This window comes from Pseudomyrmex gracilis, unplaced genomic scaffold (genome assembly GCF_002006095.1).
Source record: "Pseudomyrmex gracilis isolate BER0280 unplaced genomic scaffold, ASM200609v1 scaffold_16, whole genome shotgun sequence".
NCBI lineage: Eukaryota > Metazoa > Arthropoda > Insecta > Hymenoptera > Formicidae > Pseudomyrmex > Pseudomyrmex gracilis.
This window is the reverse complement of record NW_018020600.1, coordinates 765,308-909,486: the sequence shown is the minus strand read 5'-3', so window position 1 is coordinate 909,486 and position 144,179 is coordinate 765,308. Positions and strand designations below refer to the sequence as shown.

General features: G+C 41.2%; 1 protein-coding gene across 5 annotated transcripts; it reads right to left on the bottom strand.

Moving 5' to 3' along the window:
• Positions 1–31,688: 31,688 nt before the first annotated feature.
• LOC109864023 (hemicentin-2-like) lies at positions 31,689–120,767 on the bottom strand. Of its 5 annotated transcripts, none has more exons than XM_020444813.1 (13): positions 119,172–120,767; positions 118,640–119,092; positions 64,641–64,770; positions 61,259–61,470; positions 60,379–60,696; positions 53,889–54,040; positions 50,469–50,744; positions 49,967–50,126; positions 46,884–47,215; positions 45,650–46,016; positions 36,107–36,355; positions 34,156–34,436; positions 31,689–33,301 (listed from the first exon to the last, which is right to left on the bottom strand). In XM_020444813.1, exons 2-13 carry the CDS (start codon positions 118,767–118,769, stop codon positions 33,158–33,160), a joined length of 2,751 nt encoding a protein of 916 aa, XP_020300402.1. In that variant the 5' UTR covers positions 118,770–119,092; positions 119,172–120,767; the 3' UTR covers positions 31,689–33,157. The 5 variants fall into 5 exon arrangements, with proteins under 5 accessions (XP_020300402.1, XP_020300405.1, XP_020300404.1 ...); XM_020444816.1 differs by having other exon boundaries at positions 118,640–119,380; positions 119,496–120,767; XM_020444815.1 differs by having other exon boundaries at positions 118,640–119,814; positions 120,308–120,767.
• Between the last annotated feature and the right edge of the window lie 23,412 nt (positions 120,768–144,179).

Below are 144,179 nucleotides of genomic sequence, written 5' to 3'. Positions count from 1 at the left end.
TGTGGGAAAACAATTTTGCGCATCACGCTTGTAGTCTCGACAGAGCAAGATAGATTTTGCGATTATTACATTGTCGAATTTAGAAATACAATATATAGAACTATACGACGAGAGAGAGAGAGAGAGAGAGAGAGAGAGAGAGAAAGAGAGAGAAGATGGTTTCATCGGTATAGAATCGTGATTTTCGAGGCTTTTGAAGAACGATAGGTCGATTACATAAATTCAGAATTAAAATCCTGTACGCACAGGAAACATTACAGTGCTTAACTACCTCGTTAAAATAAGAGATTAAATGTTAAATGGCATTCATTGCGGCCACGTTCACTGCGACGCCGTCCTATTCATAAACCGACCGTTTATTCCAGTGGCTTTTCTCGTTGTACCTATTCATTTCTGTTATTTCCACCGCGCGAGTTCACGTTAGCTTTATTTAAATTTCAAACATCTCGATGCAATTTCTAACGAAGAAGAAGATGATGAAGAAGAAGCTCGATCGTGTCTGCGCAAATCTTATTAAACCGTCGACGTAAATTGCAGTATCTTGAAATATGAAAAAAATTGAATAAAAGTACAATTATAATTGCGAGAAAGAAATGCGTTGACACACGTTTCACTGTGCACTTTGCACCTCAAAAGAGACGGTATAATTATGGTAAATATTGCAGTATTTGATTCGCCGAGTTTGATCTTATCACAGAAACCGTCGAGCTTTTGACAGCTTGCTCGTTGATCAATTTAGCACAGCTTCGTTCTCCAAAATCCTGAAAAGCGACTAGATGAGGGCGGTTTGAATCTCGATAACAAACGAGTCGCGATTTGCATTATGTCCCTTTCCTCTTTACCCATTTTCTCTCAATCAGTATCACCCACCTCTCTTCTTTGAGGCTTATTTGATCAGTCTCGCGACAAGACGTTTCGTGTTTTTTTATCGATAGGGGCTCCTGAAGCTTCTTTCAAATTTAAATGAGGCTGACGTGCCGCACAAATTGTCGAGGCGTGAAACAAAGTTAGAGCAAAACAAAAAACCACGTAACGTGCGAACGTTACATCTTTCTTCTTTGCTTCTTCCACGAAGAATCGAATTAATTATATTAATCTTATTTCATTATTCGATTTATTGTACAATTTGTGACCGACGCAACATTTTCCTGTTGCAAACCCAAAATACTTAGTTGCTTCTGATATTATCCTGTTTCACACACAAATAAAGCTGCGTGTATCGCGTGTGTTTCGCCACCGCAGATTTTGACCACGTATGTATTCCCGTTGAACGAGCAAATGCACGCTTACATGAGTATGCGGTAAACATTACACGCTACCGCAGCGAAGATTATCCGAATGGAGATCCTGCGACTCGTGTGTACGTATTTCACATGTGGCGTTAGAAAGGTTTCGACTATATGTCCATTTCATCACATCGCACTGGAAGTACAGCGGTTTTGGTCGCGAACGCGCTCTCACCGGGGAGGACGGCGGGTACACTAATACCAAGTAATACTCTTACGGCTTTTAACGTATTAAAACTTTTATTTACGTCCAATACCATTTGCAGTATTCATGTTTCAAAGTAAAAATTTTAGTTTAACATGTCTGAGCAGATCTGCGGTTTACTTTTTTTTTGTACCACACCTACGTGTGTGTACACGCACGCGAATGATGCATTTAGTTAAATATATTAACACACAGTTTTTGAGCGTATTAATATATTTTTCATTTTTGCGACCATTTCATTTCCACGCTTTAATCATTTATAGTTTAGTCCCATTGAAACTAACCGTACGCCATTACTATTCACGCAAGTTCAAAGTAGACGATGCTTACATGGCGGCTCCATTTCAGCACTTTCCACGTTACCCTCGTCCAAGTTCAAGCGCCTTCGTTTGATCGCGTGGATACCGAAAGGCGCTCGTGGTGCCCGATTCGCGGCGCTCTCTCACATATACAAGCGCGGATAACAATCGGCGCGTTTGCAGGCGCCGTTAATATCGTCCGCAATCTTGCAGAGGTCGAAACACAGTGCGCGAACTTTCCGTAACAATTAACGAACTACGTCGCTTTCTCCATTCCGCCGAGGTATACTCATTGCGCGCGCGGAGTCCAAGCTTCTCGCGTATATTCGTGAGCTGTGACACTTAAATACGTGTCACCGTCCGACCCAACGCGGTGTCGACCGGTCGCCGGCAACTCGGTGTAAACTATTTCGCGGCGACTGAATAGCTCGGAGCTCGGGCTAACGATGCTTTAGCCAACCACCTCCGTCGTCCCTGCTTGGGTTCGCGTCCAAACCAGCTCCTTGGAGACTTACGTGTTTATTAACCCCCGCCTCGAGAGCTGCCTTTGCGCACTGCGAGATCATCGCGGTCTCTGCGAGATTTTAACTCGGTATTTCCTCCTATCTTCCAATTACTGTCACGCGTGCGAGATATTTCAAGGAGGAATTTGATAGAGACGAGACAAATGCCGTCCGCATCATTGAAGTTGCATATATTTTACGTGTATAATTGATAAATAATAATGAAAGTACACACATGTATCTGCTACATGTGTTAAATTTTATCTACGTAATTGCCCGGCGATAGTTATGGGTGAAGTCCTTCGTTAGTTGCAAATCCGCGAGCAATTCCTTGACAACACGTGCGGCCATTTTTCTCTGTCGCATTAAAGAAACGGCTAGCTGATGTAAGTGCGCAAATGCAAATTCCACATGCATGAAATGAATAATTATGTTTAGCGCCGCCACTGACCCGATTGTATTCACAGTCGCTGGCTGCACGCTAAATGCATTGGACTTTAATGCACCGACTCTTTTCACGTTGCACACTCGGCGCACACAGATTTTATTTATGCCGAGCTTCTCTTCACAATGCTCCAGCAGAAAAAATATATTTAAGGATTTTCAACAAAGACGCTGCGGTATTCTATTAATGAGTTTCGTTGCGCGCGTGTCATTTGTTTTATTTTACGATAATACCCGCAATTTTTTACAACCGTACTAAAACACCGGCAGAGTGTTTTGCGTTGTTAAATAAATATGCCAATTTACATATATATCGCATAAATATTCTGAATCGTAAAAACTCTGGAAAGCGATGGAAAGCTCTTTATAACCGAAACTAAAATAATTCCCAAAGAAAGAAACTTTATCTGTGACACTTGCAGACGTTTCGATATCTCTTCCTCATGTTAATTTTAGTTTCATGCATAAAGCGTTCGTCTGGTGGCGCGAGTGGTTGGTCGCGGGACGATTAATAGAAATTTCTTGAATTTTATTCTCGCCCGACCTCGCGCACCTCGTAAACCGACAATCTCACGGAGGGCTGGCTCTACCACCGTCTTTTCCCTATTTCTTTCAGCATCTCTTTATGGCCACCATCCTCCACCGTTTTCTCTTCACCCCGCGCTCCCTCTTCCTCGCTCGGCTTCACTCGGACGTTCGCCAATGTAAGTGCAGCAAAAATTCTTGCGCGCGAGTATCGCAAAACCCGCGCCATTAATTTTAAATCCAAGTAAGTCACCTCTGCCGGGGACAGTGACTAATGACTCATATAACCGGGTGCGCGGGCGGCACAGCCAGACGGTCCGGTCTCGTCGTCTCTTTAGCCACGAAGAAGCGCCGAGGGGACCGATCTTCGCTGAGAGGCGTCGAGGGTGTGCTTCGTGATTCATAGAGTCTAACTTTTCTCGCGCCCTCGAGGTTTGAAGAGTTCGTGCGGTGTCTTGGGTGACTGATTATTATCTCGTCACTCGCGCGTCGGAGGGGCGCGATGTTAGCGCGTGCTTGCAGACACGGCAGCAAAGCTGATGCGTCGCGACGCTAATTACGGAATCCTGTCAGAGGATTTTAATTGTTTCCTCCGTCGTAGAGCGCGACGCTGGTATAAAACATTAATCACGCTCTGTTCTACTTCGACGAGCAATATTTTCAGTCGCATTTCGCTCGTAAACTGTGCAATTTTTATCGCAAAATCCAAGTTCTTTCCGAAAACAATTTTTAACGATTATAACGTTCTTAAGTCGCACTAAAAGCGACTTAATGCGGCGGAGAGTTAAAACTACTTAAGCAAAATATGCCGGCGCTTAGAACACTAACGTTCATTTTTATTAGCATCGCGGCTTGATTAAGAAACCGCGTATAATTACGGCGTGCTGACATTATATGTAAACTAGGCGGCGCCGTATCTGAAGAAGAGAGTAGTCGCAGCCGCGTTATTGTCGTATCTCAAGCGGAGAAAACCTCGCGGAAAATCCGCGCCGGATCATAAATATGCCGAGATGAACAATTCGCTGCAACTTTGTATTTAATCGTCCGGCCAGTCTGCCCTGCGAGCCCGATCCTTCATAACCCGCGGAGTACTAACTCCGGGGAACAACGGAGGAAACTCCGATAAGTCGTACGAACTACGTAATCCGCACTCGAGTTTCCTGAAGTCCCCGGCAACGTCCCGGGGTTTCCAGCCGCTTTGCGAACTTATCCATCGAACGATTTGTCGGTATTATCGAATTTGCATGAATCTATCGGTACTCCGAGACTTTCACATTCGAATTCGAGGAAAAGCTCATACGGCGCCGATGCGTAATGCTCTCGACGTCAAGAACACACCCGGCGAATACGTAAGCCAAGAGCAACATAAGGGCATCATTTGCATAGAAAATGTTGCATAAGTAGAGACGACGGTTTTTATCGTTTCTGGATACTATTCCGATTTTTAGCTCGAATTTTGAGTATACACTCGTATTCCAGCTGACATGTCACACACACACACACACACACATACATGTTTTGTATTTTTATCACTATCTTCAATTTTTTTTGCACGCGTGTCTCTTTTTTTATGTGTAAGTTTTTCTTAAGTAAATCTTTACGTCAGAGTTTGTGAAAAAACAAAAAGAGCGCGAAAAGCGAATTAAAATTCTAGTCACCGCTTGAAAACTCGCTTGTCAAGCGCGCTCTCTCTCTCTCTCTCTCTCTCGCTTTTGCTTTTCACATTCCCGAGTACTTTGACTTCGTTTTGTCAAGGTATCTTCGTTTACAAAGATACCTTGACAAAACGAAGATCAGAAAAATCTCTTGTAAAAGATTTTGCCGACGTTTTATACTCACCAGTTACGCTTACGTATTTACGAAGAAACTTATAAGCGGAGCATTTTTCTCCGCACCTAGAGAAATCTCGTTCGAGTTTTTTTTTTTAGCATTCTTTTATCTCTTTACATTCAAGCAATGACACACAATTTGCTCTTAATCGAACGATAAAAATTTTATCTAAAATTAGACGCAAGATTAATTATTTTATTCTGTTGTATATTTACAATATGTGTTGTCTATTTAATTTTTGACTTACAATCGTCAAATGTAAATCACGTGTATTATATCAGCGACTCAACAACGTGTAAGGAAACAAATCCGCGTTATGAAATTTTAATCTACATAGTATCAAAAACCATATATATTTTTTTTATACAATGTAAACACGCATGGGACTTGCAGAGCGAATGCATGCTTTAATAGTAATTAGTCGAAGAACACGCAACTTCCTCAACATGAAACAACCGGGACTTGACTTATTGTGTAAGAAAAAAAAAACAAAAAAAAACCAGCAAATTAGTGAACACTCAAGTATGTGAACTTATTCGCAAGTAGTCGAGCAATTCTGCACAGGAACAGAAATAGAGAAGCATGCGATTGGAAGACATGCCGCCGACCGTTTCGTTATTGCTTGTCCATAGCGCGATGGGACAATTATGAAGTGGTATGTATGTACTTGGAAGGGTCTGAATATTCAACGAAACACGCTATTAGCTTCCTCTCATAGTGAGGCTTGACGTAGCGAGTTAGGTTGCCGACAAGTCACTTCACGCACACAGGCTATTCATCATACTGGTGTAATGAAAGCTAATTTATTGGTGGACTTTGGAGAGTCTTACCTAAGAGATATTGTCGAAGGTGCTAAGTGCGTGATAAAATTTTAAAACCAGATCTGGTGTTTGCGTCACACGTAAGTACTATTTTATTATCAGATACAATATTTGCAGATTAAAAAAAATAAAAAAATAAAAAAATAATGACTCAGGCGCCAAATTTGTAGAATTGTCTGTTGGTAATCGAACTTTCTATAGAAATCTCGTTGCGAGCAATAAATAAACTCACTAAAAAATAAAAAGAATCTCACAGGACAAAGACAAACGCAATGAGCTTTGTGTGGTCATCCTCGCGTATTACCGATGGTTACATTCAAACGGATACGATCGATATACGTGTGAACTCGTAGCTCATTCGAGCGTTCACAAAGAACGGCGCGTGAACAAACAAGACGGATTGCACAGCCGGCGCGTTACGAGACGAAAGATTAACTCACCGAGAAATTAAACGGCACTAAAACGTGTACGCGCCGTTAATAAAACCGAGAGTTATGAGCTGAATCCTCCATGGACGCTGCTCTCTTTCTCTTTCTCTCTCATCGACATGTATTTCCAAACTCTCTCCTCGACATGCAACATTTCGGTAACGAGATATGTATTGAGAGAAACGTATTTTCGTCCGACGAATATAAACGATAAACGCGAAATTCGCAGTTGTGCGAATCTCTAGTGTATACGTATATTACACGAGGGCGTTGCGTCGGTGTGTGCCGCTCTGCGGCCGTTCGGTATGATAACGTCGAAATAAAAGTTCGCGGAGCGCCCGGATAACGCGGTGGTCGGCGAGAGAAGGGCGAAGATAGCTCTCGCGGACGAGTCTGGTGACCGCGACGGGGAAGCGCGACGAGCGACGTTGGCACGAACACCATTCCGCGAGAACCGCAGTTAAAAGCACAAGCCATAAATCAGAGTGCGCGAAGGAGACAAGGAACGGAGAGAAACAGATGTAGACCGCAAATGGCTGGACGTATAGCCGCGCATAAGGGTTAGCGAACGATGTAGGAACGTGACTCGGGGGTGGGAGAGAAACGGCGCGGATGCAGTAGAGAAGGGTGGCGCAGGGAAAATACATGGAGAATGATACGGACGGGTGCCATAAACTGGGCCGGGTCAGGTCGACGCCTCTCCGCGCCGCGTGGAATTAATTAAAATGCATATAAAATGGACCCGACACGAGATGACCCTCGTTTGGCACTCGCCGCTCCGCCAAATTGAAGCGAATCTTATCCCCTTGCCGTCTCTCTCCGCGTTCTTTCATACTACGTCTACGTTCTTTATTTTGCCGCCTGTTTTTTTATGGTTTTGTTAAATCTTATCTTGCATATTTCTTTCTCTCTCTCTCTCTCTCTCTCGAACGATAATGTTCGTCGATATTGCCGTCACGTCGCCTCGAGCATAACAGATTTCTTCGATTCGCACGGGATGCGCTTACACTTGCGCACTCTCGAGCGAGAGGAGATATTCGTAACTTTGTTCGTTAGGAAACATCCACTCCAAATGGAAGCACGTTTTACTGCCTTACTCTCGAAGCTGAGACTATTTGAGTTTATCGTGGCGCCGCGAAACGAAATGTTAAGCCACCGAAAGTTCCGTAACGAATTTCCGTGCTTACACGTTACAAGACGATTTCGGAATGGATCGCTATCGCGTTAGTTCGAAAACTCGTTCGGGAGTTAACAGACGCAATACGTAGTGAAAGTGAAAGATACTTGTGATGTTCGCAGATAAGATGGCGAACCATCACAAGTATGTTATTTGGTTAAAAATTTTGACATACATTTGATTTTTTTATCACATATAATTACACTTGCAAAAAACATTTTAAAAAATTGAGAAATTCGATATTCTACTGACGGTATAAAATTTTTGCTTTTTCGTACGTACTTCTTGTCACGATGTGCAAATTATACACTGACAATGCGTGTCGAAACTATGAGGGTTTTCGCGCTAACGGCAGATGATCCCAACTGAGTTCAAAGGCCTACCCGCGCGCGGTACGGTCGACTGCGTACCTCGAGAAATTCCGAGAGTTCCGCGAGACCTCTCTCGCTCGTTTGCCTTAATATCAATGGAATCGAGCGCCCTTTTGAAACGCGTCCTCAGGCTAGCGGGTAATAAAAGATAATAAATTGATGAAGAGAGTGGCAATTGCGTTTCTACTGCGCTTTGGTACACGTACTGATATCACCGCTCGCGCGTGGTAGTTATTTATTGAACAGCAATGAAAATCAACTTGATTTATTTAGAAGAAAGAAACAGGGCATTTTCATTGGTTACGAAAACAGGAAAAAAATTATATACATTCTGCGAGATACATTCTTCATGTTTCGTGTTCTTTGAAAAAAGAAACAAAAATGCATTCTTCATCAATGATTTATGTATTTATACGGTTATAGATTCAATCACAAATTTCCGCGCATCGAAAATTACCCGAATGCGTCTCCTGTTTTCCATTGCGAGATAATTTACGTTTGTCTAAGCTCGTCCGTATTTACGTTCGCCCGGCGGCATCACGGCGAGCTCTCTGGATTCTTCTCACGAATGCGAACTTGTATATCGACGATCGCTCTCTCTCTCTTTCTCTCTTTCTCTCTTCTGTTTCGATAAAGCGTTATAATTCATCGTTTGTTCTCCGCGACGCGCATGCAGCCAACACGTCCCCATATGGCGGTCGTGAAAGTGCACTCAGCACCACGGATCCTCATGCATAATCATATATTTACAGTTGCGGGGATAATTTTCCCCGCCTCCGACGTTTCCGCGATTCCATCCGCCCTCTCCCGTCCATCGTTATCTCCAACCCCTTCGCGCACGCAATGTATACGTGGACATATCCGCGCACACATGCTGCTGTCGTCGTCGGCGTGCTGCTTTAATTAAATATTTGCATACAGGTGCACATGAATGCACACAGCCGTGCGCGAAGACGTATACAATAACATTATATACGGGCGCATATATATCTAAGGTCGCCGCGCGCTTTCATCGCGCTCTTCCAGATGCGAGAGAGAGAGAGAGAGGAGATCTTGAGAGATTAACCGCAAAGTCGCGCATTTCTGCATTTCTCGTACTCGCGCGCGTCGCAATTGCGGCGCTTGGACCCACGTGTGTGTGCGTGTGTGTGTGTGTTCTCTCGTATCTGATCTCATACAACAGATATACGTCGCGGAAAGAACATTGCTGCATCATATGTGTAATCGTTGCGAAAGAACTGATAATCACTTAAGTATAATTTTAATATACTAGCACAACACAGGCGCGCGCTACGCGCACGCTATTGTTATTTTTATTTAATGTATTGTCAGTGAACACAACCTGTCACCACGATAACAGATAGTATATACGTCTTATAAACCATATATAATACACATATGAGAAATGTCAGAAATAACGCATAAAAATCAAACTCAAAAAATAGTGAGAGAGAGAAGTGGAAAAACAACACGTGACTAAAGTCAGGTGACAAGGGAAAGAAAGTAAAAAAGAGAATATTATATATATTATATGTAATATTCTATATCTATATATAATACACGCACATACGCATACATGTATATATATATATATATATACCGTACTCACGTGACAAAGTCAGTAACACCGCCGCGGTCGCGCGGCCGAGGTCAGTGACTCCACCGCAGTCGCGCGACCGAGGTCAGTGACTCCACCGCAGTCGCGCGACCGAGGTCATTGACCCCCCCCCCACCAAGGCCGCGCGGCCGAGGTCAGTGCCCCGTCAAGGCCGCGCGGCCGAGGTCAATGCCCTGTCAAGGCCGCGCGGCCGAGGTCAATGCCCCGTCAAGGCCGCGCGGCCGAGGTCAATGCCCCGCCAAGGCCGCGCGGCCGAGGTCAGTGACCCCGCCAAAGTCGCGCGGCGGAGGTCAGTGACATTACTCTGTAGTATATATATAATACATATAATACAATATAAAGTATAATATTATAAATATATAATAAATTATATGTATAATATGTATTATTTAATGTTATATATAATATAAATTACAGTCACGTTATTTTCACGTGTTGGTTTTCTACTCTTTCCTGTCACGACTTTAGTTACGTTTTTAATTTTCTCTACATATACAACGAACTGTCTCAAAATCGCTTTTCATTATTTACTCTCTCGATCTTACAATTCGATTCGACTCGATCAACCAACCAACCAATCGGCAACGCGGAAAAGAGGCAACAATAGGTGCGATATATTCAACTCCAAACGCGCACTTCACAAATGCCTGTTTTAATATAGAATATGTTAATATGTTTTGATAATTTTTTTAAGTTTCTCTCTTCCGACGAATATCGTGTTTGTTTATTTTATTACTTTCTTTATTGGTTTTGATTATCTCAATTTTAATTCACGCGACCGCTAAGCGAAGCTGCAATTTGTGCGAGACTTATTTTTGATTAAATGCATGCGAAATATGTACGCGATATTATACCCCGCGTCTTTTTATATATTGCAAAAAAAGACGCGTACACTTCTCTCGCGATGCGTTCTTACTTCGCGTGCGTTGGCTGTATTACCGGCGGCTATTATACTTCATCATTCTCGTCCCGTTCTATACTACCAACGATCAGACTCATCGGAAGTCATGGTGGTTTATTCACTTCTTTTTTCTGCCTCTCCCGCGCTCCTCTTCGTGCAAGTACGGCAGTATCAGTAGCGCGGAAAGCTATCAGCGCGTTATTACCGTCAAGCATATAATCCCTTCGGAATTTACATGAGTAACCAATTTTCGTGCATCAGGCTTTTCCTAGTTTATTAGCAACCTCCGCTTCGATATATATATATATATCTATACACATATTGTGTTCGCTTTTAATCAATGACGCGAGATCGATATACGCACAGAAAAACTCAAAGTTATATCGTTATCTACCCTATATTGCTTTTTTACTAAATTTTTAAATATATAACATAGTGAGATATAAATTATTCTTGCAATTGCCTTTTACGAAATTTACAATATTCATTTTATTTATTCGTCCGCATAAATAATGTACGTCCAGAAGCGTGTTCAATAATAAAGGTATCGAGTGATATGAGAAGTTTTTGTTCTCTCATTCTATTTTCAGTACGTAGACGAAACGAGAAAATGAATAATAAAATTACAATATATATATATATATATATATAGAGAGAGAGAGAGAGAGAGAGAAAGAGAGAGAGAAAGTTATTTATTTGGTTTTATTTACATTTCTCCATATTTTCCGCTTACACAGTTATTCGGAAGATATGTTGTTTCTCGCGCAAGTCTCCAGGGTAGCATCATTTCCATCGACCTACAGTTCCACGAACGTTGAATTAAGCGAACCGCCGCTACGCGTGGCTTACTACCGAATGCGCCACTTGCAGATGCACATTTATTCGCTCTGTCCTCCGTGCTGGAGCATCGCGGACGTATTTCACGAGAATTGCGTGCGCAGCTCATTCACACCGAGTTATTGCCGGATGCGCTTTAATTGAGCCAGTTAGGGGACGCCCCCGTCTTCCGCTTAAGTAATTCGTATATATTTATCAACGATTAAGCCATCAGAACGTTGCGCGCTAACTCGTCAAGTGACTTGCTTCTCGGAACGCGCAATACGATATAGGTAATCGCTTCCCTGAGTTTCTTTTCGTGCTGTGTAACCCCTTTGAAGATAAAACCTATTCAGCTGCGGCGCGCTGGATATCAATATCTACATATTACCCCGCTTCCGAGTGCCCTCAAAAATGAATTTACGATACAGCTGCCACACGCTCGCGAAAATTTATCCTAGCGTATTTTCTTCTTCCGCGTATCATTTTCGGAAAAACTTAGATAACCCCGTCGGTCACTGTTGTTGTAATATTTCAATACACGTTAGCGTGTGTCATCGAAAGTCATTGGAAAATATCTGCTCGGTGCGGACTTATGGTTAGACGCTGCTCGAAAAGCGAACTCAACACTTTCCCTCATTGAGGCGCATGAAACTTCTTGATCGTAATCTTGAATTGTTGGGCGAGAAATGACATGCACGCCTTGTGATTAAACTCATGAGACGCCCGGGAATCAAGATCTTACAACACAGACGAGATATGTCGTTAATATTATTTTACAACATGCGCACGCGTGACAAACTTTTTAACGATGTCCAGATTTCCGTATGCTAACGCCTGTCGTGCCCGTTTGTGGCGAACGGTCGCGGTATCGTGATAATAATTCAAGTACGGAAATTTCTACGTAACTTACGGAATTTACACTCAGATTATAAACAATTAAACTTGAAAACGTACATACACTCTGCAACGATTGATTTTGAATAGATTTTTACATGCGAAAAAGTTTTCACAAAGTCTCCTGTTTTTTTTTTTTTTGCAACTACGCGACGTGATTTGTACAAATGTGTGTAAACTTACGATATTTATTGTAACTAGAAACGATAGCTTTGCAGAATATATATATATATATATATATATATATATATACATATACTGCAGAATATATCTATATCTGCTGTCAAAGTTATTATGATCACTTTGCCGGCGCGCATAAACTTACATTTGCGCGATGCTGGAACTACAGTTCGCAAGTTCGAACTCGTATCTCTATCGAGAACGCGATGGATGATAGGTATGGCGATGGGGTTGAAAAGAGCCGTGACGGAGTTTTGCGTGGCAACCGTTTATCCATTATTCAACAGGAGAATGTTTGACCACAAGTGAACGAAGTAGTTTCTGCCATTATCAATAGCTTCGCTCGACCATCAGAGAACGCACGCGTTCTCATTGATGTCTCGAACTTGTTAGAATTATTTCCCACGCTCTACGTATGCGTATTTTCGCGTCAAATAACAAAGTTTCGTGTATTTTGCTGAATTTGTAACAACAAAGATTAATGTACAAATAAAATTGCGCAAAGATCGCGGAAAAATAAATAAATATCTCGAGATTATTTTGCGCGTGTGCAAAAAGTTGATAAAAAAAAAAAAAAATATTTACCCGCGATGCGACTTACTACGTACCTAATTACGGAGTAGCGGACATATTGTGCGCTAGTAATTCACATATTATTGTCTACTACGGTCCGCGTGCGTCATTACACTAGTCATTATTCATGCGCAGGAAAATAAAGATACATCGATGCCGTTAGCGTGGCGTGTATAAATTTTGCATGACTCTAGCGTTCGCCGCGCAGTTTCGTTCGCGATATTTATGTTAAGACCGGCCGGGAAATGTATAAAGAGTGATCGTACAGCGCGGCCATTTGTCCTTCGTTCTCACCGAATGGCATTGGTAATTAGTTTATCACTCACGAGTCAGAATCCGCCGGACGATAAATATCAGCATAACGCACATCGTTGCATTGCAAAGAGAAAGGCATCGTCGCGATGACGAGATAAAAAAAAAAAAAAAAAAAAAAAAAAAAAAAAAAACAGACGCTTGCGTTATTTACTCATCTAATTCCGCGCCGTGTAATCGCACGTTCGTTCGAGCATTTTTCATTCACTTGTAAACCGCGAAGATAGCGTATACGAAATTTATGACATAATAAATCGTAGGACGAATTCGAAGTTTTCCGCGGACGGGCGCGGTCGGTGAATTATCGACTTTCCGGCTTGACGAAAATTCTAAGAGAATTCGCCTACATCCGTCCGGAATGGATAGAGACGGGGCAGGTTTGGGACGCGGAAGGAAGAGAAAGGAGAGAGAGAAAGATCTCTTTAATCCCGTCGAGAGCGACGTAAAAAGGGACGAGCGGGATAGAACTAGGCCGGGATCCTCGGGATTCCTCCGGGAACAAGAATCGCCACGGACGTTGCGCTCCTGATGCGAAGCGCCGCTTATGCATGCGGCATAAACTAAAAGTACGGGTGTCACCGGTGATATACCGTCGGTAGACGGTGGACCAGAGGGCGGTTTATTGTCCATTTGCATTCCTCGTTCCACGTACTCGTGCCGTCTCTCTCGAATTTTAGCCCGCTTTTCCACTCTGTCTTCTCGTGTGTGCGTCGAGAGACAACCTTCTCTTCTATCTCTCTTTACTTTTCCGCCGTTATCCGTCCCAACCTTTTCGGCTTTCTTGCATATGGTTTTCCCTCATTTAGCTCGCTCTTTTGTTGTAAATTGTCTATCAAGAAAACATCGCGTAATTATGTTCACCCTCTTTTGTTCGACCGTAAATTACATGTGAAAAGAATTGACGTAATTTACATGTTTATGAATATCGCGTAGCGCTCGTGATTAAGTCGCGCTCTAACTCACTTCTAACGGGACGTCATAAAAAAAACTACCGCTGCCGTAATGGTGATAATTAACGGTAGGTGCCGATGACGGCGAGTTAATCGTCCATATTGCGATTTTATCTCCATTTTATGACCTCAATGGTGAGCTGGCCAGAACGCGCCTTCGTGTTTTTCGCGCGGCAAATATATTTTTATCGCTGCGCGCTGACCGTCGCTATTAATCCGTACTCGGTCAAAAAAAAAAAACAAAAAAAAAAAAACAAACAAACAAACAAAAAAAATGCGCGCGGCGAAGTTCAAAACTAAAATTTGTGGAACTATCCGTTAATGATAAATCACAAAAGGATAATAGGTTCTTAAATATAAAAGCGACAGCCATTTAATAATCGTTATTATCCTCATCAAGCACAAGACAATTAAATCAGCTAGTTCAGAGATAGTTCAGTCACAGATGCGCAATAGCGCGAGACAAATTTTAAAGAAATAACTATCCATTGTTGTTTTAAAGCGCACATTGATATCTTCATATAGATCCGTTGTCTCATAACATTTTTGTCGAAAATGTGACAAAACCAGAACAATTTAAGAACAAATTAATATTGCAACAGAATTTAAGAAATTTGCTGACAGTTTTCTCAAATAGCTGTGGTACGATTTTGTCTGTGGTTTTCAAATACAAACAAACAATTCTTCACACAACAGACGAGACTGATATGAAAGATTAGCGACGTTGTAGACGAGCTAGATGTAGTTAGATGCACATTGCAGCGATAAGATCTCAAGTAATTGTAAGTGAGATTGAACGCGTTTCTCAGACGTCAAGGGACCAATTATGCTTGACAAGAATCAGTGAAAGAATAACAAATTTATTATTTCTGGAAATACAACGCGCGTCTGCGCCGTCTTAAACAATTATCGTCGATTTCGTCGTAGGCGCTTTATCATATCAAATTGTCGTTTTAATTCGCAACCGCGATTCTAATTCTTCGCACCATATATGAGGAAATATATTGCCTTCTTTTACTTTTTCCAAAGCGGAAGAAGAGAAAGGAAGCAAAAGAATTATAGTCAAAATTTTTGTACCTGGAAACAATCTTGATACGTTATTCGAATTTGTACCGGCGTGTAAGCTGGAAACCAGCGAACGTATTTTACTTCGATTTATGTCACACGCAGGTGCAGAATAAAATACAAAGTTGTGCACTGTTTTATATTTTTGTTGTTTTGTTACATTGATAAAACAAGTTTCCACGAAGATAGCGATATCTTATTGTTAAACAAATACACACTGGCAAATTGCATCAAAAAATATCCGATGTATGTTATTGTAACTTGCATCTGATATGAAGACGATGCTTTTTTTATTTTTGTTTTTTAACACGCGGTTTGTAAGCGATGAGAAGAGATGAGATCGTGTTATTTCGCTGATTCGCGATAATGTGATACTTTTATTCTTCTCTTCTATCGCGCCAATCATCAACTTCGTGACGAGGACAGACGTATTATGCCAAAACGGCTTTCATTTTGGCGGTGTTCTTTTCGCGTGAGCTACGACTTCTCTCCCTTTTACATAAAACATTTTAGAATAGGTCTCTCGTGTCTGTCACCCTTATCTGCCTGCTATTTTTACCGAAGTGCTTGTATCGCGTGTGCGACGTCGAGTGCCTATTCTTTGCCCTCCTCTCTCTTTCTCTCTCTATCCTCAAATAAGGCATTCCCGATAGATATATATGAGATTAACAATCAAGTAATATTTAAATATTCCGACTCCGCGAAATATTTTCACAATAATTCGGAAACTCGTCTCTCGATGAGAGAAAGGAAACATATACACAGTCGATCTTACGAAAAAAAAAATTGTAGCGAATCTTTTTCTCTCATCGACCGAACGGAAGACCAACAAAAGTGACTGAGAGAAAAAAACAGAGAGCAGAAGGACAATTTCGGAATGGGACAGTGGACAGAATAGACACGGAAGGTCGAGGAAAAGAGGAAGGAACGGACGAAACGGTCTCTTGACCCTTTTCCGAGGGTGGCCGAGTGGAAGTAGGGTCGATAAATCTCGGTAGAGGGGGTAATCCCCGACGAAGGCTCGTCGGCTTGATAATCGCGGATGTTGCTCCTGACGATAAGGGAGGTTCTCGCGTGCGCTGCACGGTTTAGTGTCGCCGTAATTCAGGATGAGAGCGTGCTGCGTGTCGACGAGGATTGTCGTGAATGTTCCGGAAAAATGGGCTCCCACCGTCGGTGTGTCCGCGTCGGTCCATCATCGCTAGAAGCTTCGACCCGAAATCGCCAACGCTGGGATGTTTTTTTGTTTTACTCGTACGAGATGAGAAAGAAAAAACACGCTCATGCACTGCGTGTAGTCCTAGTCTGTACATTAATTAAAGTTTGTCGCTTTTTAGAAAACCCATACACAGAATTATATTTTGTGAGTAGATCTCTGGATTAAAACTCGCGCAGGCGGTTGAATGCGTCAGGTCATTGAAATCGACGTCGCTTCTAGTATTTGTCAAAACTTCATTCGGCTCACAGCGCAACGTTATGAACTTTACGTACCAAAAGCTGGACGGAGAAGTAGCGCGCGAGAGATGAGATTGAGAAACGGTTCTCTGGGTAGTTTGCGACAGGTCTTAATGTGCAGCAACGTGGTGGTTCCACGAAGATGGCTTCTCGGTCGCATTGTATCGCTCCGGAGAAACTTGACTTAAGGATTTGCTTTGTGCTCAGGCAGCATGAAACGCGAAATCTGTCATATATAATTTTGAGCAACAGAGAACGGAGGACAATTCGTAAAGGAGTCAGAGAAGTAGCTTATTTTTGTTCAAGAATACTCGCTTTTTGTCATCAAACTTGCGAGTTTGATAAACCCGAGGATCGAAATTAGCACTTAGAGAAAGATCGTTTCCTTAAATTGTCCAAATACGTCGAGTTTTATGTGTCAAACTGCGCTGTCTTTAACATTGTAGAAAAGTCTGAAAATACTGTCTGCTGTGAGAACGATTTCAGGCATTTGACGCGTTCTAAACTGAGAGATATTTTTGAAGACTCGTCAGAGAATGCGATAAATAAAATCAATTATTTAGCGAGCCATATTTCGCCACACTTCAATTTAATTCGCGCACGCTTTCTTCGACACACATTGTGCAAAACATCGGAAGAAATCACGAAGAAAGACGCTTTTCGCAACGCGCGTACGTGCGAGCTTTCTTGGTGAAGAACATCGCGAATTGACCGTATTTTTCTCGATAATCAGATCGACAGATCGTCTGGCGGCTTCCGCGCGAGCTGAAAGTACCTATTGAAGAGTGAAGGGTCGGGAAATTGATGAAAAGTCGGATTTCGCGTAAGCACTTCCCGCTAAGCGGATAGCCCGGTTGTTTCTCTTCCGGCCACCTTCGCATTTTCGCATTTGCCTCGCGCGAACTCCGGATTAAATTATTATGTATACTCAGAGCCTTACCGAGGGGGACACACATTGCACCGGCTAAGCTTCCAATTACGCTGTTGAATGTGAACGTGTTGTATGCACGCTCGCGCGTGTGCGATGATCGCAGCATTCGGCAGCTGGCGTCGATTCGAGTCTATACTTATATATATATATGTGTGTGAGAAGAAGAGAGCGTCCGCGCGAATGTAGAACCGAGATAGAGTAAATTGGAGGATGGTAATCGGACTCCTACAGTTTTCCCTAATTCAGGAATCTCTTTTGTGTTATATGTTTCTCGTCCATCCACCGGCTCTCGTCCGGCATACAAAGTAATGGACGACTCTCAAGTTTCGACGGGCCTGCATTTCGTAAACTGCGAGCAACAGCTCTCACATTTTCTTCCTTCGGAATATTCCACCGCCTGTTATTACTCACTTTTACGTTTCTCTTTGTGTTTCTCATTTTCGTTAACATTTCGCGCACACAAACCGCGACCCTCATTAGATTCATTTACGCCGTCTGATGCGAGCAAACCGAGCCTAAATTAATAAATACTGATGTAACAACGCAACTGTTGTAGTTGAAGCATTGCGAGCTTGTTTGTTTTGCACAACTCACTCTTTTTTATTGATCAGTAATAAATTTTAACTTTCAAATTTGTTTCTACTTTTTCAGACAGTCACAATTAGTGTATTTCTTCTATTAAAAAGAAAAAACTCAATCGTCACGTAAGTATATTGATTTTATGACCGCAATGTTCATTTAAGTGTGACGACGCTACAGTTGTATAGCCGGTGGCAAATCGCAAAGTGTTAACGGGCCAAAAGTAACAAGCTGTGCGATCGCGCGTAAAAAAATATTACGCAGCACAGGAGATTTAATTAAAATAATATTTATTGCTGCATGAAATAATCTGCGGAAAATTTTATTGAAACATTTTGCTTCAGATATATAATATAATACACATATACGACGTGTGTAAAATATAAAAAAACTCTATCGATATTTTTTAAATCACCGTATCGTGTGTTGCGGTGTGATTACGCGTTTGAAAAACGTAGTGGTTTTGCATTGTGATGTTGCACGTGATTTTTATTTGGAATATTTAGTTCAATGGTAGTGCAACATATGTGGTATGATGGAAAAATTATTCATACAATATCCGATTTATGTGTGATCCGATTTATGCGTTATAAAAGCTTAATTATGAGCGTTTATCAGAAATATCGCATTCTCCATTTTCTAGCAAGAAAAAAAAATGCGTTTTACATCGTTATTACGTTTTGCTTAATGCACAAGCGCGGTATTATCGCAAAAAAAGGACGGGAAATATTTTTTAGTCGGACCGCAGACATAGGAAGGCAATATTGTAATTTTTATATGGTGAAGCAATGCGTATGTCGCTGTACCGTCGTTAATTTTGCTTTTTGTTTGCGCCGAAGCGCGCGGGAAAAACGTTCTGCGTAAATCTTCGTATAAAGTTGAAACGCGTGATAATTCTTGATAACATCGGCCACGTACATCGCTCGATACACGTAACAGGGTTTCGATTCGGCGTCACGGGTGTTCGGAAAGCCCTATAATGGCTCATAGGCCACCTATAACTTAGCTTCAGTCGAGGTTAATCGTTGTAATACCCCGATTCAATACCTGACCAAGACGACAAGGGCTCAATCCATGTAATTAATTGCAAACTGCACTTTACAACGGTAGAAGAAATCGCGCGTCTCTCTCGAGATATGCTACTTAGTTCGTTATATACTAAAAAAAAGTAGCGGTAAAAGTTTACACTAATTTAGCTTATAAATCAGTATGATTTAATAAAAATGTAAAATGCAGTATGTATATTTATTTATAATAAATGTTATTTATAATAAATATACATACATTTATAATAAATATACATAAATAGTTTCAAATATAGCTCAGTAAAACAAATCGAAAGAAACCCAATGAGTAAACCCCTTAAGTCCAAGGTGGTGTTAGGGTGAATAAATAATTTACGTATAATGTATATTGGACGTTTCGATTATAGTATATCTTTGATCATCTTCAGCAACTGTGTACAAAAATTGTTTACAGAATAGTAGAAATCATCCGTTAAAACAGAAAGATACAAAAAATAATAATAAATAAATGAGAACGCACCTAAATTGACAAGACAAGCCCAGAGACCGTCAAGGTGAGTCCAATACCACCTTGGACTTAAGGCTCATTGGGTTTACTTTCTTTTTGATATTTATTTATGTTACATTATAATTTTTTGTTAAACTCAAAATTCATTGTTTTTTACAAAATGGAAATACAAATTTTGTGTCAAAAGAGAATTTATTTTCTCAAAGTAACATTGCATAAATATTTCGCATTTTTTTTATGATCACATATTTCAGCCGCGCACGTGTGAATAAAATGTTAAACATATACAAAACAAGTGTGTCACATAGATATCTGACTAACAGATAAGTTACATCGCGCCATAGAAACTTTGAGTTACTGTCTGGCCAAATAATGACTGATACTACTTTTGTAAGATGTAACTATATGAAAGTTTTCTTACTGCGCGTTGCACAATATGTAATTCACAGCGGATGTGAGTAATATCTCGTCTGGGCTTGTTCAGAGATCGCGCTTTTTATCAAAGGAAGAAGTTCGCCGCACAGTTAGTGCTCGCGTAAAAATAAAGTATGAAGGTGATAATTTTTTGGCAAACGCGGAAAGATAAGCTGTTGTATTCGTCCAAAAACTGTATCGGGAAAAAATTTTTCCGGAAAATGTTGCCTGAGCTGGTTCCCCATCAGTATTTCATACGCATTCCCGCGCGGTCGGCTGAAGTAAAAGCGGCGTACTTTTTAGAAATATGGTTCTCGCGATTTAAATCCAGATCGCTACACAAGAAAGACCGGATGTGAGCGCTCGTTTGTTTGCTTCGAGCTGCGAAAGTGTTTCCCGCAGACATTCATCCACGAAAATGCATCATACCGCGCGGCATTCGAGGATTAATCTCTGAAAAATATCATCCGCTACGTCAATCTACGATATATATATGTATATATACGTGAGCGCGAAAAAGAGTCATTTCAAAACTTCGTAGCCCAATACCGTGTGAAAGCGTTTTTGAAATGTTTGCGGGTATAACTCTTTAAATATCTCCATGAATACGTATGTTAACACGGCTTTCCTCGCTATGTTTGCTTTTTCTTTTCACACACACAGACATTACGAGAAGATGACAAATTCAATGCGAAGGAACGAATTGGAATTTTGCACAAAATCGTGGAAGAGAGGAAGGTATGAAAACCATTATTCCACGCGAGCTCTCATTCTTTTTCTGTCTTTCTTTCTTTTTCGAGCTTGCATAACAAATTTCGGAAAAAAGGAATTATCGCGTGCCTTGCCTTTTCTGTGTGTTCTCATGCTTCTTAGACTCTGATTTTGAAGACGATAAGAAGCGATCGATGCCGCATAGTTACCCTACACGTATTTTCTCGGCAATCATTCTCTCCATCAATAAAACCGACATTCTTTCTTTCCTAAAAATAAGAGAAAATGTAGCACAGCGTACGTATTATCGAATAATTTCCATCGTACGTATTATCGAATAATTTCCATCGTCTCTCGGTTCGATCTTTCAATCACGTTTCCACTTTTAGTTGTTCTTAAAAAAATGATAATAATAATACACACGTACGTATCGTGTCGCGTCGCGTGAATAAGAAATTTATGTTTTTTTCTGTTGTCTGATAGCTCACGTTTCTCACGGGCTAATTCGATCACCGATAGACGAGCAAGCCGTCCCACTTTATAGTAGCGCAAAGAGGAGAGGAAAAAAGCAAGAGGGAGAGAGAGAAAGACGAGAGTCCAATTACTTTTCACAGTAACGTTAGCCTTCCTTTTCCTTTACACGCTCTACTCAACTTCCGTGGCGTTACTCTTTTTTTTGTCGTCCTTTTTTTTGTTCCAATTCTCGTTCCTTTTTTCTCAATTTCACTTGTGCTTTCTATATCCGCGTTATCTCTCTCGCGCAGAGAATGAAAGTCGCCTTCATCGCGACGTAGAAGTAACGCGAGCGAAACCGCGTCGCGGAGTGAGTAAACTTGTACAGTAAGCTTAGTAATTAATGTAAGTAATCCTCGAAGCGACGTGCTATCTGACCGCGATGTCATTCACATTCCGATGATTCGGCACATCTAACTGTACGCGTGTGTGCGTTACGTTACTCTAATAAATTAAATAGACGACTCGGAAGTGTATTTGCAGTTGGTGAGAATTGTTAACACACAACGCCAAAAGCAATATGAGGTAATTAAATCATGATATGCCATGTAATAACGCATGAAAATAAAACTGGAAAAATAAAGAAAAAAATGATTAGAAAAATACAGCGTAACTAAAGTCACGTGACTTTAAAACCGTGACTAAAATAAAGTCACGTGACAAGAAAAAGAGAAAAAATAACACGTGACGGCGGATACTTTATTCCGCGGTAATATCTTTTTATTTTGATCCCAAACACGTGCGCGCTTGTCATTTGCATTTACATTTCTGTTTTCACACTGTGTTTGATTGCGAACGAGTGATATCGTACGTTTGCACAAATACCAGTAAATATCTCATTAGGTTATCAGCGGGACGTCCAAACTTTTAACATCCGCGCCAGTGCGATCTTTTGTCTGATAGCGTTTGGTCATTTATAAAGGGGTTAGCCACTGTGTGCGCGCAAGGACTGACCGTCCTTTATTACTCCCCCGGTATTACATGTGTAATATATTTTGTGACAAAACGCACGCCCGGACCACTTTCATCTTGTCAGTTTCGCGAATTAATCTAAAAAGTATCGTGTTTTTCGTATATTTTAGGAAAACAAAAATCACATTGTGCTGCAATACGTTATTTTGAGATAATACCTCGATTACGGATTCAAGGTTTCGATATACAAGATATCTCGAAGTTTAAAAATGGTCTTTTACGACGTTTCAACAATGTCGAAAATACAGGTGCCGAAATTCTTGCGTGTCAGACATACAAGTCACGTTTTCAAGGACGTGCTTAAGAATACGAATAAAAATGCAAAACGTAAAAACTACGTGTGTTAAATATAGATTAGAAGAGTGCGCAATAGGCTGTAATCAAAACACCATTAATCGTGAATCGCCTGACGTATTATGCAGACGATGTCGAAATGAAGACATTCGCTTCTTTAGAGAGAGAGCAATAATAGTAGCGCTAGTAACGCTCGACTACGGTCCGAATGAATGGTTGCTCGTACGGCTGCGCGCCGAGTTGTGCGATTACAATTTTGCGAAAAGTAGCCTTATCTATAGGGCAGTTAGATTCCCGTTATCTATACTTCCGACTCTCACTTTACATTCACATAACTCTGATCGCGTGCACAATGCAATGTGTTGGCATTAAATAATTCTTAAGATCTCAACAAAAATCTGAGACCGTGAAAAATTCAGCTTGCAAATAGCATTTGGTCGTTTGAAAATACGAAAAAAAAATTCACACGAGTAAATTGCGAGAAGAGAAAGAATTGGCGATAAAACAGTAAAAGTATGCAAAAAGACGTTCGCAAAGTGTGATAAAAAAAAAAAGAAAAAAAATTCTGTATTGTGTGATTTGTCGGATAAAAAAAAACTCTGACGGTGACACTAAAACATGACGATGTAAAAACGCTATAGTTATATGTTGAAACGTGTCCGATAATAATCTCGCCGTCTCTCCGCAAAGCGACGAGATTCGAAGTGCGTTCGTATAAATGGCAATATCGATCATTGATTAATAATGTCATTACCGAAGACCTCGGTGGGAATCGAGACGGGCAGGTCTCGATTTAAGTGACTCTCGAGTTTTCCGCGCTATTTCGTTCCACCCGTAGGAAGTCCCTCCGTCTGATAACAATAGACATCCCCTTGTCGTTTATAGGGTTTCGATCGCACCTAAAATTCAAGGCTGGCTTCCTCCTCGCGCCCGACGCAGATAAACGCATTAGGACATCTAGATAACCGGCGACGTTCGAGTCAAGCTCCCACCATGTCAAGCTACCGGATTTCACTTTTTTCCTATTTGCGACAATTTGATTGAAACGCTGACGCGATGTTTACGACGTCGCGTGATATGTTGTGTGAGCGTGTTTTTTTTGTTTTTTGTTTTTTTTTTGTTTTTTTTTTATCCTATCGGATTTGAAAAATGAAATAAAACCCCGGATTCTGGATATCTCCCGCCATATCGCACGGTTTCCACTAACCGATTTAGATATTACCTTTGTCGGAAATTTATGCGTTTCATACGTATGTATCTGCCATTGCGGCGATATATCGCCGCGTCTCGTCATCGTGCGAGCCGTTAAATCGAAGTCACGACAGTTCCTCTCAAAACCCCCGATTTAAACGTGATTTATTCGGCATTATCGCCGCTGTCGTAACAGTTTAGAACTACTATTCCGTCGTTTTTGCTTCGACGTGCGGAAACTGTCTGCGGACAAAAAAACTATCTTAAAAATCGGTATTAAATCGAAGAACTCGGCTAATAAAATAGCGATAAAATCCCTCATGCCTCGCGATTGATCGCGCTGCTAGAGTGACTATTTCGGACGATGGACGGCCTTCCCCGTCTATCTTCGACATTCGTCGCTTCGCTCGTGTGCGCTTCCGGCGCGCCTTCGTCTTCCAGCCTTTCTTCGCTCTCTTTCTTCTCGCGTATAAGACGACAGTTGGACCGAAACTAAAACTAACTGTAACGTTCTCCCCTTCGTTCGTAACTGTGTAACTGCATTGCAGCGCGCCACTTGTATAAATTAACTCGAATCTCAAGAAGTAAGTGCCCGGGGAGCAAAGCGCTAGTTGACTTGCTAATGCTATTTACTACCTCGTGCTCGCAGTGACGTAACAACACGCCGTGCTCTTGGAAAATTGTTCTTCGAAAGACGAGACACGCTCGCGTTCGAGGCGTTCTAATTCCGACGTCCGCGCGTGTCGTCACCGTCGCGTTTTCCCGTTCGCGATCTTTCCCCACGTTCACGTGTGTGTCGGTACGGCGCGCGACTTCGTTTTACCCGCTTCGTTGCGAGAATTAATGCATCGTTATGTCTCCGAGACGAGAAGAAACGAGAACAAGCGCGCTCTGCGCGCAAGCGTTACAAATTTACTCGGATAACATCTCTTCCAACTTTTCCTTTGTGCCTGTTTCTCTTTTATCCGCGAGTGATCTCCACGTGGACTGGCGCGTGGCGTGATCATCTCTTTTTATTCGTCGCGATCGGGATTTTATTGCAACGCCGAAGAAAAGGAGGGGTTATTAAAATTTATGCCCGCGCCCGATTATGTCTCTCTTCTCGCGACAACAATGTCGACGGGCAATAAAATCTCTCCGACATCCCTTCGGCAAGTACACTTTCGTACTTCGTCTTTCCCCCGTGCCCACCTCGGCGTCTATCGGGCATCACTTCAACTTTGCTCGCGATGAGAGCTTCGAAAGTTCGTATCGCTTTCTACTCTCTCTCTTTTATGCCTCGTCACACGAAAGTTCGTTGAATTTTCGCGAGACTTCTCCGTCTCATTCTTGCTCCGACGCGATTCTTTTTTATTTATTTTTTTCTTTTTACTTTTTTTCCTCTCTTTTTTCCGTGGATTTCCGTCGCTACGCGAAGGAGGCGGAGCGCGCTGCACCTCCGATGTTCACGGCGTTACCATTCGACGGGAAAGGTCGACGCGCATTTCCTCGCATTTAAATGACCCGGGGATATAAATATGCAATGGCGCGCCAGAGATTTTATGCGGTTCGCACCGGCGTCGCGGTTGTTTTCGATCCAATTTTCAAGATTGATTCGACGCAATTTTGTCGCCGATTCTCGCGCATAACACGGTCGATCTCTCTCGTTCTCTCTTTCTCTCTCTCTCTCTCTCTCTTTCCGCGGAATAATTATTTATTGCTGACTGATACGTGGCAAACGTGTCGACGACAAATGAGTTTGTGAAACTCTAGATCAGGAGGTGTGTGAACGCAAGGGCTTTACTTTGGCTTAAACCACTTTCTGGATGGTTGCTCGAACATATTCAACCCCATGATGAGATACGTCGGCTGCAGCGTAATCAAGCAACAACGTGCCTCTCGCGCCAAGCATTTCAGCGCAATCCGTTATAGCGGGTATAAATTATTTAACTCAATGCATACAAATTACTTCGATGTAGCCTCTTTAATCACCTGTGGTTTGCTGGAAGCCAACGTCGAAGCGTTATCCTCACGCTAACGAACTTCGCGATCAAGCTCTAAATATTATACAAACGATTCTCAGTAAGAATCGGCCGCGAACTGTCGACGCGAACGACGTGAATCGACAACGCGTTCGCGATGTTACTTCCTCGAATCCAACACGCATTTCGAGAAGACACGTCGCCCGCGATCTATAATACGTTCAGACACGCAAATCGACGCGGATATAATCAGTAGTCGCGCATTAGTAAGCGCGGCTGTACATATCGCGAGTCTTTACTTTTCCATCTTTCAAGGGAAACAAAAATAGAATAGTCGGAACTGGCATAAATTCGCCTAAGTCTTCGCTAATAGTGGAACATTTACACGGAACTGCAGCGTGACACAGTGAACCGTTTACACCGAGCATCGCGTCTCGGACGCATCGTACAAAGGTCTGCGATAGATTCAATTTCAAGGGCGATCATCAGTCCTGTCACGTAATTTGCCAAAAGTGGGAAAAAGACGCTCTTGTTGTAATCGGTAAGAAAATATATCGATTGCAACGGACGATTAACGGGATGGTACAATACGTGACTTGTTTGCTCAATCCGCATCTTGTGTCAAAAGTCGTACGCAGGACACGTATTATCAGAAAGAGCGAATCAGCAACGGGGCATCAGTATCGAAATTGATCAAACGAATGAGCTTCGGCTCTTGAATCGTCAAGAGTCTGTCTCTTGATAATTTTTTTTTGGAAATGTTTGTAAAGTGTTCAAGTGTAATGCGTTATCAAACAAAATAAATAAATTCAGAATATCGTGTGTTACATATTTACACGATACATATTGCAGAACTCTGTGATACGAGTTAGAAACTGTCATAAAAAAGAAATTCCGAAGCAACACAGCTTCGAGACTTCGTCTCGCCCCTATGTGTCTTTCATCTTGGTTCGCACGTGGACCAAGTGAAAATGAAATTCGAACTCATGTACATAGATATATCTACGTAAAACTTCCTCACTCAATGATCCCCAAAATTATCTCGTGAAGCGCCAATAAAACTTTACCAATTCCCCGGTATTGCGTAAAATAGGAGAGGATCTGTTCCTCTCTTAACAGCGACGTACTTGCTTACGCCCGTGCTCGAAGAACTTCACAAATTGTCAGCTTTAGATCCCGAGAAATCATCGTCATCCGCGCTTGAGAGCGAGAAGAAAGGGAGCCCCCGAAGTATTCGGAGACAGCCAAAGTTCTACACTTTGACGTTACCGGAGAAATTTATCCCCGCCTCATTTACCATCTCGTCACGACGTGGCGTAGCACTTGACAAAATGTAAATCCGTATCGAGCGCGAGCGGCGACGGGCTTGCTTAAAGGTATAGAGAGCTTTCTCTCTCTCTCTCTCTCTCTCTACGTGTGTACGCGCTCTACATGTACATGGCGGATTACGGTCGCGAAACGACGTTCGCCTCGTCCGTTGTTACCGCAGATTGCTACGATGCGAATGACAGTGCTTAACTTTTCGTTCGCGCAGAAACTTCAATCTAAACTTTCCTTACCGACGTCGTGCCAACGATAGTCCGGGCTTCTTTTGCCACCTAAACTCGTCCCCTGCTCTCCCGCGGTTTGGCTTGCATTTTTGTCGCCTGGGATTTTCCAACGTTAGTCTTTCCGGATGATTCCTCCAGCGTTCCCGACAGTTTACCATAACTTCGATCATGGCTTCCGTTCATCCCAGGACGCAAGAGGTGAGGACGGAAGAAAAAAAGAGATCATCAACTGCTCGAGTGTCGGTACTACATTTAGGATGAGTTCGAGATAAACGATAGCGTTGAGATGAATCGTAAAAAGTGATTGCTCGTAAAAACCAAGATCTCGTGCTAAAAACGACGTTCAATCGCTATTCGTGTATTGTGGAAAAAAATATCTTATCTTTAAATAATAATTTCGTCGAGAAATACAAGTTCGCATTTCGAACTGACATGTTCTTCGGTGTGCACAGCGTTGATTCTGAACGCAGATATAGCGGTTTGAAATCCGGGTCACGGGATTATATCCCTTAAATCCTAGTCAGGCTGACTGCCAAGAATACTAGAAGAAATTTATTGCTTTGAGAATCAAGGCGGCAATAACGTTTCGCAAAATCAAAGTTATGTTTCTCAATATATATATATTACACATAGTGGTATTTGTTTATATATGTGCGCTTCAAGTATTAAAGTATACAACTAACTGAACATAATCACGAATTGCTTGTGAATTCCAATGTGATTCCAATAAATCCAACAAATCAATCGCGTTCTCATTTTTCATACTTAGCTTGTTAACCAATCACATTGGTACACGAAATTTGATAACATTTGAAGTACGTTTTTTAAAAGTTGTGGAGTAACAAAAAAAAAGGCTGAAGATGATCAAAATGCAATTTTCGCGCAATGTATTCGCGAGAATCGATATAACAACCCCTTTTGAAACATTTACGATGGTATTATGGAAACCGTTCGGCAAATATCCGTTCGCATGTCACTTTACTGTTGCGATCGGTCTATAATTATTTACGTGACGCTCGGGAAATCGAACTCTGACTGACGATTGGCTTCGTTAATGATTGCGGCACGCTTAGATAATCGACGATCGATGAATAATGTAAGCAACCTATAGCTTCGTGCTTTCTGCACTTAGGTCACGGTTTAACTATAACGTGCAGAGAAGAAATATACGTGCGCTTCAATTTTAATCTCTACCATTGTGCTAGTTTTTTAATAAACAGAGATCTTCAATTTAATACTGCACACATTAATGTTATTAAAGTTATAAAAAAAGTTGTTAAAAAAATTTAATATTATTTAATTAAAGTTTTTCTAAAGAGGAGAGAGTCAGCTCTCTCAAATTGAAACCGAACGTGGCGATTGATAAGTGTCCAAAACGACGAATACATAGCGATGGTGGTATCACATTGCTGTTGTCGTTGAAAAATTTTATCCTTCGGAAAAACAAATGTCAAACGCGTAATTTCGGATTTTTATCAATCGTCCTGAGTATGCGCACAAAAATAAACAATCTCGGGCGTGTTGAATGTATTTAATGATCTCATCTTACATCACACGCGCACGAATCTCTTTGCTAATATTTGCATTCTTGCTGCATGTTTCTTCTGATCTCTGGTTTTTGATATTAAATCTCGCTTTGTCGTCTATTGCGGAGTCAACAGAGAATTGCGCTCACGCTCGTTAGCGCGCGTTAACACAAAGCCAATGTTGCGCTACGTTAAGTTCCAAACGTAATTTTGTCGCACTCGTTGAGTGTACGTCATTAGCTTGACGAATAGTGCCACCAACGACAAAGCTAAGTGTATGACAGCAGAGAATTACCGCGTGTTCTCAAAGCAACGTCTCTCTCTCTCTCTTTCTCTTTCTTTCTCTTGTGTTTCATTACGTGGTGACGCTCGTTTTATTCTCGCAAATTAGTCAGTCGCGATTGTTACTCGATATACTCCTCGTTTTTGGAATTTTTTTGTCTCGTATTGCTTGTATTCAAATACACAAGCGGTTGTAAAGATTGTTTTACACCTTTCTCCAATTAACAAGTAAAGAGAAAAGTATTGCTCGCAAAAAGCATAATCGAAGATTACGACCGTTTTATTTGGATCGATAGAGGACATAATATCCCGTTTTAGCTGGATGTAATAAACGTAACTACAGGTCTCGTTCCGTAATGCCACGATCATAGCACGTGAACTCTCTCATGAATTATTAGACAACTATACACTTCTTTCGATATTCAGTGTTTCGAATCGTTTTATATCACTGCACGGAGTGATATGCGAAGAAACTTGTCGCGTTTCCATACTACTGGAAAAGCTACTTTTCCTTCTTCGTGAACAACGAGGAGTCGTTATTTTCGGCGATCGGGCGGCAGAGTCGATAAGGTCCGCGTTTGCAGTCTCCCCGAAACCAGTTAAGTTTTTCCAAAGCGATCAGCAAAATGATACCGTTTTAAACATACGCCTGCGAAAAGTACACGGGGAAGATGCTGCTCTTTTTGGACAAACCAATCCCTTCGGAGTGGTGATCCCGGCAATTTCGGGGTCAATATGGAAAGTGGAATCCCTGAGTTTTCGCGCACAAAGTCTGTTCTTCCCGTTCTGCGATCTTTTTTATGTTTGTGATATCTAATTTACATATTTATACACCATGAATATATACAGGATGTCTGAACAATTTTGACACGGTGTGGAGATAGATTGAGTCAATCTGAAAACATTTACCATTTTGCAAAATTCGCACTATCTACGATCTATCCACACACTTTGGCTTTGTCAAAATTTTTCAGACACATCCTATGTCTTCCACTCACAACAAAGAAGCACATTTTTAAAACTCGTCTTCACACCTTCTTCATTGTTATTCAAAGCCGATATCGGCTGCTCCTGAATTCTTTTCCGGATTGGGGCAAACAACCAGCCAACTTGATGATCCCCTATTAGTGAAATCCTCGAACTTTTGCATACCTATCTTTTTCCTATTTTAAGTCGATGAAAATCTTCGGCAGTGAGAGAATGAAGTCGACCAGGTAACTGTGGCGGAATCGTTTCGTCGGATTATCCGTGCCGGACTCACCGCCGGAAATGATTTCCGCGGCTAATTGAGCGTGCTCGACTGCCTCGCGGCTCGATTACTTCCCAAACTTACCGTGTCGCGGAGCGACACGTTTTCCTCGCGCAAGAACGGCGAACAATTTACCACCGACGATCTCCAATGAAAATTCTCGGGAGTCCTGACGTCTCACCTCCGCGATGGATGACGAACACGTTACGAAGCAGAAGCGTCCGATTATAAATGAGCGAATTATACTTTCTGTCCGCGAGTTGCAAGATTTATTTATCCGCTTCATCTTGATGGATTGTCGCATTAATGAGGAAATTAGTATTTTATATGATATCAATGAGCAAGATAAACGCTTTGTGTGTGTGTGTGTGTAAAAAAATAACATTAAACCAATAATTTTCTCTCGCGTCACGATGTGACGAGGTCGTTGATTACGATTCAATCAGAGCAGCAGTTGACTGGATATGACGAGGCACGATGTGCGATTATTGACCGTTCCATCTGCACGTATTGTGATATCATTCGATTATGACGCTTGGGTAAATCGTAATTATGTCTCGCAATTCGCAGCTGGAATGGGTGACAGTCTGACGGAGGAGTATAGCTGCGACAGCGTTAAGGGAGCGGAGTAGGTCGTCTTAACAGCCCTGGAGACACGCGGATGGCACATAGAATAATAGGTTACTCCCCGGCAACCTGGGTTAGTCTCTGTTAGCAAGACCGAGAATGCACAATGTATGCAAACACTGTAGAGCTCGTCCCCGTATTCCCATCCCCTTCTCCTGCGTCTCTTCCTCACGAAATGCTCGAATTACTGTTCTTCGTCCAATAGGATGCTCGGCTGGCTGTCACGGGCGCTTTTGCAGCTCTCTTCGAAGCTAATGGAGAGGCGCGACGATCTGTTTTCCTTAAAGCACTTTAGCCATCTCGCTGCGCGTTTATCTCGAGGAAATGGCGCGATATGTCTCGCCTCGTGGCAATTTTCTTTTTGCGAAATGTATATATTGCCGTTTCTGCTCCTCATCGTAATGTCGACGCGTTTCGGCATACCGATTAAACGTTTGCATTTTCCATTATTAAATGCTCCCGTTTTCTGCAATTACTCGCGTTTGCCAAAGTACACTTACCTGCCCGATGTGCCGGAGAGAAAGAGAAAGAGACAGAGAGATGCTTACTTCGGATACTTACCTTCAAGATAAAAATGCAAATAAAGCAAAATTGCATTTCATGGTACGATCACATACTCTCTCTCCCTCTTAAAGTGGTATCAAGTGGCTCGTAAAAATAAATACTCGTCGCGGAGAGGAGAAAAAAGCAGCATTTTTTATACACAACGTAATATATAAAATACAACGTGATGAAATAAGTAAAGTTATACTTGATGTAATTGAATGACAGATAAAAATTGATAGATATGCATCGGATCTGTTACGTTAACGTTTGAGTATAATTTCTTTCAACGTTCGAAATAGAGAGAAGCGCAACACAAACAGGGGGGGAATAAATTCGTTGCACGTACCATGGGAATTTCCGCATCTCCCCGCACGTTGTTTTGATCTTAATGGAGAGGAGAGCATGAAGGGGTCAAATGGAACGAACAAGCTGAGCTCGTTTGTGTAAAACAGATGAGACGTATTCCCTTTATTTCGTATGCCATCGAGGTTTATCTTTACGCGAACGGACATTTCTCGGCTTAACATGTAACGGATGAAATTCGAACAGTAGTGGCTATAACTCTAAGGTCCAGGCTCGTGTCTATTTACAATAGATCTTTGTACAAAAACTAGTTTTATATATAAACAGGTAAAATCCACGTGTGTGTGTCCGCGTCAGAGTGATCGAGAACGAAGACGTCCGCTTTCTGGGGAGAGGATTTTCTCGAGTTTCGGCGAAGTCTTTCGAACGAATACATTTTTTTCTCTCTCCGGATTGTTATAAAAAATTTTGCGTACGAAAAACATGAGCAGTTATGAGCTTCGAATACGATCGTGTTGTAGTTAGTTATTTCGAGGACAAGGCTGGAGGATGAGCTCTAAATACTCTTTTTTTTAACCGTGTCACGTTACAAAAACCCCAAGGACGAAAGTGTGGATTGTAGATTGTAAAAGTTCCAAAAGAATTATTATGTGAAGACCATATAAAAAGACGTCGTTTTGTGCGCGATTGTTGAAAAGTACCAGAAGTATGAATAAAGTATAAAGCGCCGTTGTGTTGTAAAATGTTCTTTCAGCTCTCTCTCTCTGACCCAGCCTCATCTTCCATCGTCTCTGTTTCTTTTTCTCGCTTGTTATTGATATCAACTACTTAGGGATTAAAATCTCTCTTTGTACGATATTATTCGCTTATAATCTCAGTACGGCAGTAAAGAAATATTTTTGGACATGTACGAGTATCATATCCCTCTAATTCTCGCTAATATCGTTTGCTTCGTCTCGCCGGCGAAATTATGTATGAAAATGTAGTCATTCCTGGCGGTATATTCGGCGGTAATTTCGCGGAGAGATTGCGTTTTCCGTCTATACGGAGCTCAAGATATCGCCAGGTTCTCGACGGTTTTGTACAAGTAAAAGGTAGAGTGTGTTTCACGCGCGGAATGACTCGAAACTCGCGCGGGAAGATATCAAACTATAGGAAGATACCAACGTTAGACCTCGCGCACGTTTTGCGTCTCGGAAATCTCCATGTGACGCTGCTCTGCGCTCGCAACTCGTCACATTTACACGTGTAAATATAATCGCCGGCGGCGTCTTAGAAGAAGCTCACGGGGCTGATTCCCGCAGGGAGTCCCCTCGAACTTATATACAGCTCTCTTGTATCCGATTCGAGCGTGTCACCACTTCCGGTTGATGGAATTTGCCTTGCGCGGAGACCGACGATGAAACGGGCCTCTGTGGCATCGACGAGAATCCTTTGCCTGTCCTCTGAAGACTATAAAATACCTGAAATCAAATACGACGTACCACATTTACAAAATTGTTATTAATATTGTTTATCTGTATCTTTTTTTTTTATTAAGAATTTTAATATCTCTGTGCAATATTTTATTTTAATGTACAATTTGTATGTTAGTTTTTCCGGTGATAATATTTTACTCTTTCTTGAACAGAAAGCAACAATTCAAAGTAATATTGAACAATAAAATTTATACAATAAAATTATTAAAAACGTCGCGCATTGTATTATAATTAGAATACATCGAATTTGTCTTTCTTCTTTCTTTTTTTCTTTTTCTAGAAACAGCTTTTTGTATTTCTTTTCTAACTATGCTAGAAATTATTCAAGTACTTAAATATAAAGCTTCATTGACGAAGAGCGGGATACGAGACGTGTTACGTACATTGGGACTGGCCTCGTCAAATTATCGAGAAAACTTCGACGTAATTAAACTTACGAAAGCGCAGATAACTCAAGGTTCTGCTAAACCGGAAAAGTTAAAGTGGGGGACTGCCGCATATTGAAGCAACCGATTTCTCCTCCCTTGACTAACTTCCCATCTCGTTTTGCTCGAAGTTTCTAATATTTAAAACAACTTCTCTCTCTCTCTCTCTCTATCTGATTTAGCTCTACGAAAGTCAGAAGAACGTATTTAAATCTTAAATCTCGATGAAAATCAAATTGTTCGGCAAAAACTAAGTCATAAAATATTGTGGAGTGTAATGCTCTTTAAAAAATTCTTAAGTCACTAATTTCTGTCTTGTTAAAAAAAAATCAACATTTCAAAACGAGATTTAACCATAACTGTGTATGTAATGCGCACAAAAGTGCGATAATAAATATTTTAATGATTATTTACATTGTGGTAGTTGCGTTGATTATAGGCGTCCATCGCCATCTGTTTGAAATCAGCCATTGTGGGCGGATTGTTGTAAGTACTTTGCTGAGATACATGATTTTGCGAGTAATTTATGGTAGGCGTTGGCAGGCAGTTAGTCAGCATTGGATCCGAGGGCAGATCCAGACCGTGCTGTACGATTGGCCTCTTCTCCGGCGAGACGTCTTCATCGGTGGCGCGATCTTTCTTTCTTCGTTGTGGTGTTGTCTTGTAGACGGGGGTGTACGTTAGGGGTCTTCTTTCTGCGAACAGATTTAAGGAAGCCATGCAACGTCGCGACTAAGCCGCTTAGTCGATTAAATCAAGAAAGGGACGTCTATTTTATAAATAGCAGGTACATATGTCTCAAGTCGCAGAAATATATGTCGCAAGCGCGAGACAATCGTGAGTCAATATCTCACATTGACCGACTCTATATCTCAAAATCACATAGAGAAAAAAAAAACGATCTTTCGTTTCGCGAGATTTGATGGACATCTCATCTCATCGATGACCAAATCTCCGAGGTCTCTACGCAAAATCTCTCGATTTTTAAGCATCTCTCCATCCGACTTTTATTTCCCGACATTGTCATTATTCGCGCTGCTCCGCTCGCCGACGCAGTTCGCGTATTAATATCGCAAATGGAAATGTATTTTTACGGAAAAAAAGTAACATCGCACTGGAATGAATTTAAATGAGAAGTTTGTTCCACAGAACTTGCGTGATATAAGTTAAAACTAACAGTACGCATGCTTGTTATTATACTCTTGAAAATGGTATTGGATGAGAATTTTATTACGTATGCAAAAAAAAAAACCAGTGTTTATGCTCACGGCTTTAAAATATATACGATGTGCTCGTTCAAAAATATAATTTTCCACGACACACACGTCTGTTCGCGAGAAACACAGTTTTACGTGTGGCTTAATTCGTAATTTCGAAATGGTCATTATACTGAAAAAACTCAAATTCGTGGAATTATTATTACGTTAGTGGTTACAGCAAAAATTTTATGCATAGGAAAAACTAGTAATTTAGAAAATAAATATTATCACAAATATTAGTAGACACACAGACCCGTCAAGATGAAGACATGCAAGTTTGATTGCGAATTGTACATTTTATATATATAAATATGTATATATATATATATATATATATATATCTCATTAATAAGTTTATCAAATTTGCAAATTTGCGCGTACATAAATGTGCGTGTATAAAGTCTAATTATAACGAAATATGTCAAATTTCAGACACATAAATATTAAAAAACTGATAGTGTACGGTATGTACCTAAACACGTCTAAAGACTCTCAACTTAAAAGTGGGCAACGACAAAGATAAACTCGATTTACTATTAATCACTATCGCTATTGTTCACGTCCCTACATTATTTATTGGTTTTCTTTGGAAGTTTGTGCGAAAACCATCGCAACAGTCAATATTTCCTCGAAATTCTTCACGGCTTAATTTATTATTTAACGACTTTGCAACCGTGATAACTTTTCAGAAAGACACACACTCGCGCGCACAATTGCAAAACTTATAGTTGTTCGATGTTCAAACCTGCGCGATCTATTTATATATATGTACAACCCTATATTTATCTCGCGCCGCGCACTTTGAAACGGAAAAAGCGACGAGCGCAATGCGAATATATTATCTTATAATTAAAATTTTCGTAAAAATTTTATGAAATTTTTTCACATTCGATATTTTCATATCTCTCGAAAAAAGTTGGAGGATTATTTTTTTTTATCGCTCTTGGCGATATACTAGATTAAAGTGGCAGCAGCAGCAGCATGCCAAGATAATGCATATGCAACGGCTCGGCTCTGATTGCCGTCGACAGAAAAACCAACAGCCAATAATAGATCAGCGCAGAAGGCGCCATTCGTGCGACGATTGGAATGCTCGACGAACTTACCGTACTCGTTGGGTATGATGTCCGGATCGATGTCATCGACCGCCTGCTTGGTCTGAGGGTGCACCGGGGTGGTTGCACCTGCATTAGGCGGTTCGCATACGATAGGAGCGTGCTTTGGACTTCCGGGTCGGCCGGTGGAGTGCTTCCGGTAGAGCGCCGCCACGATTCCAGCTACGATCAGAGCCACAAGGGTCGCAATTGCTGCCAAGCCCAGCAACAACGGATTCAGCATCGATGCGTTGGTGTTGCCTGCCACGACAGTCAATGCAAAATGCTCGATCAACTGGAACTTCTATCGATCTACTTGCCTCTCCGCGCGCGCGTTCTGTAGCGTGACATAGTTTATACCTTCCTCCCCTTTTCTCCTCTTTTACCCTATATTCTGGCTAACGTTAAGTTCACAACTTGTATACTTGCCAAGGCTCTCTTGATAATCTAGGTATCGACGAGAGAGAAAAAAGAGGAAAAGAAAACTCGCGCGACGAAAGGTTTGAGAGCAACGCGATTGCTCTTTCTGTATTTTCCAATTATTTCCGGATTGCGCGGCACACGTTGATTGGCTGCAAATCCGTGAACAGAATCCGGAGATTACAATGTTTCGTATGTGTGCCAGCGCTATGCGGGAAATGATTTTTCTAGGCGTATACCTGTTTTGCGTTCCGCCTTTTCCTTTGTCTCGGTAAACGAAGGTACCGAGAAAGGGAGCGATTCAATGTTTCCCTATTATCGACGCGTGACATCGCTCCGCACAAAGAGTACGTACAGCGGTAGATCGAAAAGGGATCATTGAACGGCCGTGGCGCTGCCTTGATATATATCGCCGGGCGCTACTCTGAAAGTGCTTGATTGCAAGAGCTAAACCCCCTTTGTGGTAATGCCGCTCGCGCACAGAACTGGGCGCGCGATCGTTAGAGCTCGAACAGTACAGAGATAAAACAAAAACAAAAAAAATAAATATTGCTACTGTGGTCTAACGCGATAGTTTGTTATGCCAACAGGCTCCATTTTGCGTTTGTTTTGTCGACTAAGACAGCTCGATTAAAATACAATATTTCTCTCCACTCTTCTTTCACCCGACTGCAATCTCATCGGGTCGCATCTGCAGAATATTACGATAGCGTTACGGTATCACAGTAGGTATCGTGCGCTTTGACTGTAGAGCATCTAGTTTGGCGACTGTGCACGAGCTTTATCGGTTTTTTTACCAGTCACTTCGAACATGTTTCCTCTTTCGATGAATCGCGATTACATTTGTCTCGTGTTTCACTTTATGTTCGTCGACATTATTCTTAGCGATAAAATGAAGTGATAATCGCGCGATTTCGTTGTCACAGATTCAATTTTGAATCGATTCGCATGACCGTTCTGTTCAGATGAGATAACGCAGATAGTAGACAATACAAGATATGATATATTCCCCTACGTGCGTCGATTTCTCCCTTCCTCCCTCTTTTTGTCACGGTAATCCCGCTGACTATCGAGGGAACAAGCGTCATCAATATCAGGCGCTTCTCTGGCTTTAATAAGCACGACAATAATTGACAAAGGTATGTCTGTTGTGGAATATTATTGAAGTTCAACCCTTCCATATAAATATATACTCTTTTGTCGCGCAATACGCCGCGCATCTACGACACCTACGCCCTGCGTATGTACACATGTATTTTGCGTGTACACATGTATATACGTACACGTAGGATATTTCTCCATTTCTCTTCGTTCATGTACGCGCGTATGACGCCGCGGAGTATCTCGCCGCAAGAAGGATATAATTAACGCGTACTTTGTCGCCCCATATACACTGCGTCCCATGAAACCACCCCCGTATAAGGATGTTCCCGCTAGTCCATCATCCCCCCTAGGCTGTTATCACGAGCCAGCTCGCGCGTCGCACTTACGTACACACCTATAAACTTGCTTGTGCACGTGCAAACGTCGGAAGTTGTGTTCTGTTACGTCTGTATCTTCTCTGCTTTATCATCGCGACCGTTTCACTTGAGCTTCTTCAAGACACACATTTGAAAGCTGACATTTCGAACGAGTTTTCTCTCATTTATAGAAAATGAAGAGATAACTTATTGAGTCATTAAGCGTGAAACTTAACAAATATAAATATAGTTGTCAAATTTACACATTTATCGAGTTACCGAAATGAACGGATCACAAATAAAAAAAAACTTCTCTAAGCAAAGACGCGATAACATCATTATTTTATCTCGTATGACAATAGTCGTTTTAATAACGGCGAACGTTACAAGTTTTGCTGCCGCATTATTCGCAGCAACTGAAGCTCACAGACGAGCGGTAATTTCTGAAACGACAAGCTTGCAAACCCGGCTAAAAACACGAAAAGACGGTGGCAATGCGCCTTTTAAAGCTCGTTTAGCGCTGGAAAACCGACCACGGCTCATTCAAGGATCTCAAAGAAATGAAACGGTGTAAACGAGATTGCTCCTAGGCTGCTGCGCCTTTGAGATAGTTTATTGTTTGCCGTCGCAGTTAAAAAGAGCGGCATAAATACTTGCTCCTTCTCAACGCGATTATCTCAATATCGTGAGTAATATTCGTGTAGGCAATCGTCGAGTTTGAACAACTTTTTATAGATTTAAATTATTTTTCTCAAACGCTGACGACTGACATCTCGCGTGTGTATTCACACACACATTATATTCAAGACATCGTACAATCACTCCGCGGATTCTTATTGTTCTTAATTGTTTATTAGAATATAAACAATTTGCGCTCTGCGCAAACAATCTCGGCAACCTTGTGATATATCGGCCAAAAAAACATTTCGTAAACTGCGAGCGAATAAATTCTCGACGCGAGTCCATTATGCAAATTGTATTGAGCAGAGATGCATTCAAGAAAGACCGCTTTTCAAAAGAAAGAAAAAAATGTTTAAAACGCGTAGCGCGCAATAAATACACGAAATTTCACTCCGTCTGAATAACGGCCAAAGTTTGTTTAATAAAAAAAATAGGTGAAGTGTGCATTGCCACACGAGTGGTATCGATGTGGTAACATCTGGAGCACGTTTCTGCTCGGGATAATACGCGACAACGCACATCGAAATCTCTCAGATAGCTTAACGGGAACGTCATTGAGTTGTTGATCAAAATAAACCGCGGATGAGACACGCGGAAACTTGTAGAATCTCGTGTGAAAGAAAAGAGCGGCAAAACGAAGCGGCCTGTCACGTTTAATCCCAGCGTGTTGCTCTCCTTAGATCGTTCACCGTCGGCATCGTTGAAAATTTTAAAACAGCCGTAAATCCGCTGTTATCCGCAGTCCTGCAGCAGACAGAGATAGTAGAAATTCCCTGCTTGACGGGTACCCAAGGAGCATTCGTGATACTCGTTAAAGTTTGATTAGACTTTGATTGCCGGCGGAAAGCGGACCAATTTAAACTCCGCCTCGCGGATTGCGAGAGCAAAAAAAAAATAGAAAAAGAAAGAGAGAGAGAGAGAGAGAGAGGAGGCGAAGAGAAAAGAGAAGGATAGGAAGAAGGAAGAAGAGGAACAGATAGCAAAAGCAGAATGACATCCGGTAACCAGATGAATGCGGACATTACGTCTCAGCTGCGCTGCGTTTCCTTCATATAATAGAAGAATTTAGTCGAGAATCAAGAGCTGTCTTTCGCTCGTACAACCAACCCGCGCAGACAGTGTGTTTACACCGGGATATGTCCCCGGCACCGGGAGTAATTAAACTTTTTCCAGTGTGAAATTGCAACAGGACCGCGCCGGGACACAGTTGCCCGATCGCAACGGAAAATTGTAAAAGTAGGTATAATTGCAAGGACGGTGGAGAAATGGCAACGCGTAGCGTCGTTTAATTTGCATCCCCTGTGCGTTCGCACAAATTATGACGGACTACGACTGCAGTTTCGTGCGTGTGAATAAAAGAGTTCGGCGGTACTGAATATTCTAAAGAAAAGAAAAACGAAAAACGGTCGTCAATTAACGACCGAAGCGAGAAATACACGGCGAGAATCTTTGTGGAAAATATTTGCTCACTCTTTCGTGGTAGAAACCTCAATGCAATTATTATAATGACTCGTGACACGCTTGAGGGATAAAAGGGAGAGGGAGTGCGCGCGCGTGCGTCTCTCCCGCGTGCGCGCGCGCAATTGTTTGCCTTAAACAGGATTTTAATGCACTCAAGCCGCTCTTTTGCCGCGCGTCGTGTTGACTATGCACTTTGTCTTATCTGCGTAAATAAGGCAGGAGCTAACTCGACGACGCGAAGAACACGCCAAGGAGGAATTCTTTGAGCCACTTGAGCGTTGTTGTATGCGGAGTCCGCGTTAAGCAACGGTGCTACTACCAACGCTGCCATTCAAAAAAATCTGTCAGCGAACTGCCGGAGAAAGCAAACTCTCGTGCAGCGTTTTCAATTCAGGTACATTATTAGCTGACATCCGACGCTCTCCGAGGAACTGTCTTGTTGGTAAAGGGCAATGACTCTCCACTTAAGATTCTTGCCCGTACATTACAAGCAGTTTGAAGTAGACAATTTTTCAACTATCGTTAAAATCCCGATCTAATGTGTAAGAACGATCGTGTATATACGAGGAACTTGAAACAACTCGTAAATTTGCGCGCGCGCGCATTATCTTGTTACTCAATTTCTCTTATTTCATTATCAAGCTTAACAAAATCGCAAGCAATTCTGTTACAGTGTTAAGTGTCTGTTGCGTTAAAATGAAAAATTGCATTTACGCTTACTGTCAAATTTCAAACACCGCGGCGGTTACGAAGATACCTTCTCCCCGGTAGCGTAGTGAAATATTACCCTACCAGCAACTCGCTGTATAAGCATCGAGGTATTTCGGTCTCGCGCTGCAGCGCGGAAGAGAGAATTAATATTGACGTTCCCGTTTACTCTGTCGACGAATCTTGCGCGAAGATGTACGGCCTGTTGCGCGGGGTTTCACGAAAACAATGTCAATCTTAGCGCCATAAATCGGCTCACTTGAATCCCAAGCGCCGACATAGCCACTTTATTTGCTCACTTCCTGCTCATCGCGTCTATCCGGTAAATAGTAAAAACCACGTGGATAGAGACAAGCGAGCTCCTGGGAAAATCAGTCCGCTTCCGGCGAGGCAATACTCGCACGACGTGTACAGAGTTTAAAGCCGGGATTTCACGGGGGAAGTTCTTTGCGAGTGGCCGAGCAGAGAAACGCGAGCGCGCGCTGCCTTCGACGAGGGTAAAGTAATTCGTCCCAAATCGAGGCAATCCCGCGGAAACCCGAAACCAATTTCGAAAGAATTGCATTCTGAAACCGTCCACGTGGCAGCCCCGAGGCCAAACAAGCGCGCGTGAGAATGTCGAAAACTCTCGGAAGACCTTGAGACTCTCTTCGGCCAATCGATCCCCGAGAAAAATCGTTGCGAAATATTCGCTCAATTTTTCTTTTCTTCAACAGGAGGGCACGTTATTTCTTTTCCCGGATAATTAAGTCCGATTTCTTTTTTCTAGATAACGAATATAAACCTTTACAACTTCATCAATATCAATGTGTAATATCCCACATAAATTTCTATCGTGATGCTTGCCGCGTGCTCAATACGAAACTTTTAAGATTAATTCCCGTAATCCGTTTCGCGCTAGTTATGCGACTTATACCGTATATACGGAAGTTTCCAACAAGAATATGCGAGTCGCCCGTAGCAACCGAGTCGCCCGTACTTTCTCGTTTTACGTGACTATCCTCGATATCTCGTTTCTGTTTCCCGCTTTTCCTTTCCGCCCTTTTTCTCCGCTTCTTTTTTCGTACGATATGATGTTAGTGCGCAAGTTTGAGAAAATAAGCGATACGAGAAAACTTCTTTTTCCATTTTTTATTTGATAGAATCGGCGGTCGTGTGCAACAGACCTGAGATGCAACTTTTATCTTACGTAAGTAGAAAAGAATATTCCATTTATTTAATTTTCCCACTAGTGGATCAGCAACGATGCTCGTTCAATGAACGATTACGAGAGGAGAAGCAACAGAGAGCGAGGGAGAAAGAGAGGTTGCTACAATTTTCTTCCTACTTGTCTCAGCCACGCCGACTCGTCTCGTACCTCGCTTTTATCCCTCGTGTTCGTTTTCTTGCACTACCGCAGCGTGCCACGCCGAGTTACCGTTTTTCTCGCTTCCGCGGCTGCCGAGAGGAACTTCTCGACTTGAATCATATCTTCTTCCTCGGCATGTCGGTATCGTTACCGAGACTAGCGTTTCGTTCGTTCGCGGCCAGTTCTTGTTCCTCGCAGGAGATACTGGTAAGGTACACACAAAAACATTTCAGCGGGAGATCTCTTCGCGCAAACCACAACGATTTGTTGGAACGAAGGAAAAGGGAGAAGTTTGTTTCAGAATGTGATAAGTGAGAAGCAGTGTAAGATTCGCCTCGTTTCTCGGAAACATCTCCGTGTATATCGAACACAACCGTGTGTGTGTGTGTGTGTGTGTGTGTGTGTGTGTTCTTTCTGCTTCATCTATTTAATAATCGATCAACGATACAATATCATCATACACTTCTTCGAGATGTTCTACGTTTACATTCGCGTATATATTTCGATAAAGAATTTTACATATATTTTTGAATAAAAATTTAGATAAAAATAAATGTAAAATTCTTTATCAAAATATATACGCGAAAATAAATATACAAAAACGTTTGAGAAGATATTGTATCTTCACTTATATGGTTGAACACGATCGATTGTTACGAAAGATTACGCAGAATATTGATGCGAGGGATCGGAATAAGCACAGGAACATTAAAACCGCAACGCAAAGGACGAGAGTACCTTCTGTCGCTAACGGATCCCTGCGGCTCTTTGTAGGACAATACTAGAGTCGGGGACAATACAAAGAGCCCGCAAATTGGCTTCGATGGTTCGTAGACAGGCCGCCATTCGGGCAAATCAGCGCCGCGAGGTTACGGTCGTCAAATCAATATTTGCACCTCGCCACCCTCGCACACAGAGAGCCAGTGTGCAAAGTCAGGCGTGTCGGAATTAGCGAAGAAGGAAGGAAGGAGGCGGAGGGTGAGGAGAGTCGGACCCTCGACGGTAAAGACCGAGGGTGCAAGTACATCAGAAAGAGAAAGAGGGGAAGAGAGAGAGAGAGAAAGAGAGAAAGAGAGAGAGAGAGAGAGAGAGAGAGAGAGTTAGGGTTGGACTACAGTGGTTGGTGGCGTTGGAAATCGGTGGTAAACTGAATTAACCTCGTGTTGACCCGCGACCGTATGTTACCAATGACTTTCTATTACGTTGCCGGAGTCGTGCCGATGGAGTCTGTTATAATCGAGCATCGTCCCTGAGATAGAAAAGAAATGATCGAAATGTCGTCAGTCGGGATGCTCGTGTAAACATTATATTCTCTTGATCGTTCGCAGGTATTGGCCTCGCGAAAGATTTGTCGCTCGGATTTGTTGGCTCGACCGAGCAGTATTTGCGGGAACAAGAAGCAACCTGAGCGGCAACCATTTTCCTTCACGTACCAAGAGCGAAATGGAAGTTAGTTTCCGATCGCGTTGCAGCTAAATTTCTGAGCACGCCAACCTTCCAGTTGCAATTTTTCGTATGTAACGCAGTCTGTAGCGCATCGATCAAGCCGGCAATTACGTTCTCGCGTTTTGGCTTTTTCGTGTCGACGAACGACAGCACGAACAGACGCTCGGACGATAAGTTCTTTTGAGTTTTGGATGCCTTTCAAGTTTGCAACGCGGTTTAACGCCACCAATATTACGAGAAAATATAGCAGCATCAAGAAAACGTTTGCTGTTACGTAAACGCAGAGAAAGACTATTGACAACGCGAATAAGTATTTTCTCTGATAAATGTGCTTATCAGACCTTCAACCTGTTCCTTTCTCCTTCTGTCAATCGTGAGATGTATAAACTCAATCGACTCGAATTCAATTTGATGCAGAAAATAATGCGGAACATAACGTCCTAGAGACCATTAAGTTGTTACTGACACAAAAGTGTATCTTCTGCATCTTTGTAAAACTAACTTCTTTCCATTTCTGTCATGTTTTAAATTTCTTTTCAAAAAATTTAAAGGAGAAAAAGTCGACGATTCAACTCTCTTCGATACTATCAACCGCACCGTTACGGAATGTTTGTTATTTTCCCGTGGAATCGCATGGAGAGTTGCAGAAAGCCTCTGAAACTGTCACGTAGCGTATATCGAAGCGGGTATAGGTGTTCGTTGATTGAGAGTAATCTGTTTTGTTAATTGCAAGGTCCGCAGAGTCCGATACCTGCGGTTGCGTTGCGCTGCGTTCAGCATTACAAGCTCTGCTACCTACCGGCGAATACTCGGCCTCTACCGCTATCCACCGATAGCGGACCACTTCAACCCTCCTTCTGCCCCCCCCCTTTCCTTCACCCTACGTACGGCTCACAACCTCGCCGACCGCAGTGTGAGGCTCGTCGTGGAGAACGGCGAGGAGACTACAGGCGGTTAACCAACTAATTGCAATACCGACGCGTTCGCTCGCGGTATTTGTGAAATTGCGATCATATCCGCCTTCCTTGCGACGCCTATCAGCGTATAATAGACGCTATCCGTGCGCGTAACCGCGCGCTCTCTAATGGATTGTCAAAAGTGAAATTCAGCGTTTTTTTCCGGCCGGACCGCGTCATTTTTCAGAGAGCACGTCCGGTCTCCGCGCTCGGTTTTCAACGGGGACGACACGATGAGAAAGAAAATGTAGCGCGGCTATTATTGTTGCAACGATCGGCGATTGACGCGTAAATATAGAAAGTCGAGCAAGGAAAACCGGCTCGACCGCTCGCCCGACGAGCAACACAATGCGATCAATCGGTTTTGTTTTTTTTTTTTTTTTTTTTTNTTCTCTCGCTGTGTGTGAGTGTTAGCGAAAGATCTACTGGTTCACGTAAAAAGTAAATATCTTTGTAAAGTGCGAAGTCGTATCCATTCCGTGCGATGTGGAAGCGGGACTATTAACGAGTAGTAAGTTCTCTCCGCGGCGCAAAGAATAACGCGACTGTACTTTCTGCATAGCAGAAGAAATTTAAATATATAACGAAAAGGAGAGATATCATAAAAGAATTTCATTATCATTAAATTACTGGGTTTCTTCTTCAACCAACTTCGCAAGTCATTCAAGTTACATGTTTCATGATTCGTTTATGACTTTGTTCGAAGATTTTACCCCAAAAATCATATTTGTTCCGTCTCTTCCTTCCTTACGTACACGCAATATAAGAATAATCATGCTAACGAGAAAACTTTTCATAATTTCCCAAAAACGGGAGCGACGCAAAAGAAATATATTCACAGGATTTCATAATTTGAAAGTTTTGCGATTATTCTTAGTGGGAAAGTACTGAATCATATCTGTCTCCACAACATTTCGTGCGATTGTAATATTTAATTGCGAAATCAGAATATATTTTGTTAGCGACCGAGAATATAAATGATAATCGTAAAATTTTGTTTTGCCACAAAGATAAATAGACAAATAAATTTTTGACACACAAAAAACATCTTCGAAAGAGCTGAATCTACACTCACCGGTTGTATACATAGCGACGCCTTTTAGGGTTACCGGTTCGAGGATGGCAGGTTCGCTCCTCCCCTTCGCATTAATTGCGTAGAGAAAAAGTCGATAACTCCTTCCCGTCGTTAGTCCTGCGACCTCGAAGGTAGGTCCGTTGGGACTTGCCGGCACGCTTTTATTTAACAGAATCGGACCTCCGTCCTCGTCGGCCACGACCTCGAGCAGATAACTGTATATCGGAAGACCTCCGTCGTAACCCTCGAGGCATCGGACTACCAGCCCTGTTCCCGACTTCGTACCGAGCTCCTCCACGTCCAGAGGCGCCGACATTTCCGTGGCGCTGCAATTGTGAAGAGCATACGGACGGCCCGCGGCTATAACCTGAAACAAGCGAGTCGGAAATAAAGCGTATTTGCATCAAGCGAACAACACGTCTGTTATTATATTACTAACAAAGCCAAGTTTTTACAATTCTCTCTACTCGTGAAATAAAAAAAGCTCAAAGCGGCCGGCTGATTTCTTAATGCACTTCTCTCTAAATGCTGTTGCATAATAGTCCGCGTAATTTAAGGATGTAATTCAAAAAGATGTAATATGTACATCTTCCTGTATCGCGCAGTCTTCCTTCGCGCAATAGATGAAAAGAACGATCGATCTTACCCCGTAGCGACGACAAACGACTTCGCACACGTTCGAGAACTTTCACATGCACATCAAATACCAATAGAGTTTGTATCGTCAGAAAGCAGCTCCGCGTTCTTTGTAGGTATCGTCGATCGATCAAAATGAAAATTTATGGGGTACATAGTGATGCCGGAGTGTACAATGTGTATAAAATTTATGAAGGAAATAGCTAGTAACATGTACGTGATGTAAATACAGGAATTTTTTAGACCTGCACTACGAATGGTTCAGCTACAAATACTTTCAGATCAAATGGATCGCTACAAGCAAGAACGTAGCTAAGAACAGTGATTGAAGTAATAATCATTCAAGAAAACGTGTTTTAATATCGTCACATAAAAAATAAATATATTACGAGAAAATAAAATTATAATTAAAAACAGAGTTGAAACTTTCAATAAAACCTTTTAGTATAATTATATATATTTTTTTTCAAGAAGAGTAAAAACACACTTATTCGACACGCGCGTCAATCTGAGAGCACGAAATTCTGAATCGCACGTCGAAAGCCACGCGTGTGGTTGAGAGCAAAGAGGCGAAAAGGTACAGGTGAAAAGTACTTGCCTGAAAGAGGCAGGGCGTTCGTTGCTTGCCAACCTGGTTGCTCGCCCAGCACGCCACCGTGCCGTAATCCATTTCCGTAGCCGGTGTGTAGTCGAGATTGGGGCCGCGAAACTGTTGGTACTCTTTCAGAGTGTCCGAGGCGGACGGTGTGCCAGACGCCGATACGTGGGAATAACGAGACTGCACGTCGACGAGCTCGCCGGAATTATTGAACGTCCAGTGGTAAGTCACTGGCGCCGGATGGCTCTCCACGGAACAGGCTAACAACACAGTTTCCTGCTTCAAAGCGCCGACCACCACCTCACTCTTGCCCTCCTTACACACCGGTGCATCTGCAAACAAAGTCGTCGCACTTTGTCGACGGTTGGCTTTTCTGCGAACAACGATAGACTAGAGCGAAGTTTGAAGTACGGGAGAGATGATTTATGAGAACCGCCCGTCAAGATTAATGTATAACAAAGTGTGTATGCAGTCTGCGTTCTTCCGCACCGAGAATTTTCATTGTCCTGATGATAAGCGTAAGAGCGTGATTCTGATTAATTTCTTTTCCAGCGTCGCGTCGCGCGCGCTCCCGCGCTTCTCTCCGCGCGTGTACACGCACATAGAACCGTAAATCAATCACACCAGCATTCTGTTCTTGTCCGTAAAATAATACTAACGGCGATTTAAATGGATATTCGACGTGTGCGGTTATTCGTGTTCCTATGCTGCGATATATCGCGCGCGCGCCGCTTCATATCCCGGCGAGATCCGCGGGTGTCAAACGGAAGAAGAAGCAGCTAGACAGCGCTCAGCCCGCCGCACGGTCGATCGATAGTCTAATAGGAAATTCCCTTGACATCGGTATTTGCGATAGGCCATGACACGCGGAAGTCCCGCACGGGACTGAGTGATGATTTACGACCGAAGCTGGGAATCACGGTTGGAGAGACTGTCTGGTTGCAATTTGATACAGTCGCTCTCTCTCTCTCTCTCCTCTCTCTGTGGTACTAAATTAATTGCTAAGATGAGAAGTTCGGGAGATGCTGCCGTAGAGCAGCGTTACTGTATATCGACGTATCAGCGAGGCTGCAAGTACATCTGTTTACTAAAGGAAGATACCCTGTGCGGGAGAGACGTCATGGCTCGATCTCGAAGTTTGTGAATAAGAGATACGTAGTATAGTAGAGAAAGAGACAGAGAGAGAGAGAGAGAGAGAGAAATCAGATTGATCTCCTTTATGTTTAATACGATATATCCTGAAGCAAAAATTGCTTTGCAAAATGCTAAGAGATGCTTTTTTAATATACAGACATGTCTTTCAGTATATACGCGAGTTTTATTTTTATTCAAACACTTCATCAAAACAGTCTCTCTTATTTGATTCATCTTTTTATTCAGAAAAATTATTTTTTCACAAAACTTCACTATTTTATTGAAATTTCCGATTTAAAAAAGAAAGAAAGAGAGAGAGAGATAAAGGTTAAATGTGACGAAAGATAACATTATATTTCTGCGCTGGTGTGTGTGTGTGTTGGAAAGTACAGCTTGAATAATTTCGCAATTTCTCTAGAATAACCAGACAAATTGTTGGGCCGACGTTTGTTCCGCTTTATAAAACATTCAACGATCTCTTCTTTTTTCTCTGTTCTAATAAAATAAATTAGATTTTTCATAATAAATGTTCGGAATTCGAATTGTATCACAGGATATCTATTTGTGACTTCTATTACATGTTGTTTACCTATTCATTCAATAGCCGACGATCAATGCTCGATCTATTAATTTTTTCAATCAAAATGTTTCACTGTTCTCTAAGCTTTAACACACACACACATACAGAAAATTGTAGATGTAAAAGAAAAAAACAGATAAATTTTTGTGTAGTTGTGTGGGGATTGATAATTAACGACAAGATTGTAAACGTAGAGAATGTACGAACTAGAATTTGTGATTCCTACTTGATTCAAAGTTACCAAGAGAGAGAGAGAGATTTAAATATGCTCTAATTCACGTGTAGAACAATGGATGTTAACAAACTTCTAAATTTGTGAATCAAATGTGCGTTGACCAGGAAGCTTCCCGTACTTATACGATTTGCATTGCAAACAGTTAAAGTTATTTGTAGTTGTGGAGCAGAAAATCCATAGATCTTGTAGCACATCTCATTACTTTCTACACTTAGTGTATATACATGTATATATACAGAAAAAATACAAAATATATATACATACTACGTGCAAACTATTTTTTCAATACTTTTTTCAGTACTCTCAGAAGAACGTTAAAATAACTTTTATTTTGAACTATATATATAGATGAAAAAAGTATACACAAATAAAATGCATAAAACAAAATGTTTTTCTTGCTGCATCATGTCGTAAAAATATTGCTAGACGCGATATTACACAGAAACGCATATTGTGACGCGACTGTCACAATTGTTCTGGATCTCGCGCGAACGTTGGAAATTGACATCATCGGAATGCGTCGAAGAGAAGGGGATTTAAAATATGAGGATGGATTTGCGATCCTCCATCGGTTACGTGCGCTCTATCGTATGTCTGTTACGGCCTAGCTTAGCACATTGCCACAGCCTGCGTTCACCCACACATGAATATTCAGCTTATGCTTTACATATACTGAATATGCATCGCAGTCCTTCCTTCCCTCTTAGGTCATTTACAAGATGCAGATATGCCGGGCTAGGCACCAGGGCCACCGACCATTCTAATAGAATAACCCGCGTTTCCGTGTTTCTCACAGAAAACTATACAGCCTATTCTCATCCCTCCTTCTGCTCCTCGCCTTCGCCAACCTATTTTCTCACCACAACGAGAGGGAAGGGATTCGTTTCTCATGCGTTCGACAAACCATAGGCGCTCGCCTCTGCCGTGTGCACACGGAGTTGCTTACCATCGATTAAGTAATTATCGAGGGATTGTGAGCCCCGCGCGAGACCGAAATTGGGGAACTGACGCCGTTGTGAAGGACATACGCTCAAATGCCATTACAACGTTATTGTTTACCCGGGCCAATTTCTGATCGGTATAATTTAGTTATTAATTATTAACAAAGACTTGTTAATTGCGCTTTCGACTTACACATTATCTGAAGAGACACCGGATTACTGGCGGTCTTTCCTTCGCTGTTCGCCGCGAGACAGGTGTAATCGCCGGCGGAATAACGAGTCAAACCTTGCAGCACCAATGAAAAATCGCTGAAAATCACCCCGGCCGTCGAATTGTTCTTCAGCTCTTTACCCTGAAAACACACAACGCAAAAAAAAAAATCGACGTTGACGATTGAGAAAATCCGTAATGAGAATTTTATTCCTTTATTACAATGTGATATGAAAAAACGTGAGAACGTTCACGCATTATAAACCATAATATAAATGCAAACTATAATAATAATAAAAAAATGTGCACGTGGAATTGTGCGCACGCAAGTTATCTAATGAGTAACTAATTAAATTTGCATAAACCGGAGAGAGAACAAATGCAACGACGCCGCGGCTGTAGCACGGCGGAACGCAAATATGCCGTGAAATGTTTCTTCGGATATCGTGATGGGACACGCGAGTACCCAGATTATCGCACTTACATCCTTGAACCAGGCGAGCTTGTACACCTTCGGATTTGCCTGCACTATGCACTCGAAATACACGTCATCGCCCTCTTTGATGTCATTCGGATTCAGCGTCTCGCCCATCCTCAGGTTGACCACCGGCTGGTATTGTACGTCGAGCCGCCACTTATCCTCCAACGCACTGTCGAGTATGGCAGGATTTTCCGCGCGGCATGTCAAATATTTACCGTCGTCCTCTATAGTTGGCACAAAGCTGAGGATACTCAGGCTCTGATTGTTCTCGAGCGGATACTGTAATTAAACATGCGCATTTCGTGCGGAATTAATCGGGTTCCCCGAAAGTTTTGCGATATTCGGACGGCCGAGAGCGCAGACGCCGCGGCCTACTAATCAAATCAACCTAAATCAGCACATTGATACGCTTCCCGTATCTTATCTTTGCTGGACACGTGACTTGAATTTCTCTCTCATTTCTCAGTGTCGCAAAAACATCATTTCCGTTCATTTTTTTTGTTTTTTTTTGTTTCTTACGTAGAACGTCACGCGTTTGTTGCTAATATTAATTTAACATCGTTGGAAGTTGTTAGATCGAAGTGATGCCGAAATAAAAGAGCGCGAGGGATTAACAGTTTTTCAAGATTTATGATGCTTAGAGCAACGGCGCAAAATGGAGGTCGAAGCGGGAGCGGGTCACATCGCTGACGCTTCCTCTCTCCATCATGGTCCGCGTTCCTCCCGCGCGTTTTCACGATGTCATTTTAATGATAGTGCCATCGGGCATATATATCGGAAAAGCCACGTATCAGTATCGCGAATACGATGAATGGAAGTAATGGTTCGTCAGGATGAATGTGACATTGCTGTCTCTCGCTCTCTTACACACTTTCACCTATCATTGCACCTGTCTACCCTCTCTCTTTCTCTCTCTCTCTCTCTCTCTTCCCACCCCTTCTCTACTTTGCTACCTCTCTCTCGTATTTTTTTGCAAGCTCCACCACGTTGCACTTTCAGTGCACCTCAGTGCGACGCGCGATCGAATTTTCCGATAAAACCCTCCGGACAGTCCGACACACCGGCATCGATACATCGCGCGGAATAGATCGTAGTGACGTTACGGTCATAGTGTTCGCATGCGTCGACCGAATGTTGCAGACGTGGTATTTTGAAACCCCCGTTTTCTGGGATAAAATCCACCGTATGGATGTGACGGAAAAACGTTTTACTTAATCGGTTTCGCGTGTCTACGCGAATAAAGTTAAAGCGCGCGTAATTTCCGCGCGCGCGACGGTGTTTAGATTATTTTCTCACACCAGTGCGAAAACTACGAATCCGATTCTAGAATACACAAAAAAACGCGAAAACACGAGAGGTAGATATACAGCTGATGTCTCTCAATATCAAACAAAAGAAGAATTTGAACTCGAAAAACAAACGCTTTTCTCATTCGCGTTTTGATTATATCACACGAATAATGTTTTGTCATATAATTTGTGTAGCGTTTTCGAACGGGAATATATTGAAATTTTTATGATGTACGAACGTGTTTACTCGTGTAATAAACGTGAAAAAATTCATAATACAACTTTTCGCGAAATATCCCGATTATTCCGGTCATCGTGTATGCGGTAATGGCCGTCGCGAGTGCTTCACACATTTTCGCTCACGGATGATCATGGAATAATAGCGCAGTAAAAATGTATAAAATAAGCATAAAACAGAAATAGCTGTTCTGTTGTAGAAATTGTGAAAATGTTCAATATTTTTATAAGCAATAAAGCTTGTTGTCCCCAATGCTTGTTTGTACCTGAAATTAGTGATTTACGCGTTATAATAAAAATGACTAATGCAGCAATAACGCAAATACAAATATTTCAAATTGCGAGATGGTAACTATGAAACATATTGTGTAACAGATTGTTTCAAGATATTATTTTATCTATAACGTTGCGCTTCTCCATAGAAATATACAGTGAATTTGTTGTTAATTGTTTCACTTTTGTTTTACGCCAACCTAATTATATTATTATGTAGCAGCTGTAACATAGTTTGCGCGTTGCTTTAATATATATGCTGCAATTATCTCGAATATCATAATATTATGAAAACGCGCGCGTGTATTGTATAGATACGAGATCATTTAATAATTACAAAGGGTATCGTTGAATGTTTCGTGTTCGACAACTATTCTATTGTGTATTACTTTGATACAACAATGTAACGCAGCTATTTCCAGAAAGAAGCGATTTCAATAAATGTGGAATCGATTTTTATGTGCAAATTGCGGAGCACAAGGATGAAACGACTTCGCGAAGTGGCTATGATGAAGTTGTATCGCGAAAAGAAAGAAGAATACTTACATTCAGTCGGAAACGTTTTAAAAATTTAACGTTTTCAAGTAAAACATTTCGTGCCACAGGCCGCGTGGGAAAGAAGCGTCTACGTCGAAAATAGGAAAAGAAAGTTAAGCCTTGAAAGTTTATCATCGCGTTTATCCACTGAATCGCTGTGGCGAAGTTCTGTACTCCCTCTGTCACTGCGACAGAGAAGAAGGAAAATGTCGGGAATCGAGGCGCGACGGGACGAACGAGAAGTCGGCCGCAAGAAAAACGAAATAACTGCTGCGTCGTCCTAACTTCTCGACGAAAATCGTCGTAAACTACGGGAAGTTGCGGGACGTCGAATTTCACGAATTTCCCTCCGAATTGTGCGCCGCACTTTGAGCGATGATTCTCGCGCTAAATCGTTTTCACCAAGACTCGACGACACGAAAGCTCACGTTCGACCGATGTAAAAAATTAATGACCGATGAGGCGTCCCGATAAAAACACGCGGTGCAACTTTATCAAACTAGGACACTCGGGGGAGACGAGTCGTGGATCAACTGCGCTTTTTTCTTCACATGCAAGCGCAATTTTGCCGGTTATTCCCATCGAAGATCGGACGGATCATCGCAGTGTTGACCGAGCTAAAATCCATCTCGCGACAAAACCAATACGTAATACTGAGAAAACCGACGGAGGAAAATTTTGCGCCACAATGGTATAATCTTGCTTTCTGAAATGAAACGAGTTCTCGTTCAGAAATGTTCTACGGACTGAAATGAGAGAGAAAGAGATTCAATGGAAAGTCTAGTAGTCGAATTTACTCACCCTCAATTTTACTTGCGTCATTTTATAACAAGAGCATTATAAATTTGCTTTCGTCGCCGGGAAGTTACGAACCGAAAGCGCCGACGTTTAACATCTTCAAATAAAAGACAAGAGAGAAGAACTTTTTACTAAGGAGGCTAAAGTGTTTGCTTTCCACCGCATTTAAATGACATAGCTTTCCTCTTTAGAACGACATCTATTTTCGTTTCACAGTACAGTGCAATTTCATCGCTTATCTGAACTCGTGCAATATACGCATGCATATATAGACGTATAGCTGACTTACGTTCTGAGCCATCTTCTTGATCTGCTTGTTTGCCTTCCACCACGTGATCACTGCCTCGGGCCGCGAACCGCTCGTACGACATTCTACGTTGTAATTTTTGTCGGCCGAAACTCGCGTTTCCTTCGTTAAGATCTGAACCATCACTGGTTTTACTGCAACAACAAAAAATGGCAAAGATTCTTTCTGAAATTGCGATAAACTACGAAACGCACGCAAAGAATGTATTAAATGACGCGCGTATACATATCGCTCGCTCGTGTGATTTGGTAATATTTTCAAAAATATATCTCAAAGTGATATCTACGTTTACAAAACAAAAACAAACAACAAGAAAGAAACAGTTATTGTTACTATAAGCAATCTTGCTTTTACTTCGAAAATTTTGTCCTTACAGATACAACATAAAAGTTGCGTGGTGTATTTATAATTTCTTTCTTCCTTTATCTTTGTATTATTTAAAAAAAAATACACGTTGCAAGAATAAACAAAGTTGTATCATTAAGCGTCGTCTGTGCGCATAGCTGAGTTTCTGCGACGACGGGACCTTGATTTAATCAACTTTATGCGGATCGCTACCGTTTCGAAGTTGTTCCCTAGCGAGCGAAAACAACGCTCCATTACTACAAACGGTAGGACCGTGTTTTACATTAGAAAGAAAATCCAGAAAAAAATTAAACAATCGAAAAAAATTCACAGAATAACCATGAAAATGTATAACTCGGAGTGTCTAATTCCAGGGTAGATACGAAACGTAAAATTATTTCGAAATTCCGGAGAAAGAGAACTGCGAACTACAAGAGGAATTAAAGAACGACGTGGCTCTCTCTCTCTCTCTCTCTATCTCTATCTCTCTCTCTCTCTCTCTCTCTCTTTCTCTCTATGCGAAAGCACTCGCAAAAGTCGAGGTTAAAACCCTGCTCTTGGCACGACATAGCGATAAATTTCAATTATTTAATTCTCAAATCCGCAAGAGAGTCGTGCCGGTTCCCGGAGTTCGCGGAGGCCGAATGTGGACGACTACTGTCTGTACACGATTTCCAAAAAGTTAAGCATACTATCAGAGGCGGTAAAATAAAAAACAAAACGCGATAATAAAACAAGTCGAAACGATTAAAAAACAGAACACGCAAAAAGTGATCTAAAAAGATTTATTATTACTTTGAACACAATTTATTCTGAAGGTTCCTTTTTTATTGTTACTCCGAAAATCAAGCATTATCATGTAGATCACTTTTTGATATGTAAGTCTATTCTTGACCTTAATATCAGAATTGAAACGAATATCGCAAAGAAAATCAAATTAATTCTACAAGTGAGAATATATATTTTCGTTTTCCGTGCGAGAAAGTCGACATTTGTCAGTTTACATTTGTCTCTCAATGTGTTCGCGCGTTGCCGCTCGTAAACTTCCGCTTGTATCGAAGAATTTGATATCCATATCGATCGCAAGCAATCAACGTAATCCCAGGCTATTCGTAACATCACGCTGATGTCGTCCTCGTAAATTTCAGCGCACGCTTATGCGCTGCCACGACCAGCCGGCCACTCGTACAACCCCTAATTGCCATTAGTTGGTAGCCACTTCTCTGAAATTGATTCCTCCGTTTCGCTCTGTGCTCTCTTCCCGACACACACGTGCGCACGCACGCACACACACACACGTCTGGGAACGAAGTTTGATAATCGTCGCTATATTATTTGCGCTTGTGAAAATTTTCATTCAGTCAAATAATCAACTTTTGCGTTTGCTCATCCGCCAATCGAGAGGATCTATTTGGTCGTGGCTTTAATGCCACGAGCGATAATGCGATCCGCCGTGAAAGCCGCTTTGTTGCGCACGCGATGAAGAATCGGCATTATCCGCTTCAAATAGACGCTTCTCTTATTGGCGACGTCTCGAGAGAGATTAGGTTTTAATTAAAACATGTTGGGTGCGATTACGTTCCAGAAAGAAAGAAAGAGAAAGAGAGAGAGACAGCAGGCAGCTCTCAGTTGTGCGCGCGAGGTGGATCTGAAATACGTATGAAGACCCGAGATAGCAAAGTGGCGCGAGTTGTATCGACGGGAGCATCAATTTGATACCGGGCATCGCGTGTACGTCGATCGTGATCGCGCCTTACGTTTCCCGAGGAACGAACAGAAAGGATTGTATCTATTTTCGACGTTCAATTAGAACAAAAGCACGCAAAGCCGGCGGTGCTATTGCCCGGCGAAATAGCTTGATTCCCGCGCAACGATATATAACTGTGAAATCGAGCCTTCGAACATTGCGATTCTTTCGTCATTCGTAATTTAGCGATCGCCGACAGCTTTGACAAATTGCTTCGCTCCATCGGTTCGCGTTAGATGTATCGCGCTCGCACAGTTTTATGTGTTTTTTTACGAAGCAACTTGTTAATTTTTGCAATTTTCATTCGAGTTTTGCAAATTGAAAATGTTACGTTTAAGTACAATCGAACGGAATGTCTGCTTCACAGTTTTTATAAGTCCTCAAATTGTACTTCTCATGCATGTTCTCACACATGTGGCGTTAAAGATGCGGTTCCCGATTGTAACTCAGCAGCTCGGTCACATCATAACGCGACATTCTTACGTCACGATGCTGGCCATGCTCGTTTTATCATCGTAATGTACATCACTCGTGTATTATCGACGCGCTGTACCCGCTCGCGATGGCCATTTGCGTACGCCTGCGAACAGCCCGGCCGTGAATTACAGTGCGCAGCGCTGCGGGTCGAGCCTTAATGGTTTCACGCGTGTTTACTGTAGCGTTATCGTTCGTTCGAATAATTCCTCTACGAGCCGACACACACGGGCGGCGGCACACTTATCAAACCCGACGCTCTTCGCACCTTCCTATTTATTTCCAGCCGGTTGAACGGCCACCTGCTCCGTCAGAAAGCGCGCTCTCCCGCGCGGCGGGCCGAAATCAATGCCGGTGGAGAGAGGCAACGTCGACGAAAAGCATATGGCTCTCGGCGAAGAGAAATCTCCCGGTCTTATCGCCATTGGGGAACGAAGTCGAGATAGCTCCCTGATGAATGACGATGATGTTCGTCCGCGCGCCATGGAAACGCACGACCCCGCCGGGACGGGATTATTAATTATTATCAAATGAACAGTCCCCCGATGCGCATGACCGCGCACGAATAAGCGTAGCGCGCGTGAAGTCGCGCGCCAGTGTGCGTACATTGCGTGCACACACGACCGGATGCAAATTAGCGCGATTGCAATTGGCAAGTCTAGCGAGCGCTTGCCGAGCACATCGATGCCGACTTTAATTCTTGAACGTACGCCGTATGCGGTACGTGGCATGAATCACCAAGAACAGCACGAAAAATTGCTCGCGCTCGGCTTTTGAAACAAAAATTTATGAACAAAGAGAACGTTTGCATGCCGCGATACAGACACATCAAGACCAGTTCGAAAGCTTCCGTCACGCCAGCTTCGTCACGCATCTCGCGTGTCTCCGCTTACTTATTTTTCACATTCTCACCGATCAAATCTTGCTACAAAAGGGAGAGAAAAAAAGAGAAAGAGAGAGAACGACGTTGTAAAATATAGAAATATACAAGTGTTTTAATTTACACTTTATTTGACTAGCTTTTTAATTTGTTTATTACAGCAAATTAAATTCTCTCAAAACACCTATTAGAACTGCTGTCTAATATTGAGGGCTGGACAAAACTGGGATTATCACGAACCGCGAAGAATCAAATTATATAATCGACTAATAATTTATTATTGAAAGACATTTAATTACTCCCTTCAAAATTTCAATGAGATGTATGTCACGTTGTGTATGTATTAAAACTGAATTAACGCATATTCGAGCACGCAAGAGAGCGTAAACTCACATTGCTTACTGTTATTTGTTCTGTTGAACAAATTCGGCGCACATCGAAATGTGTGAATTAATAAGCATCACCCGCAGGGAAATGTACGAAATTATTCGCACACGAGAACATGCCCGCGTCTACTGTTTGTATGACTAATAGGGTCAGTTAGTTTGCGCGTTACAAGTCTGCACAACTATCAAAAAGCTTTGTGTTCCGGTTCCTTGAAACGAAAACAAACAAAACAATCCCGTCGAATTTTGCCAAAAGGAACCGAAAGAATTATTTTAATTTGTCGTAACGGTTGAATGATCGATTGAAGATCTAATTTCAAATAAACTTGTATAAAACTTTAATTTGTATGCAGACCAGGCGATGTTCCTATTTGATATCCTATTTTTGATATTATTGTTATTATCGTGTCGCGTTAAACAGAGTTGGCGTGCGTTGCAACATTTATATCGCGGATTACATACAGGCCGGCCGCGCGCCGTGGTGGGTAGGATATTCCTTAACGCATAAAGGGTTTGTAGTAAGCTTTGTACGCTGGCGGTGGTGTATGCGGCAACGTGCGATCGGCGAGATCAATTGGCTGAGAATTAGCGCCTCTTACAGCTCCGTCGAGTACTAATGCTTTTACGCGTGTTTACATTAACGTTATCGCTGTTGGTTCGAATAGTTTCTTCTCACACCCTCGCGCGCGGCTTTACCTCCGACCAAAGAGAATGACGTTACTGGGTCATTACGCGAGTCGAACTCTCCAGCCACCGCTCGCACGATATCTCACCGTGCACTTTCTTACCTTCCAACACGAGGCCCATCCGCGCGTACGTACGATCTCAACACGCGCGCGTGTTTCCGTCACGTCTATCGACCGACTCCGACAAGCAACGCTCGAACACGGACGCGCTGTCGCACGCCAAGCCGTCGCGGGGGGGCAAACACATGGAATCGAAGCTGTGGGCCGAGAGGCACGCGATTCACTGATCCGTCTTGCAAGAGGCGTTACCGTTATCTCCATCGGCCAATCTCGGCCAGACGACTAATAGGTTCAGCACGTGAATACCTTGGCCCGGCTTGGGACCACGTGAAAAGGCCTTCGGTGCATGTACCTCCTGTGACCGGTGGAGCGGTCTCTTGAACAATGCGGAGTACGAGAACTGTCGAAATCAACCTGATACACAGCTCTCTCTCTCTCTTTCTCTCTTTCTCCTTTTTGACAAAAAGAGAAAAAAAATATTTATATTGCTCTTTATCGTGGAACTCGAATGTTTCAGTTCGTTCTCGTACATGCTATTTTATTTCGTGAAAAATGACAAACTGAAGATTTTTAACTCGCGGTAAGCGATGGTTGTCAGAATGAATTATGCTCCGCATGCTTGCACTTGTGACTAGCGTTACGTTTTAAACACGTTGAAGATCGGTGACTTCATTATGAAAGGCGCAGCGACACGCATCTCTTATTCATAAGTAAAATTAAACAACCCATTCGAGACACGATATCATCATCCCTAAGATAAAGGACGGAAAATACATGGAACGTTCTTAAATGCTTTTTTCTTTCGCGAAATGCGTCAGCTTGTCGCTAGTTCCACGTTCACCTCAACGTGCAAATGGAGAACTCTCGTACCTCGTTATGCACGCGATAATTGCGTACTTACATTAATGGTTACATGAAACTACGTATATATGCGGTACTTTACGTCCACCGGGCACGTTTATGTTTAACGACTGTACGCGGCAAAATACGGGAAAGTATAAACAATAATTTGTATCGATATTCGAGCCGATTTTCGAAAATAAAAATGTAACGTGCAAGATAATTGTTATTGTGATTTATGCGTTTTTCTTTTGTTTTTTGTTTTTTTGCTTCGCGATTCCATTTTCATGCCGAGATAAAAGAATATACTTGCGAACAACGTTAACAAATTCATCTACAGTTTTTCTCCGCTTTTGAAATAATCTCTTCTTGGGGCAAATTATACGACATTTATTTGATAAATTGCGATTTTCGTAAAAAAGGAAATAACAAAAACCTACACTGCACGAACATGCAACATTACGGAGATTGACAAACTGGGCCGCTTAAGTAGGACATTCTTGATTCATCACTCAGTATGGTGTAGTATGTATTCAGGTGTAATCGAAGGTTCGTTTTAAACATCATCGAGAACGCGGCCTTCGTTTTTCGCCCGAAGCAAGCGACGTTATGACTCAACTAATTCTTGCGTGACCTATTACCGAATTAAAATCTTTTCACTTCTCTGTCTGCGCACGTGTGCAAAACATTTGGCGTACTCGAATCATCATTATCATCAATTGTATTATATATATATAATTTTTTAGCAAAATAAAATATATTAAATTAGATTTTTTGAGCGTGTGTAGATAGAGAGAGAGGAGACCTATTTTTACACCCGGCGCAGAGTCATTTGGTTAATTTATATACATATGTTGAAATGTTGCGTAACGTCATAATATTGCTAATTAAAATTACGCCGTTATGACAGCATACGCAAATGCGACATTTAATGCGGTGTTTTGAACAAAATTGGGTCATATTGTGCTCATTCGGAAATAAAAACTAGAGTCAGTCGCAGAGTTTTTGCAGTGGGAAAAAAAAGCATGCGAAAATAAAAAGCAACGAGACTTACGATTCATATCGAGGACGATCAGTTTTGTCTCCGGTGGCACTAAATTCGTGTTGCTGGCCTGACAGATCAGTCTCGTCTTGAGATGCTCTCGGCCAATTTTCGGATACACCAAGTGGTTAAGCGTTACCTCGGTCTCGGCATCGTAGTGATAGGACTCGTCTATCACGGTGTTGTCGAGATACCACCTCAGCTTCGGGGGCGGCTTGCCACCTCGAACCTCGCAAATCAGGTTTACGTCGCCTCCCTCGTTGTACGGTTGCTCGACGTCCCTTAGTTTCCTCGTCGTCCCGTCCAATATTATCGGCTTCGACGGAGGCACTGTGCGAACAGGCGAATGCGTCGTTAGAATCCGGCGCGGGATGTTAATCGATCGTTTGTCAAGCGACTCGACAGTCAGCGCGCGAGCGCTGTATCGCGCGATGGTCGATGCACGGACGCAACTTCCGGCGCGTTGTGTATAGCAGAATTAACTGTTATAATGGCTCCCGAAACAGGTCATATAGTTACGAAGTACGGTGTATTACCGCGGCAGCTCAGTTTGCGAAGCAAACCACGGCTTACGTCGCGATTAATTCATGCGCCGGAAAGTGCCGAGTTTCATAAGTCAACGCACGCGAGAAATCGGGAAATGGCAAATCGGGAGACAGAAGGAACTTTTGGGCGCAATGAAATTCGAACGATTTTAATTTAGCGTCGAATCGCGCACCTCAAATACACGAAGGCCTCAAGTGGCCTCTCAGAAAAGAGATCTCGAAAATGGTTCTTGCGTGATACTTGACGCGACCTCCATTATCCACGCCTCGATCAAAAGGACTCGACTGTAATTGTTGCGCGCGATCGCCGCTTGATTGAGTTTCACCGCGACACAATGCGCGCTCACCTATAACGGTTAAGTTCGTCTTTTGTTTCCGCGTCGGCGAGTTTCTGAAGTCCACCCGGCACCGATAGATTCCCTGGTCCGTGCTTTCCAGCCGATCAATGGTGAGGTGAGCTGGATTCGTCGCCGTGACAAAATAAGCTCTTGGTCCCAATACCGCGGGCGACGACCAAAAACGGGCGTTGCTGAGTTGCCGGCGGTTGCGGGCGTCAACGCTGCAACACACAATCGATCAGTACGTCTCAGCGTGCACTGCTACAAAATATATCGTTGCAACGATATTCGCAACTGTCATGAAATTCGAGTAACACGGCTATGTAATTAATATCTGCTGTATCATTAATACCAGCGCCTGCTACGAAATATGATATGGAATTTCACTGTTTTTTCGCTAATAGAGAGATATCGAATACTAGAACGATTCTGATAAAATATCCGTTTCGTAACAAGAGTCAACTTATTGCCGATAATTACCATTTTCCTCGTTATTCATCAAAAACTGTGCCAATTTAATTACGTAAATTGCGTTGTAATTGCAGCTTGTCAATTAAAATAGTACACTGTCGACCTTACTGAAAAGGATATCGTCAATTGAATTAATTACGAACGATGTAAATAATGAGCGCACCCATATTTCACTGTGTGCACTGACTTGCAATCAAATGTAATACATTTTCAACAACTGTTGCAAAATTAATAAAATTAGAGTTATAATTTGTACAGTTGCACATTTATATCTGACATTGAAGTTTCGTCAACTTGGTTGCTTCGATCGTAAAATTAAAGTTTTAGAAATACAGATACGAATTTAATGAAGACGAGTGTAAAATGGAAACAAATTTCAAATTTAGAATCGCGAATTCGTCGTTCGTTTTTGAGATCGCGTTTGTGTCTGTCTATCTGCCGCGCGGAGTGGCTTCGAATCATCCGCGGAATTGCGATCTGGTAGTCGGACGTGTCTAGGAGAACCGCTCTTGGGAGCCATTCCCAGTGCGTGATTGCATATTAAGCACCCGGTGGTGAGCAAGGACGAGAACAACGAGAGAGACGGATTAGAGAGACGCGGTCGGGAGGATACGTAAGGAGAAACTCGCACGGGATAGAAAGAAGGTGATTTAGCGGAGAGACTCACTCTCTCTCTCTCTCTCTCTCTCTCCCGCGGCTCCTCGCGCGAGCGACTAAAAGTTAAATTGCGTTCCGCGACTGCACGGGAGTTCGGATTTTACGCTCGTGACTGAGTATTCCCAAAGCTATCCCGCCGTTGCGCTTGCTTTTCCGCGGCATTGACGTTGAAATACGATTTAATTCTTCCACTTCGCACTTCCAGCGGACGAGCAGGGCGCTTCCGTGACGCGACGCTGCCCACCGCCACCTCATTGCCTCGCCCTGCGTCTACGACACAGAGAGAGGCAAAGGGGTGGGCAGTCACGTCGATCGAGCGCGAAAACGAGTCGCGGATATAACACACATTTGGTCGATTTTCCTCGCGCGAGCGATAACCCTAAAAAGCGATTTTCCTATATCGGTTTTCCGACTTGAACTCCCGGCCGTTCATGAGCGACGGAATGACTTTCAAGATCGATTGCTCGCCTCGTCGATCACGACTTGAGAAGCTGATCCGTCGCCAAGACCTTCAGGGAGAAAGAGAGAAAAAGAGAGAGAGAGAGAGAGAGAGAGAGACATCGCCTACAGGCGTTTCTTCGTTATCTTGGGAGATTGCAGCGTAGATGAACTTCAGTTGCACTTCGCAAAAGCGATTTGCGAACGAAGTGGCGAGCAATTGCTAAAACGCAAATAAAATGTAGCAGAGCGGACTATTGTCACAATTAACACTCAATAAAATGTTTGTAGAACAATTATTGTAAGACAAACGCGTTCTTGCGCATCACCGAAGGAATGCGGTGCACAATGCGAAATGCACAATTAATCCTGATAAAAATAGAGTATAAAGTTTCAGCGTGCAACTTATTGTTGAAACATCTTAAATAACACTTAAGATCTCTGCCGGGAAAGGCGTCTTTCACCGCCTTCTATTTAGGTACTACTTTCTACTACCGAAGCACTCGCTAAGAAACCGATCACTTTAAAGTCTCACGCGAGGAAAGGAATTTACCAGGCGCTTCGACGGGTCTAAGTATCTTGAAACTTTCCTGTGCTGAGAAAAAGAGAAAAAGAAAGAGAGAATGGAATTGAAGATTCGATTTTGCGAAGTGTTATCTATTAAAGTAAAATGCGAAGACCGCCCGCCGGGAGATTGCAAATATTGCCGAACGCTTTTCTCAACCTACGCGCTAAATGTTCGATATTATAAGGTATTAAATTAAGATCTAATACATCACAGCGAAATATGCGATATCGTAAAAAATGCGGAAAATGCTGGCTGGCTGGCTCGACATACTAAATTTCAATAAAAATTAAGTTAAATCTTTGAGACGACGATACGTTCATATCTCGTCGATAGAAAATTTCGTCGAATTATTAAAATTAATACAGATAATCAAGAGACAAGAGTTGTTCGCTCTTGAATGAGTAACAACTTGGGAGAATCCCGTCGTGATGACACACGAGTCACCCATTCTTATCACAAGACGTTATATGTACAAGAAAATGAGATCTAGGAAAAAAGAATCATATCCGTCTCGTAGTTTCCTTTCTTTAACTGCACCGGCATACGTACGATAAGCGACGCCACGCAATAAATATTTTACTGCGAGGGAGGAGAAGAAGCTTAGGGCGCACGGGAACGACCGACGGGGGAAAACGCTTTAGTATGGCAGCCGCCTTTAAATTTCAAGTTCCTCGTCGCGGCGAGGATTAAACTGACTTTACAACAAGCAACGACTCGCGTTCCCCGTGCCGAGTGCCAGCTCGGCACCCAGTCGTTCCCTCTCTTACGCCGCCCTTGCGCCGAGAACGATGCATCGCGACTCCCCCGCACATATCTTACACCTTATTACATTTCTTAAATATGGCCCGCCGGATACTAACGTCGACTGGGGTGGGCTCTCCGATGCGCCGGTTGCCATTCTATATGCAAAATTTCACGGGCCGCGGAAGCGAAACGGCGACTTTCCCTCCCTTCCGCTCTCACGAATAGCGAATGAACTTCACAGTGGAAAATAACGCGAGGAATTTTGCGGATCCGGGCTCATCTCTTTTTGATTTTCCTGTAAAGGTGCGCCTTATGTAGACGATATGGTTAATTTTTTCGCAGTTGAGTGTTTCGGTACGCTTCTCTCGTAGCTAAGATGCATTTTTTTTGCACGTAAGAAAAAATTGTACGTTGTGCGTGATAAAAAAAACAAGGAAATTTCATGAGAGCTTATATCGACCGATATTTTAGAGAAATAAATTTTTAAATATTAGAGTTTTTCCGGGGTCTTACCTGTAAATCGGCTCGGTTATTCCTTCCTTGTACCAAAGCACCATGCTAACGTCGTCGTTATCGGCGGGATGAATATTGCAAGGAAGTTGCGCCTTCTTTCCGACAACGCCTTCTACGACAACGATCGATGCTACAACAAAGAAATAATCGATTATAAATAAAAAAAAAAACAGTTTTTTTTTTCAAATTGCTAAAAATATGATACACGTCCAATGTTCGAATTTTATTCATTCTGGTTTCAGATTGTTAGAAGTAAACTATGTTACGATTACACGCACTTCATATTTAAACTCGTATTTTTGACAAAAACGTCATAAATCCAAAGAAATCTTCGCAAGAACGCTCGACAGTCATATCCAACTATAATCAATCTTGAGTCTTTAACAAGATCTCTCCCTGAACGACACGACGTATCGCTAGATAAAACGTTGAAATAACCGCCGAGGTTCCCGATAGACAAGAAAATACCTGGATTAGATCTCATTACACAAGAACGACGATGTACACGCTGACGAGCTGTCGCTATCTTAAGAATTCGTCGTCTTCCGTCATGAGACAGACATTGATTAACGCAAGTTTGATATCGCCACGATTTTGTCCGCGCGATTAGATTTACATACAGATAGAGTTATTACTTTTTAACGAGAGTTGTCCTTTCTCCTTTGATATTGCGGCTGTGATCTTTTCCGATGCACGCCATCATAGGTACTTTTTTCACTCGCGTGTCACACCTCGAGCGGGAACGATCGCTTTCAGAAGATCGCCATCGATCATCACTCCGATATTTCGTCGCTTTCGACGTCCGCGATCGCAACAGCAGCGTCCAATTTCGACATCCACGGATCTTTCGTTCCCAAGCTATAAAGTGCCGATACTTGGAGCGAAGAAAGCGAGAAACACGGAACGGAACGGGAAAACGAATTGTGTCCGCCGGTGACATGGTGAAAAGCTCGCGCGCACTCAGTGTCTTCGCGTCGAGATATTCGCGGAGATATTGCGTAAACGCTCCGCGTGTGTTTGCCGAAGGGTCCAAAGGTGGTCGCGCCGGTCGAAAACGTTCTGAATGTGAAATTAGAATGCCCGCCGGCTTTCGACGGAGTGATATAGGTGATTCAATATGAAAAACGCGATAAGTCGCTCGCTCCTTTTTCGCCCTGCGCTCTCGATCTCACAACTCTCGATAATATTCCGACTTGTCGTCAGAAACGTCTGGTGTATTGAAAAGTTCCGATGTTTTATGCGCGTTACCAAATTGCAATGAAACTTCATTAATCTCTTACAAATGCTTTCAATAATAACGCGAAAGATATTTCTTCCATTCTTCAATATTTCACTTGCGCGCGTTTATCGACATACGCGACGAACATAAATCGTGCGCGATCGTATTTCATTCAATCAAAATGCCTTTGTTAAGGGAACACGATCGAAGGGCCACATTCTTTCCGTCTCATTTAATCCCAAGAGAAGTTCGACGCGGTCCGGAAAGAAACTCCGGAGGAGGAAGCCTCAGGAGCAAACGTTCGCGAGCATGACAAGCGCGCGCCGCGCGTGAAACAATTTCATTTATCACGAGAAAAATAGCGGTTTAACTCCGAGAGTGGGCGTATCATACATTTTCCGCGAGTTCGAGGGAACGTGGGGCGTTGGGCGAAATGAGGCGGTGGAAAATGGAAGACACACCGGAGGCGGGTCGTTCCTTCTTTGTCGTCGCCGGCGACGACGACGACGACGACACGGTGACACGAACACGCGAGTGTATTAGCGTGGATGAGGCACGGCGCAGAGAAGCACCAACGCTAAGTCGTCACAGACCCAGATGTACAGTTTATTGCAGTTCTCTGTGTCGGCACTTAGAGAAAATACAGTTGGAGCGCTGGCGACAACGTTGCGTCAGAGCACCGACCATCGCGTTTTTCTATCGCCCGTCGCGACGGGATTAAACACGCGGTTCCGAATAATGTGCGCGCACGCACCATTGTCGATGCTAAAAATTTGCATCGCGAATGGGACTACCGATGCAACGTCACGAGCACCCGGCAGGAAAATTATTACCGGCTAATTGGTAGAACCGGCGGAAATTGCCCGGAGAGCGAATGACCGCGGCGCTGTCGCATTAGAGTTCGCAGCGGTGTCACTCGCATCGAAATACGCGATTGCCTCTCGTAAAAATAATTTCAAATGTATTCCCGATAGCGTGCGGTCACACCGAGCTTCGTAATGTACGTAATGTACTTTTCCGCGCAATCGTGAACAAATCAATCGTCGCGCACATGGAGTTCTCACACTTTTTTCTAATCATTAGTAAAGATAATGCAGTCGTTTACTTGTGTAATTTTCACCTCGACACACTATCGTGACGGTTGTGATGTGCGCACGCCGCTGGCGTGTTTCTTGTTTCGTTATTACTTCATCGGTATTCGAGTTGTGAGTTATTATGTAGTTACGATGAATCGTTAACACCCACGTCGTTCCCGGTACAAATCTACGTAGTTGTTGGCTTCATAAATAACATTCTATACGTGGAAACTGAATTCATCAGCGGTCACTCTCTTTAACAAGCCGGCGATCGGAGGCGAGATCAAACGTATCCACCCTCGGTCTTTTTCCTTTTTCTCGCCTCGAGTGGAGGAACTATAAATAACTAATCTTCTAGTTTCCGCGAATGCGCGGGAGGGCTCTGAATCTTGAAGATGATCGCCTTGGGTGAGCAGGATGCCACGTTTATTTTCCTTTTTATTGGCGACGTAAATTTAACAGATTGTGTTTCTTTTTTCCTCTTTGCTTTTTCTCTCGCTCTTTTTCTCCTTCACACACGGCTACTCGCCATCGGGAAATGAAATACAGCGTTATTTCAACGATGGAGAGTGTACGCAGCTATTTTTTCTCAACTGATAGCCGCCAATATGTTACCGAACGATGAGAGATTCTAAAAACCTATATATATTCGCGCGCCTGCACCGAGAGCGCGAAAAATAGCGCGTGAATAGACTGTGCGTCAGTCAGGCATAATACAATCAATAAATCCCGCATTATCAAACTTACATAACAATGCGCGTTTTATTACATATTAAACAATATAATTGAGAACGGGATTTACTTTGAAATCTTGTATCGTGTAGTTGATTTTCCATCATCTCTAGCGTGTGATTATTTATTTTGACCAAGATTTTATTTCTTGACTTGGTTAACAACCGTTTTATACTTTACACGCATTATTTGCTGTCATCAATCTTTAAATTAACGTTTTAATTTATCTAATTACGTTAACTGATGAAAATCCAAATATTAGAATCAAAACGTGTAACTATTTTTTAAAATAATAAATTTACATACACCGAAACTTTATATATATTGGCTCGCATTTGACTTTCAATTTTCTTGTTTATAATTGAGGATTTCACAAAGTAAAATATTATCCTACAACATCGATTTTCTCAGTCAGTACAGCTGGAAATAAAAGAAGCTCCACATTTACGTTCCACCAAATAGACTTACGACAACCGTAACGGACCCACTCAAGATTTAAGATGCACAATTAACCGGCCAAATCGGTTAGCTATCCGAATTGTGTGTGTTATTTCTCCGTTTTTTTTCTCCCTTTGTACTATTAGTCAGACAGTAAAACGTACATTAGCGTAATCGTACGTCTTAGACCTGTAACTCCAGAAGTTTATTGCAGAAAATATAAAAACGACGCCCGAGGCAGCTTATCCGAACGAGACAGAGTAATTTTTCAAATGGTTTAACATTATTTTCGTATTATACGTGAATAAATGCTCATTGCCATAATGGATGGACTGATGTACTTCGTAAAGAAGATTCAATGAAACCGACGCATATGGGACTGCGTCAAAGTCAAAAGGTCTGTAAAACGGTATAACAGTTTTTCTTTCACGTATAATGTTTTTTCTTATCCTCAAAGCGTACAGTCGCAATTTGCATAAGCATAAGAGAGCGATTTAATAAAAACATCTAATTTTATATACCACAATAAGTAACAATAATAAGCCTAAAAGCACGATGCTAAAAATCTAAATCGATAAACGAAAGAGGCTTTCGAACGATGAACCCGTGTTAAAAAAAAATTAATATTCAGGGCGCTCGATAAAACCTAGATATAAAAATCATTTGTTACGTACGTATATATAGCATCAGTGAATCCAAGTTCTAATTTATATCAAAACGTAATCATTGTGATACATCTCTACAACGATAAAAATGTTTAATAATTTTAAAAATACTAACAAGAAAAATGGAAAAATGTTTTGACAAGTTTTGCTCTTCAATATAAATCTCTACATACACTATATCGAGAAAAAGACTAGAAATACAACAAAGCTGCTTGTCACAACGATAAGAAATTTTGTAATCTACAGTTCGCTAAAATAAAAACCAAGAGCAGTCGTTATTCGCAACTTCGACGAGACAATTTGAGCAGTGAGAATAATTTATAATTTTATACAGTGTTCAGGCGTTGCTGTTGAATTATATATATCTACAAAGCTTCGATTTTTAAAGTAGACCGTGCACTCCCTGTTTTACTACAGTGCGGCGGCGCGGTTACAGATGGAAAACCCTATTCGAGTATAGCGACGACGAGGTAAGAATCGATAAGGTCAGCCGCTTGCCTAATAGACCTAGCGATAAATCATCGTGTCCCCGAAACACGATCAAAGACCATTCAGCGCGGCAAAGTATAGGTCGACGTCGAATCAAGTACCTATATATTACTTAATCGCGTGCTTAATTCGTATTAATTACCGCAGCCAGTACATCGCGATTTTTGCTAATTATATAACTCTGCGATCCGACTACCGTCACCTGCCTGAAACAATTATCGCACACCCGGCGTCGATTTATTTTGTATGGTTTTTATCCCAACGGCTTTATTTGCGTTTAATAAACTTATAAATCGAAATTGCAAACAATTACAGCGTGACTTGTTGAACTTTAAATTGTGTCAAAAACTATGTAAACGTTTTCCCGACATTTATTATTTCTAGTCGCAATCTTAGCAGCACTTCTGTTATTTGTAATCAGATTTTAATTCATTCGGACGCAAGTCACTTAAATAATATCCTAACCTAACTTGACAAATATTTATCGCGACAAAGCGGATTGTATCGAAATAATATTTATGAGTAAAAATGTAAGTTTCAAGAAATTCACTTCACTATTATACGCGAATTCGCTACAATATGCTCGCGGTTTCGTACATCGATCAGTGTTACATTCGTTGTTATCATATGAAAAGTACACACAATGGATTATTAAATCGCATGAATACCTTAGTATTGTGGAAGTACATAGCGTAAGATGAGGATATTGGAATCTCTCGCTTTATGAGGTAATAAATGGCGCAATATAAAAACGCGCATAAGCTGTTTGCATTGCAGCGCGTTACGACTCGATGAGCGAAATGGATGCACAAACAAAGAAGTTCCATTTTGCCGTTGCGCACCTCTCGCAATATATGTAGATCATCGTAAAAATTCATGGCACTAAAGAGCGCTCTTTCTGTCCTGTTCTCATATTTACGTAGAGCGTATTTTAAAAATCATTGTAACCGGAGCCACACGACGGCGCATTTGGTCGCAGTAAGAAATCTTGAAATTTCCTCGTAGAAGCGGGATGCTTTAAACTCCTCTTTACGACACTCTATAGTCACATCACGATCCTTGCGTCTGTTTCCTTCGCGAGTAACAGCTTCCGCATAGAACAGAACAGTTCTGTAGTGGAGCTTTACAGTTTCTCAAGTTCCGCCGGAGACATTAATCTCTCTTATGAGTTACGAACGTGTATATGTACACATATATACACGTACAATATATGTGTACATATGTACATGAGGATATAAGTATGTAAAATATATGCGTCTTTCGTACAATCTGTAATATAAGTGTTCGAGTTGTAAAATGAATTAAAATCAATAGTCAACTATTCTACAATGAAGACTAGACGTATTGTTATTGTTTGTATCTTGTAGCTATATGTGTTTTATTTGCTGTGTACAATGCAATTTTAGTATCGCGATAACAGGCTGTGAGAAAGTCACAAATTCAACTTCGTGCAACTTTGAATTTTTTTCTCTCCAGCTTTTTCTCTCTTTTCAGCAACTTAATGTTCACGCAAATTATCTTATTCTGTCTCATTCGTACGAATATCGAGAGAGAAAATAGATTGAAGATAAAGTTACAATTGTTTTTAACAAAATACTGAAAAACTTTGAATGATGAAATACATGAAATGCTATATATTTTTCTTTTTTTTACTCTCTTTTCGTGCTTTACTTTGTTTTTTACGACTGACAGCCACTACACGACACAGTTCGGCGATATGATTTTATGGTTCTCAAGTGGCACTAAGTAGCAAAAAAAAAAAAAAAAAAAAAATAATCTCGATCGCGGGAGTAATGACTTGCATGTCGGTCGACCTGGTTCTGCTGCTTTAAGTCCGACGATTACGAACGTCGTGCATTAAAGTCAAGTACTGGCACACTATATCGTATTCAAGTATTTTTTGAAATATATCGGATATTGGTATCGAAATATTTTCTACGAAAGTGTGACTCTGCGAGATTTCTCAAGGCTGGCGTAGTGCGTGAATTATATCGCTTCCATTATGTGCAAAAGTGCTGCGCAGATTTCGTCGCGAGAAAATCTTCGATCATTTATTAAAAAAAAATTCTTAGCGCATTTGATATCATATTGAAGATGTACGAGTAAAGAGTAAAAACATGACGGCATTACAGGGGGAAATACAAAAAAGAAGAAAAGATCGTAAAATAAACAGCAGGTCTCAACATGCTTGTTTGTGATATTCTAGACGTTTTTAATGAACAAGCTGGGTTATAATTTACGGTCGTGATATCGTCAATCTGAGCGCGGCCAGCTGTTCCTCCGATCGAAAAGTATAGGACGAAAAAAATAAATAGTCATGCTGCGCGCGATCTCATTATTGTACTGTGCTAAAACCTTACGCCGGATAACAAATAATCCTAATATCGGGTCTCGTCGTTTCCCACCTTGTGATTTATAGATTACTGTGGTAATCGTCGTCGCATGCATACGCACGCAATTACACACTTGTGTACTGCGAGAGAATTGCAACCTTCGACGCGAGCGCACGTCCTCCTTCGAGTGTTCCTTCAACGGTGTGTGCCGATCGATGCGCAGAAAAATAAATATAAACTTCGTCGGCCCTGCGCAATTACCGCAGCCACATCCTGCAATTATCGGGAGTCTCGATGCTCGTTACGCGAAGCGGGAAATGGCGGAATCACTTTGTTGGCTGCGGCAACCGAGAAGAAGTCGTAGGTAGGTAGATAATAATTATTGATCGCGGCGAAGGAAGCATCAAAAAGTACGCCAAAAAAACGCGGCGTCCAATCTACAAGAAAGACACGCGCGATCGAGAATTTTGCGGTTTCTCGCAAAACATACGAGATATTTCTTGCGATGTGTGATAGTTATCGCACGCAATGCGGTTTACATAAGAGTTTCGTTCAATCAATATGTTATTTCTCGTAAACGTCGATAATTACGTAAGTACAATAATTACACAAGAAAACTCGTGGCAAAGCATCGAGTGTGAATTTATAAATCGGTCAGTTCCGCGCAACGTAACGAAACAATACAAAGCTCTCATAATAACAATTGAACTAGCGCAATAATCTACGCGATTAATAAATCGCGTCATTTTATTTACTCGCGTACAAAGTGAATATCAGAACGCGGGAGGAATTATCGCGATGTATTATGCAGCACCGATGGAATCTCAAATTGGTTTACGCGATGAGCGAAATCGACTGCGAATAAAATCCCACGGCGGCGATTTGTATCGCGCTCCGCGCCGCGGCGGGTCGATACTTGCGATACACATTGGTGCAAGTCCGAAAACCGCTGGAGCACGGCGCGCTTATTTCGATGGAGAAAATGAAAAGACGAGCGAGATTCGTCGGAGAGAGAGCCGGGGAACCGTGCAGTTCTAAGCGTCTATTTAAAATTACGGCAAAAGAGCGCAACGTCGTGAGCTCCGACGCTTTCCAATTTTCGCGCCGGAGCTCCAAGAACGTGCTAAACGACCAACGAGGGCGGTGCGGAGCTGCATCGGCTTGGGCAGCGCCATCCCGTTCTCACCACCATAATCCTTTCTCTTGTTTCTATTTTTCCTAGACACGGAGTATGTGCCGCGGAGCGTGAAAGCCGTGTGCGGAATAGCATTTGGTGTCTACCCTCGCAGGTTTTAACGGGCAGTCCCGTATGCCAGACGCGTGCCAAGTTGCCCCGTCTCTCCGCTACCTCTCGCATCCTTTCCACATCGCGCTGTGTATGCGTGTATATGTATGTGTATGTGTGTTTCTCTTCTCTCTCCCTCTCTCACTCACAAGAGGAAGAACCTGCGGAAACAGGCAGCTCCTATTTTCGCTCTACACTCCGCCCGTTCTAGCTGTGCTACACCGCAGCCGCCCGCCAACTCTCTCGTGCCCGCTAACCCTCTCGTTCTCAACGTTGGGAAGGGATATCTTGTCTATCTAACAGCATCCGCGGCCACTTTCGAACTCGACGCCATGTGCGTCCGTCTGTATGGCTTCTCTTTCTTATTTTCCTCGTCTACCTAACGTCTGCCTTTTCTTCGCGTTCTTCCATGCGCGTGATCTCAACGATATTTCTAGCGGTAGGACACCGGACACCACGCGATTTCATTGCAACTAGCACTTTCCGAGTTTTCGGGGCGGATGTTGGTCGAGTCGAATGTGCTCGCGTCTCTGCGAATATAATGCTTCTCACGTTATCCTGCGCAGCGCCACGTAATGCATTTCGCCGTATTCCGCAGCGCTAAAATTGTCATTCCGCAAGATGCAACGTGTAACAACTACATCTACATGTTACTTACAAGATCAAAAAATAGTTGACCGTGTGTTTTTAAACTTATTTATTTAGAAAATAAGAAAGTACAATTTTTAACCAGCATATATATTAAATATGATATTTAAATTATAAATAACTTTTAAGATTCTAGCTTAGATTCATCAAACAGAAGTTATCTCTTGGCTAACTAACACAAAGACAAAATCAAGCGTGACGCTTATTTCTGTATTGCAAGATCGAAAGCAAGAATATACACATCAGGTGGATATTTTTTGTCTTAACCAGACCTTTTCCGACACTGAGCTTTAAAAATGCAATTTACCTCGTGGACATTGTTCTACAGAAAACCCGCTTAGCGGAAAGGAAAAGACAGATTTGAGTGCTCCTTCGATAAAGTTCCAAGACTGTTTCTCTTTGTATCCTGTTACTTATTTACTCCCGTTAAAAGAACATCCCCCGGCTAAGAGAGAAAAAAAGACTATGGAGAATCGACGAAAGATTTCCAGGGACATTGGCGAGCTTTAAAGATTCTTTCAGGCGAGGATCATTCTAAATGCATAGCACGGGACTGGATAATGCGTTATCTCGTATTCGGCAATATGCTGGTATTTACCCATCCGAAAGAATTTTCCAATACCACAACGGGTGCTGATGAATTATTGTGTTCGGCGAGTATCGCGGCGCATGCTGCGAATATTTATTCTCGCGCGAACTTTCAATGCAGTTCAGTTCTCGCCCCCGAATTTCTCTTCGTTGCCGCCTCGGTAATTAGAATAATAGAAATATTCTTTTAATTTATATTATTCGCGCGCACGAGGCATATTTTACAAAATATGTTTTTCAACGCTTTTCAAGTCGCTTTAAATGATATACTTCATTAAATTCTACACTTGCTGATAAAGAGAAAATAGATGAAATTTCGAGCCGAAATAAAACACACACACGCACACACATTTTCAATACGATTAATCAGTACATACATTTCTCTTTTATAATTTTATTGTTGTTGAATTATTATTTTTATTCTGTCAGAACACCGCATTTAAATAGATAGAGGAACAATTAATAAGTACTCAAAAAACTTATCAACGACAGCAATGTGATACTACTGTCGCTATTTATCGTTTCGGATACTTATCAATCGTCCTAGGTGAGGTCTTAATTATTCAGACTGCTCGCGCAAGAGTAATATTCTTTCTTCGTCAAATCGATACTAAATATAAAAGAGAACCGAGAGAAAGAAAACGAGCGAGAGCAAAGCTAATGAGGACAGAATGTAACGTGATATATACTAAGGCGAACATGAACAGACAGGGAAGTCTGAAATCGTGGCGGTAAACTAGCCGGAGCTTTCGCTATATATGCTTCCGCGTATCCCGAAAGAGAGCTTTTCGTTGTACGAACAGGTACGACGTGTTATCCGGCTCGAGATTACTTCTTGCAGTAAAAAGGGCGTCGGCTAAGACTTCTCTCTTTCAAAATTACCGTATAATTCAGTGTGCAGAATATATACCAAGTTATAGACCAAACATAACGAGAACTGAAAGGTGCGAGATTTTAATTTTCTTTCAGATATATTTTTCTAAAAGCGAAACACATTTAATCTGATGAAATGAGAAACAACTCGGCAAACATTTCCGTCGATTCATCGGTAGTCTCCGAGCATGGTGCTCGACATGAATTCGGCCCCGTCTCGGATTATACCTAATTAACGGATCCTTCCGTCTGCTCTGCTCAGACGTAACCTTCGTGCTCATTACTCTTTGATCGAGCGGGTGAAACGCCAGAGTGTGTAATTCTCAAAGACAAATTTTAAGCGGCCGTGAGCGCGCGGATAGAACATAAAAAGAATAGGCGATACACGTTCTTGCAGTTGATAGTCGGTGAAGAATAAAAAAGGGAGGTTCAATTCTGAAATTGAGATACGAAGAGAAACGCGGAAGAAGAAGAGAAGAGCGGCGCACGAGTGAAGCGAAACGAAAAAAGAAAAAGAAGCCGAGCAAGCCAGAACGGGAGGGTTAAATAGCCCATTACCATCGGTCGTGTGTAACTTGCGAGGCTCGACTGACTTCTCCATTACCTCCCGTGCGCGATCCTTCCACCTCGAAAGTTCGTTTTAATACGCTCGCATCGAAGTGGGTGCCGCCGAACCTGGTAAGCCCGTCTCGAGTGTCGCCTAGTTTCGCGACTTCGTCTCTTGCTCGGAAACTTTCGGACGGGAGTTTCCGCACGGAGACGATTCAAAACGGAGCATTCTGGAGCGTCCTTCCCCGCGATACTATATCGAGTAATTCGAGACGACAACACGACGAAGACCCCGAGCGTCGCCCGGCGCGTAATTGTAATTGCGACGCGGAGTTTCGGAGAACAATGCGAATCCGGACGTATCGGAATTAGATATTGCGATGAGCTTCGGAGTATTTCGCGGTGCGCCAAGTCTGTCCAAGTTTCTGGCATGCATTACGCTGGATTGGAACGTGATCGGACCCGAGTAATGATACGTCCTCGTCGTGATCTAAATCACGCGGGAATGTCGAGAGAAATCCATTCCGCGCTGTCGCACACCGATTGTTAGCGCCAATTAACAGGAATGCCAAATTCTCGCGGTCGTACTTACAATTCCGAATTACACGTCGAATATGCAATTTCACATAAGAGACAATGTTCATTTTCTTGACGTAACAACTAACTATCTCTGCAATATTCTACTATCTTTAACATTGTCACTTTACTGAGATAATGTTTGACATCATTTTTCGACCAATTTTGTGAATTTCGAACGACGCTCATTAGATTGCACGAAAAGCACGTATCATAGTAACAAACGTGATTTTATTGTCAGATTTATTGTTATTTCGTTCAGCTCAAATAGGCTAAATAAAGTGTATTCCCGTTGACTACCGCGCTTCGGATGTTACGAGGTTAAAGTTTTATCAGTTCTGTTGATTGATAGGCGGAGTTGCACGCCAGAATACGGAAATTATTCAATTTAAAAATAAAATCGTAATAAACGATTTGCCTGCGAATCAGCTTTGAGAATAATACATAAACGTGGTACACGCGCAGCGGAAATTTTAATAAGACCGTAGATTAAACGGAAATACAAGTGCTGTTTGAACTACGTCGAGCAAAGAAGTTCCGACTTTATTAGCGCACGACGAAATAATTTTCATTCGCCACGCAAAAATTTTCGAGAATGAACCTGTTCATCAATGCCAAGAATATTCTCCACGCGAGAACGTATTACTAGAACACTAGTTCCGTCAGATATACATGTACCACTTCTGTTATTTCAGGCGCGCGATCGAGAACACGTTCTGTGTGACCAATTCGGTTCAATGAAGCTTCGGGAACATGATCTGGATACTAAACTTGTCCCGATTCCGCTGACCAATCTCATTACGGCGGACGCACGGTTGGAAACTCGTCCTTAAGCCGTATTGTTTCAAGAAACTGGATAATACGAACGGATAAAGTTAATCGAACACGCCGCAAACGAGCGCGCGATCGAACGGAAACCTCTCTGATATTACCTCTTTTCAGAGACGTAGTCGAAAACTAAGTTTTGCTGAAAAATTTTCTTTTGTATTTTAACTCCGTTCCCTGCAAATATATATTTTCCATCTTTGAGATTTTCTCAATACATACACGATAGTTTCAAATGCGGGAATATGCATAATGCGTCTGCATTATGTGCAAATAGATGTTGGAATATATTTGAAATATTCGAGTCTTCAGTTCTTCTTAATCGCGCGAAGTCAGAAATTATGTAAAGTTGATTTATCATCTATGAACATATTTTTATTTTAATGTCTTTGATGATAAAATATTTTACCTCTTTCTCTCTCTCTCTCTCTCTCTCTCTCTCTCTCTCTCTCGCGCTTACTTTAAAATGCTATCTATTAAATTTTTCATGAACAACAGATATTTTGAACAACAGATACAATTGAATGTAGCTACAAAAATATATTGTTAATTTAAAGTGTTATTTTGCAAACAAATGTTTCATAGAAGATTAAATTCTCATTGACAATGATTTAAACCTCGAATATATTTTGTGCACGTTTTAATATGTTTACAATATAATTGGTCGAAATTTCTATCAATCGTTTTTCACCAATTTGATTTAGTCACGTTAGCGAAGTTGGAATAGAACCATCGATGTCCGCGAGAAATTGCTTTAATCAAGAATAGCGTTTCCAATAAAATCTACATTATTTGGTGCAATCGATTATCCGGAGTGCTTTTATTTGGATTACGACGCAATGACGTGACTCGATTCGGCAAAGACGTCTTCTCGAAGATGTGACGTTAAAACTTTTAATGATCTTATTTTGGACAAACTCCTCGTCGGCTAATAGATACGAATGGACCGTAAAAACCGTCTGAAACTGGCTTATTTCCGGATCACGAGGGAGAGAACTTGTTCGCGCGCTATCGTCGCGATTCTGTAAATTTCATGTAATGTAATCTCTGAAAAGTTCTTATTTGACTTCCTATATCACTTTCGAGATAAATAAAGTCGATGTGTATTCGACGGCAATGTGTATTCAGTTCTAGCACGTTATACCGAGGGCAACACAATGGAACAGTGAGTTATTAAAGAATAACCTCGCGTACCAAGACTATTGCCGCAATCGATCAGCAAGCTCACGACCGTCACCGTTTGCCATTCGAGCGAAGTATACCTTACGATATTGTGAACGTGCTTCGCACGATGAGCTCGCACTCAATTCACTTATAACTGTCGATAAAATTCCGAACCAAAATGCATTTTTGTTGAAACTCTCCGCAACGTTGAATCTAAAATGTTCAATGTTGTGTTAAGTGTTGAGTTCCGAAATAGATGCAGCCAACAGCTCTTGAATTGTTTTTTTATTTTTGTCTCATCTTTATTTTCGTGTAGACACAATAAAATGAGAAAGTGTATATTATTGATAGAAAAAACATTGGGGTTTGACTCCAACATTTAAGCCGCGACATTACGTAGCTCCCGAAAATTTCGTTACCAGCCTCACCAGTTTGCTGAACTAATATGTTCCGCAATATTTGTTTTATGTCTCTTCCGTTTCCCGTTTATCTATTCTCTCTCGTTCGCTCGCGAAGTTCTTGATTTTTAGCATATTTTCATCGTTCCATTTTTCTTCTTCCTTGATGCTCATCTTTTCATATATTTTTCTACGAGCACTCTCAAAGTCTCATTTTACATATTTGCATTGCTCGTATAACAAACGTCCTCTGCGAAAGAAATGATCAAAAATTATATTGCGTATCGAATTTATCATTTATTTTCAGTTTTCTTGCTTTATATTTGCTTTATATTTCTTTTTACACGTTGTTTTACATTATCTTTGGATCGCGATTTTATAACGCTATAAATAGAATATTTTTAAACAGAAAATTCCAGTCATATATTGTAACTCGCAGTAAAAAAAAGAATCGAACCTTTCTTCCGTAAAGTTTTACCGTAATGTTCCAATCAGACGGAATGTAAGACTCGCATAGGTGCACGCGGTAGATAGCGAAATTGAAGGCCAATGAAATATCTGCCGTCGTCCGGCATCGCCCGAAGATTTGTCAAACGGGAATTGATTTAGGTCCGGGAGCTTAACCCCTGAGGGAGCCCGCAGCACCAGTCGGTTTCCCTTAGATTCCGCCCGATCGAAGATTCGCGCACGACTTGCACGCAAATAAATTGAGACCCTTACATTAGTCAAGAGACCGGGAATCATGTTTGTATTTTCGCGTCTACTCGAGTCGCGTGACAAATTATGTTCGTGATGGTAGATCTCCTTGAACTACAACGTTATCATTCTTTTCATTACAATAAAATGTCGCTCGACTCTTCTCGTTTTTTGTTTTCTCTGTAATCAGAGAAAACAAAAAAAACATTAGAGACAACGGATTTGCATGAATTTGCGCGTTAAATAAATTAATTACGCGCGAAAAGCGACGCAAAAGGAGACGGTCGTTTAATCAAGCTGCACTAATTGTAGGTATTGTTATGAATGTGCGCCTGCAAAGATATGTGATGCGCTTTTTTACTACGCGGTATTATGAACGTTGTTACAGTGGCCGTAACAAGGAGCTACGATTACGTACGGTGCGAGATCGTGCGAAAGTGTTTAATGTCATATCTGATATTAAACAATCGCACGTGGCATGCATCGTGTCATGAAATATGTATCGCGAACGCTATAACGAAGAAATCAGAAGTTCTTTTATTTCCGAGCGTGCAATTTTATCGCAGATACAATCGTGACAAAGAGGCTGTGTTGCGACGGCAAAAGAATCCACAAAATGGACCGTGAGCACCTTTTGCGACGGTTTATTTTCGTCATAAAAGCGAAGCGATCTCTCCTTTGAACCGGGATAGATAGGAAAACGAATAATGTAAAGAACGAGAGAGAGAGAAAAAGAGAGAGAGAGAGAGAGAAATAGAGAAAATGTGCTCGTTACCGTGTGTTTTACACCGTAAATAAGACGAAACACGTTCTCTCGAACTAACGCGGCCATTGGATTTATCCTCGGATCCATTAGCCCTTGCGTACGTGATGGCGAACATGGCTCTCTCTAAAAGTGCGAGTAAATACTTTCTGGTTTAGTGGTCAACCGAACGAGATCGATGTACTTATCTCCGACATATCTACGAGAAAGCAAACACGACTATAGCGTGATCAATATTTACGAAAAAGAAAGTAATGTGTTATAAAACCGAAATGTTGAAACATTTTTGAGAAATAATCTTAAAATGTGCTCTTCAGGTGTGACTTAATTCGCGAATTTCATTGTATCGATTACCTGTACATTCTATAAAGTAATATAATAATTTAAATATTCTGGCACAGAAGAAACATTACTTTAACATAAATATATTATTGTACACTATCTCACGTTCTTTCTATATTTTAGAGGTTTATTGGAGAGTATGTGTATAATTTCTGTCTAGACGTGTTTCAAATTTCATAATGCTTAAATATTCCAGCTAGATAGACAAAATATAAAAACTTTCTGACGATATTAGAACACTTTATCAATTTCTTTTTTTTTTTTTTGTTTTTTTTTTGTAGCTAACGAGAGCTTCATTTTTTGTTTACTGATTCAGCTACCGAAGTACTCGGAGATATTTCTCGAAACACCTACTTTAAGTCAGTTTGAAAAGACTGTCGACTCACACTGTAGTCATTAATTAACAAGAAAGCAGTTCTTACGAAATGAGCTTTTGTTTTGTTTCACGGCTAAGCCAATTTTACATGAAGCTAATGCATTTAGCTTTTAACGGAGCAGAGTGCAGCTGCAGTAAGATCTAAAGTGTAACAAACTTGACAACAGAAATTTCTGTATAAGTTTACTTTTATCGTCGTAATTAAAGCGGCTGCGTCCGCAGTTTGATAAACATGAAAAACGGGTGTATCGTTTATTTTCGGGAGTCAAATCAGTTAATCGAACAAGCGTATGGCCAACCCACCTACGAGCTCGGAAATCGGGCATTAATCCAACTGTCCTCTCCTCAGTCACCGCTATAAATTACAGGTTTCCAATTTCCAGAAGCCGGACTGTTGTGCCCAACGCGTGGCCAAGCGAACGTGGTTAAGGAAGCGGAAGCGGCGGAAGAGGGAGGACCATACGCCGGTCATACCGGTTGCGTTTAATTATCCACGGCACCCGGCAAGCTCTCAGAAGGACACACAGCGGTGTGGCCGGCGTTGAATTTCCTGTAGGTAGATGTCTGAAAATCTTGTTAGAGTTTAATTGTTAATTTACCACCTCAGCTACCAGGAGGAGCGTCCTTGGACTCTCTCTGTCTCTCTCCTCTTTCTTTCTCTCTCTCTCTCTCTCTTGGCGCAGCTAGGAACAAAATGGAAACTCGCTACTATGAGAACAGGGACGAAGGGATGCGTAAAAGATGTCGGAGTAAGAGACGAGAGTCGCTTGCGTAACCTGATAATGCTCTTGAAAAAAGAAACAGACAAATTTAACCCTCGTTAAAATCCAGAAATGAGGAAAATTTGCCTTGTGTGTCCGAACATTCGAATTATTGCCGGTTCATATTTTTGACCTAGAGCGCCTTTATGGATTCTAGACACATGTTCGTAAAGGGACTAAGGGCGAATCAATATCTTATAAATCGGACCATTAAGCCGCGTTTAAAGAGAGATAGGCTCTTGTTTGACTTTGTGTCTCATTGGCATGCGACCGAATGTTCGATCGCAAAGCGACATGGCATTTCTGCTGTTATCAAAGTTCGGTTAAATTGAAATTCTTTCGCGTGAAGAACTTCTCCGCACTTCGACATGATCTGCATTCTATGTGGGAACACTTGCTGTCTCTCTCTTCCCTTTCTCATCTCTTTCCTCATTATTCTCTTCGTCTCTTGCGATTCATCGGGTACATGAAATATATGCGCGAATGCACTCGCGACTATTTAATTTCAATTTCAATGGGGTTTGCACGCAAGGTGTCCCGCTTCACGTAACGCACGTATTACCGTGTAATGTGTCAGCACGTATATCCGCCATATACAACGATCTCTGTCAAAAGTAAGTTCCCAACAGTCTAATCAAATTGGGAGGGATGAACGTACATCTCGAGTTTCCTAAACTCCAAAGACGTGTATAAACTTATCCGCGACTCCTTCCCTTTCTTCCTTCTCCTCTCTTCATTGCGCCCTCTCCCCCCCTTCGAGTCCTGCGGGCGACATCACGCGAAACGTCGACAAGATATTTTAAGCCAGCACGTTTCGCAAATTTGGTAATTTTGGTGGAAATTTCGGTTGCGCCGAAACTTCGACGAGGAAATGGTAGATAGCGTTCCATCTAGTTCCGCTGCATACCTAATTATAACGTACGTACTTTGGCGCAACATCTGTTATTATTACTGTCACGCAACTTCGATCCCTTGCGCCTGAATGCTGAGGAAATAATTTGTTTTATACAAGACTTTTGTGTACATCACGAGATAATAATCAACACAATAAAAATTCTCTCTTACAAGTATTTTATACTATTTTATACATATAATTTTTTGTTTTGTATATATAAAAGCGTACGTTCAAGAAATAGGATATTCTATTCTTTTTTTCTCATATTTGGATCCCCATATTGTTTTAGATACTTTTGTCTCCTATATTTAGCTACTGCATATTAACAAACAAACGCTTTTGACGCACAATGCAATATATAATTAATTTATATTACATTACTTGAATGTAAATTATTGCTACATTATCCGAACAAAATTAAATTAACAAGATTACAAACAAATTGTCGGAAATAGTTTAATGCCGGTCATTTGTCGGGAGCATTAACCGAAAATTTATTAATATCACAGCGTTTGAATCTGGAATTTCTTGCGAAATATTCGGCTCCAATCCTCGCGGGATATCGTCTACATGCATAAATATGTAGTGATAAGCGAAGCGGAAGCTCGTTAAATCCCGCGCGTCTTCCGATATATATTCTCCCGTATATGTAACGTACGTCGGCCTATCGTTTTACGATCACGAAACCTCATCGCGCGTGAGCAAGATTTGCGTATAACTTTGAAAAATTAACGAGATCGTGGTTTTTCAACCCCGATTTCGTTCAATCTAACTCGCCGTTTCTAATCTACAACAGCGATATTCACGGAGTTTTCACTTAACGCGCAGTGTTGAAAAAAACCAACACGCATACATTAGATATCTCTTAATAAAAAAGTGCAAATTATATAATACGTGTAAAATCTCGTAAAGTACGATAAGAGAGACGTAACACACGTTTAGCACAACGCTTGTACCGCGTAAGATTCACCGAGGAAGGATTAACGCGCACGGGACACTAGAGTGAAATTTTTTTTTCTCCATAAACTATACGTAATCTCTGCTCTCGCACTCTGTGTCGCTCGTAATTCCCTCATCAACCGCTTATGAACCTGTTCCTCGTCAATTTCTTGCCGCGCTCGTTTTCAGCAATTATGCATACTTACCAGGTAACTAAAGTAAGTTACCGTTGATTTATGAGCAAGCGGAGCAATTTCTCGCACGACAAAAGAAATGCTTTGATATAGTGCGACGCAATCGACCGGGGCACTCGCGGTCGTGGCGGAATTTGACCACATTTTTCAAAGAACATGCCGTTTCTATAACTTCTTCCGCAGTCACGATCGGCCATCCATTCTCTTTCGCCTGTTATTTTTCCCGTTTAAAATAATTATGGCCTCCCTTTCCCGTCGATATTCGAGCGTTGAGTAATTTTTCACTTACACGTGTGTGATAGAATTTCGATATTAATTACTCAAGTTCGCAAATTATAAATGGAGTAAAATATCACACGGATTCTTTGATCAAATATACGTTAGTTAATTGGAGCAAAAATACAAAACCAAGCATGTTGTATATACAAACGTTTTTGTTCGACGTTGCGTATTTTATTCCACGAATGAACCAATTGCATATCTCTCTGCGATATTAATAAAAAATAATCTCCTCGCTGAGATTCACATTTGCCGTTGGCACGCATAAACTTGCTGCTTTGGCGTTAATTGGTTATATTGATACTATCGACAATTGCGTCGATATATCACACTCGCTCGACGGTGACGCAAGCTTTTGAGTAGAAATCGTGAAACGAGGCCATCTCTGAAAAAAGAGATGTATTTCGATCCTTTTATCAATATGTACTCTGTTACATTTGAAAAAAAAAAAAAAAAAACGCCTACAAACGTATTTGCGAATCTGTATATCGTAGTTGTCAAAGTACAGCGTCGATAGCGAGCACCGATTCCCGAAAAGTTATAAGCGAAGTCTTTTCCGCTCTCGCGACCTCACGGGATACTATAGCGCGTGAAGTTAGTGAACCGTTGCGCCGAAATTAATAGATCTCCAGTCTTCTGCTTCCGGAAGGTGAAAGAGCCTTGATAAACAGCGCCCGACTCTGTATCGCGCGCTGTTTTAAAATTTATGTTGTGCCGCGAGGCTTCGGGTCCGCGCAGTGATTTTTCATTGGGTCCTTTGCTCAGCAAACGGGTGAAAGAAAAAGCGATACACGGCAGCAGAAGTGTCTACGGTACGCCGGAAATGCGATCGATCTTTTTTACTCCCGGTCGTAAACGCATCCTGCCGCGTACAGCCGTTACGTTATCCGCTCCGAAACTCAGCAATCGACCGTCGATAGTTTCCACGTGCTAAGAGACATCGTTTTATTGCGAATCCAATTTATATTCATTTAAATGCGATACTAATGGGAAAACGCGTTACCTTAGCCTGCATTGAATTTTTCAATGAAATAAGATCTGCTTGACAAGAATTTTGTGCTTAATTTTTCGTGTCGTAGAGTCCTTTTTATTAATGTATGATTTTTTTCGATTTTAACTCGTGTCTGACTAAAGTCTAACTAAAGTTTTTAATCAAACTAGAAAGTAACTATTATTAAAAGCAACATCAATATACAAATTAGATATACAAACAGATATTTTAAGCACTGTTTGTGAAAAATAAAATGTGTAGATATTGTAGATAAACTTATCTATTTCAGATAGACTTTCAGATATTTTCAAAATAAAGTGTTTCAAAATAGTTTCTTAATATAGAGGATATGAAGATGAAATTAATAAGTAGCTTATCGAACTTAAAAGATGCATTGCGCTCTATAAATGATGTCCTCGTTTTCGCGGAGCTACGACAAAACCGAAAATTGGTCTCTTATCGAGATGAAGAATTTTTAATCTTCAGTCCTTCCTGACGTATTCTCTTTTTGCCCGCCGGCAAAATGTCGGACGACGGAAGGCAAAGTGTCTGATCGTAGTAGGCTCGGAGATAACTGCGCAATGAGGTAGTTTTCATGGGGTCGGAGAAGCCGAGGGATTCTCGAGGCTGGAGAGTTATCAGAGATGACGAAGCGCTCCCAGGATGGTCCTTACCGTTTTCCGTCGACCCCCTCGGTGCCAACGCGTTTTACAGTCTCGTTCGCAACGAAGTCAACATTAGCCAACGTCACCCTCTTTCTGTTTCAAATGACTTTATTACTGCCTAATTAACCGCACAAAAGACGTGTTGTACAGCTGAATAAACGCGGCAATACATTATCGAATATACGGCTTCGTATATACGTATATAAACAATAAAGCGATACGTGTAAATTTACGTGCGTGTTTTTAATTTCAGATTTTAAAATTTTTATATTACATTTTATACCGACTTTGAATAAATAAACGCAAAAGTGATGCTAACGACGAACAATAAAATTTTCATTGTAAGGTAATGTGAGCATTTTGTGTTTCGTAAAAATTTCAACGTCGTTTAAATGAAAACGTTGTAAACTAATTTTCTGAATGACTTCAAATAATTAAACGTCAAAATTGAAGCGTAATAAAAAAAAATATTACGTTGATATCGATACCAAGATCGTTAAGCAATTTAGTGATCAACGCATTAGTGTCACCAGAATATTAAAGTAACTACTTAATGGGATATCTCTAAACGTCACTTACTAATAAACAACTTCCCCCTGACACGTCGTTATCGTAAAGCTTGAAGGGAAGCTGCGGAATTCGCAAGGATGGCAAAGGTTGATGCAACCTGAATTATCCTCTTGTAGGTTTTTGGTGATTCATCATTCTCGAAGACAGTCGCTTCCTTCCGGTGTCGGATACGCGATGCTTCATAAACTTCTTTGATACGAGATAGGAATAAAAGATGACCCCACTGAGAAACGATGTTAGAAAACGCCGTAAACGCGCATTTAAAAAATAGATTCTCGGGTTGGTTCGTTCTTCGAAAATTTTACGCGACGCTCTCTCATTTATCACTTTGTATATCGCGACGTAATTGCCCGCGACAATAAATATTTCTTTAATGCGCGGTGAGGACAGTTAACTTTTACAGCCGTAATAATTCTCTCGCGCGCTTGTGTTGTAATCTGCGAAATTTTATAAGGCGTGTATATCTTGACCGAACAATAAACCTTTTCGCGCGAATATCGAATAATAGTAAATCTTCATGATGATTATGACATTATTTGCATCCGTTTCGCATTATTCGCTTGCGCGAGATATATGTTGTTTCTGGCGTCGGAAAAATTCAACAAAATAAATTTGTGATAGAGAAAATAAAAACTGAGCAAACAGTGGCGTATGAGGAATATTAAAAAATATATCAATATAAATATTCTATATGAAATTAATTACTTAACTGTTTTTGGTAATTATTATTTTCGTGTAATATATGTGTACTTAATGTGCCATTAAATTTTGACAAATCGCGCGCTCAGAAGAGAAGTTTAATAAGTTAGCATAATGCGCCGCATTTACGTGCGTAAATGTGGTAACAGTAACTCTTTACGAATCTGCACCGTAGAACATAATCAATCTCCGTAATGCGGACCTGTAATGAACGTCCGGGAACCCATTTATTCTTCGTTTTACCGCACAAAGTAATATTTAAACGCGCGGTTTAGCTACGCAGCATCCTCATACTATGTTAATCAACTCGTATGAATCGCCGCATATTTCACCGGGAAAACGGAAAATGAAAATACTGATTCGACTGGTATCATCCCCTGACGGCCTGACGTTGAATTAATCGCTGCCGCGTGAGCTGCGTGCACCTTGAATTATTGCGTCCGTTTTTTTTTGTTTTTTTTTTTTTTGTTTTAGTCCACGCGAGCGCGACGCCACGCGCATTCTATTAAACCGGATTTGCACCAAAAACGCAAGCAAATGCAAGAAACTGCACGTGACAAATAAATTTGTGCGTTACTTTTATGTGTACGATACGCGTGAGCGAAATGCATTCGCGCAAATTGTGACGGCACACGCGCAAATTTCGTTTCCGGAAACTCTTCCGTTTCATTCGTGTTTATCTCTCTTCTCTCTTACCGCAGTTACGCGGAAAGACACCAAACAAGCAGACTCTCGTCCGTTATCGTAAATAATCATCAGCCAGAAGAGGTGAATAATGGCCCGTCAAGTTTCCCAACTTTTTTTTTTTTTAAACGTCGGCAGGAGAGATTAATGCATGCGTTGGTGGTTCATATAAGCATGTACAGCTGGCATATATGCTTTTATCCATCAATTATTGCGGCCAGTGCAGTACCCGTCAATGTAAATTATTATGCGGCAAGAGCCGCAGTAACAAACATGAACTGAGTCAAGAAAGGGCAAGAGCAAGGCAACAAAACATATAAGAAATCAATTGCGCAACAAAGTAACTTTGTTTTCCCTCGGGTATTGATAATCGGTCAATTATTTTAGCGATCAATCAATCTGTAACTTTCAGTACTGAACTAACAAGCGTCATCGAAATTTGCGCAGCAAATCGACCAGCAGTTTCTTTTGAGTTGGAAACTCTCCGACGTTCGAATTCGCTCGCGTGGACTTTGCTATCTCGTCGTTTCGAAAGATCAATTCGTTTCGCGCTGATTTCAAAATTTTATGACGTTCGGCAAATGTATGTAAAGGAAGAATAATATTTGTTTTAAATTGAAGAACAAGATAAAAAAAAGATCGATAAGAATTAAAAATTTTGCCCGTTTAATTTTATCTCTAAAAAGTATAATCGCGTAATCATACGTGAGGCAGACATATTGCGCGCGCGCGTGGCGCCAGCAGAAACATTTCTCTTTCTTCGTAACACCATTTTCTAGCGGTGCCACACCGAAGGTGCGACCACCACCACCATGGCCGCAGCCTCTTTCCGCCGTGTCCCGTGCGGTTATCGTCGACCGCGGCGTAAAATTTATGGGGAATCTCCATTCAGCGGTAGCCAGCAGCCCGTCCGCCTTATGGTGCACGAGTGCGCGCGTCGGAAAACGAAGAAATCGGTATACGTGCGGCAATCTTTATCCGATCTTTCACTGCGGTACGAGGGTTTTCGCCCTGCCACGCCGTCGACCGACTCACGTTCCCACAGTTTCACCCGTTATCCTCGTTCGCTCGCTCGTCCGCGTTTTCCATCCTCTCGTTCCTCGACTCAGGAATCGACCTACGAACCCGCCCGCTCGACCCAAAAGTAATAATGCAATATCAGAGACGACTTTTCGCAGGGAGCTTTCGAAGCTACTTCTCGCGATTCTGCCAGCGCGACGAACTCTTTCTCTCTCGCGCCAGCAGTCACTATTATTTATGAGAGCTGCGTGCTCGGCATACGGCGTGCCGTTCTCACGTTGTCAGGTCACACGCGCCGAGGTCACAGCGACGACTGGCTGGAAGAAGGTGAGAGTAGACGATGCAAAGGAAGCCGGCTTTGCAGTTGACACGCGATTCTATGACGTCGCGGGTGATCGTGCCACTCACTCGCGAGGAGTTATCGTCGCTGTGCGAGAAGGATGATGAGGCCACGTGCCTCCGTCGTGCATATATGTATGTACGTACGCCATCTACGGAAGGAAAGACCGATTTAGAATCTTCTATGCAGCCGAGAATCGCGATCAAACCGACGGCGATTTTATCGCATCGACTGGAGAATCGACTCCTTCACCTGTAATTTCAGGTAATACGCGGATGTGATTCCCTCGCCGCGCCACCCACATCTGCGCTCTCGCGTTGCTGATTCTTCCTATATGCAAATCATATCTTTGTGTATGACGCTAGAAACGACTCGTCTTCGCGATCTCTACGTCATCGCTTGGATTTGATAAAGCGTCAAGCGAAATTCCAAGTATTTCATTGACATCGGACGTTATATTGTTGAGTAAAGTTGATAAACGTAGGTTTTAAAATACTTTACATCTTCGTCTGTCCAATGTAATTAAAAGATTCGATAAGGAAGATGCACATGTATGTATACCTGAAAGTTGAAACTGTTTTTGGAATACATAAAAGGGATTGGTCTCTTCGAACTATTTAAGCAATAGCTTAATTAAGAAGCTAGTTAATAAAAATGAAAAGCAAAGCGAGTACTTTAATGAATTGAACTTCAAAAGCGTAAATAAGTCATAGAACTTTATATCCCAATTAGTCTAAAGAAAATTTTACTTTAATAGAATTTGAAACTTAATTATCAAGTAATAACTTGGTTAGATATAACATGGTGAAAAGTTGCAGCACTACTTGTAAGGTGGACTTGATTTAAATTTTCATCGGGGGGAAGGTTAAACGATGACGAGAGATCAGCTGAGAAGACATAGCATATTTATTTTAAACAATTATATATTCTGTGTCTAACTTATATAAAAAGAATATTTTTTATTTATAAATGTTAAAAAAAATTAATTTATTTGCATGAAAAATTAGCTACGTAACATCGAGGTTCGTTAAAGAAAATGTTCAATTCATAGATGAGATACGATGTAAGTAACTTAATCTTCAGCCGTGCGTTTGAAGCGACAAAGCAGAAAGTAGTACAGCTAAGGGACAAGATCCGTCGAGCGCGAGCTTTAGTGCTCAAACGGGCGCGTGCTAAACAAACGACGTTGCTGCAAGATGCGGCAACTAGCGGTGAACGCTATAAACCCAAATCCTTGGAGTGCAGCCGTTACGTGGGTGACAACAGGCGGACGAGGGGATGTGGAAGATGTCACGTCGCACGTCCTGACCGTGCATCATTTCCCGAACCGGTAACAACCAGTCACTATTCCTTCACGACCGCCATACATCGTCTATATCCAACGACTCAATGCACGAATATTCCACGTACCTCCTATTACGTGACGAATGCCGCCCGGCATCGGCAGCTTCCTTGTTCGCCTTTCGAAAGACAAGATTACCAGCTGAAATCCTCTTTTCTACGTATAGTGGCGGCTTTTCCACGCTAGCGAAAGTGTACTTTTGGATAACGTAAAGTCGAAATGGGGCTTTCGTGAGGCCACCCGTATACGGGGATTATAAAGTGACGAAAAGACGCGACGTGACGCGAACTTATACACACTCTTGTAAACTAGCAATGTGTATTCGCGCGCGATTTTTCCCATGATGTAATTTGCGAAATTCGCGGCCGTGAATTAACTCGCGGCGCATCGGTCAGGGATTAATTTGGATATTACACAATACCTCACGGCAGAGAATAATGTAGGTGCTTTCTCTCATATGTTCATACATTGTGAATTAAGTTAATATTCACGGCGCGTTTCACTAATCGAAGAGATATAAATATCGTATACGTAACAATGTATTTAATACATTGTAGTCTACTTCAAATATTCAAATTTCATAATGTAGAAAACAGTACTATTTAATAACATTGAAAAAAACCAATTTGCATACACTAAAAGTTTTTTCTGTGCGCATTTATTCCAAATGTTTTTTTTTAAATAAAGAGAACTTTTACCACAATATTTTTTTCTATATTTTGCGGTTGCAAATATAAACAAACTGTTCGTTCTTTCTATACTTAATTTCGTCAGAAAGGAATTTAATGACATCGAAACAGATTGGACGACCGACCTATTTTCTTTATGTAAACGATAGGCGAGGGCTGAGTGCTTCACTTTCGTAACAAAAATTGCCAAGTGATTCTAAAGAAACGTCGATAGAAAGCGGAGTGCTAGAAAGTGGGACCGGAGTTTACAAAAGAGCATGATTATATATCCCACCGCTATATCAAGGAGCTAACGTGCTCAGCACGGATCGAGCTTTGTGTATATATATATATATATATGTATATATATTTGAGTACAAGGAGTCCTCCACGGTACGAGTCCTTTCCTACTCTCAGCTTTTTCTCCCGCATTGCCTTTTCTTCCCGGTGGCATCAGCCGCCACCACGAGAAAGCTTCACCCGCCCTCGCTCTTCCTTGATGCCTTAATATCATTAGAGCCGGCCGTATAATATCCGCGACCGTGTCGACACGCAAACGCTCGAAATTCAACGACGCCCTGCGGTCCTCCTCCGTTTAGGAGAAAACTTTTACAAAAGGCCTCGCGTCGGATTTTATTTACGTCAGATCGATGGAGTGCTTCTTGATGGCGGTATAGCGACTCCTCTAAAACCTCCACCTCGCAACCAAGTTTCGCGCGCGCGTGTGTGTGTGTATAAAGTTCTATCGTCCACTTTTGAAGCCACGTCTCTAAGCCCGAGACCGAGTCGGAAAAAGCAATCGTGAAAGCGAGCTCAGCGCGTCGGCTCGGACAGCTTTTCACCGAGAACCATCCGCAAAGCTCCGCCACAATCCTGGCGAGAGCTTAAGTATGCACACCGAAGCACAATATCTTTCAGAGATATCCGCACGCGGACTTGCGATCACCGAAAACGAATATCGAAAGAATCGCGGAATTTTAGAAATCGCAGAGACGTCTTTAATGTCACAAAGCTACGGATAGTGAATCGCAGTTTTTTTTTTTTTTATCTCAAAGTGAACTATCCGAAAAAAATTTTGTAATTAATAAATTTGAAATTTTATGGAATAGTAACATGCAGACGTTATCGCTCTAACACACGTAACTCTTTCGTTTATCGCGTGTTGCCATTATAAAGTGCCGAGACAGTAGCGAACGCGCTGTTTGAACAAGCAAATATACAATGCTATTTAACATTGTTAGGAACGGTAGTATGCGATAGTATGCGATGCAATATTGAATAACATTTCAGCCCTCGACTGCGCTTGCTTGATTGCTTTGACCGATAATACGTCGATAGCTCGCGTTAGTCTTATTTATGTATGACACAACATAGCGTCAGATAATGGCGTTGCAAATAATGCAAAAATTAATTTTCGAGATCTCATTATCGATTTTTTGTAAATTAATTTTTTTCTAAAAATAACTTGTTTTAAGAGGCACTCTTTATCATATTTCTTCAATATCGTTCTTTCGATATAAAACTCAATAAAACTCGATGGTTATTTATAGTTTATTTTTGAATAGTGGTGATGAAAAGCAGACAGTATCTTTAATCCAATAATTTAGAATGTCACTTAAATAAATGTCACCCAAAAAACTTCCGCTTTTCTCTTCTTTCTTTCTAGCTTATCTATCGGTCACTCTGACACATTGTTTTATCCGATTCTTTTTTCAAAACTCACACCTCGAAATACACTCCTCTTTTCACGTTGCAAAGTTTTGAATGACAAACATTCGGCAGAACTACCAGATATGTAGGTACATGAATGATGAATAATGGGAGGCAAGATACATGCGCGCATGCATGCTGCTTTATTATACGAGAAATACATGGCGGCAGATGCGTGGACAGTATTGCCCGTAATCGAACCGGCAAATCAACTAGAATCGCGCGATCGAATCTAGTTGGAATTTCAACGAAGTTCGGCCCAAAGCTCATCCCACGCGTGCACACACATGCCTTCTCTTTCCATCCGCCCTTCCACCTTTCTCGGAGCCCGGCACTCTCTCCGCGTGCTATTTCTCTCCCAAGCGATAGCGTGCCTGAAACACGAGTCCGATATTATCGCACGGCGTGCAATTTTGCCCCGTAGTTACGGCGCGGTACGAAAAGGGACTCCCGCGATCGATGACCGCGAGACAGACGAGGTGAACACTCATGATCGCGCCGGCATGTTAATTGGCTGACACTAAATAATGCCTTCACCTGATACCGGCGTTAGTCGCAGGCAAGGACAGCGGCTGCGAGAATTAATTTCTAGTCGCACGGTTAAACCCGACTATATTCCCTGTCGCCGTTCCCCGTCGGTGTTCTATAATTTCGTTCGCTGCCTAACAGATGCGGTATCGTATTCACGATATGTCGCTGTTATGGAGACAACACCTCGCGTATCCGGTATTACCAACTTAGATTGCTATATTGTGCGTATGTCGATCACACATACACGCGAAGAGGGAGAACAATAATCAGTGGCACAATGCGATAAGCTATCGATCCACCTGTGTCATTCGACACAATACATCAGACAATCATCATTGCAATAATCGTTATTTTTCGTTCGATAATTACGTTGAGTTCTAAATCGAAAAAAAGAAAGAAATCTTCTAAGCCCGTAGTAGATCAAATCGAAAATTCAGTCTATTGTGGCAAAGTTTTCTTCACAGTCGTTGATCGCTCGGCGCTCGCGCACGCGACGCAACGGATCGAAACACCTCATGATTTTTTAAGTTCGCAATTTAATCTCAATCAACCAATGATCAACCAACAATAGATTTTCCTCTTATTGTTGTTAGAAAAAGTTGAATTTATACACACATACAATTTAATTACTTGAAAAATTACTACAAATTTGATATAGTTTTCCTAACATCAGCGCTCTAATTTTACAATTTACCGCGTATTATTTATTATGGCGGATGAATAAAAGATCAATTCGCTGCCTTTTGGAAACAGTCGGATTTGTGCAAGGAAAACGACGAAAATCATTTTGCTATGCGATTATCTGCATCAGCGATAGGAACTCCATTGCTCGTCGCGGTGTTATCGCGCGATAGCCTACGCAAACCGATTAATCAGGTTTTCGCAAAATACCCGAAACTGGGCGTCAGGCGAATGCGAGCCGCTGCTGGTCCGGGCCATTACCGAATCAGAATTGTTTCCGAAATTCTGTGTAATCTGATAGGCGCGCGATCTGGCGGTACGCATGATGTACGCAAATAATTCTAACGAATAAAAAAACCGAAGGGGAAACATTTTATCGCGCAAACGCGCGTAGCTTCGCTGCAAGCAAAACGAAATTATGATCTGTTACAGATAACAACTTTCACGGCAAACGTAAATTCGAGTTGCCAGTTTTCGATTCTGCTTTATCCGACACATGAATATCCGTTCCATCGGTTTTGTCGAAACGTATAGATAAATAATACTGGCGTCTTGCGGTTTACGCTCATATGTGCCTGTATATACGTAATTTATCGTTATTCGATCGCGCAATTTTAGCGCTGACTAATCCGTACGTTTTCATAATGCGATGCGATATTAATGAATTCTCTTAAAGAAATGATCATTCGCACAACAGCAAATGTTTTGAAAGAAATGTGTATGTATGTGTGTGTATCTCTCTCTCTCTCTCTCTCTCTCTCTCTCTCTCTCTCTCTCTCTCTCTCTCTCTCTCTTTGTGTATACAAATACGAGGATTAATTGACTGCCTCTGGCACTATAATTAACTCCAATTAACTGATGCACACACACATTCACACACACACAGAGATTGCATGTCCGTTTATATACATGCCACCTTCTGTTCCCACTACATCTGCCGCCTCAAGGAATGGGAGATATTGTAGAATTTCTGGTGTACAATACACATGAGGGATTCTCATTATATAGCGCGCATTTTGGCAAAATTACAGATTACAGACATCTGTCACAATGGGTAATATTTCTATGAATATATCTTGATATTAAGAAGCCGCAGTTTGGCTGTAATCGTATTACAGCAGAATTCGCATTCGATATGATATTAAACGAAAACGCTATTTTCCTCTTCGACCGATAATTTATTACTGAGTAAAACACATTCGCAAGCGAAATTGATTAGTTCCTACAGAACGGGTGAATGAATTGTTTTAACGTTTTGACAAAATAACGGCTGTGCGCGCGCACCGCGAGAATATTTGGCAACAATGTATATTAGATGGAAAATCGACGTAGCGCATTCTGGGCTTTACCGTAGATCGATTGTGTTTCGGATTTGAATGGAAACAATTCCGCACACCACTATCGGTTTACGACACCGCCGCACGGTAATCCTGCTTCGGTGCCGCCAATGTAGATTGTGTGTAATCAGATTTTTGAAAAATTCTCGAAACCACGCACACTATATATACGGCTAATGGAGCCATATTGTTACGTTAAACTGTTTCCGAAATTGTATGTAATCTGATGACAAGACCGATTAATCGCGACTCGTGATAGGTATTTCCAGATGTCTCGTGTTTATATACACATGAAACAAGATCGGGGTTTTCAATGAAATTTATTTGATAAACAATTGCGATAAAACCATTACCTGACTCCTAAAACTCGAGCAAAGATAAAGGCAACACGAACAAATTCGATGGGTGAAATTTTTAGTGTCCATTAAGGCAAACTTAAGTGCGAGTAGTACATATCGCGAATAATGACTTGAAAGCGGCCAGAGAGCCATTAGACAGAAGCGCCAGACATTCTAGAAACGTAAATGTGCTGCCACAGTCAACTATCAGATTTGCGATATTGCCGGGCGCCGAAATCGCGATCGGAGCTGCTTCAGGAAGAGATCAGTAATCCTTGGTCCGGAATAGTTCGGTGAACGGTAAACTCAACGTCGCTGTGCGCACAGCTCCGTAATAACGTAACAACTTGGAGTAAACGTACACGGGAAACGATACGTTCTATAGCAACGGTCGCCCGTTATACGATACCGGGATATCGTGCCGCGATGCTCAACTCTCTGATTCCTCGCCAAGACTATACGAAGCGAGAGAGAGAGAGAGTTCAGCAGTTTCCGTCTTCCTTGAGTAGCTAAATATCTCTTGCCTGTCCTATACGTAATGAATGATCTTAAGACATCGCGTAATCCTATTTTCCCGTGCGTGCCACGGAATATTCCTACGTCTCCGAAGCTGATCGAAGCATTAAAATCTCCTTGAACGAAAAGATACGTCGTTGGCAACTTGAATATGCAGCGCTCGGCGACGCGATTCGATTCTCGCGAGACAAATCAAGCGCGTGCACGGCGCGCATGCTCGGAATTGTAACGCAAATCGAGCATTCGGTCCTGACAATCTATCATAATCTGATGCGAACGATAACTCAGCGCTACCGGCAAAATGCAATCGGCCGCAAAAAGGGAGAAACAGAGTTTATATGTCGCGTGGCGAGAATGATTACAGCAGGGAATTGGCGTTGCGCGCGAGCATTATATTTCATTTTATTCGGCAACAGAGTCGTTTACAACGGCGGAAAGCATCGTTAATATTGATAAAACCGTTGCATCGTGCTGCTTGAAGCGGTGAAGCTTAATTCCCGCTTCTCTAGCGCGCGCACTCGAGCACGACCCTTTTTTTTTTCCCGACGCACCCTCGCGGATTGTCACGACTTGGTTCTTTGACAATCGTCGACCCTTCGCGCCCTCCGCGCTCACCGCGATCCAATCATCCACCCTTACCGAACGTTCATTCTCCCTTTTTATGCTCTCTCATTTTTTTTTCTTCTTCCCAAGTCACACCCCACACATCGCCCCAACGTCCTTTTACGCGGTTCACGGCGGCCTCTCTTCCGCAAATAAACAGTAAAAATACTAGCCCAATAATAGCAACGGCAGTGATTGATACCCGGCCCGCAATAATACCGGATGGTCGGATAAAAAGTCGCTGGAATGGGCGATGGACGGGAGCGCACGACGCACTGGAGAACCGGGGGCACTAATGATCGATACATCAATCAGCCGGAATCGCGTGCGCGTGTGTGATTTTCGTTTCATTAAATATCTACAAAATGCGTGGTGCACCCGTCACGACCGTTTTATTTCTCGTTTTCCGTGACGGCTCTCGCGCTGCACCGAGGGATCATTATTTTCTTTCGCCTCTGCCCATTCGCTCTATTACGGACTCGCTTCACGGGTCTTCCCACACGTATGCAGCTTTCTGCAGGTTCGGTCGAATAATATGTCTCGCGGTTGGCGCCGAGCGAATCAGAGCATTAGCGACGCGAACGATTCGACGAAACATCGACATGTTTGATAAAATTCTTTTATGTGTTCGCGACGTTTTAATAAAGTTTTTCAAGTGTGATAAATTTCTGTTTTTTTTTCATTCTAATTTTTAATTCATAAATGCATTGTGCACACGTAATCAATCTTGCGCGCTCCTTTTACGTTTTTCTTACACTACATCACAATTGTAGATAAGATGAACAAAATATTGCTATAGAGTGCAAAAGAACTGAATGACGTATTCAGAGCAATAAAACTTGTCAGCGACACAAACCAAAAAAACTAGCTCGCGCCACGTTCTCCCGGCGTCATAAATTTCCTTCCTCTGCATCTAGCAACAATTCATCGTCATTTTCGGAGTCTTCCTCGTCCGGTAAGGCCTAAAGAATGTAGGAAAGATGAGGAATGGTATCCGCCAGTCACGATTTAATGTTCCCGCTCTTGGGCGTGAAAACGTTGATCGATCGCCGAACACGCCGGAGAAGAGGGTAACCAGGTAAGACGCGACAAGTAAAAGATATTTCCTTATACGAGACTACTACATTACCGAAGAAATCTATTTGCCTTATTGTCTGGTTTCTCGAAATTGTAAAACGAGTAATCTCTAAATGCGTTGTGTAATAAAACGTACATTTATTTCGCACACGCGTGAATCGTTAGATGGGTATACTTTAATTAAAAGATAATATTCATGGTACTGGAGAAGCCGTTTCATACACGGACCGTATTGCACATGGACCGTAAACTGTTTGAACTTTCGTGCGAAGAAAGCTCTCGCGACGCAACACATTGCGTTCCCGTTTATTACCGTATACCTACACACCCGCGATACGTTCACGCCACGTTGTAATTACCTATTAGGTTGGCTGGTGCAATGCACTTTATAACCGGTATGCACCCCCTTTTAACGCCTCACGCGCGGTCGTATGGCGATCGCGGGCGAGGGTATTCGCGAGGAAAATTACTATCGAGCATCACGGCGGCTACGTGTCCGTATTATATCGCCACCATGAACATCGCGTATAATCCAATTATTTATTAACTCCTCGTGCACAAGGGAACATGTAACTTCAGCTCGTAACGTAGAGACTTTACCGATCTACGATCTCACCGAATATTTATTGAAAAATTTAGGATTTCACTCGATTTTACGACGCTACGTATTCAGAACAAAAATTTCGAGACGCGAATAACTCATTTATTTATTTCCAGTCAAATAAATAATATATATTAATATGTATAATAATAATAATAGATATTTATAAATCAATAATAAATTAATTATATTACCTATACCGTCAGTTATAATAAACATTTCGATATGAAAGTCGCATAATATATTAGAATTCAATGAAATAAATTAGTGGTTTACAAAACAAGCAAATGCGTAAAATGATTACAAAAGGAACTAGAGGACGTTGTTATATTATCGTTCATTATTGCTCAGTTGACAATGTTATTTTAATTCGTTTTTGCGCACTTTTAATTAAGATTCCATAATGTGTGACGACGTGTAGCTCGATATAATGTAATTTAAGATTCATTTCCCGGGAAATTTTCTCTTCGCGAGTTTTATTATCATATGAATTTTTGAACGTTCCCGTCGGTCGCTGAAGGTAAAATACGATCATCCGCATTGCGAAAGATAAGTGTCTGAGCTTATATTCGGTTCGTATAAAAAATTCTAATTATTTATGAACCTACCCCTTGTGAAGATATTGCTGTGAGTTTACGCGAGCTACGTGAACGCCAAGTTTCCAAAATTTCCAGCTGAAATCCGACCTTCGGCGCGTACTTTGAAGTTTTTAGAACCCAAGCTCGTACGTTATTGGCTCAAGATAGCGCTTTAAACGAAAAAAAAAGAAAGAGATAGAGAAAGAAGGAAAGATAAAGAGAATGTATCGTATCCTATGATAAAAGCTATACATAAAAAGTTGCAATATCGACAGGCGTAATATAAAAAGATAATCAGGAGCGAATCTTGCAATCCACATGGCTTTGTTGAATTTCAAGTAATATCTCTTATTTCAAAACGCAGTGTGTAAGCGAGAGAACGTGAAGGATTAATGAGTATTACAACGCATTACTACTGCAAGCGTTACATATATATATATATATATATATACATATATATATCGGGTCCCCTACTAAAGTAATCTAATTATTTATTACCCGCTTCTCTCTGGAAAAGCTAAAGCAAGTTTGCGCAAAATGTGTGCGCACTCCGATTGATAGTGATGTTGAGTTTCTACCTCGCATAGTTTAGTTCAAGCAACGTGTCACGTACTTTGCAACTTTAATCTGGCAGTAAGTAACGGAACTTGTCGAAGATTAAAGCAAGACCGCGTTCTGTAATATAAAGTTACACATAGTTGTTCTATCTGTTCGTATTGTAAAATGTATATGTTTTAGAAATATTTGTATTGTGTCTTTCGTTGTTTTTTTTCTTCCCACTTGACAAACGCCCGACGCATTTATCTTCGCAGATCTGCATTTTCATATTACGTTTTCTCTGCCGCTCGTCGTGTTGCTTCGTTGTACATACAATACGTTCCACATTCGTGTAGCGTGTCGCGAAGTACAAACACTGCGAAAACTGACTGCTGCAATCCTGTTTAGGTGCCTGGCTCCCACACTGGGGATATGTAGAACCATCGGTTGTGCGAAAACTTTGAGGGCCTGAAAACGCCAAAGCTCAAGCTGTGTGAACTTTTGACCCGTTACTCGGCAGTCTACCTTAGTCCGTTTCCTAGTAAAATGCACGAACAAGTTGTTCTCTTGAAGTTTCTACTTTCAGCTTAATATGCAAGCTCCGCTTGCTTATAACCGAAAAGCCGCACAATGTTGGTATACGCGAGTTTCACACTTGTATATCGACGTGCGTTTACCGTTCAAGATACACACATCGGTATCGTTACGTAGTTTAACAAATTTAGCAAGTTTGTGCGCGAAAAGAACATAAAAAGAAAAACAGCGATGAAAATTACATTAAGGTCAAATGTTAGCAAATGGTCGGTGAATAGAAAAATCTGATCAGAATTAAACGTGACATATTCGACGGTAAAAATTTGTGAGTCTTTGATCTAGCCATCTAATTTTACACGATCATCCACCCGTGTTACCCTTGTCAAATTCGAGCCAGCGGAATTAAAGAAAAAAAGTTTGATATTGGGAATCGTGCCAGGAACTAAAAATAACCGGCAATATTTTTCCTTTCAAATCGCGATAGATGAGGCTCCTTAATTAGACGAGAGCATGACGATTACAAAGTACAGTTACTTCTTCGCGTGCGTATTCATCATCAAAATCATTATTAATTAGCGTTTAATATCGTGCTTCGTTAGCATTCGTAAAGCTCTTGCGCGCGCAAAGCTAGTGTCGGACGAATTGGAACGACGCCAGACTCGTTTGAAAGATACGTCTCGGTCCGATAACAATTCCGTCTTTTCTGCCCTTTTTCCGACCCTCTTCAGGTCTGGTTGTTCGCGCACACTCGCCCGTTTTGTTGCAGGCGAGACAATGAAAAGGAACGACCAACAAACGGGACACGCGCAAATGCGACGCAATGGCGAGCAGAACTCGAAACTTGTGACCTAATGACAAGAGAGCGAAAGTAAAAAGTAGCACGTTCGGAAAGTGGCACATTTTACTGATGAAGTTGGAATTTTCTTCGCGATTCTCTATTCTGATTCATATCATCTGTGACATTCTTATGACATTTGTGTGCAAAATTGAATTTCAAATTATTATTTGATAGAAACGAGTTTTTTGAGCCATACAAAAGTATAAAACTTTCATATGTGTCAAGTAACAAAAAACAATATAAGTTAATCCTATATAAAACCTCCATTTCCGAGATCGAATCAAATCGGTAAAATCGAGAGAGTAACTAATGACAGAAAAGCGATTTTGACAGTTCGTCGTATACGTGGAGAAAATTAAAACCGTGACTAAAGGAAAGTCACATGACAAGAAACAGTAGAAAACCAACACGTGACTAAAATAACGTGACTGTAATTTATATTATATATAACATTAAATAATATATATTATACGTATAATTTATTATATATTTATAATATTCTACTTTATATTGTATCATATGTATTATATATATACAATAAGGTTACTGACCTCGGCCGCGCGACCGCGGCGGAGTCACTGACCTCGGTCGCGCGACCGCGGCGGGGTCACTGACCTCGGTCGCGCGACCGCGGCGGGGTCACTGACCTCGGTCGCGCGACCGCGNCACTGACCTCGGTCGCGCGACCGCGGCGGGGTCACTGACCTCGGCCGCGCGACTGCGGCAGGGTCACTGACCTCGGTCGCGCGATCGCGGCGGGGTCACTGATTTTGGTCACGTGATTACGGTATATATATATATATGTGTGTGTGTGCATGTGTGTTATATATAGATATAAAATATATAAAATATATATAATATCTTCTTGTTTATTCTTTCTCTCGGTCAAGTGACTTTAATCACTTGTTTTTCTATTTTCCCCTTTTTCTTTTATTTTTCGAGTTTGATTATTATGCGTTATTTCTGACATCTCTCATATGTATATTATGCGTATTATATTGTTTGTAAAACGTATATACTAGCTGTCATTGCGGTGACAAGTTGTGTTCACTGACACTACACGTTAAAATAAAAACACAATAATAGCGTGCGCGTGGCGCAAGCCTGTGTTGTGCTAGTAAAGGCAAGTTATAAAAAAAAAAAAAAAACATGATTCTCTTGCGGTTCTTTTTACATCTATTCGCACAAACTCTCATTGATCGCATACGATGCAACACAAAGAGACTACATTTATCAGTTAATCGTGATCGCCTCGCGTGATCAACACTTACGAGAATGCAAGGTGGTTTAATTAATTGAACTTCGAAAGCGAATATATTAATGGTTCGTGTATAGGTGTAAAGAGGCACGATTGCGATCTTCACTCAGAGTGCTCCGCAAGTGGATTTTCTCCGTCGACGTATAAAATGCTCAAGAGAAAACCACCCACTGTGAGGTCCATGATGAAGACTTTGTATCGAGGCAACTCACGAAGGCTTTATTCCCATTTCGGGCCCTGACGAAGCAGCGAAACTAGACAATCGCGAAATGCGATCGGGATCCACGTCTTATTTTTCTTATAGATCGCCGCGATGTATAAAAGTTAAAAGTGAGCTCAATGATGAAAGAGAAGACGTATCGCTCCCTTGTGAATAATGAATTCTTTAGATTATAGAACTTTAGATTACAGATCGGGAAAAGTCACATAAGAGAAAGTTCACGTGAGATTTCTGGCAATAACGGTTGCCACGCATCAAAATAATAATTTGTAGCGCGAATTAATTTGCGAATCGGTATTTCGAAATATAATTTGTTTTTTCTTTTATGTACGTGCAATAATATATAAAATATTTGTACTATTTCAGGAATGTTTTTTGTTTTTAATTTTATCGCTAATTTTATTTTATTGGTAATGCAATAAAAATAAATAAACGTAATATATCTTCACAATAAAATGTACGATGAAAACTATTAAATTTAGAGTTTACTGTCCTTTTATATATTAAACATCATTCACGAGCTTTGTTTATCGCTCGTCTGTGTAGTTTTTTATTCTAGAAAAAATTTCTCATAAATTGAATAAGACATGATCTAATATCTTAATTATAAAAAGACACACAATATAATGTGTCGGAGAGATAGCAGTTGACCTTTGAGCGAGATACGCATCGGGAAACAAAGACTTGTGCGCATGTGCTCATTATTTATAAACCTGGCCCAGGAGGCGTACGTAATTAGGCGAGTCTACTCGACAACTGACTTATTCTTTTTTTTTAATTCGGCGCACGCGGGGAGAGAAGTAGCAAAAGCTACCGTGGAGTTCATCGCGCTTTTAATCCGGAATGACAAAGAGAATGCTAACGACGGAAGACGATAGCGCGAATTTTTCTCACGGGCGTCATTTATCATAGAGCTTCATAACTATCTCGTAGCCGGAATGATACTTGCATATTTAAGACGACTAAGATTAATTACGGATTTTAAGAAAAAAATTATCATTGAAAAGTATTCAGCTCGAGCTCCCCGGCCTTGCGTAACGTGAATCGACCTCCTTACGTAAATTTATTATATATCTCGTAAATAAGCAAATATTTTAATCACTTGGGTAACGTGAATTATTGCGCAACGTTACGATAAAACAGCCTCTTTCAATCTTTCCGACACCGTCGTTGCTCAAATCGTTCCTCCGTGTAAAAATAAGATAAAAGATAGAATACGACGAGATAAATATTATCTCAGCGAATATCAAATTATTCGTGGTTACATGTGATCTTTTCAGTCTACACGTACTGAAAATGGCGAAGATACGCACACCTCGTATCGATTCTGAATAAATTGTTCGTTTAGCGTGACAATGATTTAATGAACGAATCTTCCTTGACATTCACTCATGAATACGATTATCAAAAAACCTGCTGAATACACAAGACGTGCTATACAAATGAGTTGTAGATAATTTTAGTGGATGAAATATTGTATTGAAAACTTCAAGAGTCATATGGAAATTACTCTAAAATATTATACTTCATTATAGAAGTAGTTTTTTAATCAATATTTGTCTTTATACAAAATAGTACCCGTCGGTTGTCCGAACAAATGCATAAATGCAAATCTATTGCATAAATTAACGATTTATTCATAGATGATATTTTCCACTATTTTGATTCCGCAAGATAATAGGTCAGTTAAATATATGTTATTTACCTACTTATTGCTCTCTCAAAGTATCTTTTATCTACTTTCGAATGTAAAATGTCACATTCGCGTCTTATTATTTATTTTTTTTTTCAATATTCTTTTTCTTACTTTCAAAGTGTCAAAACGTGTGATGACTGTGTTTTATGTCGACTAATAGCTACCTTTACTTTGAAACCTTCTCGCTGTTTTGCGGATATTTGATAATAATATCCGCTCGACTGTATACAATATTTCCATCGTTTCTATCGCAAACATATATATTTAGCAATGCTGTCAACCGAAATGAAAACGATTAAGTACATTTCGTCCAATGTACCTAACAAATATCAATGCTGGACATATATTTCTCTTAAACTCGACACGCAACCATGCATAATTAATTGTTGATTTAACTCCCAACGACTTCTTCGTGTTATCTACGTGTGTAAAGCATGAAATATTGCTGTTTGATCAATTCGTGTAATTTAACAAAGATAACGATCAGTTTGTTGTGTGGTGTACAACGCCATAGTAGCATTCGACGGCTAAGAATCCTCGTTAATTCGCGTCAACGGGATGAGAGACGCGTTAGATATCACGAGACGAAAAAGAACCAAGAGACAAGCGAGAAAAATGCACAACAAGGGAATATCGTCGGGGATAGGATGACACTAGCCGCCGGTTTTTCCTCGACGATGTTAGTCTTTTTCTCTCTTTTTTTCTCTTCTTTTTTTCTTTTTTTTTCTTTTTTTTCTATCCCCATCTACAATCTTGCGTCAGTATCTTTGCGTGTTTTAATAATTTCACTTAGCAAACTTCCGTGATCACCGCGAAAAATTTTAGATTTGCTTGTCTAGTGTCAACTTGTCGAAATTCGATACATCTACATTATTCACTTTTAATCTTGTTATTTGTTGGCAAAATTTCTTTTTGATGTCACTATTTTTTACGTATTTCGTCTGCGATATAAAAAATTTTTAGTCTAACGAATTTTAACGTCGATGCGTCTCTATATATCGCTTGTGAAACTGTTGATCTTGGTTATTTTTCCATGACTTTTTCAGAAAACAAATGTCATGTGTGAGATATTCGGTACGTACGCGTCTATGTGTGTATATATAGAGAAAGAGACACGGTCGACGTGTATTGTTTATATTTTCTAGACAAAGCGAACTTGCTATCATGTAACATATCGAATGTTTCTTCGGGATTGCGAGTTTGCGATAAACTTTTACATTTGAGTGGTATCATTTTCTCTCTGTTGTATCTGCTCTGTTTTCACTAGTCAAGTTGTATCTAGATTTTCAAACTATTGCTATCTGCTCTTCAAAAATTAAATTAATCGCTTTACTTTCCAGCAGCGCAAAAGTTAATATCCGTGTTCGTTTAACTCACAGGTAGTGCGAAATAATCTTCTTTTCCAATTACTGTACAATCGTTAATTATTATACTGTGGAGAGTACAGAGAAAGAGAAGAACGATAGCCAACTATGTCTGTGAATCTGATAAGTAGTGTAAATAATCGAGAACGTATCGAACTCAGCAAAAATAAGGAAAAATTAAAAAAAAAAAAGTAAATTTTGCTGAGAGAGATAGAGAAGCATAGGGAAATCCTGCCGTTTAAACGGCAAGAGATGAATTAAAGGCGTTCGATGCTCGCGATCCATAAATAATCCAACAAAATGGTTTTAATATATTATCCGAGCTCGGTCGGCTAAATGATTATTAATGGGCATAGATCTTCCTGTCCTTCGTTTTTGCATATTGCACCGCGCGCAATGTCCCTTCCCTCTCGCTCGCACACACCGTTCACTGTGTACAAACTGCCATCGATCTTCGCGCTTATATGCTAATTGCCTATCCGTGCTAATTGGAAGTGCCGCCGAGTGCGTTAATTATCTAACTGACGGTTAGCTATTCCCATCTCTCCGCGTGCATTTCAATTGTTTCCGGAACTTTCCACAGTTTTTCGTAAATTTGAAGCTGATTTTATCGTGTTTGCAGTAAGCAATTTCTTATTTCTTCAAGCAAGCGTATTGTATGTCGTACGATATGGCGATCGACATTTACAAAAAGCCGAAGTTATAGTCAATGCAATCGAAAATTATACGAAATGAAAGAAATGTGAAGTATAAATAAAGTAGACTTCAGTATATTGGATAAACCAGTACAGACTTTATTGAAGGGTTTACTTTGGCATAGTAAGTTCAGGTCACGTTACCTATTTTTTTTCGATTGCTACGGATGATCTTCAACAAACAATTGCGATGAAAATATATTATATGCCATACAGATTCTCTATATCCAAACGGTAATAAATCCAAAGTTACGGTTTTGAAAGTACGTTTTACATGCGCCGACAAGCGTTGCATTTGTGTAGAAAAACTCTAAATTGTATCCTATCGTATCCTTGGCACGATATTACGTTTTATACTTCTAATTTTTTTCCAATAGTTTCTGTTTCTAATTTTCACAAGGGTGCCGCACAAAAGCGAAAAAACAATTTACGATCCTTAAACCGTGTCCGTTTCCGCACTTAGTTTGTTTGACACACATAACTGTATTTATATATCATTTCTGTTTATTTTTTGTGTACACTTTTTGTGCACAAATGTCACGCATATGTTTCGCACATTCTTACAGCAAAAAAAAATATTTTTTTTGAAAGGTATGTTTTACATCCGCCGACAAGCGTCGCATTTGTGCCAAACAACCGGTTTTAAATCGTTGTGTATTCTTATTCGTATCTCATCCGGTTTTTGGCACAACACAGAATATCACGTATATTATTATAGCAAACAATAATTTTTTTTTTTTCGAAAAGATTTACATTAAAATATCAACGGCTTTATTTATCGCTGTTGCACAATCCAAAGGAATTTAACGAATCCGTTCTAAGACGAATCAGATAGAAGTAGTTTCGCAACACCTGCTGCGAACTTAAACCTCGTCTACATAAGTGACGCGAAAATCTCCACTGTCTCTGTCAGAGCGATATTACAGCATTTTTTCCTAATGAATAAGCTCTCTTTCGAGATAAAACTTAGGTATATACAATTTGATCGCAATACAATTCAACAATAAAAATTTTATCCAACTTCTTTTCATTAAAAACAAAGATTACGATAATATTCAAATACGTTTTGCTGTGTCAGTGCAAGAAATCATTGCAATGTTTAGACAAATGACTGTTTTTATAAGTTTCACGTACGTCGCTATTATATTAGCTGTTTCATCGTATTTTTATTTTGGTAAAACAACTCAGCGTGGTTTTGTTTGCGACTTACACGCGCTTGGTACAAGCATTCGTCATCAGGTTTCTTTCTTGCTTGGAAGTTGCATAAACGAGAAACGGTATTTTTGCACGACTTAATTATATGTGATACTACTTCGTCGTCGTTAGTAGAATAGCGCTTGCTTTGTGCGACATGACCGTTCCGTACAAAGTACATAAGTTTTACACAGAACGTGTATATGCACACACGTGCACATACCCACACAAGAGATGACATTCGTCCAAGTTAATGCAATACATAGCGGAGATGTGAAGAGAGTCGCACATACGTGGCAACGCGGAAGCGGCGCAACCCAGTAGACGGAGAATATAAATCCCAAACAAGAGACGGTAGGTAGTATATCTCCAGCGTAAAAGGATTTCTGTATACCTGTCGTAGGTCCAATCTGCGGGAACGCCAATAAAACGACGGCTTCTCTTTACGTCGATACATTCGGGAAGGCTGTGATGCCTTTTTGTCGAAGATGAGAAGACGTAAAATCGCGATAGAGAGTCGGCTTTTAAAAGGTACTGTCGTGTCGCGAGCGCGCGCGCGCGTGTTTAGATTTTTATAGAGACTTACCGGATAATCTCGTGCGAAACCGACGATTTCTCACCGACAGACGCTCGTATAAAACTGGCAAACACCCCGATAACCCCTTCTTTTTAAATTGGATTATTTTTTTTTTTTCGGGAACACGGACATGTCGAAAATCGTCGAGCAAATATACAGCACGCTCTTTGCAGTAACGGCGTGTACATGACTGACAAAGCATTTATATGCAGCTTTTTTAACGAACGTGATTTTATGGAAAATATAATCCGGATGTTTTATATGAAATGGACCAGTCGCGTTCATTTTAGTTATGCCAGAATCGCGATTAATTTTTGCTCTGTTCCCGGCTCGACAGCTATGAAGGGATTTCAGAATTTTGAACGACGTCGTTGCTTCGTATTCATGCTCATGTGTGTACACACACTCCGCATAGAGATACCAGACTTCTACTTCTCTCTCTTCCTCTCTTTCTCTTAACCGGCCACTGTCGCGTTTTGCATTGTCTATCTAATCAGGTACGACTTGGCTCTGTTGGCGGTCACTGATAGTCTCACTATCAGTAACCGCCCACCTCACAAAGGCGACGCGCATTTCTCTCGTTACATGAGACTCGAAATAAACACGATAGTTGTTTTCTCCAGTAAATCAATAGTCCTGCTTCTCGTTAGTGAGTGCGAAAGCGAACGAAATTACTTTTCAGCGCGATATAGTTGCATTCCGATGCAGTATGTGTGCATGTGTGATTTCGGTGTAGTTATGCCAGAATCAATAAGAAAGCTGACGCTCACGAAGAAGAGAAGAATACGTAATACTTTCTTACCAATTTGTATCAAGCGTCTTCGGGATTTCCGATAAATTCAAAGCACGAAGTTGGAAGATTCTATTCTCAGTTTGCGCGTCGAGAGAGAGAGAGAGAGAAAGAGATAAAACGCGCACGCGCATAAAAGCAGAATTTCTCTGAAGATAAAGAGGTGTTCGGGGAAAATGCCGCGGGGAGATGCGTCACATCTCTCGTCGCGGGCGAGACGAGATGTTTTGACAGTCGGTTTGAGAGATCCCTTTCCGTGTCACAAATCCGTTTCCCTCGTAGAATTGCGTGATATCACGATAATTCCCGACGCGCATTCCCGCAGGATTGACGATAGTTAATGATGGTACATGTCGTATTGAATATCTGCTATCCAATCTTACACGACACTTATGGGACGATATATTAGATCGTGACGAATCGCGACTCGAAGCGAGAGGACAGCCCGACCTAATTTTCCAATGTCATAATTCGATATCGAGCTACACATCGCCACGCCCGCGACTCGCCGCGATCAGGTGCTTGTAATTGACACTTCTTTGATTTTGAATAATACGACAAGAAACGTCGCTCGGGTAATGAACCTTTGATCTATAGATAGTGATGAGCTGTCATCCCTCTTTGCACGATGAAACAGTAATAATCGTAATAATGAGAACACTCTCGACAGGTAAAAAAGGAATTTCTGTTTATTATCTACAAAAGAATATAATGAAGTCTTGCTAGCGCACTGAAATGAGAAGAGGAGATCACGAGAGAGATAATCGTGTTTCCGAACTGTGTGCGGTTCGGAACGGTGCATTAGCTTGGAACTAATAAGCGGCACAAAGGAAAAAGATTGAGTGGATGTATCAATGGACAACTCGAGGTTGTCTGTTCAAAACTTATTTTCAACAGAGCTCGGCTTTGACAAAATTGCTATTTTTGTTAACAGACAAGTCAATGTACAAACAAAAAAAAAGTTGGACAAAACCGTTTGTAAAAACAGACTTATCAAATCGATATTTACAAAATAACGTGTGACACTTTTTTCATCGACTTGACAGGTGTGCATGGATATTTTGCAATTACTTCCTCTTCGCAATTACTCGTAATGACGTTAGCCGGCGGTATCGTTGCGCAGCTTTCTAGCATCGAGATCTCAATTGCCTTACTCTTTCTGCACAATATTTATTCGTGTCTCTCTACCTTTCGATATTTCGAACATTCGTTCGTCTGCAGCGCCAATTGAAAATGCGACAAACGTGATATTTAAAATATGTACGATCACGCAACCACATACAAAAATCGCGCACGTGCGTGAAATGTTAATGGTGTGGATTTAGGGAAATTCTGACTCGTGACCGAGCGTCGTTATTCAACGCAGCTCGATGGAGAAATATTTTATCCGAATGTCCGAGAATACACCCCGTCGACGATAGGATTAATAAAAACATTCGGCACGTCCTCCCTCCGGGACAGTACACGGTCGGCAGAAATATCGCCGGTAATGTACGTCCGTTATCACCGCGTCGATCGCTTAAACACGCATTTCGTGACATAAATATGGGCATATAATACATCTCTCACAGAGCTTTTATCATTCGTCGGTGATCCGCTTCATCGTTTCGTCGTTATTATATAATGTCGGGCAACCCTTCATTTAATGGAACTATGTATCACGTTAGCAATAATAGCGTAATTTTCCATTTGACGTCACTTCCAGTAATATGTCGCGTTTAATTATACAACTGCATTTGTGCATTATTAGGAAACTTACGAATGCGAGCTCGCGCACGCGCGCGCGCGCGCGCGTAATCCTGACGTATGACATTTTATTAATCATTGGATAAAGCGCGCTCTGGGCAAACGAGTGAAAATATATCACTCGTAATCTTTATTAGGCAATCGCCGTGTCGCTCTCATATCCGCGTTCACACGCGAAACGACGACAGGAACGGCGTACGTCGCCATTTTCATAGCAGCGCGCGTCCATCTATTTCAGAACGATAATAAACATCGCGGAACGAATAATAGCCCGTAAAGAGCAATCATTTGCAGACAGTTCTCGATGCATAAATATTGCCCAATAGGAAAACGTTGCTGAGCGTTTAAAAACTTCAGAATGATGAAAAATGGTTTGTAATAGACGATGACAACTTAGTATGTCATAGCGTTGTCGTTTATGAAGAGACGTAAATTTTGCTTTATATTATCGAGGTGATGACACGCGATAAAAATTGCTGGCACTTCGAATATACACCTCTCGAACATTTCAAGAGTGAGAAAAGTCAATAAGTGGCCCGACGTATGTACAGAAATAAAAACTTCACACATAAATACCTTTCTCGTTGCATACTGTAAGGTCGTGTTTGCAAAAATAAGTTGATGGCAAAATAATTCACCTCTTGTGAGCGCAATTCACCAGCTCGGCGGTGAAATACATTCACACTCCCGTTGACGGAAAGCGTACGAGGGTAAGAATAACAGTGAAAAGGAATATAGTAGACGCCAAACAGTTTGTGATGCAAACATCGCATAGAGAAAAGAATGTTTTATTTGAGGGCCGCTCTCGCGAGTCGATCGATCGTTTCTGGCCGAACAAACATTTGATAATGGCTATGTGTGTGTGTGTGTGTGTGAGCAAGCACACGCGTTTCATATTCGTACGCACAAAAATTTTCCACGCGCGTATTTATGTAGCAAACTTTGCGATTTACGATACGTAATTGAAACCAATTATTGGAAGCACAGTTTCTCTGATTTTGTAACGGTTTTATAACTTTGAGAATTGTTGTGATACAATGTATGTTTGGCAAAAAAATACAACAGAACGAGAGAAGTGAATGATATTAAACATTTTAACATTGAGAGAATTTTATTTCCATCTGTAGAAATAAAATGCACGCGGTGTATATATTTTCCAGCGTAAAATTTTAATTACGTGATAATTCGATTAAGTATCATGTCAAAAAAGATGTTCAGCATTAATATCCGTACATTTATCTGACACTTTATGTGCGCAACCCTTTTACAAACGCAAATTTCTGTCCTTCATTCATTAAACGCGCGCGCACGCGCGCATTCGCAAATAGCTTCTCCTTAAAAATTAATTCCGAAAATACCGGAACACTCGATGTGTATCGACCGTCGGGCTAAAGCGTAATGGCGGTCTCGAGACGACGCGAGCGTGTAAAACGTCGTCGTCGAGGGAACTTAATTTCACGTCGTGTCGTCCCCGAGACGCCGAGGGAATTCGGTTTATACGGCGCGACCGGACGTGGATGCAGAATCCGGGGGGAAGTCCTCGGTTTGCGCCGCGGGCCGTCGTCGTTGCGCAGTCGAAGTTCCCGTGTCTCGCTGAAAGCGTGTAACTGCTACTCGGGTCCCGAGAGATTACCGGTAATCTGCGGTAAGCTAAGGTACGTGCAGCAGCGCGGGGTGTAGTCGGCAACCTGTTTCGGATATTGTTACGACGAGTAGCCGGCAGCCGTTTGGCCGGCTACTCTCGTTCGAGCACAACGGAGAGATCCCTGTGCGAAACCGCGTTTCCTATTCCTTGCGCGCCGCGCCAGCTCGTTCGTGGACTCGTTAGCGCCCGACGGTACCGATGAGGGGTGGTCGATATAGTCCGGCGCGAATTAACCGGTTAGAAAGTTACGCGGAATCACCGTCGCGGAAAGATAGAAACCGGCGAATTACGCGAAAACGTCAGGTTACGCCGGTCACGCTCGTCGAACACGGAACACAAAACGAGACGAGATAGTTTTGTAGACCGTTTATTTTTAGACTGACAATTTCTTTTTCTTGTGTTTTGTCCTCTCGCCACGTTTTTTTCTTTTTTTTTATCAAACGAGAAAAATTCATTCATTTTGTAATCTGCATAATTTTGAAATTAGAAATTAAAAGATCTCGGGTAATTGGAGTAATTTTCACGAGAACCGTTTTTAACCACACGATTCTGGTTTCTTTTCTTTTGTACAAATTTAATCTCAGCTGATTTGCCGGAAGGTTCGTGTACGTATCCCACGGCAGAATGGCGCCAGGTGCCAGTAAAACTGAACATCTCAAACGGCTTCATTGATATGCATATCAAACAAATAAAGGAACAAAGTAAAGAAAAGAAATCTGATATACTTAAAATAAATAGCCAAACCCGGACCTGTCCCACAAACAAAAGTATCATGTCACGGGTTTCATCTTATTGCTCTGCCGAGGCATAAAAGTTATTTCCAAGTTTTCTTTCAGGTATTTTATATCCCGAACACCGCAATACTGAGAAAACTGTGTTGCTCGCAATTAAAGTATCTCATTCGCGATAGAAATGACAAGAAACAGTCGTTAATCTACTCCGGTGATTGTAAGATATCGCAGGAGTAAGCCATGCAAAAGATAGACATTAAATCCGCTCGTTTTCGCACGTTAGTGGCGAAGTTAACGACGCCACTGTTACAGTTTGCTATAAAGCTATTCTTCTTTCTTTTTTTTCTCTTCCTCAACAGTGCAGCGATAAACTTTGCCGCGGTAATTACCGACTTCAGTTTTAGGGCCTCGATGGTATCGCGTCTGTGTTACGATTATTAGTCAAAGTGTTACAAAATCTCAGCACGCGTTTTTCGCATTCGCGTGCAAGCGCGCGACTTCCGCACTTCCTAACGAAAGCACGAGCAGAAATTCCTGCAAGTTCGAGCTGTGGGTATGTGCGCGAGAGGTAAAGAGCGCCGTAAAAGGAATAAAGTGCGCGCGACACATATGTACAAGTCATATTTACGAGAGAAAGGCCGTAACGCTGCGGGGCTATGAATTGCAGATAAGTGGAAAAAGGAGGAAACGTCGAGGTGATCGAGCGCTGCGACATACGAAAGTTTTACGACGGTGATAATTTTTCTTCTCTCACCGGGTGTCACTGCAACTTTGTAATCGACGCTGAATCGAATTGCGTCGCGCGTTTTTATTTTCTCTCCTCTGTTTCACACGCATGCACGCTCGAATCAACTCGCGAACATATCGAGCGGCGTGAGACGCGCGGTGACGTTAACGATGCTGATAGCAACACGCTACGAGAGAGGAGGGGCTGATAAAACAAATTTAACTTCCTATACGTCGCGAAATGTGTCGCATCAGAAAGTCGCGTCGGAGAACATGACTTTATTATTAGTTATTCGTTTTAAAGCGCGCGAGTAGCGAATATTTTTTTCTCGAGGATATCGCACGCGATGCGTGAAAAATTTGTCAGGCGTTTATACGCCGCAGAATTTTTTTTTTTTTTTTTTAAGTTTTATCTCGACGACGACGGCGGCGCAACGGTGGAAAAAACGTATCGAAATTCCGCGTCACCAGTCACGAGTTTAAGCTCATAGTATTGACATATTGAAGTGGATCCTCTCGTTAGCCGCGCTGCAGTTTTGCGGAACGAGACTCGCGGGAGCGATATTCTGAATTTTCGCCGTCATATATGAAAGGTCCGTGAGAAATACGTAGTTCGAAATGCGCGTTCGCCGCACGCAGCACCATTGTTGCCGGGCTTGTAGCGGATTACAGTAATATGAAATATGTCGCTTCTTGACAGAATCGCGCGAATTACGACGTATGAAATGCTCGCGGTGGTGAGAGTTTATTCTCGCCGCGCGAGGCGCGCGAAACAAATTTTATGTACCGCATCTTTGTTTGATATTGCAAAACGTTTCCGCAATTATTATTGCGCGTAACCAATTAATATCCGATTTCTAGAAATGCAAAATATTTATGTAATACTCGTCTAAGGAATTTGTGTAAACACAGATTTGCGTGAAGCGTCCTTGGTGCAAACTTAAACGAAAGAAATAAAAAAAATCTTGCGAAACTATGATGGATGTACTTAAAATAAGAACAGTTATGAATAATACAATTTCTCGGCAGTGAAATATGCCGTGCCGACTTTAATCGCGAGCGCATCCAGAGCGTAAGCGATGAACTGGGATCGCGTGCGAATAATCACGCCGGTATTTCCGCCCTTTGCAAAGATGATACTGCAATAATTTCTCGCATTTAAGCCACATTTTTCGAGTAACGCGACCCTCTTCATACAAGTTTAAAAAGAAAAAAATTTGTTTTCTATCACACGAATATACATATGAATACATCTATGTATTTAAGCTCGACTTGAATCGGTTCGCGCGATGAAAAGACGTTCAAACGAGCAAAACACGTTTCGTCATCCACCGCCGCTGTTCGTTAATCACCTTTTCATAAGTTTGCCTTTGACGGAAAGAGATTATCCACCGAAATCGCGTAATAATTATCATTTCGATCCTTTCGGGTTTATACATCCGAGCACATAAAGTTATTTCAGCACACAGCGGTAGTCCAAGAATAACAAGTGCACTGCCAATTCCAATTAATCTTGCCAGGATTAGACTCGAGATAATCTTGAGTATTCGCGTGTCGGAGGTATGAAACATACATGTTACGTCGCTTGATCGTCTCCGCTTCGTTTCAGATCCACGATAATACCGTTTTTATTCCACCCTGAATTATTATTTCGATAAGGTTCTTACGCAACGATATATGTGACGGAAGAAAGAAAAATTATCTACTATTTTTTTTTTTTTACGACAAGCAATATTGTGCACTCGTTTACGTTAATAAATATCTTTTTTAATTTTCACTGTAATCGCAAGTGGTGCAAACGCACGATATGGCAGCTGTTTTCGTCACTTTGTGAGTTTTCCGATAAGTCATAACACCGAGACGCGAGAGGTGTGGCGCGGATAAAATCGTGTGCTAATTATCGTCTTAGCAGGAGTACAAGAGATTCTTCTCACCCCTTTCGCAGTGCCACCTTCCGCCATGCGGAAGATGACAAATGACCGCCCATTAAACCGATTTTGTAGTCATTCCATCGCTTTTCGCGGTTTTGCTGGCAAACAAAATTAATTACCGGTGTAACTACGATTGTGAAAATTAGTATCTAAATATAAATTTTGCTATTAGAGAACACGAGCGTCAAATGTGTTATTTAAAATGTTTAAACAAATACAAATAAAGAATATTATTCGGATACTCTTATAACAAAATTTAATACAAAAGATACATCACATACCTATGTTTGTGAAGAAAAGTTGTTCTTGAACTTTTTTAGATTTTTCGCTATTGTTTATGGAAAAAAAAGATGTTTTTTTCGAGTGGAGATATTCTGTAACATATTTTGCATAATTTGCAAACCGGTGAAAGCTGTTATGCAAGCTCTATTAAAATGTTAGCTCGCCATAGGTAAGCTCTGGTTTCCATTTTATAGTGCGCGGAGTATATATGTATACGTTCATAAAAACATGAAAGGGATTCCTTTTATAGGGTAAAGTACATTTCTCGATAATACACACATTAAAGTTGTTCTTTGCGGTACTCGCGGTTTTAGTTATTTACGAATGGAAGCGCGCGTTACAGCATTAAACATTAACAAACGAAACATTATGAGAATAAATATGTCTCTCATCGTTGACATTTACTGACCGCGTTTTTAGCATGGTGCGGAAATTAGCTTCATTAGAGAGAAATCGAATACCATTATTCGCGATACCAGAACACGGCGAAATAAATGCATCTGGCCTTACACTACGCGAATAAACATGAAAGCATCGTTAATTAACGTGAAACGTTAGTTACGCATATATTGCGTACACACGTTGTCTTCCGTCGTCGACAACACCTGTTGGAGTAGAAGTCAGATAAACCTTATGAAAGCATAGGCCAGCATAGCGTTTTGCCATGCGGTGAAGTAATTCTATAACGAAGCCGAGTAATTTCGATCGTAATTAACCGCCTTTGAATCCGTTGCCGCGCGATTGTGGTAATTTGCGTTCGTGAATATCCGAGAAAATTTGCATCGACACGGTATGTGTATGTGTGTGTGTGTGCGCGCGCGCGTACACACTTAATTATGTGCACGAATTATATGTATGTACGAAATATAGATTTCTAAAATATTTTTCTCTAAAAAATCATCAAGAGAATTGAACGTAAAATAATAACAAATGCTTTAATCGCTGAATTTGAGGTTGATGAGCAACATAATATGTTGCAGGACATTACCTTTACACGAAAATATTTATTCGCCCGGTTGAGACCATCCCACGGGAACGTAATTACAATTGGCTCGTTTTCGTTTAAACGTGAATATGTACGCGGTGAATGTAGATACCCGCCAATTATCACACTAATAGTTCCTATAATTATGGGGAATGTACTCGGCGATTGTTGATCGTTGCAACATTAGTCCCACTGGCCGCCCGTATGCGTCATCATATGACGATACAAATATTCCCTGATATTCCTGATACTCCTAATGAATTGCTATTATTCTCTCAGTAAACACGCCTACCAAGGGATACATTCGAGCAGTTTGGAAATGTCAGAAAAGATTTGTTCTTTGATATTGCAAACTGCGAGCATCAATATATTCGATGCAAATGATGTTACGAGAATATTTCTCGGAATTAAATGTGTGGAAAAACCTACGCACACATGTGTATGCGTAGGTTTTTCCACACATTTAAATACGAATAAACGAACATATCCAAACATTTTCTCAAGAAAATTTTGGCGAAAACGTAGGATCGACATCAGATTATTTTCGTTCCCGAGCAAGGTCGACCTCCGGCTATTGAAACCCCCAATTTTTTTCTCTTTTTCACGTCCTCGCGCTGGTAAAACATTCTTTTTTTTTATCACACGGCTATAAATTTAAGAGGGACTTAGCGCCGTGGTTTAATTAAACTAGTTTAGCCGTCATTCTCTCCCTTCCCTGAGTCTTCTCTACGTGCTGCGCCTGAATCGATCGGACACCACCGTCCTACAATTTTCTTTTCCGTTTATCCGGCTTACAGGGGATGTTAAATTAATTTTGCAGAGCGTACACGGTCCATAAAGTGCCAAGTATAATTACGAGACAGCGAGAAATTAATTCCAAACAGGCGGAAACTTTTTAATAATCGATCAACCGAAGTTTCCCGCCGCTATATTTACCGTAGACTTGCCAAGTAATCGATGATGATATAGGAAAAATATGTGACTATATTTTTAGTTTTACTACGCCACACACACTCACCGCGGATTATTATAGTATCATTCATCGTCCGTAGACAGCTAGACAATTTCAATGTTAGTTTCTTGCTTCTATTTCTTTACGAGCTCATTATGCTGTATCGTTTAAATTGAATTTATACGGACTTATCATTCGCCGTTCGATAATAACAGGTTTGATAAAACCAATATGTCTTATCGATGACCTTTCATTAGAAATCAAAACGATTGTTCAATTCGAATATAACTCTAGATAAAAATTGCACATTTTTATATTTCACAATTTGAATAATTGTTTTAAAACAAGTATTTAAATGCTTTTAAACGTGTTTGCTTTGTCTGGTGTTTCTCAACATTCACATGTATGTGTGTGTGTGTATATATCGTCCAACGAATAAAATTACGTAATAGCACGAAATTTTAATCACAAAACGGTACTCCTCCCGCTAATCATATGCATCGACCTCGAACGGCCTTGTCAAATAAATTAAAATTCCTACAATAATTATGATTTACACATTGAAGATTCGACTAGCAATAAAAACAACGGTCATCACAAGTGTCGTATTATTTTGAAACGTGCGTACTGCGTACACACACACACATACACACACAGCAATTCCGATAGCTCAAGGACGGCCATGTCGGTGGGTGCGAAGTGCCCAGTTAATTATGAGACATCGGAGAATGTCGCTAATGATATTCAGAAGCACCTTTCCATTTATATCCCCCTTCATCGACCACGTCGTATTCGAGATTCGTTCTCGTGGGGAGACCGAGAGTCGGAACGCGGTCGAGCAAAACTTCCTATGATGAGGTCGGTGATAATAATCCGCTGTTTAAAGTTTCCACCAACCTCGTGACGAGAGACCGTGGAGATTTGATTTAATTTGCTGTGTCACGATTTTCGACCAGCTAGCTGGACGGCGTAGCGTCCAAACTCAAAATATCCTCTTGATGTGGAAGAATCTAGATGTTGTTTAATTAAAAAATTTCAAGTACTAAATACATTTTTAAGATCTCAAATTTTACAAGTTGATCGAATATTTTAATGACAGTCGATATTTCTATTAAAGTCTATTGGCTGATATATCGATAAACTAGCGGATCGGCGCAGTGCATCTCTTCAATTTCACCAAGACGATTAAGCTCGATAATAAATCAGGCATTAAACTAGTAAAGTAACGAAGCGCATTTACTCACATGGCTTATTCAGATCGGGTGTTTCTATCGGCGGCGAGTACACCGCGGCGGCGATTCCTAGGATCAGCACCATCGTCGTCGTCCTCGTCGTCGTCGTCACGACATTCCACCACCTCCACCTCCACCACATTTTGTTCCCCTTTCACGCGCACTGCACACACCCTCGACCCCCTGACGACCACTTCTGCGCGCCCCCTTCTCTTCAGTCGTTACGTAGTCTCGCGGTCGTTGCGAGCCAGCACTAATTGCAACCCCCGACGCTGCTGGCGCTCTCGCCGTTGATGTCGTCGTTGCTGTTGCTTCTGCTGCTGTAGCTGCTGCTGCTGGTGCCGTTGCCGCTGCTGCATTGCGCCGCCGTCCACATCGTCCGCTGGCTCTTTATCGTTGTTGTTGTTGTTGCTCTGTCGTAGCCCGCGACACTACTGTCCCCTATCCGTGTCGCCGCTCACCTGCCTGTCGTAATTTAATGAGACACCGGTTATTTGTCTTGCGAGTTTCTCTAGAACGAAACGCAATATCGCTAACGACGTACGTTATATCGCCGCTCGATGGTTTTCTGTCCACGCTACGCAATCTTCATCCTTCTTTTAAACCCTTGAGAGAACCTTCTCGATCGAGAGGAAGAACTTTTCGCGATTTGATTGAGAGCTTGATTGATCTTTCCGACAGATTTTTGATCGATGTGAACGCAATTTCTCAAACGATGACCGCGACAAGTTGAAACTTCATCCGTTCTCACCGCTATTTGTTATATCATTTGTTTTTATTTCATGATCGATACGTTCTATGTTAGGTAAATTTGTCGCTGCCGTGGGATTTCACGGATGTTGCGCGAACAAATGATCACTAGATTTACCAGATAAACGGATCCGTAACGGAGCGAAGCTTCTTCTGACAGCTTCTCTGAGTGGCGATTGTAGTTTTATTGTTCGTAACGTGAGGCGGCGCAAATGCGACTCTTCTCTCGAAGACGAGGTTCTCCTCGTATTTCGAGCTTTTCTGTCTCGACGTCTGTCGCGAATCCCACTACTAATGCGTTCGATCGCGCGGGAAAACCATCCCCCGCAGAACAGAATAAAATATTCGACGCAAGCCTCGGCTGAACTCGCAAAGTCGATTCGATTCGTGTTTCAAAATTCCGCCGGTCCAAATCTTCCGTTACGATACACGAGCAACTAATTTGGCAGACTAATAAATTTTCGGAACACTTACACGACAATATTAAAACGACAATCGCAAAAATCTCTGTTCTTTTCTGTTATAACATATAAAATAGAAAGATTCTAATAGTTTTTTGATATTTTTTTTTTCTAAATATAACGTCAAATATAATTGAAATAAAACAGGTTAAAAGTTTATCTGCTTGTCACAACGACTGTTTACTGGTTATTTTAAATTTTAAATAGGAAACTTGCTAGTTTGAATCGACGTGGTCGATAATATGCTGCATCATTAATTAAATTTCCTGTCATTTATATAATACATTGGCCATTTCTAGCAGCAGTTGAAAAAAGATGCGGTGTAAACTGCATGAAGTCGCAGACGGAGTTAATCACGATGTATCGATACTACGTATCGACACAAGTGGCGACGAAGACCGTAACACGCATGCCGGTTAATTGAATACGGTGCTACAGATATCCGGGAATAGGTGTATGTAGTATTTACTTGGAGCATAGCGCGCGTCCGTCAAGGGCTTCGATTTTTTTCACTTAACCTAAATGTCACGGCGATATCGAGCGCGTGTGTTACACTTACGAGACAGCTATGTGCGCGTTCAAAAGTCCAAATGTTCGTAAATGGCGTTACGAAAACAATAAAAATGTTAAGAGAGAAAAAAAAATTCACAAATTATGTGCGCAAGATACACTCGCGTCGAAATGAGATTCGAATTCTCGAAACATCGTAATCGCGCCGTCGCGCGTTCTCCACTAATCGTAACTCTCGAATCATCGATCGATACTCGCAGTTTCGCGGAGCAGTTCGCGGCGATCGATCGAGTGACTTGTGCGCAATGACACCTCAAACTTCCGTCGCGATTTTGATTCATAAATCACACGTTTCTGTCGCGTATCGCAACGTGCCGGCAACAAAACAACCCCACGACAAAGCCACATCGAGTCCTGATCCGCGGCGGCTCGGTACTGAAACCATTGAACATCGCGAGGAACCCTCGCTAGTCGTTTCGGGTCGCTCCGCTTGCGTTCGGCCGTCTTCGGGCACGCTCACGCTGCTCGTCTCGTTCTGGACCTGCGACCAACTTTACTCGGACTCTCTCGCTCGTACACGTTTCGCTTCGAACTCCCACATTCGGCGCGTTTCTTCCTTCTCTGTCCTGCGGCCGCGAAGGACCGCTATGATTTACCGGCGCGGCTAATGAGTCGCCATAATCGTCGCCGTGGTCCAGACTCCGTTGCGTGAACGTTGGAATTTCAACAAAAGGTAAGAACATGACAAAAAATAGATAAAAGAGTTTCGAGAGATTAGTTGAACGGAATGCAAGAATCGTTCCGCTCTATAAATTGAATGACGCTTAGAAAAAAAGGCAAATTATTCTCACAAGTAAATCGTAGATGTCGTTGAGAAAAATAAAATGTCAAAACACATATATTATCAAGGACGATTAAACATACATTTTGTTTTTGTTTGTTTTTATTGTGAGATAAATTATTTCGAATATGTACATTCTAGAGACTCGTGTGTTTCTGTGGAAAATGAACATCGCACATAAATATGTCCTCGAAGAATAGGGGAGTACACATGCTTACGTCACAGAGCGTGCTCATGAAAACTGATAGTTCGTGCGTACCTAGTGCATGCACGAGATAACAGCTCTCAAAGCTTCATGATTCGCTCTACGAGAACTCCAATCACGATAAATTCCGGCTTTCGTGTTTCCATCGCTATCGGCAATCGCTCGCAAATCACTTCCTAATCCTCATCGAGGAGGTAGGTATATTCACCAAGGTATCTTTTCTGAAATTCGCTCTGAATGTTTAAGAATGTCTCTAGAAGTAATACTGTGTGTCGTTATTTTTAAAGATCTTTCTTTGCCGTGTAACATATCGATTTAACAACTATTCTCTCTGCAATTTTTTTGTTTAATTATTATCTGTAGCTTCTAATCATTTAATTTTATGGAACAAATGCTTTACGATGATTTGTCTTCTATCAAAAAAATGTTAAAATACATGTTAAAATTTTTTTAACCGTTTAGTAAATTACAGTTAATAAATATAATATTAACACAGCGCGCTAATCATGCTATCGACACTTTAATAAGAGCTATGCACGTCACAATAGTGTATGCACGTGTAAATGCGTTACTGTTCTGTATTATTAATTGACAAACCAAAGTATGGTCATTGACCGTAATGATATTTAGATATACATATTGTTATGTGACTAGCCATTTCAATATTTTAGTAAATTTTATATATTAATACGTGATTATATATACTACATTTTATAACTCAGCACTATACGAGAACATAGTATAAATCGATATGCAATGATAAATAATATTTAATAACATTCATGCGTTCTAATTACATCGATATTCGAGGCCATAATTGATGGATCTCGCTATTTGCCTAATGTTTCGCTTCCTTGATAAAGTTATACATTTTAATTGACAACATTGATCTAACATTTACACGCATAAATATTTCGTTATCATTAGCAATAAAATATAAATCAGTGTTGCAATTTCACCACAGCAAGTTATTTGATCGTAAAAGCGCAAATATTATTTAAAGAACACAACCAATCTGCAGTTCTGCAGATGAATTTTACGATAAAACGCAATCAATTTTCGAATGAATTGAATAACGCTACCGAATTAATAGTCGGTTTTAAACTATCTATCTCGAAATCTAGACCAGATTATCTAATTAAGAAGAATGGATACTGTGAGATGCGTAAACACAATATAAAAAAAAAAAAACTTATTTTACCAAACATGATGCTTTGTGTTTACTGGTTAAAAAGGTTTTTCTATTGATAGAAATAATATTTTAAAGATAATTATGCCAAGCAAATGCACGACATGTGGTTATTCTCAAAATGTGATAGTTGTTTGTGGTTTTTTATCTTTGATTTTTGCAAATAGTAAATACTCATCCCGTATATTTCAGGCTACGCAAATGTTATTAATAATCCATAACGTATTTTTCCTTTAACAAACACGCGTGTTAGTTATTTTTGTTTGGACTCGGAATTAAATATAATCGTTTGAAAGAGAAGGAGACATGCAATCGCGGCGGTCCTCATCTACCGCATGCGCGGGCGGACTGAAACGCGCATGCTTCGTTTCATCTCGAATCGCCGATATTTTACATCGAGCACAGAGACTGCTTTCATGGATGCCCGGTGAATTGGAACTCGACACCGCGTCATGCATCATGGTACATCGTCGGACACTAGGCTGTTAAATCCAAAGCGCAGGCTGGATACGATGTTATAGGTTTCAACGTGTGTATTCCCTCCGACTTGTCGAATAAAGCATGAAGCCTGTCAGTCACACCGCCTCCTCCTCATCTTTCCGACCGACGCTCTCGCGCGCGTCTCTCGTCTCTGAATGGGACCGCGTAATCTGAAAATCGAGTTTTATCGTCGTGTTCGACAGGTGCCACAAAGGCGATCGATTATAGTGCGGAGAGAGAGAGAGAGAGAGAGAGAAGAGAGAGAGAGAGAAAGAAAGAAGAGAGAGCCAAACTCCAATTTGGATATCTTAATTGCGCACCCTCCTGGTGCTTTGATAGCTGCAGGTTTAATTCCTGTCTTTATATACGATTGGACGCTTTAACGACGATCGTGACAACGATTGATCTACGTAGGTATATATATAACACGGCGTAATAAGACGAGCTTGTCTACAAAATACACATTGTGTAATTGATTAATTATATTTGCAGGAAAAAATCAAGTATTTTATCGCGCGAGAAGAAACGCGTGCCAAGAAAAAACTCGATACTCTTTTTTGAACATCACACTCGAAATTTATTATTCAAGCGACTGTTTTATCGCTGTGAAATGTTTAAAAAATAATACATGCTGCACGATGCTATACGTGCATCACGCGATTTAATTGTACACTCTTGATTGTATCATTTAACAAATAGTTTCGATATTGCTTTCGACCGCCTATTGTGTTCGCAAATCACTCGGCCGTTACATGAATAATGATCCTGTGTTTCATGTTACTGCGTGGATTTTCGCACAGTCACAATAATACCGTTTCCGGTGGTACGAAAGAATCCTGATTTCTAAAATCTCTTTCCGGCGCGGAGAGAGAAGAGAGCAGCGAGACGCGAGAACGCGGCGCTCTTGTTCGATCATAAGCGCGTCATTAATCACCGAGCTAATGGCTCTCATTATTTCTACTATTGTCGCCATTATCGGCAAAATCGATCGAGGAAATGGAAAACCGCGCTGTTCGTTTGTTTCGCCCCGAAAGAAACGAGCGGGACGTCCGAGTAGAGGGTGAGAAACACTCGATGGTCCCGTAACAGTTAACGGTGGTGCGGTAGACGGGCTGGGGATGTAACGCGAATGGCGCGGGAAACGGGGAAAAGGGCAGGCACTCTGGAATTTATGCTGGTGTTTACGCGAAGTGGATGGCGTACCGGGAGGTGAAACGTGGTTGGAGAATAGTTATTACGATCGCCGAACTGCCGTCTTTCGTCGAGAACAGACGGAAAATTCTGTCTCTCGTTTCCGGTTAGTCGGCATCGACCGCCGACTATGTATCTCGGCCCCCGCTTCACTGCACGATTTTTCCCCCCTTCATCTCGGCACGTTCATCGGGAAGAAATGAGCGAGAGAGAAAGAGAGAAAGAAAAATCGGCGCGGATTCGCCAGAATTATACCGCGGCGCGGACCAGAAGTTTTTCTTAACTTCCAGAGAGGACCCAGAGGTATGTCGAGGCGGAGAGAACGTTCTTGAATATCCATTACTCCGTGCAATTTCTAGAACCTCTCGGCCGCAATCAGAAGAGAAAATGACTGCCCTAATGCAATTTTACGAGATTCCCGCCTTTTGCGTTCGGAAGTTTTCTGATTTAGCGGTGAATGTTCTCGGACGCTGTATTCCATCGCGGACCTTTGGCTTTTAGTTATGAGCTGTTTGAAAATGAATTATCAGTATGAACCCGCCAGCGGAACGGACGTTATTGAACTCGGCCGTGGTAAAAGTTATGAATTACTCTCTTCCAAGTAGCGAACTCGGGCGAACTTTTGCGAGAGGTCGAAATCAAGTTTAACATCAACCCTACGCCACGTTTCTCTGAGATATCACTTCCGGCACTTCCGCCGCCATATGTTCGTATGAGAATTTTTGTTTTTTTTTTGTTTTGCCAAAAAATCTCGTATATCAAAATTCATCGTTCCTTCGTGACTTATATTGCCATAACTCCCGAAAACTACTACGCGGCCGAACACAACTTCGCGGGCCAACTATATTGCATAATTAAATTCACCAATAAAACTGCTGGCGCATCGTGCGATGTAATTTACGCGGCGATATTGCAAGTGTTGTGAAATTCCATGGCGTTGTTGTTTTTTTTCTTTTTCTTTTTTTTTTTTCATCGATTTTTGTACAGGCAGATTGTTACCGCGCGTGTTTCGCCTGAAATATTGAAGAGTCCAACTCTTTTGCGTTTGTTTGCGTAACTCGCGGGACCAGAAAGGTGTGAAAGGAGAGATGCCGCTCGATCGTCTCATGAAAAACGTGTTCGGGCAACGATAATGGACGAGGTACGGTCGTGCTACGAATATCACGTCTTTCGCGCGAAGCGATCTGCATCTTCGTTACTACGGCTGCGCTGCCCCGCTCACGAGAACCCCGTGGACAAACCACGCATTATGCAGATGACGCGTTGTCCGACGAACGAAAATCGCGTATTCTCACCTTTGTAAGCCCCGCTCACGGTTGCCGTATTTTTGCGAGGTAACGGCAGAACTGTCGACTGCTTCTTATGCGTCAAGCATAATAACCGTGCGACGGGTCGTCTGTGTTTTTTTTTCCAGAAATACGAATTCGCGAAAACCGCCGTTCGTTTTTTTCTCTCTCTCTCTCTCTCTTGATACATATCGACACACGGTGCAGTTAAAGTTGAAAAACTTTGAGAAGCAAATTTTATCTCAATTGCGGAACTTGTCGGTATTATTTTTATCCCAACCAGATTTTAATTTTGAAATACACTCGGGCGCTACCTATCGTGCGAAACGAATCTACCGCAGCAGAAAAATAAATGCCGAAGTGAATCGATATAAAACAGAAAATCGAAAGAGAAGAGCGGAAAATACCAAGAGTCGAAAACAAAGTACAAAAAAAGGGTAAAATAAAGGCAAACCTTTCGCCAGGAATTCCGGCTTCACTGCTTGCTTCAAGACCCTTTCACTCCCAAGGTTTTCTCCTTAATGAGGAACGACTTGTCCTCGTTACCACACTGGGAAAAAAGGGATCAAGAGAAACGTAAGCGGGAAAGATGTTTTCCTCTGAACCGAAGGATTTGCAGAGCCCGCGAGAGAATTAGTTTCGTATGATGGTGGTGCTTTCCAAAGGCAAAGCCGATTTCATTGTCGACACGTGCTCGCCGCACGTGCAAGATAAAATATAATGTATAATTGAGAAGATCTCTCGCGAAATGTGCGCAATAGAGAAACTGAAATTAACAGTTATTACGGAACAATGCAAAAAAAGAGAATTTTCGAGCTTATTGCGGCTTTAATTGCGACTATATCGCATTAGAAAAAACATTTCGACCGACTGCGGGAAAAACTGAAAATTAAAATTCTTTGTACAGCGGTTTCTTCGAATCTGCATACAGCAAGTACCAATCATAATCATCGATCAATACGCAGTTATTTCTTGCCGATACAATTACATCACAATAATACACAGATAGCAAAAATTAAGCGAAAGAAGCGTTTTCCAGACAGGTTTTTACGTTGATAAAATTAAAATATATTACAGATATATTTGTCGCACACATAAATTTATTTACGATCCAATATTCTAACAAATGTTTCAGCACAAATATATTTACCTTATTTTATATTTGCGAATGTGTGTGTGTGTGTGTATCATGTATGGTTGATCACGTACTTACACACGTATATACATGTGTTTTTCACTTGTTATTAAAAACAACATGCAAGCAATAAATGATATAGTTTTCGGGAAACGTAAACAGATTTTTCATTGCAACAAGCAGAAAACAGGCGGGCAACGGCCAATAAAAAGATTGTTGCTCATAACAACTTTAGCTTTATCATGATACGGGGACACGATATTGCAGCACATGAGTTACACCTGCTACGGAGTTTAACACAAAGCAAGAAATGAGATAAAAAAATGACGAAGGGAACAACTCTCAAAGAAAGATAGAAGCGCATCGGTTATTAGATAACAGAAGAAAAAACTAATAATTTTTAGTTTCCACGATATTCCTTTTGTGAAATGTACACGTGTGTAAAATTGAAGAAATCATTGATATAATAATTCTCGTATAATTGTGATTTAGATAATGACGTTGGTCCAGTATGTAACTAATACGCCATTTTATTGAGTTAACTACAAAATTGCATATTATTAATATTCAATGATATGGAATATTGATTATCGACTATATATGTTGACTATGTATGTACATTAACCGCACACAGTTCGGCTTTGTTGTTCGGCCAATTTAATTAACAGTCTTATTATCAAACCTAAACAGATAACAAACAAATAGCAGTTTGGCAGCATATATCTATTCTATATTTGATTGAATCATTAGTCTATCCTAGTTTTTTTTACAAACGTAAAAATTGTATAGAAAAATTCGATAGATGTAAAAATTGTCAACATAGCTTTTGTTATTTTATCGTTAAAAATAAAACGATGTTGGATTACACTTCATGTACAATGCCTACATTTGCTCGATCGAATAAATATTGAGTTATACATACGGCAGCTCTTTTTATCAGTGGACACGTTAAAATTTTCAGCAGAAAACGTCGTTTGCAGCACTAACGTAGATGCAATGTTCGTATCAACATTAGCTTCATAAATGTTGCAACGCGCGCGCGTGAGCACACATCCATTCGATCCTTCCGATCAATTTTCGCCCGCCCTTATCGGAAACGAACGGGCAAAATCGCAAACAACTTGTCACGACGCCGGAATTGCGAACAGAAATGTTACCATCAATCAGAGACACTATATTTGTAACGTAATCTTTCTTTACTCAGTCGACGGATGTGTGTCCGAGTTTCGATTCGACCCGCAGGTCCGGTTCGGTTTTGCCACGTCGCCATTATGTCAAAAGCACATGTCCGGTGCGCTTCGTTAAAAGGGTCCGTTTCGTCGCTTCCGGATTTCGCTTAATTTCGATACGCCCTGTGTCATTCTCGAATGGCCCCCCGAGGCTCGTGTTGCACGGACGCGCGCGTGTCATACACGATTTCTCCCGGTGCACGCGGCCGACGCTCGCGGCCGCGTTATACATCGAGATTCCGCGCACTTGCAACATCATTACGACATGCATCAGATAAAAGCGTAATTAAAGGGTTCGCGCTTATACACCGGCGCCATGTTTCGCCCGCGGACATCGGAGGTGGAAAGCGAAACGGATAGGGCGCGAGAGAACGGGACGAATAGAGGGAGAAAGTGAGAGAGAACTGGTAAATTGTAAAACGTGATGCAGATTACGCGCAATAGCGGCGCCGACTGTAATAATAAACTGTCATCAACGGGTCGATGTTAAACAATGTGCGCGACGCACATCACAGCTCATAGTTTCGGCTGCAAATTTTGCCGCAGCGTGGCAAGATTCGCGTAAAAATGTGCAAACACGCGATGGGCACCGGTAAAAAACGCGGTGTAACTGGTGGTGACGTATTCAATATTTTTTTTGTAAAGCTATTTCACGGTGTATCACTGGTATTTGTCATCATAACTTATTCCCAAACGCGGTACTTCAACTGAAATAGAAGATGTACACATGTACTAGTAATATATAAAGTCTTCTTGTTATTTCTTTATCATCAATTTGTTTTTTTACCATTCAATTACTGACGTACGATTTTAAACGTGCAATTACGTGCGCTTAATTATTAAAAAAGGGTTTTATGTAAATTGACTTTTGATCAAATTTTTCTTTTAATTAATATTTTACCACGTATAGTTTTACTTATTAATAATAGAAGATTCATTATTTATTGTTTAAGTAATTTTTTTTTAATGCAGTTAATTCGTTTTGTTTACGTCACATAAAACGATCTTTATTTTGCGATAAACGCAATTTAGGCCACTCGAATTAACTCAGATGATGTATTAAGCAGTGTAGGAGATACAGAGAAAGCGATTAATCTTAGGGAAGTAATTTAATTAAGGCGAGGATGTCACGCGGTTAATTTTACCCTTTGTATATAATTGCCTAAGTTGGTAAGATTATCCTGCAAGCACGAAAATTGCTTGCATCTCATAATGAGTCCGATTAATACAACAATAATCTCGCGCCAAAGAACTACAATACGATAATATATGACGCATAACAAAACCACTTTAATGTTAAAACCGCTGTAAAAAAAGTTTATGATTTATTTGTTCTTTGAGTTCCTTCTATGTGAGAAAAAACGTTCGGTCGCGATAATGCGCATGTGTGCGTCAATAACTTATTCATATCTCTTAACAAAAGTAACATATAATAGAAAAAATTGCCAATATTTATCGAACTAATGTAATAAAGTCACTACATTTTATAACACATTGATTTTTAGAGACGAGGTTGTCATAAGTATCGAGCAAAAATTACAACACGCTCGATTGATCGATAATTGATACCTCTACTGTGATCAATCAATTTTATTTTTCCCAATTAGTTGTGCACGTGCTCTTCCTCGTCAGAGACGTCCACAATAAAAGTTGTCAATATTTTCCATGACAGCAGCCGTATATACATGCGCGCGACGACGTAATGGATACGATACCATGTGTTCACGTATAGTCGAATGTGCGTATGTACGTATGTACATCCGTATGCTCGTGCGTACATTCACCGACGCGCGTACAAACAACCAATGCGGCACGATACGTCAAAGCACCGGGGCGAGTTATAAATTCGAATTGCGCCATAGAACAAAACAAGCCCGGCTGTATTTGCAGATTGAATTGCCGATATTAACGAAAAATTCATTAAACACATGCGATTTATAGATTATGTACGTATGCGCATTAATAGCGGGACCGGGACGCCTCGCAATTTTGGCTTTTCAAATTTTGGATGAGAGATAAAGGCCTTCTCGGTTGGAGCCGTGTGTTGTTCCGATTGTTTAATCTTTATTGCCGCGGTACGCTTGACCGTAAATATTGTTATTTAATGCGAGACCGATGTGGCACCATATTGATCAATATAAAGGATTTATCGGTTGCTATAAAATAGATCTTACGCTATCGTTATCCACTAAAACGTATATTGACGCGGTCAAAATTTATAATCGCCATAATATATCTGGTTTTAATCGCACCTCTGTTTTAATTTCCCCTCGCTGTATCAAATTGGTTTTGTCGAATAATGAACATATGGGCGTGAGTCGAACGACTGTCGGGAAATCAAAGCGATGACCAAAGCTTCTAAATTTATCAGACTCCGGCACTTATTTAAATTATATTTTCCATTTACATGTACATATATCTACAAACCATCAATATAACTCAACTATCGATATAAACAAAGGGCGTCAGTAGCCAGAAAATTGTTTATACATCTTAATAACTTCACCAACGAGCGTGAAATTTCGAGGGAGCAACGATCAGCATCAAGAATGAGACTCGGCGTCTATTAGATCCTGCATTCTTCCCGAATCGATCTACGGAACGGAGCGAGACTCTCGCTCGGGGATTAGACGAGGACCCGGAATTCAGACTAGCATAATGGGATAAGATCCCCAATGGATAAGGTGTTTTCTCTCCGTCGTACATACGTCCAGCGCATACTCCGAGCGATTCCGGGCACTGAGTCACGTTCCTTAATTGTTTTAGCGCAATCAGTTACAGTTCGTCGGCTGGTAATTACACTGGGCTCTTTCAGCAGAGACCTTGCGGAATGTGCTAGTCCCGTTTTTTTATTTTTTATTTTTTTATTTCTTTTTGTTTATTTTTTTTTTTTACCGAGGAAACAGCTTTCTAGGAGAAGCAAGCGATGACCGTCGGTTCCGGTAGCCGGGCGCAATGCGACATTGTCACGTGATGGGTAAACATCCATTTTACCTCGACGGAACGAGGCGCTCGGTTCCGGTTTGGCCGTTTCAAAGGAGAGGCAAATCGATCCAAGCGACCTTCGACCGCCTGTGGAGTAAAAAAGGTGGACGCCGCTCGGCCCCATGACTGGTCGCTTCCTCGACAGATATCTGGCAGAGATATTACGATTCTCTCGATTGGATTCGATCGACCATTTCACGAGCCTCTTCTCCGCCCTGGATTAGGAGGGAGAGGATGATTTAAGGTTAATTTCAAACGGATTATCCTTCTTTCGTTTCTCGAACGCGCGATTCTTCAAGGTCTTATTTTGCGGGCAAAGCGCGACGCGACTCAAATTGACTCGTCGCTATACGGAATAAAGCAAAATGACGCATAACATGATATTTCTATTAGCAGTTAATAACAGGAATGAGATAAATTAAAAAGAAAACGCAACGTTTTCCAAAAAAGATCTGTCTTTATCTTAGATCGTTTTTAATGTACTATATATAGCACGTATTAAGCAGTACGTACTTTTTGTTTACGTTGTCATACGCATACTCACGTGGCTCATAAGATTCCTGGTAAGCGACACACGATATACATATATATTATAATATACATGATAATATTTGTCTTGCATGTCATCTCGTATAATTATAATACTTCTCTTATCAATTAAATTAAATTTCCGTATGTAATTTCTAGAGAAATTCCGAGTCAAGTATGTATAAAATTACGTCTTAAAATTTATATATAGGAGACAAGCGATTTAATTTTAAAGTCAATAAGGCATCATGAATATTACATACGTAGCTATCGTCCATTTGCACTCTTCAACTGAGAAACGTGTTTGATCGTCACCACGGCTGTAGAAACATGTAAATTTCGCAGGCGCGTGATTGCGCGACGCGAGATCTGTTATTACACACACGGGAAATTTCATTTAGCGTGACGTTTGTCACGTGATTATGCCCCGTAATTAGCGAAATAACACCTGGACATTTAATAACTCATCGGCTTGACTGAAACGAGCGGCGCGGCGTGACACGCTCACAATAGAGGCGGGATTGTTCTATACCGTTTCGGTGAAAATGTAACGATTTTCGGCCATACAATTCCGGTACAAGCAGTTTACACTCGTTTACGCGGAATATCGGTTACCGCACGTAACACAAGCAGAGAGTAGCTAAACTCCATCGAGTACGAATTAACGCTTTGCGAAGAGTCATTGACTCGGCTGTCAGGATCGATCTCGACATTGGCGGCGCCGTTGCTTTCTCCGCAATCTTATTAAGCGGTTTGTTACTCACATAATAAAAGCAGTGTATAAATATGTAAATTTCAAATAAAAGAATATAACAGTTGAATGACCCGAAGACCTGGTTTATTTTCTCGAACTGCCACTTCCCTACTCTTATTAAAATTTCACGAGGAAGCATATACAAATATAACAGTTATTTTACTGAATTCATTTCAAACATATTTTCTTGGTTTTTTTCTGTAATTTGAGAGAGAATAGCGTACTCATATTTACATATACAATATACAATGGGAATTTATCGAAAGCGTAATACGGAAATTAAAGATTATTTCTTCCGCGCCGTGTTCTGTATCGTTACTTTGATTCTCACGTGGGCAACGATCGGCAGCGCCGATATCGGCGAGCTAAGCCGCGAACTATCCCCGTTCAAAATTAGAGGTGGAAACGCGCACGATCCCGTGGGCCAACTTTCTATCGGTTAACTCGGCCGAAAGTTAAACTCGGTACGCGCGGTATCGCTACGTTGTAGGGAAACGCGGGGGAGGGCCTAGACGTCATTTAATCGGACATTCCTCTCAAGGTCTTAGGGTCTCGCCGTCTCGTCGTGTATCTCTTCCGCTTCGAGGCACCGCGTCATGATAACCCACGGAGCGCAACTCTACGGCAAGTTTCATTCCAGGATTACGAGAGGTCCTGGTGTGTCGAGCGAGAGAGAGAGAGGAGAGATCTGAGGTTATATCTAGCACAAGCGGTCGCTCGATTCGCAGTCGGGAGACCTCGTATTACAAGACGGGATGAGCATCGTAATGAGAGATACGAATTACAGAAGACGGAAGCTTGCTGCACCTTGCCACAAGTCAGTTCAACGCGACTCAAACGAACGGACCGTTAAAAACGCGACAGGATCGAATTAACTCGAGACGCGGATATAGACTTCTTTTCGCGTCTCGGACTTTTTATCCAAGTGCAGCTTGTAATTTCTGTCGCCTAAGAAACGTGAAAATCTTTCTTGTCACCGGTGCGCATTCAGATCAATTTACATATTTATGGACTAACATGGGGAGTGCGTGTGAAAAAGAGAGCTCCCGGAGTTTCAGCCACACCATGTAAGTGCGAAATTTCGCATGCAAGCAAAAGAGACACGAATTTGAAAGGTAAGCCGTAGTTCACGTCTTTTCTTTAACATGTGATTACACGTTGTATCACAGACATATTTGGTTCAAAAAAATTGGATATCATTGCAAAAATAAAAATAGAGTAGCAAACATGCTGTTACAATATGATTGATTACCGATCATGGAAGATGTTACGTCTGTTAGTTCTAGAAACCAACATGAAACGTGAAATTTACGATATATACAATTTAAATAAACCAATATGAAGAGAGAAAAATATATAACAGCACACATCAACTTTCCAATATTTTATTTTAATTTCAAGCAAATAATACCTGCATTTTTTTGTGCAAAATTATTATTTTGTTATGCGTAATGTTTACGCTTCAACGTAAAAAAAGATAATAAAATTTTTTTTGCACGTAATGTAATTGAACTATGACGACAAAATATTTTTTACGATAATATCATGTTGTTCTTTTTGACAGCAAAACATTTAACTCTTCCAAAATAATGTAGCAATGTAAAAAGAGAGATATAATTATCTAAATCTTTTTTAAAAAAAAAAGATAATCGTTTTCCAAAAAGAACTATGTGCTGCGTTATTTCGTGATTTGCTCTTACATACGTTTCTAGTCAAACAGCCATTAAGACCTTGTACGTATCCGCGTTGCGTCATCGACGTTACGACTTCGTGCCGCCTCGGGTCTTTTTGCAGCTGGCGAAAGGATGAAATCCACTTGCCACTCGATAACCAATAATTGAATAGGCGCCGCAAAGAAAAATATAATCAAAGCGCGACGCGCCGCTGCGCGCATTCGCTTTCTCGCAGAAGAAGCGAAACAGGTTCTTTTGAACGTTGTCAAGAGAAATGACGAGGCATGTGAGATCGTTACGATCATCTCTGCGTTCTATCGACGATTCTCGTTAAATTGACATAGTTGTTGAACTTGAAACGTACAACCTTCAGACGTCTGATATTAGAAACAGAACTTTTTCCACAATCAAAATCAAGTAAATTCACTTGAAATTTTTTTTAAATCAAAGATACTTTTTAAAAATATTTACGCGAGAAAAAAATCGCTTTTAACTAATTAAATAGTTTCCGAGAATAAATGATGACGTGGCAACTAGTCCGGAAAACTAAGCGTGTTTGCTGATGACCCAGTCGAGGTCATCGGCGGCGCTGTTTCTGTGAGTATTACGGATGCAATAAACTTTGACGAGATGCCACTTCGGCGAAAGTTCATTTGTATTTTCCATGGAAGAGCCGGAATTAACGAATTCCTGGAATAGCTGACGCGTGGCAATACAACGTGGCGCATAATACGAAATGTATAGACTGTAACACGCGATGCACTTTCGCCAACGTATTTAGGATTTCTCCGAAGCTCCGACAAAGTCAGTATAATGTATCTTTCATGTCGAAAGTCGACATTTATTTTCGTTTGTTCAACAATTTCAATTAGTTTTTTGGTTTACATACAGACAAATATGCTTGAGTCTTGTTTAATTATTCATTAGTTAGTTTATTCTATGAAGTTAGTTTTGTCTATAAAGTAAACACTGATTAGATAGTGCTTCAAAAATTAAAAGATGAATTACTTGTTGAAGTATCTTTACATCAAACAAGAAAATAATTCTTCATAAAAAAGAAGTAAAGCAAACAATTTTTTAAAGAACTAATAAAATTCGATTAATCGACCATTTGTATCAGCATAGCGAGTAATAAGTCTCGCGTGATCTTTACGCGAAACTGGACTTGAATAATTCGGTTGCATTTTTCTCTCAATCAGCTTTCGTATTCCTGTCCGATATAATCGAGTAAAATACTTCAATATTGCATTTTCTGAAAAATGCTAGTCACGTAGGATTTTGTACCTACAATGTGAATGCATCGGAATTTCGAGGATTGATCTCAAAATGGATGTAGTTCGAAGCGCATACATAAAACTTTTTATATATATTGTGATTTAAACATGATTTTAGTATTTTGTATCGTGGAGATGCAGTAAAAGTTCTGATATGTAAAAAAAACTAAAAGTGCGATTTGTGAAACATGTATAACACGTGCATCATGTATTTATATGTTTAATTCTACAATAATACTAAGAAACAAATCTAGCTCTTAGTGAAAATAAGTAATTTTTTTTTTTACAGATTTTACATGCGCTTGAATTCACATGTAACTTTAAAGCATCGCTATCACGACAGAATTTTAAGATGGAAAGAAAACAAATTTGGTTTGTATATTTATATGACTTCGCTCTCGTAAAGTTCTAAATTCCTTTCTTTTTAAAACGAGTCTTTGTACGTTATCTTTGCATCTTGTTTTCTTAATACACATAACGATCTTCGAACTTTAAGTTCGAAGTGAGAACTCGAGACTCGCGTCCTCGTATCCGAATTGATAGAAAAACTGACGTTGATGGAAATTATCGATGTAGATTAAATTTCAAGATTTATGTATATAAATCTATTTATATACATAAGGATACATAGTTGAGATATAAACTTCACTGTATATAGCTGATATGTATATGTGTACACATCGTACTTTTCAAACACGCTCATGCTTCACGTTTTATAGTTCTCTATTTTTCTATGAATGCAATCGTTTGATAGTTCTACACCTTAAAAAATACTTAATCGGTGGAGGAGGAAAGAATCATCGAGATCGAAAATGTACAATGTAATTCATGATGACAAGAAGCACCACCCATGTTCAGATTTACACATCCTTTATCTATTTTCTGAATGCACATACACACACACACACACACACTTTCTCTTTCTCTCTGCGGTAGAGTCGAACATCTGAGAATTACTCGATGAGACAAATTTGACGCTATCGTGTTGTCTCAGCTTTCATTAACAATTACGACAGTACTGTTATTTGAGATTCGAATGTAGCGCCGTGAGATCGGTGAGTCGATAAGACTCCTCGAGGTCCCAAGGTGCATATACATGTATACATATATACATAAGCGACGATCGATAAGAACTCGTTTACAGTCAATTAATTTCCAAGGATAGTCCAAAATTCGTGTTTAAATATGTGTCTTTCATAAATCTGTCGTTTTAAATAATAGGGTGGATGAATATTTCTTAACTCGTAGGAGAAGATCTCACGAAAATAGATTCGAAAATACTAGGTTTGGTGCACACGCATGCCGACGTTTCTAATATTTCTTCATCGATTTGGTATTGAGAATACCGGTATAATTAAGTATTGACTTAATACGGCTTACGCGAGAAGAAGCATTCGTTTCCCGAAGAGATGTAATCATTCTAAGAATATAACGATGATAAATAAGCCTCGGTCGAGATGAACGAGCAGTAAGCGATAACTTTTTTTTCTCCAAATGTGTTCTCTGAAGTTTTTTGATACTACACGCGCAACGATCAGTTAAGTATTTCGCGTGTAAAAAGTTGATTGTATAGTTAACAGAATTTTTCATGGTAGAAATATTTAAGCGCTTATCAAATAGTTTAATTTGCAACAATTAAAAAAAACATAAAACAACAATTGAAAATAAAAAAAGACAAAACAATTGTGTGCACAAGATTTTACACAACACAAGAAAGTCTTATCTTCTTTGAGCTTTCTCTTTAATCGTGTTACAAAATATGTTCACGTTTGCAATTATGAAGATATGCTGCTTTTCTTTTTTTTCTTCGTTACAAAGGGACGATAAAATACGACAGAACGCGTGAGTATTGCATTTGTTTGTTAAAAATATCAGTGAACCTTCCTAGTTCTTTTCTATTCATCGCAGCCTTTGAGAACTTGTTCCTTCGTGACAACGTGATCATTATTTTTAATAATTCAAGCAGAATTTTCTGTTTCTCTCTCTCTCTCTCTCTCTCTCTCTCTCTCTCTCTCTCTTTTTCTCTCTTCTTTTTAACCGCAACGAAAAAAACTTCGTCATTACAGTACAACTCTTGACTGTACACGCTGTTCCTTTTTCTCGATTCAATTGATAGCTTCTTCAAAGATTTACAGTGTTCGCTCGCGAACCTATCCTATCCTATCGCAAATCCTTCCATCGATACACGGAAGGATCAATATAATCACGGGGTACATACATATATATATATATATATATATATATATATATATATATATCTTCGTGTTCCGTTTTAATCTCTTCATTAGGATAACGCTATGCATTCGAAATGAAAACTGATTTTCGACGTAATTATTATTTTACAATCGTACAATACGCGCGCTTACCACGCATGATCAAAGACCAAGACGATTATACGATTACACAGAACAATCCGTCAAAAGCGAAAAGAAGAGATTGCGAAGGGAAAAAAGCGAAAGAATGATGAGAAGCGCGCTAACCCGGAGGGCGCGTTAACGCGGTAGATTTGCCTTATCAAGCGAAATAACTCCCACTCGATTTATCGTTACGCTCATTTATTACGTCTTGCGTGAAACGCGGAAACTCTCCCAAGTAGATTCGCCATAAGGAAGGTATTTGCCACGGCGGAGGGCGGGGGAACAATGTACTGGAAGTGGAAGAAGCACGTGCTCGAAACGAAGGTCCTTTCGTGGGATGCGAGGCTGTTCGTTCCGCACGATGCCTCTTCTTATTTTGTCCTTTAACTTAACTTATTCCGCGCTCACTCCCGATATCCACCTTACCGTATTTTTCCTAATGTCCTGTTTAAAATTCCGTCGAACTTCTTTCTCGCGTTCCGCGTTTAAGCTGTACGATATCCACGTTTCTCTCTCTCTCTCTCTCTGTCTCTTTCTCCCTAGATAAGTTTCTCTGGTCTTTATCATTCAACGCGTTTCCACCCGGCGAGCGCTTATGAACCTGTCTTTGCGAGCGGCCGACTTCATAAAGCTCGCGCGCGCGTCACGACGAAGCACTAACATAAATTGCTGAATATTACTCTCACTATTATTGTAATTGTAGCTAAAGCACACGTGTGTGCGTGTGTGAATGTATGTATGTGTTAGGCTGTGTATCTTCGAAAGTTAGTATTTTGGCTACATGTACGTAGGCGCGCGTGCGCGCGCGCGCACACACACACATGCACACACAAAAGTACGCAACCATGGTTCGCCGCATTTGCGACAAACGGAAATTCAGGCGGACGTTTAATTCCAGCGAGCAAAAAGACGATGAATAGAGACGGTATAGTAGGAAGAAATGTGTGTCTGTGTGTGTGTGTGTATGGAAACCTGCAACGTGTTTTCCGCTCAAACGCGCATGCTATATCTCGAGGATACTTCCACCCAAAGATCCAAGCTTGGAGGCATTGCTATTTAGCGATGTATTCCCACGGAATTTATTACAAAATTAAATCACGCGCGCGCACATCCTTTCCAGCAAAAGTACGCGCGAGTTAAACAATGTAACATGTGTGTAAATTCATTTTGTTAAAAACACATGCGAAGTGCAATTTCCTAACGGGCAATGATAAATCCATTTGCACATTTGTCGTGTAACACACACGAAGAGAGCTACAGGTTGCAAATAAAATATATCTTACGTGTTTATGTATATATATACTATGAAAGTCTACATTTTGTGCAGCGGAGATACAGACTGCCTGTATTATGTATCAGTTTCTGTCTGTCACGGTTGTTTGACGTGACATGATATGTTAATTTCATAGCGAGATGGATGTGTGCTCGAATCGACGTTGCGTCGATTAGAATCGTGACGGATCGGAGATCTCGTGACAGCCGACCGATCGAAACAGAAGAAGAAGAAGAAGATGCTAAATAACTATCCGTGAGAGAATTACCTACGGTCCAATATCTCGGCCCGTTCTTATCTACCTCGAGCCACGAGGGATACCCACACACAGAATGTAATTAACATAGTTTCGATGGTAGATAAATGGCAGGTCGAGAGGAAAAGTAGCTGAGCGAGAGAGAGAGAGAGAGAAAAGATGGAACTCAGACGGAATATCAATACTGTGAAGAAAATGAACAAATTAGATACGAATTTTATACCGTAAACATTTTCTGGTAAACAATTTACGCGGTGTGAGATACTCCGTCTGACGAATTCAGAGAAAACAAATAATTGTTTAAATATTTGTTGCAAATGTATATTATAGTTTTTGCAACCTTGAGCATTTTTAATAATATGATTACACTGCTTTAGGCAATACAGAGTCGCGCGAAATACATACGTACATATATTTCCCTCTATTGTGCAAAATGTAGTTCTAACGACAGAGCATCTAGACTTCACGTATTCATTCGCTACATAACTGTGATCACAGAAACAATTGTGCACAACACCGGATGCAATTTAGCCACGTAAATTAAGTTTACAGTTCACGCTACCGCGTCGTGTGTCTGCAGGTTAGACACTAATTTAGTATTGCTTTTGCGTATCCAGGACGCGCTAATAAACTCGATGCCGCAGAATATGGTCGGGGTTCGGTACACTACGAACATATCCTCGTTAACTTTACGATAGAGTATTTGTCGGTTCATAGTACATAGCATGCGCATATAATGTACGTGTTATATAGTTACAGGTACATATGTAGTTTAAAGACATAAAGATAGGGGCGTTACATATATAAAAGCTTGGAAAGTGCCGCAAGAAGTCAAAGTAATGCACTTTGAAGAGAGTTTTCTAACGGCAGACAGTATTAAAGATAATTTTTATATTTTTATGGAAGTATGAAAACAACGTGTTATACAACACTCGGTAACGAAAAATACGTAAGAATTAAACGTGACTCTTGTTCGCAATTAAATTTTGCGTTATTTTTACTGGACGCGATAGTAGTTTTCATCGCACACATTAAAGCTATATCGTGAATGGACAATTACTACAAGAATTAACTGTATGTATCGAGAAAAGATTATACGTGTCTATTGTTGTTTCAAAAATACTGCATCTGTTGCGTTTTTCCAACTGAAAATCCGAACGTGCAATCCTGCTATCGTTAATGGATTGTAATTGGACACATCGTTCGATGCTCAATTTAATGCGTCGACAGACAATCATTATCACCGCTGATTGTGCGTGATAGAAATTACTGCGCGTATATATGATACCTTGCGAATAGACATTGAACACGGCGTAAACGAGGCTAGTGTGTTAATGGGAGTCGCTGCCCAATTTTAATTGGCGCAATGCGGGTGAGCGATCATCGATTTATATTGACATCGGAAGCGTCAACTGCCGACGACGCATTCATAAACCGTGTTTTTGTGTGTGTTTCCATACCACATAAAAACAAAAAAAAAATCGTTATCGACTGCGTCCGCGGTCTTTTTCATACAATCCAATAATCTCACAATAATTAATGGATTATTGTGTTTATCACACGCATGTTCGATGTATAAATAATTCTCCATCGCCTTTAATTAAACTTCCGCCTAAATCGACCTGACGCGAACAGAAAAAAAAGAGAGAGAGCGTCGCGTCGCGCAACACATCCATTCATTTTGTTCATTTGTTCTGTATTTTTTTCTCTTTTCTGTTTGAAGCAAACTTTGAAGATAACAACGTATTCATTACACTGTAATTAATTTCTTCCCTCGTACGGCAATCTTGGCCGTACGACGCGCTTGAAAAATATCGTGCGCGCCATGTTTTACGACGCACACGTGGATATTCGGAACAAATTCCACCGGACGCCTTAATTATTCGAATGGATTCTTAATTTAATTGCTTTAATTAGCGCTTCTTCTCCCGCGCGTGTGGTCCGAGCGTTTCTTCGTTCGTGTAGTCTCCGATTTCTTGCGTTCTCGCGAAAAGTACGCGCGAGAGATCGCTTTCTTCATCTTCTTACGAGGCTTCTTGCACTCTACAAATTTCAACACGCCCAGCCGGAGAACTTTTCTTTGTAGTACTTTTTTATCGCGCAGCCGAGAATATTGCGAGCGAAGAATGTCGCCTACGCTTTTAACATGCCATTCTTGGCAGATTCTTCTCAATTTTCTTACCCGTGACACAAAAATACAAATATTATTTAGCCATTAACATCGTATAGTAACAATTTGATAAGAACTAAAAAAATAGAATATCATGAGTTATTGCATTTTTGCTAAACTTTTATATCTAATTTAGATAGTGCGCTATCAATCTCATAATTGTTTCGACAATTAGTTGAGAGAGACGGCACATATATAATAATTACTTTAAAACTTTATGAGTCGACAAAAACTCAACACGGAATTATACTTACCACTCGTCGTGAAATATAAATTTCTCGCGCAAGCGTAATTAACTCGGTACTTACAGAACAGTGTCCGAATTGGCGAAAACAATTCTCGGGTTCACGTCCATTCGAATGCCGACCCTTCCGCGCATAATTAAGCCCTTAGCATTCCTCGACTCTCTCCTTCGACCCTTTTGCACGCAGGAATGCAGTTTCGTTTCGGCATTTGTGATGCACATCGTGGACAAGGTGGCCCTCCATTCGTCGCCTATCTTTTTTTTCTCACGGCAAGAGAGAGACGAGGTTTTTTTCTCAAGCAAATGAGCACCGCTCGATACTCATTTCATCTCTTGGAACGCTGTAATAATTTTTTTTTATTTGCACCTGAGCCGTAATAAGAGAAAAGAAAGTAAACGCTCAGTGAATTTATACAATTTATTTCGCGCGAGTCTCCGCAAATATGTAAGTAAAATTAAATTAAAGTTTTATCTCGCCACAATTTTATCTGATCCTAAAATATTGCGATAACCAACGTTTAATTGACGGCACATATCTTTCAATAATTGCAAACGGTTCTTGAAATTGTACTCGTTTATATATTATTTTATATGCTGTGAGATACGGAGTCATCTAATATTTCTCGCTATCAATAGGCTTGTTTAAACAGTTACCGTGATACAGATATATATACATATATGTATATATATAACCAGAGAACGCTTCCGCGCCTCTAATCTTCTCCAGTTTCTGCAACTCCATCGTGCAATTATCGTAACTGCACAAACCGTGCCTTAGTTACACCGGAGGGGTGTCTTAGGCAGTTCCCGGAGGCTGCGTCTCGCGTGTAAACATCGAGCCTCGGTGTTTCAGAGCGTCAAATGAAACAAAGGAGTTTCCGATCCAAAACCGGCCTTTGGCTACGAGATTAGACGAGGATTTATGCGCACGATAAACAAACTCTGTAACCAAACCCGGAACAAACATCTTCCGTTGATAAAGGAAAGGTATATCTTGCGGCGCAATAATAGGATATAGTTCATAGTCGGAAACGCTAATTCTTCAAAGCGCTGGCTTTGACGTTTAAAAGCGTTGAACAAAACAATTTTATCTCGATATCTTTACGTCCTGACGAAACACCGATTCTGATAATAAGTTAATATATTTTTCTGTATCCGATTGACAAACTTCTTTGCGTTATTTATTTTCGTCAAGAATTCAAAGCGATCGATTTACTGAGAAAATATTCACAGACATAGAGAGAGAGAGAGAGAGAGAGAAAGAGAGAGATATCAGTAACAGAGGGATATCAATCACAGATGATAGCCAAAGAGAAAGGAGCAGGGGAAGTAACGCGCGTATGTTTCAACATTGCTGGCGATACACGTCGAGGCGACGGTTGTAACGAGAAGACACGATCAACGATATCGATTACAATCGGCACGGCGTTCAGCGTCGCGAGCGTAATTCACATCCCGTGCAATAACCGGTTGCCCGCATATGATATCTTGGCGAGTGTTAAAAAGAGGTGAACAGAACACGGACCAGCGAATATTCCCTCGGCGGTGCAGAACGAAAAAAAAACATGGAAGAACGGCCGACGGAGAGTGATCGCCACAGTGTGCAGCCACGACGGCGAGACAGCGAGCGGAAACGTGATATCCCATCGACCGACCATCGGGAGCCACGAAAATAAATAGAAAGAAAAATATATGCCCGACTCGTATTTGGGTCAAGCCGGTTGAAAGATCGGCGGCGCGCAGCTCACTCTCTCTCTCTCTTTCTCTCTCCGGGCGGCGTCCGCCTCTCGGGCCTCGTACCCGCGCGGCTGGCTATACGTTCGTTTCGTGCGCGTATGCGTATTGGATTTTTCGCTGAAAAACTCCGCGTGTGCCGGAATTCCCGATGAAACGTTTGCGTTCGTTGCGATACTGGGCAAATAGTATTTTTTTTCCGGTCTCTTCATTAAACGTCGCGGAAGTAACCTGTCCGCAGGTGCGCTGATTGTTTGCAGATCTCTGGTATATTGCGCGCGCGAGCTCGTTGCAATAAAAAATATTAGCTGAACTTATCGCAAATTCAACTGATAAAACTTCTCCTTTTCGGGCGTATACAAATATAGAGATAATCAATAAAAAGTTAGATCAAATTTAAATAATGTTTACCAAATCTAACACATACAGAAATAAAGATAAATCTGCTTTGCTCGTATACGAGTCTCGCAATTACGGAAGTTGTTGGAACGCTTGTTGTAGGATTGCAAAATCTCTGAATTTAACCTCAGGGCGTATCTTCTAGTCTTGTACGTGGAGTGTAATCATAGTGTTGCAAATGAAGAAAAAAAGCATCAACTGCCGAGATGCTGCGCACGGAAAGTCGTCACTTAATACAGTCATCATCATCAATTATACTTTTCTCGTCGTTTAGTCGTAAAGAACGACGCGCTTTACCATCGCGATCAATAATTATCGATGTCTACTAATACGACTTGAACCGGCATAATTGTGAAAATAACAGCGTGATAGGTGGTTCGGCTTAATCACTGGAATAACGTTCCGCGGCTAACTGCAATCGGTACTTACAGACATTTTGCGAAGTGGAAAACTATATACACGCTTGCTTCGATGCGGTCAAGAATTCCGACGATTCTGTGCCGGAGAAACTCCGATCTTAAGCTAACGCTCGGATAAATTATCGCGCTGGTTTATCAGCCAGAAGAGCCATTTCGCGTATCTCGATGCAGTTGAAAAACGTTTGCTCGCGAGAGCGTTCTCTTCATAT

Bases quoted from the DNA above. Each gene is read 5' to 3' on its own strand.
- LOC109864023 (XM_020444813.1), bottom strand. From the start codon at position 118,769: ATGTGGTGGAGGTGGAGGTGGTGGAATGTCGTGACGACGACGACGAGG. The intron at 50,745-53,888 runs GTAAGTCAGCTA...GTTTAATTACAG, and splicing joins TCAAGAAGATGGCTCAGAAC to TATCCGCTCGAGAACAATCA. The intron at 47,216-49,966 runs GTAAGTCGAAAG...CTTTGTTTGCAG, and splicing joins GGTGTCTCTTCAGATAATGT to ATGCACCGGTGTGTAAGGAG.